The following is a 144,179-nucleotide window of genomic DNA, read 5'->3' as shown; positions in this document are numbered from 1 at the left end:
CAAGCCATTTTTAAAAAATAGTCAGACACAGTTGAAAAAGGAAGGGGGGGGGCATGCCCAGACCAATGTCAGGAGAGGTGATCCCCAATGTGGCCACAGAAAGAGACTGAGGGTTCCAGGGAAACCTTCCATGGGGAGAGGAATGCATGCTGCTGACTGTATGACCTTTATTTGAATGTTAATCTGTGTTTCCCATGTCACTGCATGGCTTGGAGCTTCTTATGTTGAGGTTTTAGTGGATGAATTCTGAGTCCCTAAAAACTCAATTGAAGAAAAAAACCACCATGTTTCTATTTTCACCAGTTTCTAACTACAATTGAGCGTTTCTTCCTACTGCAAACGTGGGTGACAAGCCACAGTCATATCAGTACCACACTGCGGCTTTGCCAGTGGAAGAGATCGCAGTTGTCTGTCATTCTTTGAAGTGGTGTGTACAGTCACAATGACATCATAATTACAGCCAGCCGCAGACGGCTATGACGGGCTATTCACTGAGCTAATCAAGAAACACACATGTGGGCCGGGGAGATGGCCCTGCAGTTAAGTGCTGGCGTGGTGGTCCCTCTGTAATTGCAGCCTCTGAAGGCAAAGGGAGGCTTTCCCCCGAGCAAACTGGGTATCGGGCCTCCATGTGCACGTACATGTGTGCATGCATACCTACATTTGTGTATCCACACAAGTGAGAAAATGTGTACACACATACACACGTGCACACTACATACATAATCAGGCAACAAGAAGATGCATATATGGTCACATGATGAACATAATGTATGTCCTAGTAGTGACTTTCAATAAGATGGCCATTCCTCTGGGTGGGCAGAGTCCGTGTGTGTATCACACATGCAGAGGCTGAAGGACAGAGATCCTCCTCAGGAATACTGTCCACCTCTTTTGAGACAGGGTCTCTTATTGGCCTGCAACTCACCATTTAGGCTAGAAGAACTGGCCAGTGGACTTCAGGGATTCTCCTGTGTTCCCTCTGCCTTCAGCTGCTAGGATTAGAAGTACATAATACCACAGCAAGAAATTTTTAAAGTTTTGTTTATTTTTGTTTCATAGGCACGAATGTTTGCCTACATAGATGTACATGTATGCATACACTACATGTGTGCCTGGTACCCTCAGAGATCAGAAGAGGGCATCAGATCCCATGAAACTGGAGTTCCTGGTAGCTGTAAGTCGCCAGGGTATCTGGGGATTGGAACTCGTGTCCTGTGCAAGAGCAGTTCAGTGGTCTCAACTGCTGAACCATCTCTCCAGTCTCTCACGTCCAGCATAGGGATTGAACTCAGGTCCCCATGCTTGCAAGGCTATTTACTGGCTGAATTACATTCCCGCCCTGTGGATTTCCTCAATACAGTTATTCCTTGACATATGACGGGTTTGATTCCCCCATAAGCACACTATAAGATGAAAACATCCCAAGCTGAAAATGCATGTAATATTCCTAGCCAATGAGTTCTGAACATGGAAGTCAGTTTATAGTTGGACAAAAGCATGCAAAACAAGGCCTGAATAACTCAGGCAACGTATTCAAGATTTGTGCCTTCAAAAGCTGCCACACAGCACACTGTGGAGTGTTCCTTGTAGTCCACCTCATCCTCGGGCTGGTGGGGAGCTGCAGTTTTTGCCATCAACCAGCAGTGTGTGTGTGTGTGTGTGTGTGTGTGTATGAATGAGATATGGTTATATATTGATTTCAAGGCCATCATAAGATATGTGAGACCTTAAAAAAAGAAAAGATAAACAGTTGCTTACAGATGTGAAATGCCTGCAATCATCCATCCAACCAAGGCCTGTATCCAGAATACACAGAGCACTAAATCCAACAGTTTCAAAAGATGACTTAGGAGATGAAGTCACGTTCAGGTATTTAACCAAAGAGGACGTGAGGACGGCAAGCAAGCATGTGGAAAGATGTTCAAAGCATTTGCCATTCAAACCACAGTCAAATTTCACCACAAACTTATATTGGAATGGTTAAAATTAAAAATAATCATAATACCAAATACTGGCAGAGTTCCAAGGAACCTGGGCCTTTCATATATCCATGTTGATGATAGAAAATGAAACACGTGCTCTGTAAAGTGACTTTCAGATCCCTACAAACTAAGCCTCCTATACCTTGTGACTCAGCCATAGTATGTTTGAGCTTTTATCCTAGAGAATTGGAGGAAAGGGGAGGGAGGGAGGGAGGGAGGGAGGGAGGGAGGGAGGGAGGGAGGGAGGGAGAAGGGAGGAAACTGTCAGGATCAAGCATGCTCACCACCTAAAGGAGCCCTCTCCAATTGGCTTCTGGACACCCTATAAAAAGGTTTCCATTTCACAGGAAAGGAAAAGGAGACACAAAGAAAATAACCCCGGGAGGCAGTGGTGGTGATCACTGGCATCGAAGCCTGGCTGCCTGACTTCTGGGCTCAATCCCCCAACTTGGACCTCCAAACGCCCCTGTGTTTATTACATCAGAGCCTGCCTGCTTGAATATTAAATGAGAGTCTGCCTACTCGGCCAATCGAAAATCTTCTCCCTTGGGTGCAACGTTCAATATGGAAATGTTTGCGATTTAAAGGAAATAATAGGTTGAGGAGTACTCAGAGTGGTGTGGGCTGTAAAGCCGAGAAAACAAACACAAGAGAGGCGAGAACTGTCCTCAGGGAAAGCCTGCAGCTGCCCCAGGTGATCAGCTCCACCAGCAAGCCTCACTCAGAAAATCCCATGTGGAGTCTATGGATCCCCCAGGAACCATCCTTGCTCCAACCTGATGACCTGAGCATCTCAGTGTCTTCTGATGTAGGAGCTGGGTGAGTCTGCGATTTTTACAATTCCTGCACATTGTCTGCACTGTCTGGGAAACAGCATCCCACCAAGAGAGGTTGGGGGGACAGCATGGTGCTGGGGACCCAGAGTGGGAAGTGTGGATGGAGGTTAAGAAGGTCCCCATCAGCACGCAGTTCAGGTGTGCCCACCCCTGCCCCAAAGGACCCATGGCATAATGGCCCCTCCAGTGGGTTCAGAATCACAATACACAAAGAAATCAAGCCCAAATTTTTCTTTAGTGTGTATAGAACACAATTAAGACATGTAAAGACCCAGGTCCTCAGCAAGTACAGTCAAACAGCCTGAGTCACTCGGGATGTTTCCTAAATTACCAGAACAATCCCGTTCTCAGGCAGCTTTTAGCCCTCAGATTGAAAACACCTCCTGTTGCTCTGTCTGTGGCTTGCTTGCTTTCTTAGGAAGGACTACTGAGTAGCTCTACAGCCTTGGCAGGGGCCTTCCCGTTGGGAATTGGGGAACTTTCACGTTTTTCATGCCGATTCTAAATTTCCTGCTGAAATTGAGCTCCACCAGCTTTGAGGGACGCCCAGAATCCAGGCTTAGAGAGTGGATTCCCTGAAAGTCAGGAAATGGGAGCCAGCCTCCCTGCTCCTTTAGCCTAAGCTTGTTTCCCTTCTCTGGCAAGCGAAAGCATGAGGTCATTGCTGTGATTGAGTGGTGGGGAAATGCAGCCTTCTAGAAACTGAGACCAACCACTCAGCTATGAGAAAATGCTGTGGAAGCCAGGTTTTAATCAGAGGCTTTAAATCAGTCGTTCATGTTTAGACACTGGTGAGTTCCCATGGTGTGGTTTCTGAATTTAATCTCAGTTTTAAAGCATAAATTTCGCTTGTCAATGAGAATACCAAGCACGCCCAGTCTTGGTAATGAGAGCCATGAGAAGGAAATGCTAAAGAAAAGAACCATTTAAATCATGCTTCTCTTTCGTAATTTTGTATAAAAGCAACAGTAACAAAATCTGTTGATAGATATCCAAGGCCATCTTGGACTACACGGTCAGTTCCAGGCCAGCCTAAGCTAAAATGAGTCTCTGTCTCAATGAGCTTCCTGAAGGCTGAATCTTCAATGTCCCTGATGAACCATCATAGCTGAGGCCTGGCCCAGCACTCAGGAACGAGAGAGAAGAAACAGTGGCATGGTGCAGGCACAGACTTGGTGCTTCTCTGTCAGCATGACACAGAACAGCCTTTCTAGGAAGACAGTTTATCATCGCTGATAGCTGGAGAGTCAGCGAGAGGCTGGCCAGCACAGCGACAGCTCTCTACCCTCTGCCCTCTGTCCCCTAGGTCTTGTCTGGCAAGTGTCAAGCTTGAGCACTTACATGTTGGTCTACCAGACTTAACAGTGCCATCCCTGATCCTCATCGGTGCATCGTGCTTGCATTTTGATTTATTATTCGTGTGTGTGTGTGTGCACGTGTGTGTGAATGCAGGCACACACGTAACACCTGGCATGTGGGCGGTGTCAAAGGACCACTGGATTGGCCTTGGTTCTCTCCTTCCACCCTGTTGAGACTAGACGGGGACTCTGTGGTTGTTTTTGCCACACTGCCTACTTTAGGCTAGCTGGCCTGCAAGCTTCTCATTTTTTACCTTGTCTTTTTTTTTTTAAAGAGTTATTTATTATGTGTACAGCATTCCTTCCATGTGTGCCCGCAGGCCAGAAGGGGGCGCCTGGTCTCATTATAGATGGCTGTGAGCCACCATGTGGTTGCTGGGAATTGAACTCAGGACCTCTGGAAGAACAGTCAGTGCTCTTAACCACTGAGCCATTTCTCCAGCCCCCTTTTTACCTTGTCTTGACCTCCCATCTGGCCATAGGAGTGGTACACTTCACTGCATCCAGTTTTTGTGTGAGTTCTGGGCATCACAGAGTACAGTTTTTATTATTTTCTTTCTTTTTTTTTTAAGTTTTAGATTGCATTTTTTGAGCAGCTTTAGGTTTAGGTAACAAAGTGAAATAAAGTACAGAGCTCTCCTTAAACTATAACATTACCTACAGCCTCCCCCACTCCCGATGTCTCCGCCAGTGTGGAGCACTTGATACAGCTGATGAACCGAACCTTACTACACAAGTCAATAACTTACATTAGAACTTGCTTTTTCTGGGGAGACAAAACACACAAACACATGCACACACACGCACACACACACAAGCATGCACACACAGATACACACATACACATACTTTACTCGTCCCAGAAAGAGAACCCACAACAGATAAAAGTAACGATTGCCCCTAAGTTCAGCTTGGTGGACCAATGAGTTTTTCCCACGGCTGGAGCAGGCATACAGGTGATGGTTGCTTTCTGGGACACAGGAGCATTTAGAGGGATCGCATGCTTAGAATTTGTGGTTATTGAACATTGCAACAAAGAGCATAAATTTGTCAAGGAATAACATGACAAAGGGAAGGCATCTTGAGCTTCAGGGACAGCAAATTATAGGTAGACAGAAGGGGTAACCAGAAACCCAGGTGAATTAGTGGGGTGGGTGGCTCCCTTTGGTAACTCCCAAGGGTGGTAAAGTCCTGCAGTGTCTCGATGATTGACAGTTTCCTCTGCACCTGCTGGTAAAGAAAGAAGGCTAACTCTGCCCGTGGCCATCTGAGTTTAGGCACACAAGCATGGACAGAACTCATGCATCTATATTCTAATCGTCTTTAACTCAAAATAATTTTTAGACCAAATTGGCCTGCAAGAGTGCCTTCTATTGCCCCACATTTTTCTAGTAACTCTCTCTAACCGCTTGGTTAGGGTCCCAACTCAGCCATTCCACTGAAACCACCATGCTTTCTGGGATCCGCACCTCACCTGTCAGCCAACACAGTACAGAGGTGAATATTCTCACCTAAGCCAAACCAAGAGACTCACCTTTGTCTAGCGTGTGCCTCTACCCCAGCTACTTGTCAACCTTCTTGGCGGGTTACTTAGTCTAGAGGTGTAACCCGCCTGGCTGGTCAGTTATTCCAGGGTCACGGAGAGGTACTACCTGAAAGACATGGGCGGGAGACAGGATGGAGGCCAAACAGAGTTCTTGTCAAAGCCTCCGTTTATTAGAGTCATGGTTGCAGCTTATATAGCCCCTGGATGAGGAGCTTGGGGGGCTGGGGCACGGGATCTTGCCGCGTGGTCCAAGCCGGTCACGAGGTCGTTGGCCAGGAGGTTACAATCGGTCAGGTCATGATTCCTCTGCCAGGAGTTCACAAGTTGACACACCTAGTTCTCTGGATAATTAGAGTGTGAGGCGGGTTCCGCTAACAGCTAGCTCTCTATTGACAGTGAATTTGGGTGTGGGATAGGCTTTGTCAATAAAACAATTCTCAATACAATTGGGAAGTGGAGCCCTCTGCAAACTTCTCAGGGCGATGATGCCTACAATAATTTTGGGGAGGGGGAATGGCTCCTGACAGCTACTCCTCTTCCCTCGCGTCTCCTCTCACCTGGCTCGTGCTTTTCTACCAAGGCATGTGGAAGGTGAGGTATGTGTGCGTGTGTGTTCACATGTGGGTGCACACGTATGCATGTGCACATGGTGGTGGAAGACAACCTCAGATGCCATCCACCAGAACAGTATTTACTTCCTTTGAGACAGGGTCTCTCACCTGGAGCTCGCCAACTAGGCTGAACTGGCTGACCAGAAAGCCCCAAAGATCCTCCTGTTTCCAGCACCTGCAGCACTGAGATCAATGCATATACCACTATGCCCAGCATTTTTTACATGGGGTCTGGGAAGCAAACTCAGGGCCCTGTGCTTGCAAGCTCTTGACCGACTGACCCGTCTCTCCAGACCTTGGCTAATGAGAGGATTCAGCTTTCAAGCCTTCTGCATGCCACCTCAACCTGGAGAAGCTGATGAGGGGGCCTCCTCAACCCCAGAGTGGACATCAGGATTATTTCAAGATGAAGATTCTGAGGGTCAGTAGATGTAAAGAAACCCGTTCTGTGCTTCCGTCATTGTACAGAGAGCAGCCACTTCTGGGCTGCAGTAAACTCTCCATTGGGGCAATTTCCACTCCCAAGGAGGAGGGAGGGGAAATCATGCTAAATCCCCTTTCTGGAGCATTTCATGGCCATGGGGAAGAAGGGAAGACCTCCACACCTGACAACATCATAACTGTCTCTTCCCTCATCTGTCTTTCCTCTGCACACCTCTCTGCCTGCTCCCTTTCCCTGTTAGGTAGGGTCAGGCGCTCGCTGTAACCATTTGAAATTACCACCTCTGTTGGCGATATCTAGCGGCCCATACTTTCTCTTCTCCTGTTAATCTGTCTTTTATCTGTTTGATTCACAAGCCATGGGAACTGACCTGTTGGAAGGAGTGAGCTGCTTGTTTGTCCTGGCTGCCTGGCTAGCTTACACCCGGAATAACCACACAGAAACTGCATTAATTAAAACACTGCTTGGCCATTAGCTCTAACTTCTTATTGGCTAACTCTTACATATTTGTTTAACCCATCTCCATTAATCTGTGTATCGCCACGTGGCAGTGGCTTACCGGAGATTCTAACTGGCATCTGTCTCAGGCAGAGGATCCATGGCTTCTCCCTGATTCTGCTTTCTTCCTCCTCCCAGAATTCAGTTCTGTTTTCTCTGCCTACCTAAGTTCTGCCCTGTCAACTAGGCCAAGGCAGTTTCTTTATTCATTAACCAATGAAAGCAACACACAAACAGAAGGAACCCCTACACCACTAACCCTGTGAAAAGCCCACCCCTCCCCCTCACACAGAAGGGGATAGAAGGATAAATGAATGAATAAATCACATATCCTAAAATGAGGCACTGCAAACCCCCAGTTCCAGATTGCAAGTTAAAATAAAATGGTCAAATATATAAGTACAAAAATAAAACAAAAATAAAAAAACAAACAAACACCCAAAACCAAAGAAAAATAAGTGCAAAGCCATTTTCTGGATTGAAGACCCAGTTAAGTTTAATATAAATAGAAGGAACAATGAAGTAGGAAGTTGACGTCAGACACTGTGTTAAACCTGTAAAAAGGTGCTAAAGCAGGAGGATTTCAGGATCCAGACCAAGCTCATCAATTTAGCAAGGCCTTCTCTCGAAATTAAACAAAGCAAGAGGGGTGGTATGTGTAACACACTAGAGTGCTTACTTAGCATGCATTTATAGAGATGTATATTTCATCCTTAGATTATGTATGTGGGGGGCAGCGATATGCTCACATGAGTGTAGATACTGCCCAAGGCCAGAAGAGAGCAAGCAATGATTCCCCTGTAGCTGGCATTCCAGGAGGCTGTGAACTTGCCGGTGTGAGAAAAAACAGAACTCCAGAACTCTTCAAGAATAGCATTCTCTTAACTGCTAAGAGATCTCTCTAGCCTTGAAAAGGTTTAATTTTGAAAAGAGAAACTCTTAAGCATTTATGGGACTTACAGAGACAGTTACACACCTAGAATCTGGCCTTGTTAATTCCAGTCTAGCTGAAGGAGCACCTCCCACCTCTCAGGGTGTTCAGGAGCGCCTGTGTGGGCAGCCTCCTGCACAGGCGTCGTCTCAGGAGTGCTTACAGTTCATGCACCACATGGTCGCTGGCAATGAAGGCTGTGCTGGGGGACCTTCCAGGCTCTAAAGAACCCTTGCCATGCAGCCCTTCCAGTCTGCAGCTTACAACAGGCGGTTATCACTAGCTTGAAAAGAGCTCTACAGCTCGTTCAAGCCTTGTCACTGTCATGGTGAACGTCATCCATGTTTTGGTGGCAGGAATTCTTGCCTTGGCTGTAGTTCACAAGCTAAGCGGAACCAAAAGTGATGAGGAAATTCAAGACTGGCTGGCTCCTACTGCCTGCCATTACATAGTCCATTTCCCTGCGGACTTGTATGACTAACAAACCTTTTGTTTCATAAAGGAAGTGCCCCCAAGAAGAGTTTCAGAGTGCATACAGTAGCTGTGACCACTCATTCGGCTCTGTCCTTTTGAAAGCAACACTTTATTCTCAGACTTCACTTCGGTAAAGTGAAACCGCTAATACACAGCAGCCGGAAATACAGAACTTTTCATCTTTCCTTTCCAACTTGGACATGCACCATTTCAGTACAAAACTCTGTGATCACATGATGTCACACTTCTGGGCTATTGCCAGAATTTATGGAGTGGTAGACAACAAACCTGGAGAGTGATAATGGTCAAGAGTCAATTTGCCTCTGAAACCTTACTTCAAGGAGAAGCCTCTTGATCCAGGTACTGGTGGTACACGCCTTTCATACCAGCACTTGGAAGGCAGAGGCAGAGGGATCTCTGAGTTCAAGGCCAGCCTGGTCTACAGAGAGAGTTCCCGGACAGACAGCCAGGGCTACAACAGAGAAGACACTCACACACAGTGGGGCGGGGCAGGGGAGGGGGGAGAAAGAGAGAGAGAGAGAGAGAGAGAGAGAGAGAGAGAGAGAGAGAGAGAGAGAGAGAGAGAGAGAGAGCACTCTTAGCTGAAGAGCCTAGAGCAAAGTATACATTCTCCGGTTGCTCAAAGCAAATGTGCTTTGTGGAGTGCATAAAACTACAACAAGATAGACCAGAAAAGACCACAGGAATGCAAAGCAAAATTGCTGGATGTCTTCCAGCCACGGAAGTGTGGAGGCCGCTGCTGCCCTGGGCTTCCAACCAGCCCGGACACGCTGTGATGCTCACTCTGCCTGCTGCTCCTCTTTGCTCTGTCTCTGCTGGACTGGCCTGGTCACCAAGGGGACCCAAGCCTCCCTTCAGGAGGGCTCCCTTTGCTGACTCCTTAGCAGTTCTCCAATCCAGGCTACCCTAGATGTTACTGAGCTAAGTAACATCTTGTTCACAGCTAAGCCTGATCTAGGATTTCTTACATTCGTTTGTTCGTGGGGGGGGGAGGTGTCAAAGGCCAACCTTGGGTGTCATGTTTGAGATGTAGTTTCTCACTGGGACCTGGGGCTTGCTGATTAGGCCAGGCTGGCTGGCCAGGAAACTCCAGGATCCTCCTGTCTCCACCTCCCAAGCCCTAGAACTACAAGCCTGTGCCGTGCCCAGATTTGTTTACATGGATGTTAGGAGTTGTACTTGGGTCCTCATACACGTGGGACACACATTTTATCATCTGAACCAGCTCCTCAGCCCCTTTTTTTCTTTATCTCAATTGATATGAAATCTTTATGTTTCTCAGAAGACAAATATTCCATTTGACTCAGACCCTTTGTTGCCCAGACCCCGTGCGAGTATTTAATTTAATGAGACCCGCTACTCACTGTGTTCCTGAAATCTGAAAGCTACACATTAGTGAAATCTTTCTAGCCCACAGGTCAGAGAAGAGATCGTGAACACCCAAGCCCTTTGCTTGCTCTGTGGTTGCACTCACCCTGCTCTGGCACGTACCTTCATGGTGGAGATCCTACGCCCTACATACTTCCAATCTCCTTTTGGGGACCACTGCCTCTGCCTCTTACCACCAGCAAAGGCACTTTCTGATTGCAGCTAGTGTTCTGACGCCCAGGATCACAGGCTAAGTGTCCAGCTCACGAGACTACATCATCACAGACACCAGCAGGTCCCATGGAGCACACACACTTCCAACCAGACGGCAACTTTGTGCTTCTCACAACCACCTCCTCGGTTTGGATAACTTGCTGCCATGAAGAACGTTTTACTTACATTTTTGTATGTCAAAGATCAAAATGGACAAGTTCAAAGATGGTCACTGGCTTTTGATTATAAAATTAAGCAACATTCTAACTCATAAAATACAACTAAGCTTCCACTGGCTGTGTAGCCAGGCGAGGACAAAAAAGGAGGCTGGTCACTTTAAAGTTCCAAAACGACTTTCCTTCCATGACAGAGATAGAGAGAACAAGAGAAAAACAGCCAGATGGGGAATGTTGGGCTGCTTTCCGTGAGGGTTAGAGCACGGGGCTCCATCATCCTGCCAGTGGGACATGGGAAGCTGCGTGGAGTTCTCCTCCTGGTTTTGTGTGTTATGGGCATTGAATATGTTATGTGTGTAGTGTGCGCATGCATGTGTGTGCATGTGTGTGTGTGTAGTAGTGTTTCAGGTGTGTACATGCGTGTGTGGATAGTGTGTGTGCATGCATGTGTGTATAGTGTGTGTGCATGCATATGTGTGTTATTTGTGTGTATGTACATTTGTGTGGTACCTGTTGCATTGTCTTTCAAGTCACAAGACATTAAGGGAAGAGCAGCTGAGATATCTCAATATTGGTGTTGTGGGAAAACCCATCAGACAAGACCACTCGGGCACAGGTTTGAGCCAATAGAAAGTCTGTATTAACCAGCCGGCAACTACACTGGGTATTTAAGATCCCAGTATAACCTCCAAGCCCTTTTCAGGGTGAACTTTTAAGCACAAAACCACATCCTGGGTTGACATACTTCAGTTAACAAGAGCAGTTAGACAAAAGCAGAACTGCAGATGCCAAAAAGCAAGGTTAGTGCACGTAGGGACTTTCCCAGAACCATGGACATTGATGGATGAGGTCTTTGTTTTCATTTTGGCAGGTGGTGCTGTCTACGTGCTGAGTGTTACAGCCTGAATGGAACCTCCATTGGGGCATCAGCTATACTAATGTCTAGGGACCTGCTAAGGCCTGGAGGCCTGTTACATTGGTTTTTGCAACACCCCTTTCCACACCCCAAAAGGCACTTGAGAGTCTATAGTCATTGTCTTAAGCCTACAGTCCCCGTGGATTCCAGAGTATTGAAGACAGATTACCCTCTGATGAGACCACTCCAGCAGAACAATTGTCTCATAGTGCTCAGTTTATAAGGACTTCTTGGACCCACCAGAATCAGAACCAAGACAAGGATCTGTAGTGATATTTTGTTTGTGATCTAAGAAGATTAGAGTACAGAGCTAAGCCTCTAGAGGCTGGGAGGGGTGGCACACACCTTTAATTCCAGGACTCAGAAGACAGAGGCAGATCTCTGTTAGCTCAAGACCACCCTGGGCTACACAGGATTGAATCTGTCTAAAAGAGAAACAGTGCTCACACAAGGGTAATCCCAGCACTTGGGATCACACAATTAACCCCAGTACTAGGGAGGTGGAGACAGGAGGGATATGAGTGGGCAGAGAGAGAATTGTAAGGTGGGAGGAGACAGGAGCTCAGGGCAGTCTGCAGTTTGATGGAGACAGATGCAGTCTGAGGACAGGATAGCCCTTTCAGTCTGGGCATTGGTAGAAGAGAAAACTCTCTAGTGGCTAACCTCTGCCTCTCTGATCTCTCAGCTTTCACCTCTTAATAGCTGACTCTGAGTTTTTATTATTAAAACCAATTGGAATTCGCTCTACAAGGTTCAAGTAGACTACAGTTTGCCCAGGCCTGCTGAATTCTGCATACCTCTTGCATCTGCCTCGTTCTGCTTCTAGCTAACCTGGAGCAGGGCTGAGGACATAGCCCAGGGGCAGAGCACTTGCCTGGCATATACAAGGCCCTGGCTAAGAGCCCCAGCTCCATGAGAAAGCAAGACTTGGCCAAACTGAAGCTCGTGGCAGTAGTTTGAAGATGGGTCTGGTGCCACGGAACACCTGATCTGCTTTTTGTCCAGTCTCACTGATTCAATTTCTTTTCTCTGCCTTTTCTCATGTCTAGTTGCTTTAACCAGTATGTTGGGACAGGAGGCTGAGCCTAGTTTGTGGAAGTTCAGTAGTGAGAGATTTCACCCTAAAACTCTGGTAACATGCTATGATGGTATATGCTTTTCCTTCGCCCCTACCCCTCCCAGCCTCTACTAACTAGTCTCCCACACTTGGGTAGGCTTCTTTTTAGTTTCTGCATAAGGAAGAATGTGTGGTATTTGTCTCTTTGTGACTGGCTTGTTTCTCTTAACATTCCAGTCCCACATATTCCGCTGCAATGTCAGTTTCCTTCTTCTTCTTCGTCTAAGATTTATGTATTCCTGTTTTATGTGTATCAGTGTGTAGCCTGAATTATATATGCGTACCCATCCGGGCCCGAAGAAGGCATCAGAGTCCCTGAAACTAGGCTTACAGTTATGGGCTGCCATGTGGATATTGGGAATCAACCCGGGGTCCTCTTCAAGAGTAGCCAGTGCTCTTAACAGCTGAGTTATCTCTCTGTCCCTGAGTTTCATTCTTTTTGCGGGAAAATATATTTTATTGTATAAGTATAGCACGTTTTCTTCATCTGTTCATCCACTGATGGGCACCAAGGTTGACTCCGTTTGTCAGAATTATGAACAGTCTCCCAGTCAGCACCAACCCACAGTTGTCTTTCCTTTATAGACTTCACTCCCTTTGGCTACACCCAGAAATGGATGGCAGGTCTGTTTGGGTTTTAAGGGTTTGTTAAACCCCTCCCTCCCATCAATTCCTTCTTCTCTTCCCTTATTCCCTTTTCCTCTCCCCTTGCACTCTTTTCTCCTTTCTTCTTCTTTTATTCAAGACAGAGTTTTACATGGTTAGAGACCAGGCTGGCCTGGAACTTGTTATGTAGCCAAGGCTGGTCTCAAACTCAAGATACTCCTGCCTCAGCGTCTTAAGTACTGAGATTACAGGTTTGGATCACCTGCTTTCTCTCCCTTAAAGAGATGCTGTCAAGGATTAGCTGAAGGAGCTGTGTGACCTGGAGCAGCTGTACCACTGAGGTAAACCTTACAGTTGACTTAGGCACCCAGGAAACCTCTCCGGCACTGTGTCGGTGTCAAAAGATATTCAATTGTGTCTATGATATTATAGACAAGAAATTTACAGGTTCACTGGAGGATGGTTTGTTTTGGCTCATGTTCTCTATTGCCCAGGTTGTTACCAAACTTGTTAAACCTTTTGTCTCCAAGTGTAGGCATGTTCTACCACACTTAGTTTAAAACAGCCCTTTGTTTGTTTGTTTGTTTATTTACTTATTTATTTATGGATTTTTCGAGACAGGGTTTCTCTGTAGCTTTTGGTTCCTGTCCTGGAACTAGCTCTTGTAGACCAGGCTGGCCTCGAACTCACAGAGATCCACCTGTCTCTGCCTCCCGAGTGCTGGGATTAAAGGCGTGCGCCACCACCACCTGGCTCAGCCTTTGTTTAGATTGGAGTTTTGGGTTTTGAGATCAGGCTTTACTCTTAGCTCTGAGTGAATTAGAACTCACTGTATAGCCTAGGCCAGCCTTAAATTTTCAGAGATCCTCCTACCTCAGCCTCTCAGATCCTGGGATAACAGGTGAGGATTATAACCACTCCCAATCAGATTTTTTTTTTTTTTTTTGAGACAGGGTTACTCTGTAGCTATGGAGCCTGTCCTGGAACTAGCTCTTGTAGATCAGACTGGTCTCAAACTCACAGAGATCCACCTGCCTCTGTTTCCTGAGGGTTGGGATTGAAAGTGTGTGCCACTACCATCCAGGTCAGAATGTTTTTTAGTATAGCTGTCCAGAACGAGCGTGACTTCTATCTGTACCTGTGGCAGTCGCCGGAAGCCTTTTGGGAGCCTGGCAAGAACCCAGGCCTTCACACCTTCCTGTGTTGACTCTTTTCACTCATGAGGCAAGGGGTGGGCTGGGCTTTCAAAGGACAGCTACAGAAATCCCCCCACTGGTCACTCCTGCCTGGGTCTGGATATGCAGGTCCACTGTTAGCACACTTGCCTAGCGTGCACCTCCAGCCCTGCTTACACTGAGTATATATACACCTGCAGTATTAGTACATGGGAGGAAGAGACAGTACAACCAGAAACTCAAGGCCACCCTTGGCTACATAGAAAACTTGACGCCAGACTGGCCTACATGAGACTGTCTCAATGAAATGGGGGAGGGAGGAAGTCTGTTTTCCTGGGTGTCCAGATTTGCACAGAACACTTGCAGCGCTGCCATGCAACGGACCTAGAGGTAAACCATCATGGTTGGGCTCCATAGCATGTGAGTTGAGGACACATTGACCATCAGAACTCATGGGAGAGGGACCGCGAGCTTCAAAGGACCATAGAAGGGTCCTGAGTTCTGCAAGTCATCCATGTCTGGGGTTGTCAGCATGAGCATTAAGCTTTGGAACACACAGCCCAGAGGATCTAGAAAAAAAAAAACTAGGGCTGTTTGCATATTGTGATATACGGATTCTATTGGAATCTATTCTGCTCCTGGGACCACATAGGATGAAGACTGGAGGTCAAGGGGGAGATGCCGGCTCTACCACCCTCAAAACATATTAATGGAGCTTCTGCCCGTTTCAGTCACTTGTCAAACATTCTGATTCTCTGGTTTCTGGGAATTCTTGGATGTAACACACTCTTGAGCATGCCTTAATTTATGGATGCTGAGACTGACTGCAGGGAGGCCCTGGGCTTAGGACAAGCCCAGTGTCAAGTAGTAAGCAGGCTTTTTCTTCTCCCTGCAGACTCCCATCTGCAGTTCTGGTCATTTCACACCCAAATGGTCTGATCCCAGGGATCCAGAGAAGAAAACAGCAGCCAGTAACATTTAGGCTTTGCTCCTGCAATCTAAATTTAGTCCTGCAGGTTGCCAGCTGAAGTGTGCCAGGTGGTCTCCAAGCAATATACCTGTGTTTCCCATCACACCTTTCATTTCCATGGTTTCCACACTTTCCCATTTTGGGGACCAATTTCATTACCATGTCTAAGTGATTTTAGCATTAAACTAAAACAAAAAAAATCCTGCTAGAATATTCACAGTGAAAGTCATAGCATTCAGAATCTAATTTAATTATCCTCGTTATACATTATCTTTCCCAAACAAGAGGAGGCCTGACTACAATAGATTCCCGCACATGAAAAAAATCCCTGGGATACACAGTGATGAGACTTTATTGAAGTAAGACATCACACACTAATAAAGCTGACATTTCCATCGACACAGGGGATGCTTAAGAATTCAAAACTATTAAATTATTCAGAGCCATGGGACAGCATGAAGCACGCTGTCACTGTTTGTTTTCAGTTGGTACACCCAAATGTTTGGGACCAATTGTTTTACAGAGAAGAAAGGTTTATGTGTTCATGTTCCCATGGCTGAGAAGTCTGAGATACTGGCATGTAGAGAGGGTATTCTCACTGTATCCTAACATGGGATGGGCATCCCAAGGGGAGAAAGGGAGGGATCACCACCCCAAGTTCCTTCCTTTTCTTCTGAAGCCATAATGCAACCACAAAGGGCCCATTCTAACACTAGTTACTTCCCGAGGGCACAGTCTCAACAAATACCACCAACATTTGGCATCCCATACATGAAATTGGGGGAATACATTCACATCACAGGATACAGCCGTCAGAGAGATGAACAATGACTTCTTGTTGATTGTCTCTTTTCTAAGCAGAGACAGAGAAGATGGAGAGGTCTGGTGTTGGGCACAGAAACACTTAAAAAGGGGCGACTGGTTCCATGAAACATTTCTGGTCCTTCCTGAAGCTCGGGGTCATCCTTCTGAAGGCTGCTGGTGAGCTGTTCCACACTGATGATGATCTCAGGGGTGAAAAAGGCCTTCTCTGTAGCTTCTATCTCATAGGAGAAGTGAGGTTGGTGGGAAGGACAAGCACCCAGAGTAGAAGTCCAGGAGAAATCTCCACAGGGACTGCCAGAGACAGACACGCCTCTTCCCTCCCAGCATTCTGTCTAATTTATTTATTTATTTATTTATTTATTTATTTATTTATTTAGAGACAGGGTCTTGGTATAGCCTAGGCTGGCCTTGACCTCCATATGTAGCTGACCTGAACTTCTGATTTTCCTGCCTCTACCTCCCAAATGCTGGGACTGTAAATCAAATCATCAAACCCCTGGCGCTGGGTAGTAAGAGCTAGGCAAGTACTCTACTAAATGAATGACATCCCAGCCTTTTTCCAGCATTCCAGATACTCCTCCATAGTACCTATATGAAGTCACAGCACCCAGCACCTTTGAACTACATCTCTTAATCAAAACACAGATATCAAAATGGCCAGGAATCCTAGATCCCTGGAATAGCTTTGTATGGGGGTTAGCAGCCAAGCCAGTTTCTTTCCTTTGTGTCCCCTAGGACAAGGAGGGGTCTCAGCAGCTCCAGCAGAGTCCACTCCTGCTCCTTTACCCACAGCTGGAACATTCCCAGCCCCCAAACCAAATATCCAGAATGTTCCAACTCTGACATGTTTTCAGTACAGACACAAAACCACAGATCCTGTGATTCAACACACATAATTTTTTTTTCATGAACAAAATCGTAACAAGAAACACCTTCAGGTACATATGTGAGGGGCACGTGAAACTTAAATGACTTGGGTTCCTGCGTGTGTGTGGGTGTGGGGTCCCTGCAAACATCATAGCCTAAAACAACTGGGTGAAGTTAAGAATGAAACTGGAGCCAGCAAATCTTTAGCTGGTGTCTTAATTAAGGCTTTTATTGTTATGAAGAGACACCATGACCAAGGTAACTCTTATAAAGAAAACATTTAATTGGGGCTTGTTTACAGTTCAGAGGGTCAGTCCATTATCATCATGGCAGGGAGCATGGCAGCATGCAGGCAGACATGGTACTGGAACTGAAAGTGCTGCATCTTGCAGGCAACAGGAAGTTGACTAAGACACTGGGTGCTATCCTGAGCATAGGAAACTTCAAAGCCTGCCCCCCAACAAGGCCATACCTACTCCAACAAAGTCATATCTCCTAATAGTGCCACTCCCTATGAGAGTATGGGAGCCAATTACCTTCAAACTGCCACTGCTGGTAACGGGCCAAAAAGCTCTGGATTCTGATCAAGAGGCATATATATATATATATAATATATATACACATTTAAACACAGTAAAACTTTGGGAAAGAGTACCCATGTGACAATTATCACAACAAAGCTTTAGGCATGGCTACATCAAAACTCCCCTGCAATCCCTCCCCACCTTATATCTCTTTAGCAAAGCCCTTGTGATCATTACCCTGAGGCTGGGTTGATTCTATTGACCAAGAAACGGAGCTCAGGAGTCTGGGCCTAAAGGGGAAGGATTTGTAATAAGCATAAGATGGGGTCGATTGACTGACAGACTCGATAAAGGCTGACTTTACAGGACAGCAAAGATCACCAGGTCTTAGCACTTCCATTCACAGCTTTCCAGAAGGAAAACAGGCCTGCTCATCCCTTCCACTGACTAGAAAAGCCTGCCTGCCTGACAGTGCTGAGTTCTCTTATATATTTCTGGTTGTGAACCTTTAATGGCTGAGCTGTCTCATTCTGATGCCTCCGGCTGTTCTCTCTCTCATATCTATAATTAAAAACCTTACCCCTAGCCATACCATAGGGCGTCATGTCATCAGTTTATAGATTTGTGAGGTGTCTAAATTGGGTGTTGGGAACTGAACTCGGGTCCTCTGCAAAACAGTACTTGCTCTTAACCACTGAATTGCCTCTTCGGTTCCTGACCTGACTCTACATTTTATACTCAATTCTCTTTCTTTTTTCTTTCTCTCTTTTTAAAGGCATCTCTCAGGGGTGGCATTTCAAACATTCAGGAAATATGTGAGGAACCCCTGGCTAAGAAAGAGCCCATTTGAGGACATCTCAGAGATTCCACTGAGACCTGGAAGGGCTCTCTTGGTTCAAAGTGTTTCTGAACCAGCCTCCCCTGATTGATGGCTTATGTTTAGCCTGAATTAAATAACTTCCAGAGGCAGTTCCGGCTCTCAGGGGAGCAGGATCTGCCAGCTCAGCAGTATTTCTACATCTGATAAGGTGGGGAGCATCATTGATAAATAGCAGCTATTGATTGGTTCTAGGAAGCCTTAGCATTTAGGAAGAACTGGATGACTGTGTCTGTAAAACACCAACCAGTGTCGACCACCTTGGCGAGTTACTCTGTCTAGGGTCTGTAACCCACCTGGCAGTCAGTTATTCCAGGGTCACGGAGAGATACCACCTGAAAGACATGGGCTGAAGCCTCCGTTTATTAGAGTCATTGTTACAGCTTATACAGCCCCTGGATGAGGAGCTTGGGGGGCTGGGGCACGGGATCTTGCCACGTGGTCCACGCCAGTCACGTAGGCCAAGAGGTTATGATCAGTCAGGTCACGATTCCTCTGCCAGGAGTTCACAAGTTGACACACCTAGTTCTCTAGATAGTTAGAGTGTAAGGCGGGTTCCGCTAACAGATAGCTCTCTATTAACAGATAATTTGGGTGTGGGATAGGCTTTGTCAATAAAACAACTCTCAATACAATTAGGAAGTAGAGCCCTCTGCAAAACTCCTCAGAGCGGTGATCCCTATAATAATTTGGGGGGGGGGGAAATGGCTCCTGACAAACCAGCTTGCTGCTTCAGTTCCCTCCCCATCCCTTCCTCTGCCCTGTCCCACCCTGATTTTTAAAAAATATTTATGTATACAATATTTATATATACAATGTTATGTCTGTATGTATGCCTGCAGGCCAGAAGAGGGCACCAGACCTCATTACAGATGGTTGTGAGCCACCATGTGGTTGCTGAGAATTGAACTCAGGACCTTTGGAAGAGCAGGCAATGCTCTTAACCGCTGAGCCATCTCTCCAGCTCCCCCCACCCTGATTTCTTAAGACAATCTCAAGATCTAGCCTAGGTTAGCCCTTAAATTTATAATCTTCCCAGGGCAGCCTCCTGAGAGCTAGGATTGCAGTCCCATGGCACTGCTCAATTTCGTCACTGTCCACCTTACTTCACTGTTCTAAATTTTGTTTTATTTTTGATACATGGTCTCACTGTTTCCCAGGTAGGCCTCAAACTTAAGAATCCTCCTATTTCATCCTTTGGGGATCACTTATACCCCAGAACATGTGGCACCATTACGTGGTCTGAAACAGTGGTGTGGCCTCAGGATAGTCATGTGGGTGAGTTTAACATTGCACTACTGAGATCTGAGTGTCCACACCATCCCAATGTCCCCACGCACGATGGAGGCTTAGGGCTTTGCCTTCCTTCTCCTTCTCTCCCCCTTCTCCCTTCTTCTTTGTCATTTCTTGAGAGGAATCCTCCTACACTGGGCTCCCTTACTTTAGCCTCTCTTGTTTTCTGTGTTGTTCTTGAATCTTCTATATTACACCTTCTCTCCTGTATTAAGTGACACATCTATTTTTTTTAATTCTTATGTTTATCTATTTATTTTGTGTGGCAGTGTATTTATGTTGGTAAATGGTTATGTACTGTTTGAAATGAAAGCCTCGTAGGAGGTCCCATGACCTGGCACCATTAGTGAACTGCTGAGGGTGGACTTGGACTACAAGATGGGCATGATCCATGATGGATATTTGCAGACCTTTCTGGAGGAGAAACTCAAAAAATATTAACCTAGCCGGGCAGTGTTGGCACACACCTTTAATCCCAGCACTCAGAAGGCAGAGGCAGGCAGATCGCTGTGAGTTTGAGGCAAGCCTGGTCTACAAGAGCTAGTTCCAAGGACAGCTAGGACTGTTACACAGAGAAACCCTGTCTTGAAAAACCAAAATAAATAAATAAATAAAAGTGTTGCCCTAGAATATGCTGCTTTGATGTGAAGAATGTTTTGAGCTGAACGCAACTGAGAGGAGAGAGAGAGAGAGAGAGAGAGAGAGAGAGAGAGAGAGGGGAGAGGCTCTCTACCTCCTCCTTGTCTACTGTAAGTAGGACATAAACTTGTTCTTTCCCTTCTCTAAGAAGGACAAGCTCATCCCAGACAGCTGTAAACAGCATTAGAGGGACGTACACAGTGAATCTTCTTAGCTGTAAATGGTCCTGTGCTGTCTGAGTTCACTGAGAAGCTGGCTCTGGAAGCAGGGGGCCCCTTCTGCTGACACTTTACACTAAACATGTTTGTCTCAAAGTGTCCTCAAGATTATCTGGAGATGAGTTGGTCCCCCTAGTTCTGTGACAGTGCACCCTTGAGAACAGCTGGGAAATGATCTGTTCCCAACAGGTCGCTCTCGTTTATCTCGTGGTGTGAACATGCTTGCAGTGAGAGAGATGAGCCTGAAGCTCAGCCATGGGAGACTCAGCCATCAGGAGAAAGCTCAGCTGCGCACTCTGGCTGACTGCCTCAACGTCCCCAGTTAGTGTCTGCTGGCATAAATGGATGATGTAATTTGTTTTCTTGGAATTTTTTTCTACTGTAATTTGCTTTACCTGGAAACCTCACTTAAGGGGGACACTCTGCTCTGCCAGGGACTCTAAGTAGAGAACTCAAGATGGTTAACTTAAAGGGGCTTCCGTAATCCATTTCTGCTGAATGTTTGAACATCTGATTTGATGATATTTTGTAGATCTATCTATCATCTATTCATCCATCCATCTGTCAGTCTATCTATCTATCATCTATCTATCTATCTATCTATCTATCTATCTATCTATCTATCTATCTATCATCTGTTCATCCATCCATCTGTCAGTCTATCTATCTACCATCTTGTAAAACTATACCAGTTCCATTCCGCGCTCTACTCGCTAGAGCTACGGGAATTAGGCTGGAGACTTAAAATCATACAGACACAGACAGACAGAGACAGACAGACGGGACCACGGGGATATCCTTGAGACAATACCCACTTTATTGTGCTCAGAGGCAGCTTATATAGGGCTCTGGCCATGCCCCAGCTCTTGTGATCTTTCAGCTGCAGACTCACCAGAACCCACTCTCTGCCATCAGGGTCTCGTGCTCAGAGCAGCTGCAGGCTGCTCAGAGCAGAGGAAAACAAGTTGTTTACAGGAAATTCAGGGTCTGGTGGTCCGCAGTCACCAACATCATTTAATCATTTATTCATCCATCCGTCTATCTGTCTATTCATCTATCTATCTATCTATCTATCTATCTATCTATCTATCTATCTATCTATCTATCTATCATCACCTGTTCATCCATCCATCCATTTACCTATTTATCACCCATCATCTATTCATCCATCTATTTTTATTTGTTTTCTATTCTTTTACTTTGGCTTGCTATATATTTATAAACTCATTCAAAACCAAAAACGTGACTAGCACAGCCCACTGTCTGGCTCATCACAGACATCACGGAGCACCAACCTTATTATCTTTTAGTTTCCCCACAAGAACTTAGTCTTTCATTTATGAAAAAGTCTTGTCCCAGTAAATCTTTACTGAGTTGTAAACACCATTCTTTGGAAATGCATTGAGTCTACCTGACCTAACACTCATCCTAGCGTAGCAACAGGGAGCTGGGGTGGAATATTGGTCATTGTTACCCTCTGTGACCACGTGGCTGCCTCAGAGCACATGAAGAGTGTCATAAGTCTATCATAAACCTAGACAAATCAAAACCCTGAGGGGGTCCCTGCGGATGTCACACAGGAATCTAACCTTGAAGAGAAGAGAATGACATCCCAGCACAGATCGACCTCATCAGCCTGGATCAGACTTCGAGGAGTTTAATGCCAGGCGGCTCCTTGTTGCCATATTTAAAACATAGTACAATTTGGGGAAGGAAGGGTTTCCAGGCAACCATCAGTCCAATTCTAGGTTCACAATAAAGCTTGAGGCCTGACTACATCGAGACTCTGCACAGTGCATGTGACCATGAGGGTGGGCTCTGTAGCTAAAAGGCCTAGACCGATAGCATAGAGGTCAGCGGGGCATAGAGCACACGAGACATCTCCCCTAAGAATGGGTAAGGGTTTAGAGAGGGAAGAGTCTGGGACAATCGTTCTGGGGAATTTGGGTGAGGTCTGCCTCTGTAATCAAAAGGCGGGCGAGGTTTGCCCTCACAGACAGACAAAAGGTCACCAGGTCGGTAACAAAATTCACTCTCAGCCTTCAGTCTTCTGGTCGGAAAAGCGGGTATTTTATCTCCTCCATTGAGAAAAGGCCCCTGTGTGTTTAACATTCCTGGTTGGCCTAGTGATCTACGGGCTCAAGGACCTTTGTGCCGGAAAACAAACCCTAAAATCAGAAGTCCAGTTTCTATTTAGAGCACGCCACTTCCACCGTCTTAAAGCTGAAGCATTGTACCTTAAACCACCAGAAACTGGCAACTGTCTGTGTTTGCATCTGTTTCCCAGGGTTCTCTACAAAAAACAGAACCAATAGAATTCTAATAAAAACATATTAAAAAGGAGAGAAAAACAGAATCAGAGCCAAAACTGTATTGAGACAACGGTCCGTCCATTTGGAAACAAAACAAAACTTACAGCATTTTGTTTGTTTGTTTTTGTGTGGTGCTGAGGATTAAACCCAGGACCTGGTACATGCTAAGCCCGTGCCACCACTGAGCTCTACACCTAGTGCCCTTAAAGCTTTTATTGAGGACCTGAGAGATAGTTCAGCGGTTAAGAGCGCTGACTGCTGCTCATCTAGAGAACCCGAGTTCAACTCCTAACATACATATTGGATAGCTCACAACCGCCATACTCAAGGGATCCCACTGACACTGTCTTCCAGCCTCTTGGGCACCCACGAACATGGTGTTCACTCACACAAACGCATATGTATGTAAAAAAATAAAAATAAATCTTTTAAAAATTGTGTTGATCAAAGTCCTAAAATATATTAATTTAAAAGTGAGTTACAGCGGCTGAAGAGATAGCTCAGGTTTTAAGACACTGAGAGGACCAGGGTTTGATTCTCAACACCCACATGGCTGCTCACAACCCTCTGTAAGCCCAGTTCTGGGGAATCTGATGCCCTCTTTGGTCCTCCACCGGGACCCGTACCTACATCCACATATTTCACTACACTCATGTAATTAAAAATAAAATAAAGCTTAGCAACAAAGGAAAAGCACAGCCCGGTAGGGATTGACACCATAGGAAGTGAGGAAACAGCTCAGATAACAACAAACACTACAAAAGGCCCACGGGTAGGCACGCTTTAATCGCCACAGGAGAAATATGCATTAAAACAGTGAGCATCATTTCAACTAATTAAAAGGGCTAAACACTGAAAATGATCGCAAACGCAGTGTTGGCATGGGCGTGTGTGTCTAACTTATCCCTGCCAAGCACAGGTCTCACCTCAAAGAGAACAAGACAGAGTTTATCCCTGAGTTGCTACAAGTGATCACAGCCCGGGAGCACAGATTCAAGCTGACCCAAATACGAGTTGCAATGAGGAAGCTGGTTAGTGAGAACTTTACAGTGACAGCCCAAAGCAATGTGAAGTTCAGTGTGTAACAGGATCCAAGTGTATTGGTGGAGATAACAGGCCAGCAAGTTCCAGTAAACTGGGGAAATCTCTGGCTAGGGGGCCTTAGATGCTATCCCAGGAAGTTCCTTTAGGACAGCATAGCTTTAGGGCTGGTTGTCTGTTAGGACACCTCCGGTTGCAAAGATCTTATCTGACAGTCACAAAGGTACTAGGCCAGACACAGAGGTAGACAACGAATAGCTAGCTGTTAAGGAGATTTAAAATGGCCCCAGACTGGATCTGTAACGTTCCAACTCTGCACAATCTCTTACTTTCTTTTTTTTTTTTTTTGGTTTTTCGAGACAGGGTTTCTCTATGGCTGAATCTCTTACTTTCTAATCGGTCAATCTTCTAGACTCCACCTCAGTGGCTTTCTTTGAGGAACTTTAGTTCATAGCCTTGCATGGGGGAAAAGACCATATGCTCACACAATTTTGATAGGACGAATATAGATTCGTTAGCAAAATTATTTGGAGGTATTAGCTTTATGTGAATATATTTGATGAAAGCAATTCTATTTCTGCAAAGGCATCACATAGAAACATCCATCTGTGTATCACAGGTGACTATAGAAATAGTGTTCATGATGCAGGACAAGGGAAGCATTCAGCGACTAGTCTCTAGGACACCGATTAAAGAAACCAATAACGGGGGAAAGCTGAGAGGAAAATTATCCAGTGTGACCACCCTGAAAAGAGGGACCCCAAGATCATATTCGGGGCACTGATAGATTTGGTTGAATACTTTTGTGGTGCCGAGGCTCACACCCAGGCTTGTGTACCAGGTTAGCACTCTAGTTCAGAGCCAAAAACCCAGAGGAAGCTTGGGTTTAAATAGAGAGTATGCACAAGTGTCCAGCCCTGGCCAGGTGATGGTGCAGCCCATTGTTGACCTCGGCTCTGCTCTATCCTGCCATGTGGCCGGAGGAGTTAAGTTGTTATTGTATTAATTGCTGAGGGTACATTTTGTTTGTCTCTGTGTCCTTGATCAAAATGCAGACATGAAATGAACTGTCCACGCAAGCTTTCATCTGCTGTTAGACACCTCGTGGACTCAAGTTAGGAGTCGATGGTTTTAGCAAATGCAGCTTGTAAGGCCTGTTTCAGCTGATGGCATGCATAGCATTAGCAGGACCCTGAATTCCAGCCCCAGCACATATCAATGTGAATGAAACCTTAATACTTATTGTTATAACCTGCTGCTCTGGTCTGTTACCTGAGTACCCTGTCCCTTTAAGAGACAAACCTAGCCCTCTCCCAACCCCTCCCCTTCCGCCAAGGGAAGCAGATATCCTGCCTCCTCCAGCCTGTACTCTCTCTTTTTCAGTCTCTGTCCTGAAGAGGTAACTTCTGTTCTCTCTCTCTCTCTCTCTCTCTCTCTCTCTCTCTCTCTCTCTCTCTCTCTCTCCTCCCTCCTCCCTCCTCCCTCCTCACTCCTCACTCCTCCCTTTCCTTTCCATAACCCACTGACTAAACTCTATACTCAAACTCTCTCTACATGATGTATCTGTCTCTTGCCCACCGCCATCTCCCACTTTCAAGGCCTCAGGGGACTCGCCAAGGCCTGGAGGACCTGCCAAGGCCTCAGGTCACCCGCCCATGGGACTGCTACCCCTCGTGGGACCGGCCTTTCCCCCTTATATGTTTAAAAAAGAATACCACTTATCAAAAAGGATGCCCAAGGACTGGAAAGCTGACTCAGATGCCAAAGTATTTGCTGCACAAGCGTGAGGACCTGAGTTCAGATTCACAGTGCCTATGTAAAAAGCCAGGCAGAGTGGCTATAATCTTGGGCAGAGGCAGGTGAGTCCTTGGAGTGTGCTATCCAGTCAAGGAGCTGAGATTCGCTGAGAGACCCGTCATAAAGAACAAGGTAGAAAGCCACTGAGGAAACCATCTCATGTCAACCTCTGGCGACAAATGCACGTGCCTACACATTCACATGCATGCAGGCACACACATTCGAGAACACACACTGAACCTTTAAATAAGCTATGGCATCTTCTGAGTATGGCAAACTGTGGGGTGGTTTAAAAGGATATGTCGAGTTCTGACTCGTGGGCTGGGGCAATGACTCAGTGGATAATGCACCTGCCACACAAAGATAAGGTCCCAAGTTCAAGGATGGGAACCAACACAAAGCCAGGCACAGTAGCACATATCTGTACCCCAGGCTCCTGGGTGAGAAGAGAGGAGAGACAGGAGAATCCCCAGATTCTAGTAGACCAACGATTTCATTCACAGCAGCAAGTAATAAGGAGATACTGTCTCAAACATACACACACATGCACGCACATATACACACACATACACATAGGTTTAAAAAGAATTGAGCACAGAAAATACCGTGTCCTCATCTTTCGTCTTCCTGAGGCTTCAAACACAAAACTGAGGGTTCTAAGTCACGGCAGGAGCAACAAGCCCAAGGCATAGGGGTAAAGGTGCTTACCAAACCAGAATTGATATAAAAGCTTTAGTTAATTTTTTTTTTTTAAGACAGGGTTTCTCTGTGGTTTTGGAGCCTGTCCTGGAACTAGCTCTTGTAGACCAGGCTGGTCTCGAACTCACAGAGATCCACCTGCCTCTGCCTCCCGAGTGCTGGGATTAAAGGCGTGCGCCACCACCGCCCGGCTAGCTTTAGTTAATATTGAATATACACCACAGATAAAAACACAGTGGATGACTTTTGAGAAAGATAGGGATGCGGGGGGGGGGGGGGGATGGGTCCTTTCACAGCGGTTAAGCAAAGTGACCCAGCCCCACCTCTGGACCATTTGAGAGAGGCTGCATGGTGAGAAGAGTTCAAGAGGGGCACTCAATATCTCAAGGAAGTAAATCTTTCTAATGGCCACTTGTCCTCCTTGACTGCAGCCATTTGGAGTGAGGCATTAGGGGCCATTAGGAGTCAGGCTGTACAAGTCAGGGGGTCAGGCTCTGAGCGTGAGGGGTTGGCACTAGGCAGTAAGCAATTTTGCTTTTAGGTCCTTTTGTTCTCTCCTCTTTGTCTCTACGATATTGAAGCAAGAATGAGGTGTCAGGACACAGAGGAGGGATGAGCAAAAATGGGAAACTGAGGAACTGCAAGGATTTGCAACTGGATACAAAGATGCTGTGACTGACAGCTGGGTACGACTCGGTGAGGAGCATCATTGGTTGATTCATTATTCTATGAACCTACTGTGTGCTTCCACAAACTTAGGAGGCTCCAGATTTCTGGATAGTGGGAATTTTCAGCTCTATTTTTAGTAATCTCATGTGTGGGTCTGTGGTTGACTAAACCACTATGCGGTCCATGACTCAAGTTGTAGTGAGGTGATCTCAGAGTGAGAGACAGGATGCAGGGTGCAGCAACCACAAACTGGGACTAGGTAGGAGAGTCAGCTGCTCTGGCTGAGTCTCTCACTTGCTTCTCTTACTACCACAGTAAGAAACACATGATACATGATAGATGTTGTCTCTTCAGGAGCAGGAAAGAAGTTGGCACTGGGGTTTTAGCATGTCACTTGGGTTACCTGGGACTTGCTCTTTAATTTGCATGGGCTTTGGACTCACTGTTCCCCTGCCTCAGCCTCCTGCATGCTGGATAACAAGAGTTAGCCATCATTCCTGGCCAGACAGTCCTCTGGAACCTTTGAGTATGGGCTGGCAAGATGCTTGCCCCCAAGCCTGATGACCTGTTTTCCATCCCTAGAACCCAACAGTAAAAGGAGAGAACCAACTCCAATACATTGACCTCTGACCTTCACACATGTGTGCCCACAGTCACACACACGTGCTCACACACACACGTGCTCACACACACACACCACAGTTTTTAAAAACAGACATTGAGTAACAGGCAAAATCAGAGCTACAAATTCAGGTGGTGTTGGTCAGGGAAATACTGCTTCATTTGTGACCCCCTAGGAACACGCCTGTCGGAGACCAACTTTAACAAGGATACCACTTACCAGGGTAGGTGCATGGGGATTAGAAAAATAAGAGGACAAAAACACGAGTGAAAATAATAAAACAGAAGCATAGGATAATAACAGGAGGGAGATCCAGTGAATACTGAAAACATCGCTGGCAATTAACTTCCCTTTGCTTAAACACCCCCACCCCAAAAGGTAGAAGTAAGATAAAAAAAAAAAACTGCACTAACATGATACAAGAAAATAAACAGACCAGTTGAAGAATTATGGGCTATAGTCTTAGTTAAACAATCTGTTGCCAAAACAAGACAAGTAACCTCTCACCTTAGACCAAAACATTCTGTAAGCAAAGGGCTCCCTGGGTGGAGTTCATTGTTATCTCAGTAAGGGGGTAGGAACCTAGTTGGATCCTTAGATTTTTGTTTGCGGTAGAAACAGATCTACGTTTTCAGTCCTGAAATACGAGGTCCGGATATTAGCCACACCTGTTGTCTGAACTGTTGACAACAACCTTGAAGGAACTGAAGTTCCAACTCTCTGACCTCAAGGTAGAATGGATTCATTCCTAGGGGCCCTGTCACACACCCTTTGGTGATGTCTGCCACCAGTTAGTGTGTGGCTCCCTGAGCCCCCTCTGCAAAGATGGAGCATGAACTTCTTACAAAACAATTCCATAAACTCCTGAGCCCACTTTTAACAAGCAACCAAGGATCACCACACACAAAAGATGGAGAGGCGTGGAGAGCGTGTACCAAGAAATGGGGGCAGGGAGGAGAAGAGAACACGGGCGAACTTGGGGAACAGGTAGGTTTAAGAATTTTTGAACGCTTGTCAGATTTTTCATCATAAGATAAAGCCAGGGTAAATGAGCAGTTTCTATTTAATAAGGATAATATTTTATTTGGGGGGAGGGGGTAAGACTAAGACATCTCCAGAAGACACGGGTGACAGCATATGCCAAACATCATTATTTGCCTGAAACCTCTCTTCTCCTGAGACCTCAGCATGGAGACAGAACTGCAGAGGATGTGGGACCTCATGGAAACACCCTTCTGTGTTGTCAATTTCTGCTTTGTATCTGCCCTCCCAGAACACGGGTGACAGCAGAAATTCTCCCTGTCCCCCTTCTTTGTGCATCTATCTTTGATAAGATAACGTATAGAGGGGCTGGAGAGATGGCTCAGCGGTTAAGAGCACTGACTGCTCTTCCAGAGGTCCTGAGTTCAATTCCCAGCAACCACATGGTGGCTCACAACCATCCATAATGAGATCTGGTCATTCTTCTGGCCTACCGACAGGATACTATATAAATAAATAAATAAATCTTTAAAAAAATATTTATTTATTTATTATGTATACAATATTCTGTGTGTATGTCTATAGGCCAGAAGAGGGCACCAGACCTCATTACAGATGGTTGTGAGTCACCATGTGGTTGCCGGGAATTGAACTCAGGACCCTTTGGAAGAGCAGGCAATGCTCTTAACCACTGAGCCATCTCTCCAGCCCCATAAATAAATAAATCTTAAAAAAAAAAGATAATGTGATTTCTAATCACAGAGTTCTTGCACACTCCCAATGGGCATGCGCATTACGTGTGTTAATGTCCTTGTTTTTCTACTGCTAATCAGTATTTTGCCAGGTTAATTTGCAAGGCCCCAAGTGAAAAACCTAAGAGTCAACCTTGTTGACTGAGGTTTCTGTCCCACCTGGAAACACACAGAGGTCTACATTAATCCTAAACTGGTTGGCCTATTAGCTCAGGCTTCTTATTGACTAATTCTTACATCTTAAATTAGCCCATAATTCTTGTCTGTGTTAGCCACGTGGCTTGGTACCTTTTATCAGTGCGGTGTTCCCATCTTGCTTCCTCTGTGAAAACAGAAGACTGAACCTTTCTTCTTCCCAGAATTCTCCTGTTCTTACTGCCCTGCCTATACTTCCTGCTTGATTGCCCTGCCGATACTTCCAGTCTGGCTACTGGCCTATCAGCATTTTATTAAAACAATGCAATATAAGTGACTGGGTACAAGACCACTGTCCCACAGCAAAGGCTGAAGGAAAAGGCCTTTCTCCTCCTTCACACTGCAAATGGAGAGGCCACTGAACTACCTGTCATCAATGGCGACATTGGTTCCATTTATATTACATATGTTTTATATTAAATTAATTTAAAACAAAACAGGTTATGGCCCTGGGAATTATAACTCAGCAATAGAGAGCTTTAGTGTACAAAAGTCTCCAACATTGCAAAAAGACAGATAAATATATACTTTAAAACGGTACAGTGGCGATGTAACTCAGTTAGTAGGGTGCTTGTGGCAGAAACAAGGTTTGGTGCATTCTGCAATTCTATAGGTGGAGACAGGAGCAAGAAGTTCAAGATCATCTTGGGCTATACTGCAAGTCTGAAGCTAGCTAAGGTCATATAAGAACCTGTCTCAAAACAAAACAAAAACCAGCCAACCAAAAAATCAGCTCCTCCCTGTGTCTTCTGCAGGTGGTTTCAACAGCTATGGGGGACCTGAGGAAGCAATAATAAGGCAGAAGCCATAACCATGGTGCTGAGCTGAGAACCTTTCCTGAACACATTATCCTAACCTTTGTTTTTTCAGACAGAGTCTTACTGTGTAGTCCTGGCTTTCCTGCAACTTTCTTTGTAGACCAGGAAGGCCTCAAATCCATAGAGATCTGCTTGCCTTTGCCTCCCAAGATTTAGGAATAAAGGTGTGTAACACCTTGCCCAGCTTTTTCTAACTTCTTTTGGGTGTCTCTGTCACCTCTGAGCACATTGGTGTCCGTATCTAGATGCATGCCTGTTATCCCACACCTGCACCTTGGGTTTTCCCAGCAGCACTTCAAAAACACCTTAGCAGAACACTGCGGTCAATATCTTGTAAAATGCTCAAACTATTCTCAAGGTTATTTAGTTAGTTGGCTACATTTAAGTGTGTGTTTCTCTGTGTGTACATGTGAGTACAGGTGCCCTCAGAGGCCAGAAGAGGTGTAGGATACCTGGAGCTGGAGTTAAAGGCCACTGTGAGATGCCCAACATGGCTGCAGGGAACAGAACTGGGATCCTCACTAGAAGGGCAGTAACTCTCTTAACCAATGAACCGTCTCTCCAGTCTTGGGTTGGTTAAAATTTATACCTAACTAGAACAACATCTCCAAGACATGATTGCTCTTTAAAGAGCAGCAAAAGAAAACAGGCCCAAGGAGGATTTCAGATGCCTGAGAGCCAGCCTTTCTGGACCCTTCTACTGTGGTTTGGATTTAAAATGTCCCCCACAGGCTCATATGTTTGAATACTTAGTCACCAGGGTTTGGGAAGATTGTGGAACCTCCCGAAGGGGGAGTTTCACTGGAGGAAGTGGGTTAGTGATTTGCGCTTTGAGATTTGTTAGCCTAGGCCTGTTTCCTTCTGTTCTCTGCTTTCTGTATGCTGACCCAGCGTAACCAGCTGCTTCATGCTCCTCTGACCTCTGCACACATGGTGTTCCATGTGCATGGCCACACACACACACAGAGAGAGAGAGAGAGAGGGGGGGGGGGGAGAGAGATATTTAATAGCCATACACTGTACCAGCTGTGAAAGTGTGACCTTCTATTCTATTACCTGTCCTCCACATTTCTGAGACCAGGATTTGGGAGATTGAGAGAAGCTGGGTATAGCTCAGTGGCAGAGGATGGGTCTAGCATACAGAAAGTCCTGGGTTTGAGTCCCAATATCCTAAACAACTTGGACCTATAAAAGTTAAACATTTATCAAGGTTTCTGGAGCTCACATCCATGCTTGGCTAGAAAACCCAGTTGCCTAGAAATCTTTTCTGGGTAACTGCAAGAGGGTCTTTGTCCGGGAGAGAAACATCTGGATGCTTGACTGTACTTTGTTTTGTTTAAACCAATCTGATATTTATAGCTTTGCCTTTTCCCCGACAAAGACTGTGGTTTTAAAATGAAAGCTGTGCCTCTTCTGTAGCTGCCTCTACTTCCCTTTTTCTTGCTTTTCCTTGACAGTTAGGATCTCTCTCCTAGTCTCTGGGTCAAGAAGAAGTAACACTCAACAGAATGCAAAAGAACACTGGTCTAGCATGCACGAGCCCCTGGGTTCCATCTTAGCATCACAGGAAATCCATCTATCCATACATATGTTCATCCATCTGCACATGCACACATTAAGTTTCAGTTCAGACATTTATACTCTGATTTGTATTTATTTTATTCAACTATTTTGCCATGCAGGGCGAGTGACCCTAACTTTTCTACCCCAGTCTTATTTGGATCTCTATAGGAACGTTTTCAAGCAATAATATGAAGCCTGTGATGTGTGAGCACTTTGAACCACTTTCCTCTATACATAGTATGTTATATTTGGAATCTATTCTCCCCAGAACTCTTTAATTTGTTTAGCTGCGGAGATCATGTGTTCCATGACCTGGGCAGTTTACGGTTTGATGGTCTTGTTAATGAGGATGGCTCAGAATTCTTTTGCCCTAACCCTATAGCTCCCCTTTGATGCAGCATCAACAAGTGTCTATCAAAGATCTTTGGAGACCCAGGTGGTAGAGTGCTTATCTACCACGCTGGATTTCAATCTCAACACTGCATAAAACCAGGCAGGGTGGTATGAGCAGGAGGCAGGAGGGTCAAGAGTCCAAGGCTATCCTCAGCTACTTGGCAACTTCAAGGCCAGTCTGGGCTACAGGAGACTCGGCTTCAAAGGACACTGAAACCCCTCTCCCTTGGTAATGGAGATTGTGCAAGTTGAAGACAGGCTGAGAAGCCACCCAGAGAAGAATGTTCATGAGCAGTATACAGTATAATTTGCTTGCACAATCAATCTTCCTTAGCTGTGAGCACTGAGTGCCCGGACTTCATAGAGACTTAAGTCAGTGTCAATATTTGCATCTGGTACACACAGCTTCGCTTAATTGACTGATCTGCATTACTGAGCACCATTTGGATGGTGGATTATGAAGGTAACATCGACATATCTATAACTGACTTGTGTCTGTACAGTAATGAATCCAATTTTTTATTTCTTTCTTGTCTTTTTCTTTGAAAAGAGTTGTTAAATTTTTTTCCAGCTGGGCGGTGGTGGCGCACGCCTTTAATCCCAGCACTTGGGAGGCAGAGGCAGGCGGATCTCTGTGAGTTCGAGACCAGCCTGGTCTACAAGAGCTACTTCCAGGACAGGCTCCAAAACCACAGAGAAACCCTGTCTCGAAAAACCAAAAAGAAAAAAAAAAAAAAAATTTCCAAGGGGGAACAGTTGGAAAACTCTTCCCCATGTAATAAATCTCAAACATGGAGAGCAGCTGAGTGGGACGAAATAAATCTCTCCATGTCCACATGCTGGCAGCATAAACCCGGGGACTTTCTGTGCAGTGTACATGCACACACATGCGTGTACTCACAAGTGCACACACACCGCTTTCCCCAGCCTCGAGTCTCCCCCACCTCCTCTCCCTCCAGCACCCCAGGCTGCTGCCTCTCTGCTTCACCTCTGACTCAGAATGAAGAAGTAAACACTTCAATTTGAACTTCCTGCTCTCCTACCAATCCCTTTGGGGATAACCACATCTGCCCTTCTAAATGCAATCTTTGCCCACTCACTCCTGGGACAGGGCGTAGAAAAACATAAGAATCCGAGACCCATGCTTACTTACTGAGTAAAGAAACAGGCAGCTTTCTCCCCAAAGTCACATTGCTGGTGGTCAGTCAAGGGAATGAACAGAACCAGGAACACAAGCAGCTATTCCCCACCTCCTTCTCAGCCTTGTGAAAGGAACATTATTCCGGTATATAAGAGGTATACATATACACATATATGGTACACACACATATGAAAGAGAGAAGGGGAGAGAAAATTGTGTGTTTGTGTGGGTTGTGAGAGGGAGAGAGAATGTGTATGTGTGCACGTGTGTGCCTGTGCACATGTGCGCGCCAGGGTCTCTCTCTATCAACCCAAACTGGATTCACACTCAAGAGTCTTGCCTCAGCCTCTAAGGTATTTTTGGATTTCAGGTGAATAAACTTACTTTTCTTTTTACAGTTTGTGTGTGTGTGTGTTTCATGGGTGCATGTGTGTAAGTATGGGCGCGAGCATGGTCGATGTCTGGAACCCTTATAGCCTTCACATTATTTATTGAGGTAATCGAGGTAGGCGCCCTCAACCAAACGCAGAGTTCTGGCTTGCCAGCTTGCTCCGGGGATCCCCTTCTCTGCCTTCCAAGACTGGAATGACAGGCAGACAGCCAAGCCCACCTGGCATCCATTGGGATGGAGTGGGGGTGGGGTCAGAACTCCAGTTCTTACACCGCTGCAAGCGCTTTAACTGATGAGCCATCTCCCCCGTCCCAAATATGGAATCGTTATTTAAGAGTATTGCAATAAGGAAGAGAGAATGGGCTCAATTCCCAGCGAAACAGAGAGCTCTGGGGATTTATAGCCAAAGCTCAGGGTAGGGGGAGGAGAATGGAAAATTCCTAAGAAGAGCCATCAAGTGTGGGAGGCTTCTGCTCAGCTGCATTGCTAGGACTTGGGTGCTCCGAAGACCGGCGAGTTACAAGTTTGTTCTCCAGCCCGTGGGGCTGCTGGGAGCGAGGGACCCCTTAGGATACCTGGCCTAGTCAGAGAAAACTAGGTCGTTGGAGCTGAGCCCTGAGGGGAACTTGAGGACCGGTGACTCTTCCTCCCTTTGCTTCCTCTCTGCTGCCGTGAGGAGAGCAGCCTCCTCCACCGCGCCCTCCTCCATGTGCTGCCATGCCACCGGTCCGAAGACAAGGAGCCAAGAGACCGCGAACTGCACCTCTGACCCCATGAGTCAAAACAAGCCTTTTCTCTCTGCAAGTTGATTACATTGCTTTTATTGGAGGCGGTTGTTTGCTTGTTCGTAGTGGTTTTATGGATTAATTTGGGGCTTTCTGAATCTCTGGCAAGGATTCTACACTGTCAGCTCTTGCATATGTATTTTTCATTATTTTTTTTAATAAGGACTTAATTTAAAATATATTTATTGCATTTTATTTATCGTGTGTGTGTGTGTGTCACATTCCACAGAGAAAACATGGAGATCAAAAGACAACTTACAGAGATTGCTTCTCTCCTTCTACCTGTGGATCCCAGGGATGCAATCCAGGTCCTCAGGATTGTGTAGTAAATACCTCTACCCACTGAGACATCTTGCCTGCCTAAACCAACTTTTAATATTTTTTTTACTTATGTGTTCTTATATTTATTTTTATTTTATGTATGTTCGTTTTGCTTGCGTTAGCTCCAAAGTGGACTCCCCAAATTTTTCTCCTCCCTGTAATACCCAGCGTCCATTTTTGGAAGCCCCCTCCCCCGGGAGTTGCCTTGGTCCGGACTCCACCTCCAAAAAGCCCGCCAAGCATTGACCCCTCCCAGGGAGGGTCAGGACCACTCCCACAGGCTATTTAGGCTGCCCCCCCCCCCCAAAAAAAAAACGGAACCCGTAGTCTTTGGGTTTTAGTGGTCCCCGCCCCCTCCATGCTCTCCCGGCCAACCGGGAGCACTGCAGTAAACGTGGGCATCTTTTATTCGTTCTAATTTGGTCTGATAGAAATTATTTGCATCGGCGGAGAGGCTCGTCTTATGATTATTCCTAACATCACACACCAGAGATAGCCTTGGCAGTTTGGTCCCTAACAAACCTGTCTTTCTGTCCAGAGTGGTCTAGCTCAGTGGTTTCACTGTGCCGGCACTTAGAGCCTGCGCGTTTGTACGTGTAACACACGTATGCCTCGTGCTCGTGGAGATCAGAGGAGGGCATCAAATGGCCCAGAACTGGAGTTACAGATGGCTGTTAGTCTTCATATGGATGTTGGGAGTCAATCCTGAGTCCTCTGGAAGAACTGCTAGTGTTTCTAACCACTGAGTCACCTCTTCAGGCCCTTTTTACTTTAATAATAATGACAACAATAATTGTAGCCTGTTGTTAGTGTGAGAGGACAACGTTGTGGATTCGGTTCCCCCCTTCTACCTTAATGTGGATTCTGTAGACTGGACTCAGTTTACCAGGCTTGTGTACACAGCAAGCCCCTTTATCAACTGAGCCATCTCATGGGTCCCACTCTGGTTTTTAATACAGGATCTGGCATAAACCTCAGGTTGGCCTTGAATTTACAATCTCCCTGCCTGTGACTATCGCGATCACAGGCATATACTACCATATCTAGCTATGTTGGGTGTCTTTTCAAAACTGACATAACTCACTGGTCCAAAAGGAATCTTGCCAAAGTCAGTCCAAGAACTTAGACCTAGAAATACCACTTCGCCCAAGGTGGGACTTGGAGGCTTGATCAGCTAGCTGTCAGAGTGGAAGGATTCTTGCTAAAGTGATGTTCTCGGCTCTCTTTCATTTTTTTAAAGATTTATTTATTTATTATGTATACAGTATTCTCTGAATTGCCTGCAAGCATGCCTGCTGGCCAGAAGAGGACACCAGATCTCACTACAGATGGTTGTGAGTCACCATGTGGTTGCTGGAAATTGAACTCGGGATCTTTGGAAGAGCAGGCATCTCTCCAGCCCTCTCATTTTTGAAACAAGATCTCTCTCTATTGGCCAGGCTGGCCTAAAACCCCCAGGTTCCAGTGATTGGCCAGCTTTTCGAGAATGTGTACCCACAATCCCTGCACCATGGGTCCATTTCATCAGGACGTTGGTGTGGGTTGAACACACTTGTGTGAAGTATGCAGGTAGCCTGAACTTGTTAAGAGGCGAGTCCTTGTGAAAAGTAATCAGACAATGGAAGGAACTGATGTGTCTCTGATAGGCCCCTGCTTAGTCCTGGAAAAGGCTGTAGGCTTAGAGGATCAAGACCAGCCCTCCCTGGCCCTCCCTGGCCTCACTGGCCTCCTTGACCTTCCTGACTTCGTTGGCCTCCCTGGCTCTCCCTGGCCCTCCCTGGCCTCCCTGGCCTCCGTCTCACTATGTGCTCTCTCCCTTTCTGATGTACTCCTGTGAGTTCATCCACCATGAGATTCCCAATAGAGCTGAACCAATGCCTATGTCACATCCTTGAGCCTTCAGAACTATGGTCTAAGAAAATTTATCTTTTTTATAAGTTATCCAGCTTCAGGTATTTCATTATATGGAAAATTAGGCAAAAAGCATATGGCTAGGGAGCTCATGGTCCCCTGGGGTGAATATACTATTGTTATATGTGGTACTATGCTAAACAGACATAGTACCACTGCTCTCTAACTTCATATCTCTTCTACACCATAGATTAGCACAGCTCTTAGACCTCATCAGAAAGGTTGCTTTGTGTAGCGAATGGTGGTTAACAGGTTAAAGTGCAAAAATGAGTGACTGTAGTGTGCTCGGTCACAAGTGGGACATCTGCATGCCATCACTGCCCAAGCTCAGGGACCATTCTAGAAGAGAAGGTGGAAAGACTAAGAACCGGAGATTAGGGAGATCCAGGGAACAGCAGGACAGTGTCTTCTAGACATGGAACAGCTGCATCACCATGAACTCAGAGTGCTGTGAATGCCTGCACAGGACCCACATGGGATCAAGCTAGTCAACATTCTAGCACAAAATACAAAGGAATTCATGGGTCCCACCTCTAACTGAGGGGCTTTGAACAATTTATGGCTTCTGGAGGAAGCAGAGTTGGTTTTCTTCCTTCCTTTCTTTCTTCCTTCCTTCCTTTCTGTTTTTCCTCTGAGATAAGATTTCCCTGAAGCTTTGGAGTCCTGGAACTAGCCCTTGTAGACTAGGCTGACCTCAAACTCACAGAGATCCACCTGCTTCTGCCTCCCAAGTGCTGGAATTAAAGGCATGCGCCACCACTGCCCTGCTAGAGTTGGTTTTCTTTAAGGTCCTGATAGGTCAGTTATGCCCCAGAGGACAGCCCCACACCCAAAGCATATGGACAGTAAAAACCAGAGTTGATGAGTTATTAAATAGTAATGTAAACAGAGGACATAAAATTGAGAAGATTACGGAGATAGGGATGGGCCTGGAGGAGTAAATGAACTAGCTAAGGGAGAGTATGAAGAAAATGAATTGTATGTATCTGACATGGTAGGACGCTTTGAATCCCAGCACTCGGGAGGCAGAGGCAGGCGGATCTCTGTGAGTTCGAGACCAGCCTGGTCTACAGAGCAAGTTCCAGGACAGGCTCCAAAGCCACAGAGAAACCCTGTCTCAAAAAACCAAAAAAAAAAAAAATATTTTACAAAAAGAAATATAGTGAAGTATCAGAAGACATGAATAAAAATAATAAACTCGAGAAACACAGAATAGTATCAGGAGGGAGTTTCAGTGAGTACTGAAATTCACCCATGTTTAATTTCCAATGGCTTAAAATACTCCTGGTCACAAAAGGTAGGAGTAAGATAAAAACTGCATTAACACGATATAAAAAAAAATAAAGAGACCAGTTGAATGTCGCAGGCTATACCCATTCATAGCTAAACATTCTGTAGCTAGAACAAAACAAGTCACGCTCACATCCTAGACCAAAACATTCTGCAGGGTAACCACTCCCTGGATGGAATCCATCGTTATTTCCTTAAGGGAACTTAGTTGGATCCCTAGATTTTTGTTTGAGGTAGGAACAATCTACTTCTCTACACTTGAAATACAAGGTCTGGCTATTAGCTACACCTGTTGATAATAACCTTGAGAGAGCGAAATCTAGGTGGGACCTTTGAAACACAATAACCTTGAAGGGCTAGAGGTAAATTCCAACTCTTTGACTTTTGATCTAGCCCTCTGGATATCTAACTTTAGAGAAACAGTTTCACTAGAAATTTAAACAGAGATGTCTATGCTTAGCAAGTAGTGACCCTGTTATGCTTTCCATGGATTTTGGAATAGGTCATTTTCAAAACAGCATAGCTGGTGTCTTAGCTTGGGTCTCTGTTGCTGTGAAGAGACACCATGACCACAGCAACTCTTATAAAGGAAACCATTTAATTGGAGTTGGATTATAGGTTCAGTTTAGTCCATTATCATCATGGTGGGAAGCATGGCTGCATGCAGATAGACATGGTGCTAGAGAAGGGGATGACAGTTCTATCTCTGGACAGGCAGACAGCAAGAAGAAAGGAACACTGAGCTTGGCTTGGGCTTTTTAAACCCCAAAGCCCAATTGTAATGATTATTCTATCTTTTTAAGAGACAAGCCGTGTCCACTCCCTCCCCCATCCGCTGAGGCAGGCTGATTTTCAGCTTTCAGCCTGAGCTCACTTTCTTTTCCATCTTCCTCTCAGAGAGGCAGCTTCGCTTCTGCCTCTCTCCCCACTTCTCCGCTTTTCCCCCTTTTCTGTCTCTCTCTCCTCCTCTCTCTGTCTCTCTCTCTTTCTCTCTCTCTCTGCTCTTCTCCCCTTCTCCCTTCCCCTTCTATAACCCCCCTGAATAAATATTCAACCTCACTCTGCATGTCGTGTCTATCCATGTCTCTGTCTCTTACCTGCCTGCCACATGTCTCCCTGCCTGGGACCAGCTACCGCTCGGGGACCAGCAGCCGTCTCTGCCTGGGACTGGCTGCTCTCAGGGCTCACTGCCTGCCGCCACATGGCCCGCTACTGCTTGGGGACCTACAGAATTTCTGCTGCCTACTGCTGCTGGGGATCCTACAGCGTTTTTAATTTTTCCATAACACCAATGACACACTTCTTTAATCAAATCCATACCTCCTAGTCCCTATCAAGGATCTCCATTCCTTAATGACCAAGTATTCAAATATGAGAGCCTATGAAGGCTATTCCTAGTCAAACCTCCACAGTAGGGCAGGGGCTCCTCGGTGTCTCACCACTCCACAGCTTGCTTTCTTTTAGTGAAGAATAGTCTTTTGTTGGAAACACTGGCCATTTTACATTGAAAATTACTTTTCAAGGTTCTCCTTCCTTAGCCTTACAAAAAATGTACAAGAAACCAGAGGTGCCTTATTAGTTCCTTTTCTTGTCGCTGTGACAAAATTCCGGATGAAAGCAACTCTAGAAAGGGTTTATTTGGTTCCCAGTGCATGGTCTAGTTCACCCTAGTGGGGAAGGCATGGCAGCAGGAGCTGAGGCAACTGTCACCCTTTATCCAGAGTCAGGAAGCAGAGAGGTGAGTGCTGGTGCCCTGGCTCCTCCTGGGCCTCCAGTCCTGGTGCCACTCACATGCAGGGTCGGGCTTTCCCATCTCAGTTAATCCTCTGTGGAAGCACTCTCATAGGCACGTGCAGAGGTGCATCAGGGAAGCAAGGATTGGCCAGTATTGCAGGAGAAGAATGCTGTACTGTAGCTCGCATGGAGTGTGTGTGGGCCTTAGGGAGTCCCCGTCTCTGTCCACAACACCAGGGCTATAGGTAAGGATACTGTGGTCACTTTGTCTATGGTGCTGGGGATCCAAACTCAGGCCATCCTGCATATTTGGCAAGCACTTTACTCACTGATCCATACCCTTTGGTCCTTTTCCCAATATTTTTTTCCTTTTGGTTTTGCAACACAGGGTTTCTCTGTAGTTTTGGAGCTTGTCCTAGAACTAGCTCTTGTAGACAAGGCTGGCCTCGAACTCACAGGGATCTGCCTGCCTCTGCCTCCCAAGTGCTGGGATTAAAGGCATGCATCACCAACACCCAACAAACAATTTTTTTGAAGAAGAAAATACAGAGTCTCAGGTAGCCCTAAACTGGCCCCAAATTCATTATGTAGCTGAGGATGACTTTGAACTTCTGATCCTTTGGTCTCTTTTAAAGGATATTTCTGTAGTGTACACCGCACCCACTTATAGTACCCTATGCAGTGGTTGTTGACATATCTGTATAATGGCTTTGGCAGTGCTGGTATTGAACCTAGGGCCTCAAGAGTGTCAATTGCCAGTGAGGTCTAGCTAGTCTTTTTATTTTTTAAAATGTTGAGACAAAAATAACTATGTTGCTTAGGCTGGCCTTGAGCTCTTCCTGATTCAGCCTTCTGTGTAGGTAGAATCCCAGAACTGCACCACCAGGTCCAGTTACACCCAGTTCAAGTCTACTACTGCAAGAAAATTTAGAAATCTCTGTTACAAATCCCATATTTGCCAAGGTCACAGCTGAATTAAAAACTAGTTGTAACAGCACAAAACCGTGACTCCAAGAGACCCATCTTATGCAAAAAGCGTCTCTACCTCTCCCTATCCTACTCCACAATCAATCATCATCTATGAGTCTGTTTTCAGCCTCTGTGCAATTCTCTTCTGATTCAGGAATGTGCACTTTTTCTCTCTCTACTTTTCTTTTTTTTGTGGTTTTGTGAACAGAATTTAAGGTTTGCAGGCAATAGACAAGTGTCCTACCCTGACTTCCCCAGCTACCTGGATGATTTCCAAGCTTATTCAGGTTTTTAACTCCTTGTAATGTTTCAGAGTTTTCAAGAATTCTGTACTTTCTTTGATGATGATGTGTGTGGGTGTGGGTGTGTTTCTGACACAAAAGCAAGTCTCCTGCCTTCATTCCTTAAGTGTGGGATTACAGACATGAGTTGTCATGCTTGTCTTTCATCTGTTTAATTTATTGTTGCATAATTTTATTACTTTGGAATTTATTAGTGAATGGAGCTATCATAATTTAATTTTCAACTTGTTCATTGCTACTGTGTAGAATTGATTTTTTCTGTGTGTATGTGTGTCTGTTTTTTCTTTTTAAAAAAAAACACAGGATCTAACTGTGAAGTCCAAGTTGGCCTCAAGTTTGTGGTTAATCCTACTACCTCTGCCTCTTGAGTGCTAGGATTATAGGCTACAGCCTGCTTTGGAGGGGCAGGGGGTGTTCTGAAATTGATTGTTGTATATCGATCTTACACAGCTCAACTTTGCTGAACTCATTTAATAGTTCTAATGGCTTTTATTGGATTCCTTAGGATCAAATGACTTCCGCTTTTATTTTTTGTTTGCTTGTTTGAGACAAGGTCTCACTATGTAGTTCTGGCTATCCCGGAATTTCCTCCATAGTCCAGGTTAACCTCAAGCTCACAGAAATCCCTTTGCCTCTGACTTTTGAGTGCTGGGTTAAAGTTGAGCACCACCATGCTGGTCAACTTTCACTTTTAAGCGCGAAAAGAATGTGGCTTTTTTTTTTTTTTTTTTTTTTTGGACAGCTACTGATGTAGTCCAGACTAACCTCAAACTCACTGTGCCATCAATTCCTGATCCTCCCACCTCCGCCTCCCAGTGGCTGGGATTACAGCCATGTAGCACTAACCTCAACAGATTTTGTGGTTGGTGGTATTGTGTGGGAAGGATGGAAGCTTTACACGTACACGCACCAGGCTTTGTCACCAGCCGCAATCCCCAGCCCAATTCCTCACCCCCACCTCTTTGGGGATGGATTGGACAGGATCTGATATAGCCCCTGCTGCTCTCCAATAAGCTATGTAGCCCAGGATGACCCTGACCTTTTGATCTTCCTGTCTCCACATCTTAAGTCCTGGAATTATAGACATGCACCATCACACTCCACAAAAAACTCACCTAGCCACTGACGGAGAACTGACATTTTGCTAGCATTGTACAGGCACATATTAAAGCAAATACTATCTGAGAAACTCCACTTCCAGTGTCAGTAAAGAGAGCATGGGCCATGGGCAATTAGGATGTCCACACAAGATTTGTCCTTTGAATATGTTCAGGTTATTCATGACATTCCTTACCATGCCGTGCTACCATAGAAGCTATGCAAACATCTCACCAAGCCAGTGACAGATGACTGAGTGGAAAAAATGCTGTTCGGCGTTTCCACTGGAGAATCTGTGAGGGCTAACCAATGGCTTAGCAGAGCAAAGACAGGTGGAAAATCTGAATAGAGATATATAGCTCAAGTAGGCAGAGTCAGAGAGATGCCACATAGCTGACAAAGGAGACAGACTCTGAATTCTTACCAGTAAGCCACAGCCTCATGCCAATATACAGATTAATGGAAATGGGTTAATTTAAGATGTAAGAGTTAGTTAATAAGAGGCCTAAGCTATGGGCCTACAAATGTTGTAATTAATATAATTTCTGTGTGATTATTTGGGCCTGGGCGGCCAAGAAACAAATGAGCAGTCAAATGGCACCCAGTGTGGGGCTACTACATCCACACACAAACTTAGAGAGTGTGGGAAGGAATCCTAGACACAAAAGAATAGAGTTTTTTCCCCCAAGAGCTCAAAGCAGTTTATTTATTCATTAACCAATGAAAGCAACACACAAACAGAAAGAACTCCTACACCATTTCCCCTTTCCTGTTTAAACAAAAAGGAAGGCTTTAACTTTAATATAGTAAAATTACATATAACAAAATAGGTATAAAGCAAAAACTACAGTTATAATATTTATATCTATTTTATCTTTTATCATAACTGAGGAAAACTATAATAATAACTCCATCAAAGACCCCAGAAGGATATAATATTACCTAAGTAAACAAGAAGTGTATTGTGCCGGGCGGTGGTGGTGCACGCCTTTAATCCCAGCACTCGGGAGGCAGAGGCAGGTGGATCTCTGTGAGTTCGAGGCCAGCCTGGTCTACAAGAGCTAGTTCCAGGACAGGCACCAAAAGCTACAGAGAAACCCTGTCTCGAAAAACCAAAAAAAAAAAAGAAGTGTATTGTAAGCAACTTCCAAAATTCTAGAATTGACAGAGACATCTTGCTGCCTGGACAGTCACCCAAAGTTTTTCTGTAGCGTTGGGGCATCCATCTTCAGCCTACGGGCCCATAGCATTCAACAGACTTTTCCATGAAGCAGGAAATTTCAAAGACAGTTCCACCTATATTGGCAGTTAGCCAGTCATTTTCTTCTGTATCCTGCAGAATGTCTCGCAGACTCTTTCATGAAGCAGGAACCCTGAAGGATCATATTACCCTTAGGCAAATTCAGCAGTCACCTCTCTGGGTACTGCATGTCCAGTGAAGCAGTCCAGGCAAGAGCAGTTTCTTGCCCAAAAGGCTAACTAACTCCATAAGGAGCCTCTTCAGTGCCCATCATCCTTATGAAGTAGGCTAGACACAAAAGAATAGAGTTAAGCACAGCTTCTTGGTAGCTGCATTTTTTTTTTAAGATAGACTCTTTGCTAGAGGCAAGCAGAGGCACAGATACTTTAAGAAAAGTCTTCCTGACTCAGTGTTCGTGGTAAAAAAAAAAAAAAAAAATACATGGCTTCTTTAAGATCCGGCTTCCTGGTTTGTGCTGGTGGCACAAAACTCTGGCATTTCAGGAAGTCCTGCACTTAAATGGGGTTTGTGAACTGCTTGCTACTAATTGTATAGTGGTGACATAGACCTTCCTTTTTATTTAGACAGAAAAGGGGAGATGATGTTAGATGCCCTTCTGTATATGCATTGTTTTTATTGGTTGATGAATAAAGCTTTTTTGGCCAAAGGCCTAACAGAGGAAATCCAGGTGGGAAATCTGAACAGAGATATATAGATAGAGTAAACTGAGTCACAGAGATGCTGAAGGAGACAGACACCGAATCCTTACCAATAAGCCACAGCCTCGTGCTGTTACACAGATTAATAGAAATGGGTTGATTTAAGATATGAGTTAGTTAATAAGAAACCTAAGCTATTGGCCCAAAAATGTAATTAATATAATAGCTGTGTGATTATTTGAGTCTGGGCAACCAGAAAACGAATGAGCGCTCTATGCTTACACTTTGGGAAGAATCTGAGAAGCAGGAAATTTGCAAGCAAGATATGAAGGAAGTCAGACATATGCAACTGAGAAGTAACAAGCCACATGGCAGAATGTAGATTAATATAAATGGGTTAATTCAAGTTTTAAGAGCTATTTGGGAGCAACCATAAGCTAAGACCAAGCTTTCATAATTAATAAGAAGTCTCTGTGCCATTGTTTGGGAGCTGGTAGTCCAAACAAAGACCTGCTACAAGAGTCACCTTGGTAGCATTGGTTTCAAAGGCATGAAGGGTCATGGAGAGCAGCTGAGGCTCCACACTGTACAGAAGGGCTGATGTTCCTAAAGAGAGCCCAGAAGAGGGACCCCATCCATTTTGGAGATGCTGGTGCCCCGTGATGGCTACCAGGAACAACAGACACTGTGAAATGGAGCAGGTTGGGGTCTGGAAGTCGGGTGGTATGTGCTGATAAGGGTAGGGTCAGAGAGGTGACCTGAGCCCCCTGGGGCAGCCCAGTGCATCATGAGTGAATCTCAGATGGTGAGCATTGAGTTATTTGCACTACTGGATTTTTGTTTTGTCTTGTCTGGACTATAGATGTGCCCTGTTTCTTCCCTCTTGTAGTAAAAAAGGTACTTAATTCATTTTTTGATACTGTAGGAGCCCACAGTTGAGAGACTCTAAAATTTGTTTGTTTGTCTTTTTGTTTTTTGAGACAGGGTTTCTCTGTAGCTTTGGTGCTTGTCCTGGAACTTGCTCTGTAGATCAGATTGACCTTGAACTCACAAAGATCCACCTGTCTCTGCCTTACAAATGCTGGAATTAAAGGCATGCACCACCACTGCCTGGCTGACTTGAAACATTTTTAAAAAAGAATTTTAGAGTTTTATAAAAATTTAAATTAATAAACTGTATATTTTCTTTAAACATTTAAATTTATAAGGCTACGGGACATTTTTAAGTTTATAAAATGTTTTATATTATGATATTTTTATTAATCTGTAATCTTAAAAAATAAACAAAAGGCAGGAGAGTTAGGTCCACTACTATAAGCACCAAACATTAAACACCAGAAACTGGAATATTCTGTAGTATCACACTATGAAAGGTTAAGGAAAGTAAAGTTGCCTGTTTCCCTACAGACCGTGTTCATAATTTACAGTTTTATTTTGATACTAAAAGAGCTTCAATTCAAAAATGGTTAATTTTCTTAAAGATACTAACATAAACTGCTAAAGATGATGAAGACATGCAACCTCATGATCAGTCAATTCATACAGGACCACATTCTTTCCAAGACAGGGTTTCTCTGTAGCTTTGGGGCCTCTCCTGGAACTCACTTTGCAAACCAGCCTGGACTTGAACTCATAGTGATCCACCTGCCTTTGCCTCCCAAGTGCAGGGACTAAAAGTGTGCACCACCACCGCCCAGTAGGATCAAATTCTTTGATGTTCTCAGAATTATATTTGTAGTCATGTGAAGTACAAATGTAATTAATTACGGGAGTAAGCTTTAGTTAACCTCCTGTATGTTTCCCAGGTTATGGCTGAAGTAAACAGTAGCAACATCAACAACAATAAAAAACAAGTGAAGGTAGGTTGTTTAAAATCATGCATACTTAATACTTGGTCCTCATTGGGTAATCATCCAGGTAGATGATAAGTCTCTATCATTTCAATTGATACAATTTGATAAATTGTTTTTGTTTGTTTTTGTTGTTTGTTTGTTTAGTTGGTTGGTTGGGTTTTCCCTGCTATGAGCCATCCTTCTCAGATCTCTGGTGGTGTTGATGGCTAACTGTAGTTTTGTCAGTTTGGCAGTGGAAGGCACCTAGCTCCTTCCCCAAGACTGCAGCTACCTTGTTAGTTCATGTCATATGTAAAAATCAGGGTTTGCAAGCCAGGCGGTGGTGGTATATGCCTTTAATCCCAATACCTGGGAGGCAGAGGCAGGCGGATCTCTGAGTTCAAAGCCAGCCTGGTTTATAGAGCTAGTTCCAGGACAGGCCCCAAAGCTACAGAGAAACCCTGTCTCAATAAAAACAAAACAAAACAAAACAAACAAAAAAACAGATAAATAAAATACAAAATAAGTTAAAAAAAAAAATCAGGGCTTGCTTTTTCTAAAGGGACTAGGTCTCCTGCTGAGAAAGACAAGTTTGCCTTGCTAATAGGCTTCATATTAAAGGATAAATAGGTTTCAACTTTAACTTTTTTAGTACTTTATTTAAAGAAACTTGCTTTGCAATTATTGCTCTCAATAATCAACCGCCCGTGTCTCACAGTAAATATTGTATGAGACAGGTTTTAAGTTTATATAAGTTCTGAGGTTCTACGAAAGCCCTTTAAGGTATGTAAATGTAAGCTATAAAGGTATACGAGGGGCTGGAGAGATGGCTCAGAGGTTAAGAGCACTGACTGCTCTTCCAGAGGTCCTGAGTTCAATTCCCAGCAACCACATGAAAAAAAAAAAGGTATACGAAAGTGATTTAAGGTAATAAAAAATGTTTCAGATCCCGCCCCCATGATATTGCTATACTAAGGCTTCAAAAGTTCAGTCTTAACATTAGTCAGTGGAGTTATGATAAGCTATTAATCCAACCCTGGTAGATCGCTGGCTATATCATAGTCAGATGCTCAGAAGTTCAAATTTCCTCTAGTTGTTTTCTAAGTATAAACTTAAAGGTGCTTCTTACTGGGATAAAAAAATTTCTGTCCTGTTTATATATCCAGTCCTCTGGACAGAGGAAAGAATGTTCATACTTGAGTCTCTTCCAACTGTTTAAAAGACAGTCAGCTGCTTTTTCTATAATGTGGATTTCAGTACAGATTATAAAAAGTGGTAATAATAATATACCTAAAACTTCTATCTCTTTTTGTAAACTAAAAAAATTCATGTAAGTTTTAAGAAGTCAAGGGAGTTGTAGGACCTGGTACTACCTTTCACAAGTGAACAGCCTAGGTTTCCCCATATTCCTATTCCTAAGTGTAGGATCTCTCTCTCCTGGTCTTGGGACTTCTTCCCTCCCCCAGTTATCAGAAGTATGGGCCTGGAAGCACCAAATGTAAGATTTCCTTTAAGTTCCTAAACTTTAACTTCTGTCCCTAGTCTATATCTGGTCCAGCAGATTCTACCTGGAACATGACAGACACCATCTAGGAGACAGATGCAGACTACAAACTGCTCCAGATCGCTGTGACCCCTGGGTTTGCTGAAAGCTGATGCGAACCATTGCAGCTGATGCGAATGCTCCCTGTCTCTTCATCTGGGTCAGTGAACCAGATGCTGCTGCTGAATGCCTCACTGCCTGAATCCCCCTCCTGACTTTTGACTAGCATTCCAGACTTTCTGGGCCCTGACAATGATGTCCTAATTTCAGCAGGAAGTAGTACATTGCCCTGTATCCTCAACTAAAAGCTTGAATTATAGGTCCAAAGGAAACTCCCTGGCAAAGGGGACAAAATGCCTACCTATAGTGCCTATTGGCATACCAGGACTCATGCTGGCCTCTAGGCTGATTATCAGAAAGGTACCCGTTACAAACGAATAGAACCCAGACCTATCAACAGGTAGACTCATTAGCTGAAGTAGTTCTATAATATGATAACTTGACTTGCTCTTTGCAGAACAAGAAGGTTATGTGGTTTTAAGAAAAATTTGCCATTTCTATGTAAACCACCTAGGAATCATTAGTGATAATTTGGCTGTAGTTAAAAAAAATAAAATTGCTAAAACAGGATCTGATATAAAATAAATGACTGTTCTCCATTCTCATTTTCAGGCTCCTCCTGGAGGTTAAGTCTAACATCAGGGCTGGAGAGATGGTTCAGTAGTTAAGAGCATTGCCTGCTCTTCCAAAGGTCCTGAGTTCAATTCCCGGTAACCACATGGTGGCTCACAACCATCTGTAACGAGGTCTGGTGCCCTCTTCTGGCCTGCAGACATACACACAGAATATTGTATACATAATAAATAAATAAATATTAAAAAAAAAAGTCTAACATCAGCCATGGCAGGGACTTTGACCCTTCTATTTCTGCTAATTACTGTTGGCCGTTGCGTCATTGATGCCTTAACTGGATAGATAAATCCTGTCTAGGTGCACTGAGCCGATGATTATTAGATCCCACTGTAAACGGGGTCCTACCACACAATCAAAGATTTGACTCAGAATACAACTTAAGGGGAAGGGGTGGGCTAAAATTATGTATCACATTTAAATTACTGTGCTTAACTCTGGTGACATTTCATCTGTATTTTAATAAATAAAGCTTATCTGAGGATCAGAAAAGAAAAACAGTCACACTGGCCCGCCTTACAGACAAGACAGCAATGACACACACCTTTAATCCCAATAGCCATACTAATTTGCCATAGAAACCAGGCAGTAGTAGTGCACGCCCTTAATCCCAGATCTAGACGGCATTATAAAAAAAAGAGGAGACAGCCAGGCGGTGGTGGCACACGCCTTTAATCCCAGCACTTGGGAGGCAGAGGCAGGCGGATCTCTGTGAGTTCGAGACCAGCCTGGTCTACAAGAGCTAATTCCAGGCGGATCTCTGTGAGTTCGAGACCAGCCTGGTCTACAAGAGCTAATTCCAGGAGGATCTCTGTGAGTTCGAGACCAGCCTGGTCTACAAGAGCTAGTTCCAGGACAGGCTCCAAAGCCACAGAGAAACCCTGTTTCGAAAAACCAAAAAAAAAAAAAAAAAAAAAAAAAAAAAAAAAAAAAAAAAAAAAAAAAAAGCTAGTTCCAGGACAGGCTTCAAAACCACAGAGAAACCCTGTCTCGAAAAAACAAAACAAAACAAAACAAAACAAAAAAAAAAGGAAAGCCATCCACCTCATTGTTTGAGACATAGTTTCTCACTGGGACCTGGGGCTTGCTGATTAGGCCAGGCTGGCTGGCCAGGAAACTCTAGAGATCCTCCTGTCTCCACCTCCCAAGCCCTAGAACTATAAGCCTGTGCCATGCCCAGATTTATTTACATGGATGTTAGGAGTTGTACTTGGGTCCTCATACACGTGGGACACACGTGTTATCATCTGAGCCAGCTCCTCAGCCCCCTTTATCTCAATTGATATGATCGTATAGGAGAGAGGCAAAGTAAGCCAAGAGAACGTGCCTCTTTTTAGCAGTAAAAAGAGGTTGAGTAGTTGTGAGGAAGGGGAACCCTTGAGCTGGACAAGTTTAGGGTAGGGGCCGAACCCTGGAATAGTACTTGTGATACTGAGGGAGCCTGGGGGCCAGCATGGGCTTTGCTGTGCTAATAGGCACCACTGCTAGCCATTTGTCCCTTCGGCCTTTTGGAATTTGGGGAAAAGGAGTTTCCTTTGGGCCTGAAGCATGTGCACACACATAAAACAATAGGCACTGTGAACAGAAACACAAAGGGTGTTCTGTACGGTGTGGAGGATGACCTACAACAGCCATACTTTGTGTTTTCGAATGAGTTTATTAGGTGTACAAGAAGCTGAAGCAAGAGAGTAAATAAAAGAGCTGGGGAGGTAGCTAGGTAGACAGATTGGGCGTTAACATCCCACAGACATCAACAGAGGAAGCCTCACGGAAACTGTCAGCTGGAGTTCACAGTAGAGAATCCCCAGGCAGAGCAGTGTCCCCGCAGGGAAGCTTCCAAGGAAAAGAACAACCAGCACTAGACAGAGATAATCTCAAACCCTGTGCTCCCCTCTCACAGTAGAAGCTGACTGGGGAAGCTGAGGCAGTCACCTGAGTTTCTAATTGAGTTTTCCCCTCTGTGGCTGGGCTTCCCAGGGGCAAATTTCTGCCCCGCCCTCCCTGCAAGTGCGTTTGTAACCTATGCTAAACAATAGTAACCTCTGTTGGATGGTTCACTTTCTATCTCTTCTCAAGGACATAATGTTTTTCGTTTTGGACTGTTTTGCTCTTCTTTCTCAGGTTGGCCAGCCTATTGCTAGACAAGTGGCCTTGAGGATGCTTTTAGTCCAACCAGCTTAAAATTCTGGAACGGTGAACTTCTCAGTGAGCACAAACAGTGGTGACAATGACCATGCCCACCAGCTTGCACTTGGGTGCTGAGGACCTGAACTCTGGTCCTCCCACTTGTGCAGCAAGTGCTTTAGCCACTGAACCGTCTCACTAACCATCTGAACGTTTGATATTTGATGTAACTCCTTAAGAGTGAATAAGAAAAGCTTAACCCAATGTCCACTCTTTTCTTAGGCTCTATGGCCTAACACACCCATGTGACTGGGTATTCCCAGGACAATTCCCAGCCATCTATGACAAAAGGGTTGATTCCTAACTGCTGTCTAGGGAGTGGACTGGCAATAAAACCAGATTTCATACCTGTCCTTTGGCCTTTTTAATGGGGTGAAGGCCCAGGAAATGGAAAAGCAAAAAACCCAACGCTGGCATAACAGATGGGATCAGTGCCATCCAATATAGGTAAAAGAAGTGGGGAGAGTGAGCCAATCATGTGCTGTCAGGGGACGCTTGTCTAAGGAGAGCACTAAAAGCATTTGTGTGTGTGCTGTGTAGAAGTAGCCCGGGTGGTGGCAGTGTATCAGGGGACACGGAGGAAGTCAGCTTGCTGTGGGAAGGGCTGGACCATGCTATTGCTGTGTACATCTTAGAGTTCTGCACTCAGAAAACATCCCCACCACCATGTGATATTCCCTGAACACAGCAGAAACATGCCTGAACATGCACACTTAGTGTCCCCTACCAGGGAAGGTGCCTCCAGATCTCTTGTGTTTCACTGGACATATGTTTGGCCAGGATGTGGAAGGGCTGTGGCTTTCTTTATTCAGCAGCGACGCTGGGACATCTTAGTTAGGGTTTCTGTTGTTGTGAAGGGACGCCAAAACAATGGCGACTCCTAGAAAGGAAAACATTTAACTAGGGCTGGTTTAGAGGTTTAGTTCATTGTTATGGCAGGAAGCCTGGTAGCATGCAGGCAGATGTGGTGCTGGAGAAGGAGCTGAAAATTCTGCATCTTGATCCATAGGCAGCAGGAAGAGAATTGAGTCACTAGGCCTGGCTTGAGCTTCTAAGACCTCAGAGCTCACTCCCAGTGACACACTTCCTCCAATAAGGCCACACCTCTTAAGAGTGACTCTCCTGAGTGACCAAGGATTCAAACACAAGTCTATGGGGCCATTCCTATCCAAACCACAGCAGAAGGGAATCCTGGAGGGGTTGGGAATTGTATCTGTGTCTGCACAATGTCTAATTGCCAGACATTTGAGCTTTGATAGAAAATGACTGTTTTGGGCTGGGGATATAGTCAGGGTGTGAACCGCATGCAAGAAACCCTGGGTTTACTTCTGCACTGCATGCACCAGGCATGGTGGAACACGCCTGTGATCCAACTCCCTCCATAGCCCAAACCATGCTAGCAGGCACACTGGGGCAGAAAGCTGCCTGGCTTTTATTCTAATGCAGGTGAAGGTTGTATCTGTTTCCTATTGACTGGGGTCTGGTCTCCCAGTCTTTAATGATCAGATCGTTTTAAAAGCAGCAGCACAAAGGATATGAAGGAAACTGGGGAGACCATTAAATTCCAGGGATACGGCAGGCCTAAAACAAGCTTTACAAAATGGGAGAGACTTATGGAATATTGGCCCTTATGACATTCGCTGTGTTCTCAGCAGGCAGGGGCAAGAGGCTCCATTTCCTTCCCATGTCCTTCCTATGGTTCCTTATTTTCTCACTTGCCCCTGCCTCTGTGGGACATACCTGAGGATACATCTCCAGATTCTAGCTGGCCTTCAGGAGTCGTCAGTGAACCCATTCGTTATCCAGTTCTGTCCCCTTTGATTGGAAATGTGGATCAAGATCAACTGAGTAGCAGAGAGACTGTCTCACACATCAAGTTCTCAACGCTTGGGCGATAGGCTAGTAAGGGGAAGAGCAGCTATCTTTCTGGAAATGGGGGTCATTTTCCTAGCATTCAGACCCTGTTCTTTTTTCTCTCCTTGTAGTTCCTTCCTTGTTGTCATGGCAATTGTCAACTAGTGTGGCTTTGGAGGTAAGTTGTCTGCATGCAGACGGGGTTATAACAAAGTTAGAAGTTTCATGACGTCACCCTGGCAGCCATCTTAGGCTGAAACTAGTTTCAGTCAGCCTACTTGAAGAGGAATTTGGGCTCACACGCATCCTATTCTCAAGGACGCGTAAGATGAGGGCTGGACAGTGTTACTGTCAACTGAAAGACTGTAGAGTCCGGGAAGATTCGCCCTCCGTGGGTCACTGCTCTCTCTATTCCTTACTGTGACCAGCAGCTTCAAGCTCCCTCCACTCTGACTTCCCCATCATGGTGGAACTGCACCTCAAACTGTGAACAAAACAAACCCTCACTTTCTTCAATTGCTTTTGCTGGGATGTTTTATCATAGCAACAGAAGACAGCTGCTGGTGGAGGACTCAGGGTTAGCACCTGCTCTCAGCACAGCTTTGGTCTGGACAGTGGACACAGAGGACAGAAACAAGGGTGCTTACAGGAAAAGACCTGGGAGACAGAGGTTATTAATCCCACTGGGTGAGAATAAGACCACTACCACAATTTTTGAACCGAATTTGAAGCAAGCTTTATTAAATACTGGCCATGATGATGGACACTGGCCAGGTCCACACCTGGGATTCCCAGAGAATGGCACTAACTTACATTAGGCTTATAAAGGCAAAGCCCACGAGGCTACGCCTTTCCTGCCTTTGTCCAATCAGGGGCAAACATACATCCTGACATACCTCCCACCACATATGATCAAGAACATTCTGTGTAGTTGCGGCAACCGAGCTCTTTACAGAAGGAAAAACAGGTGACTTTTTGTTACCTTATGTAAACAGCCCCCACATTCCAGGATGTCATCTTTCTTGGGCAAGTGGCGCTTCCAGGCTAGAGGCATTTCTGTTTTATATTTCTCTTAAGTGCAGTAACTGAAACCTGAAACATAACTTTAGCCTTGGGTACACATCCTAACCTCCTCCAGCTAACTTTGATACCAAGTGTGACAGGCACCTGGAGAGATACTGCTAGGGGTGGCTATGCCCAACTATGTTTGACCCCATTTTCTTACACTGCAGCCTTCTGATCCGAGATCTAATGACTTTCACAGAACCCCACCTCCCATGGTGCCCCATGGTGTAATGAGTGTTAGAGAAAACGTGAGTTGCTAAAAGTCAACAGCTAAGCTGAGAGTCCTGGGATCCACCCCCAATAGTGAACACACTTGCTGTGGTATTGTCTATCTGTAATCCCAACACTCTTGAGGGTAGAAGCATTTGCAATAGAAATTCAAGTTCCTCCTTGGTTACATAATGAGTTGGAGGCACAGCCTTAGACTATGACATTATAGTCAAACAATCAAGCAAGTGGTCAATGAGCAAGGCAGAAGTTCTAGAACCAAGCACCACTCTGAACCGAAGTTGCTTTAGTATGCCTGGCCCTACCATATATCCACGTTATGCCTGTGGCTAGAGAAAAGGCAACGACCGACACAGAAAACACCTTAGTAACTCAAGAGTCCACATTTGCTTTATAGAGCTTGGTGCACTCAGTAATCTGCAACCAGCAGAGGCTCAGCTGGGATGCGGCTGAGATTCGCTTGTAAACAGGAGTGCGCTCATGTTAGGTTAGACCTTGTTCACACAGCAAGCAAGGGTGCAGTTGACTATTTTGGAGGCTGTTTTAGGCCAAGCTTTATTTATCCTTAGTATAGAGGTAGTTTTAGGCCAAGCCCAATTCAACAAAAGTGTATTGGTTGTGGGCTCTAAGAATTCTGTCCCTAGTATCTGTGCAGGCCCAACAGAACTCTCTGTCCTTGTGAGACCAGCTATACCAAGATCCTCTAGTGAGAGGGACCTGACCAGCAGCTCAGTAAACCTATAGTTGCTGGTGCCAGTCATGGAGTTAGCAGGAACTTTACTGTAGGTCATCATTTAACTGTGAGAATCCTTGTCAGCAGGCAAAACAGCCCAGAATGGCTGCCAGCAGCCCGAGGAGTTCACTAATCCTCAAGAGGCCCTCAGGAATATAAAGCAGGATTCTTGACTTCATTGCAGAAGAGAATTTTAAGAAGAGTCAGTAGTAAGCAAAGCTAGAGTTTATTAGATTTTTAATAAAACATTTTAGATTTTGTTTTATTTGGGTCGGTGTGAGTGGCGGAGTGCAGGTGTGGCAGTCAGGTGACAACCCACAGAAGCTGTTTTTCTCTTTTCAGCACGTTGGTTCCAGATCAAACTCAGGCTGCCTCCACCTCCTGAGTGCTGCTGTTAAAGGCATGTGCCACCACCACCCAGGAAAGTTCAAGTTGAGTTGGATGTGGTGGCATATGCTTGTTATCCAAGCTCTTAGGAGGAGGAAGCAAGTGGATGAGGAAGGAGTTCAAGATGGTCTTTGGCTACATAAAGTTCAGGTCAGCCTGGGCTATATGAGATCTTGTCCCAAACAACCAAACGTCAAAAACCAACCAACCAAACAACAACAACAACAACAACAAAAAACAACAAACTAACCTTGTCCCCAGATCCAATTTAGGCACCTACAGCTCTAGGGTGTGGCTTATATATTTTTGACAGTTTGCTGGAGACCATCAGTAGAGGCAAATTTAATTTACAACAATCTTTTTTTTAATATTTATTTATTTATTATGTATACAATGTTCTGTCTGTGTGTATGCCTACAGGCCAGAAGAGGGCACCAGACCTCATTACAGATGGCTGTAAGCCACGATGTGGTTGCCGGGAATTGAACTCAGGACCTTTGGAAGAGCAGGCAATGCTCTTAACCACTGAGCCATCTCTCCAGCAGTACAGGAAAATTTAAATCAGGGGTTGGGAAAACAGGGGAGAAGTTTGGTTGGCCAGTACTGAGGAGAGTGTCTGCTAGTGGCCTCAGATGGGTAGAAGCCAGGGATGATGCCATCCTACAGAGCACAGGGCAATCATCCTTAAACCCAGTCATCCAGTCAGGCATTGGGGAGGCTTACACAGGAAGACCTTAAGTTAAGGCCTACCTAGGCTTTACCTAACACATCCTAGGTCAGCTAGACAGCGAGACCCTGTTTCAAGCAAAACAACCCCAAAACTCTATTCTTCCCAATAACCAGGTCCCAAATAATCAATACTGCTAGGCAGATGTGATGTCTATTCTTGGTTGTCAACTTGACTACATCTGAAACTAAAAGCCCCAAATGGCTGGGCACACCCGCGAGGGATTCTTGCTTAATTACATCATTTGATTGAGGTCTTTGAGGTGAGAAGATACAATCTGGATCTTTCGAGGTAGGGAGATAAACCTTTAATCTGGGGGCACACCTGCCAGCAGTCTATTTAAAGGACACGGAAGAAAGAAGCTTGTTGTCTTTGTATGCTTGTTCTTGCTCTTACTAGCAAGTCCATTGCTTCACTGACATCAGATCCCACTTCTTTGGGCTATCAGTGTATACGGATGACCATCAGCCTTGTGGACTGAACAACTACTGGATTGCAGGACTAGCTGGACCACAGTCTGCAAGCTATTCTCATAAATCATATATATGTACACACACACACACACACACACACACACGTTCCTCTAGAGAACCCTAACACAACAGAAATACAGGAGCTTCACCAACGAAACAAAGTGTTCCAGACTAACCACTTGAGCCTCCTTCCCATCACACTCTTCCTTGCTCCTGTCAGCCTTCACTATCAAACATTCAACACAACAACAAAAGGTAATCATCTCTCAATGCTCACGAGGCTGGCTGTGTCTTGACTGAAATTAGCCCTCCCGTTGGTCGGTTGACAAGGTTGTTTCTGACAAGAGTGTCATCTGAGACAAGCACTTTAATTTGAGCAGGCACGTATCAATCTTAAAGAAAAAAAAAGGTGCCCAAAAGAGCACTGCGAACTAACAACCGTGCTGCAGGTTTGTAGTGCGCTAAGGGCTTTCCAATAACGTCTTGTAATTCGGCCTGACAGCACTCTGGCTTATGACAATGCGGCAGTGCAGGAGCACTCGAGGAACCAGGTCGGTGACCGCCTGGCTCCAGAGACTCGGCTAGGGGTTAGGAGACAGGAGCACGCCAGGCTGGGTGAGATCCAGATGAACCACCAGGTCCCGCACTCGAGCCCCACCCCCTCCAAACCAAACCATTCTGGATGTTTCCTCTCTCTCCCTTTCTGCACACAGCCAAGCAGATCCTCAAAAGGCGTCTTAACTCGAACCGAAGTCGCACGGATTCACGTGCGATCGGGCGAAGTCTTGGCTTGCTGCCTCGTGAGGAGCTCGGGGTGACTTCTAGGCCAGTGGCTGCAGCGAGGCCAGGCCAGATGTTTGTAGCAGGTGCTCTCAGCAGGTGTTCGCAGGAGGCCCTGGGCTTTGCAGCTGAGCCGAGCTTCCCGGCCTCTGCGCAGTGCGGCGTGCAGCGAGGCGGTGTCTTCGAGGGAGTTTGGCGAGCCCATCCATAGTTTTTAAAGGGCTCGCGTCCTGCAATCCAAGGCTGCTGCTCAGCAGGGTCGAGGGTGCACCTGCGCTGTGCACGGTCACGTGACCGTACCCCCTGCATCTCCGCAGCTAGCCAGACCGAGAGACAGCGAATGTAACGTCCCAGGACAAAGAGGAAGGATAGTTCCTGAAACCCGTTCGCCTGTGCAAGTGCAAATGCCGGCGCCCGGACACCGGCGGCTCGCCTTACGCCTCCCTGAGACTGCTGCGCTCCTAAGGGAGACCCGGTCTGCGCGCGGCCCGCGGTTTCCCGGCGCGCACCTGGCGGCCACGGGTGCGCGCCCCACCCTCCAGGTGAGCAGCGCCAGGCCCCGCCCTCGCCGCAAAGCTCCGCCTCCTACCCGCGCCTGCGCAGTATCTCCGGCGGTGCCGGGCGCCGAGGCGGCGCGGCCGTCGCAGTTCGGCGGGTGCAGTGCGCGTGCGCCGTGGCGGCCGGGGGGCGGGCGGCGGCCGCGGCGAGGAGCGGGGGTGGGGAGGCGCCGTCTGGCTCGGGCTGGGCCGGCGGGGAGCACGAGCGAGCCACGGCGGCCCCGTGGGCAGCCTCGGCGGCCCGCAGGTGAGACGGGCGTGGGGCCGGGCACGGGACTGTGAGGGGAGAGCGGGTGGGCCTCGCGGCGCGCGGACCCAGGTGAGCGCAGCCCGCGGGCCCCGGGCGCATTGTCCGCGGGCGGCGCCCCTCAGCGCCCCCTGCCGGCCGGGCTCGGCGGGGCCGGGGCGCGGCGGGCTAGGGCCGGGGCGTGCGCGAGTTCCTTTGTTCGTCGCCCCCACCCGGTCCCTGCCGCCCCCGCCAACATGGCGCTGGCGGGGTCCCTGCCCCTGCCCGGCGACCGCTTCCCGCGCGCTTTGTTCCGCGCCGGGCGGGGGAGCGGGGGCGGCGGCATTGCGTAACCGGGCGGGGGAGGGGCGTGGCGGGACCCCCGCGGCCGGTCACCCTGGTGACGCCCTGCCTGGGGGGCTCGGGGCTCCGGCCCGTGTGACCTTGGGTTTGCCTCCCGGTTCGCGCCGGGGTGTAGCGCGACGCGGTGCGGGTACTGCGCAGCGCTGGGGGTCGCGGTCTCTGGTGGCTTCCTGCAAGGCTGGTGCGTTCTGGGCCTTTCCGGGAGGAGGGGGTGTGGGGTTGAGAAATGGCTTCAGTCAACCACGTCGTTGCCTGCGCATCACAAAGTTTGTTTACGCAATTGTTTTTATATTGATTTGGTTTTTATAATCAGCGAATTGGGTTTCGGGTTTTGTAAGGATTATTCTGTTTGAAGTCTTATTCCTGGCTTAAAGGTTTATTTATCATCGTGTGCATCCACAAGCCGTACAAGGTACGTTTAAGTGTAAAGGATTTCAATGTGACTAGTGCGGAAGATGGGATCCGTACCGAAATGCGAATGCCTCAGTAACTTTCCTTGGAATTTTCTGGAAGAAACTGCAGCCTGAAAGGATTGATGGAGAGTAATTGCCTGCTGCGTAGCTTTTGTTAGGCTGTGAAAATGAAACCCGATCTTAGTCGTTTTTACCTACATATCCTGAGCATACTTTTGAGGTGATGAAATTTTGGATAGAGGCGAGGAGGCTCGTCTTTAGCCTTCTTTTTCACCCCTTCAACATTCACCGGAAAAAAAAAATCGATGTCTGATTTATAGGATGTTCATTATCAGGTTTGATAACAGTTAACGTTACCTAATATAGTTATAAAAATGTGTAGTGTTTCTTACAATAAGCTAAATAAGATTTATCTTAAAATCTTACTAAAATGCCTGTGAAATGGATCAGGCGAAAGGGTTTTCAGTTTAAATTTGTATGAAGTCTCTTGTACTCTAGACTGAAGACTTAAACTCAATATCCTGTTTTGGCCGGGAGTGCAAGCCGCACTGTCATGAGGGACCATATTTTTATGCTTAGGGATTTTGAAATATATGTGAATGGGTGCTTTGTCTGCATATTTGTTTTGTGTACTGCATGTATGCCTGGTGCCCAGGGAGGCCAGTAGAGGGCTCTGATCCCCTGGGACTGAAGTTAACAGTTGAGTGCCATCTGGGTGCTGAGAATCAAACCTGGGTCCTTTGGAAGAGCAGCCAGTGAGTGCGCTTAACCGCTGAGCCCTGCTTAAGATTGTTAAAAAATACTTTAACTGATTTGTAGACCTTACTTTTAGTGTTCAAAGGAGATGGAGGATAGCTCAAGACGGTAGTGTGAGGTTGCTGTCCTGTGCTCCACATCTAGTTTTTACATTCGGTCGTGCCAAGATTACTTAGGATACCATCACCAGACCTAGCAACAACTGGTGTGTAATTCCAAGGACTGGTAGCAGGGATCGGAAATTCAAGGCCATTTTGGGTAAAAGTCGGAAGGAGGCTGGAGGGGAGAGCTCAGTGGTAGAGCAATTCCTCTGTGCGTGGTGGACTCCTGGTTCTGCCTCCGGGAGAACAAAGTGACTACCCTGTAGCTCTCTGGAAGCAGTGCAGATTGTTTAGGGAATGAAGGCGTTTCTTTCATGTTGTTGACCTGCCCCCTCCCCCTCGCCACCAGTGGATAGATCGAGAGGGACTGACTCGATAGTGCCCTTAATTACGGGCTCCAAGCAGACCACAGTACAGGATGCCAGTCACACTTGGGGAAGGGTGTGCTCGAGGTGCCTGCCGTTCTCTGTCTTTCTTAGGGTCACAGTTCACATTTTCATTTGGGGAACTCTGAAAAATACTGCCGTTGTGGGCTTGGAACTTACTTTTATGGGACACAGAAGGGCTGAAAACAAAAGACAAGGAGATTGGTGGATTTTTAAAGTTACTTCCTCTGCTAAGTGGAAAACGGGAGAAGTCAATAGAGAACCCACTAGTACCACATCAGATCGCTTCAGGACAGGGCTTACCAAGCTTTAAAACTGAGGGTACCTCATTGCGCAGGGGCCTGCTAGGGGAAATTGGTTTGGGTTTTTTTTTTTTTTTTTCTGATTTTTCTGAAGGACTTATAACTTAGTTTCAGTTTGGCTAACTTCAGTAGGAGTGACTCCATTTTGATTTGTAATCTGGTCTGTTGAAGCCTAGTGCAAGATTGAGTTTGAAGACCATGGTGTAGTGACATTTCATTTGTATTTTAATAAATAAAGCTTGCCTGAAGTTCAGAGAATAAAACAGCCTGCACTGATCATCTTTACAGACCAGACAGTGGTGACACACACCTTTAGTCCCAGAAGCCACACTAGTTTGCCATAGAAACTGGGCGATAGTGGTGCTCGCCTTTAATCTCAGCATTAGAGAGGAGTATAAGATGGGAGGAGACAACTTAGGCAGAGTTCCTGGAGGTTCCTGAAGGCAGAATCACCATTTCAGACTGAGGTAGAGGTAAGAGCCAATGGCTAGCTGTTTTGCTTTTCTGACCTTCAGGTTGAACCCCAATTTCTGTCTCTGGGTTTTTATTAATCGTGCTACATTGCCTCTTTGTTAAAATTATTTTTTATTTGTTTTTAACTGTCTTTTTGCTGTATCTTAGGCAGTAGTGCCTTCCATTACTTGGGAATTGTGGTGTTGGGATTGATATGGTTGTGTGTGTGCCTCTCTTGTTTTGTGGGTGATTCCAAAATTTCACCCTTACCGGTTGATAAGTCAGTCTCCTGGGAAGAGTTTTCTTTTGTAGAGTCTGACCTTTGGGGTAGCTAACAGTTATACCTGAGCTAACTGCAGTATTAATTATTTGCAGCATTTTTTTTCTAGTATGTTAGAAATACATGAAGGGAGTCAGGCGTGGCACACACCTGTAATCCCAACATTAAGGGATGGAAGAGACAGGAGCACTAAAGTCTCAGGCAACATAGACCTATTGTGGGGTATTTAGAGGTTGGAAATGATGTCTGCATGCCCATTAGTAGAATCTCAGTTTGCTGAGGAACATTTAAATACAAGTTTTCAGCTAAATGTATATTCTTTTCCTCTTTCTAAATGAGAAGCTGCAAGATGCTGTTTTAACTGGCTGCTTTGTTCAGTTTGGAAGCCTGGTGTCGTGAAAAGCATGTTTTGAAGTGGTGTGGTTGGAAGTCAGGATTTCCCCCTCTTGTTGAACTCACCTCTGCAATACTGGTCGAACACTTGGAGTGGAGACTTTAAAGCCTTCAGTTCCTGAGCTGCGGACTGGGAGGAAGCCTGTCCCAGTGTGGTTCCAGAAACACAGCTGACAAGTCAGTGTTGATCCTTTTCCCTTCTTCCCCGCTCTGCCACAGTTACTAGTGCCCTGTCTTTATGAGGAAGTAAACAGCTTGTTTCACACTCTTGTAATATTGGATCTAGTTTAAGTCCTTATTGGGTGCCTAACTTAAAATGTTCCTAAGTCAGAGCTGGAGAGGTGGCTCATTGTTAAAAGCACTTGCTACTCTTGCAAAGGACTCCTGTTTGGGACCTAGCACCCATGTGGCAACTCAGTGAGGTTTGTAGTTCCAGTTTCAGGGACTCCACTGCCCTCTTCTGGCCACCATAGACACTGCTTGCACCTGTATGTACATGCAGGCAAAACACCCATGAATATAAGATAGAAGTAAATCTTAAAAAAATAAATGATAGATTGTATTAGGTTCTTTCCACGAGTCCTGTAGGACTTAAGTACATGATAAGAAGTGTGTCTGCAGTATAACATTTTTTAAAACAAATAATTAATTTTATGTACATTGGTGTTTTACCTACATGTCTGTGAGAGTGTCAGATCGCCTAGATTAGAGTTATAGACAGTTCTGAGCTGCCATGTGGGTGCTGGGAATTGATCTCTGGAACAGTAACCCATGCTCTTAATCTCTCCAGCTCCCAATCTAGTAGTTTATTAGGAAGGTGTATATGCTTAGTGTGTGTGATGGACTTACACGTTCACAAATACCTGAGAAGAGAAAGATGTGCTACACAGGACTAAGAGTATTTAAATAGGAAAGAAAAGAAGTCCAAATGGTGGATGGGGACAGAGATTTGACATTGGTAGGAGTTAATAGTTTGCAGTGGGAGAAATTTTTCCATCTGTTCAGACTTTGAATATTCAGCTAAAAGTTAGATGTTACCTTTTACTCTTAGGAGGCATAAGTACCTTATCAGGAATAGGCCAAAGTTCATAACAGTTTATTCCTTGTTTTCCTGTCCGTTTAGTGGCTGCACCTTAATCTACTCATATTTTAACTACTGTCCGCAGTCAGCACCTGGCTGCTCAGACCATGGCCTGGTGAGATTTCCTGTCCCACTAGCACTGGCTCAGCACCAGCCACCAAATGTAGGTTTTAATTAAGTCTGTATCATTTGTTTACCAATACTCAGGAATCACATGTTGGGGTGAAAACCTACTAGATCAGAGAGGCTGAGAAGCAGTCAACTGGCCTTCCTTTTTGCCAAAGACCCAGCAAGAGAAACTTCTCTCCACTCCTCCAAACCAGAAAGATTTAAGCAAATCTCTAAAGTTTCTCCCTCCTCCTTCCTGTGTTCTCTCTGTTCATATTCCTGGTTCCTCCATCCTTCTATCCTCTCTGGCTGATTCCTGTCAACTAGTTGCTGACTCTGCCCCCAGAGTTTAATTTTATTAACCTAGTCTCCGGTTCACAGTGCCATCAAATATCCTGCAACAATTCCTGGCATATGGTAACTTAAGTGGACACTGAAATGCATCATCACCTTTGGTTTCATGTGGCTGATTTGTATGAGAATAAATTTGAAAAAAGGTGTTGAATACCATATTTCACATGAATGTAGTTGTTACATATTTGTAGTAGACAGTAGTTGGTATTATTTGAGATACTGTCTCACTATAGTGCTGGCTAACCAGGGACTTACTATATAGACCAGATGGACTTAGAACTCAAAGATCTGCCTGCCTTTGCCTTGTAAGTGTGGGAATTAAAGAAACAAGCCTCCATGCATTGCCAGGTGTTCATTATGTCAGGAAGCCATCTTAATGTAGGACCAGTACTAGACTTGAGTGCTAGAGCAGTGTGGGAAGTGGGTTGACCTCTTAGGCAAGTGGTGAAGCCTACTGAAGTCAGGGTTTATCATACTCATGTCATTCCATGTGGGCCTTAGCCACATTTTGGCAGATTAAGTGGAAAAACCAAAGGTTATTTTTTCTAAGTGCTGAAGATCAGGTTTTGTGTTAGACTAGTAACTATTTAAAAAAATACTCTTTGAGTTTTTTTTTTTTTAAAGAATGTAATTGTCTTTTTTCTTTCCTTTTTTTCTTTTCTCCTTTTGACAGGCTCTCATGTAGCCCACGTTGGTCTCAAGCTTCTTTCCCTCCTACCACCACTTCCCAAGTGCTGATCCCAGGTTTGCACTGCCACACCTGGCATTTTGCCTGTAGTTACATCCTAGCAAGATCCACTTTTTTTTGTTGTTGTTGTTTTTTTTTTTTTTTTTTTTTTTTTTTTTTTTTTGGTTTTTCGAGACAGAGTTTCTCTGTGGCTTTGGAGCCTGTCCTGGAACTACTCTGTAGACCAGGTTGGTCTTGAACTCACAGAAATCCGTCTGCTTCTGCCTCCCGAGTGCTGGGATTAAAGGCGTGCGCCACCATCGCGGCCAGACTTTGTTTTTATGTTAAGATTGTATGCTGAAATTGCTACAAGTAGTTTGAGTTGGGTCCTAACGTAGGTGATAAAGAATATTCTTTTTCCTATTTGTGATGGTTCCTGTGAATTGTCACCATGACAGTTCTGCTGTTACCTGGGAGACAGGCTTCTGAGTTGACTGTGTTTTGTGCAAGATTATCTTAATTAAGTTAATTGATGTGGGAGAGACCCACCCCTGACTGAGATTCTGGACTGGAGAAAGGGAGCAGAGAGCAGAGGAATTCATCTTTTTGTTTCCTGATTGTAGTTGCCCATGTAACCAGCAGCTTCAAGCTCCTGCTGCCTCAATTTGCATTTGTACCTTTGAACTCTGACCTAGAACAAACCTTTCTCCCTCAAGTTGCTTCTGTCAGGGTATTTTATCACAGGAATAGAAGAAACTATGATGCTATGCAATAGCTGTTGTGGGGTAGTTACTTGCTTACCTCTAGGTTACTGTAGACTGATGGATCTTTCTCTTTTGTTATTTATTTATTTATTTTGTATCCAGTGTTTTAATCGTATAGTTACTCTTTTTCTACAGTTTATCCCAATTTGGCTATATTGGGCCTTTCTTTGACATGCCATGATAAAAACCTGTTTTGGTGGTGCACGCCTTTAATCCCAGCACTCGGGAGGCAGAGGCAGGCGGATCTCTGTGAGTTCGAGGCCAGCCTGGTCTACAAGAGCTAGTCAGGACAGGAACCAAAAGCTATGGAGAAACCCTGTCTCGAAAAATTAAAAAAAAAACAAACCTGTTTTGGCTTTTGCTTCCGGATACTTTTTACTCAAAATGTGGATGTTGTTTTAGCTCCTGTGGTTGGGAGTGGAGTTTAGGCCTGTTTTGTCCTTAGTGCTACTGCTACTGTCCCACTTCCATTGGGCTGGTTTGGGACATGTATACATTTTGATGCTATGTGAAATCCTTTAGTTCAAGGTTAGTTTTTTAAGGTTTCACACTGAATGCATCCTTTTTTCTCTAATATTGAAATGTGTAGTCTTAGCAACATCAATGCAATTGTATTATTCTACAACACAGATAATAGACATTTGAAAATAAAATTAGTAAGTAGAGCAACAGTAGGTTATGTTTGACTGACAGTTCTTTATGCCTTTACAAACTTAACTGCATAGGATGTATTTGTTGAAATTCTGAATCTTAAAGCCATTTAAAAATATTAGCTGACTGGTAAGAAGAAGTACTGAAAAGCACTACTTCTTCAGTCAAACTTGACGACCTGAGTTCCATCTCTACGTCTCACAGTAGAAGGAGAAATCAACCCCCCCTTACACACACACACAGACATCAATACTGCCTTGAAAAGAAAATTTCAGTTGTGCTACTAGCTTGATAGTTTATTTGCATTAAATGCTTAAACTTTCTTAGCTTTAAGGGTTAATGTAATGTTTTTAACTGTCAGTCTTTTGAGAGAGTGTCTTGTAACCCTCTTGGCTCAGCTCCTCCAGTTCTGGGATTGCAGACTGGGCCACTGCTGCTGCTTGCTTTAATTTTCTTGCTGTCTTTTTGTTTGCCTTTTTGGAGGTGGGGTCTGTGTCACATATCCCTGTGAATGTTTATGTAATTCAGGAATCAGAAAATTTTTCAGAAGTCATAGTGTCATTTCCATTGTCTCTTTGTCAGTCCCACCTTCCCCAGTAATATGTTTCTGTTGCTTCTTGGGTGTTGGAGTTTTAAAAATAGAAATACATGCATTCTTATTTCCTTTTTTCAGTATGGTAGATGTTTGCTTGATGTCAGCAATTCAGGGACCCATGGTGATTCTTCTGGAGCAGTTGAGGTGTTGCCAGGTTGGAAATGCTGTTTTTGTTTCTCCATCGACAGGGTTAGTGCTTCACTCTACACTACACTCACTGCGCATGTCCCTGCACTGTGACAAACGTTTGCAGTTTGAGATTCAGCAGCAAAATTAGCATGAATCTGTTACAATTGCACTGAAGATCTTTTGTTTTGTTTTTGCTTGTTTTTTGAGACAGGGTTTTTGTGTGTAGTCCTGGCTGTCCTGGAACTTGCTCTGTAGACCAGACTGACCTCAAACTCTCAGAGATCCACCTGCCTCTGCCTCAAGTGCTGGGATAAAAGGTGTGGACCACTATTACCTGGCTACTGAAGATTTTTAAAAAAAGAATTATTTTTATTTTCATTTCCATAGAAATGTGTTTGTGATATGACAGTATATTGTGTGTGGTTCCTGATGGAGGCCAGAGAGAGGGCATCAGATCTCTTGAAGGTGAAGTTAGAATCAGTTGTGAGCTACCCTGTGTTGATGCTGGGAACCGAACTTGGGCCCTCTGCAAGAGCAGTCCTGGCTTTTGGATACTGAGCCATCTCTCCAGCCCCAGAAGATTCACCCTTACCTGACAGTTTTGGCATACTATTCTGTTTTCTTCTCCTTTAAGCCTAGAACTTCTACCTTTTTGATAAAGGAAGTATCCTGTGACTTCTTTGGCATATTCAAGCTGAAAACATCACTGTATTTGTACTCTAAGTAAGATGTGAACATGAGTTCTCGGGTGCTGCAATAGTAGATCTGAGGGCCCTGTACCTACCGAGTGATTCATGTGTGGGTAGTTAGTGTGCAGCATGGGTAGTGAGAAGGAGGGTAATGACTGTTCTGAGCAGCATAGGGCATGATTTTATCTTGCTGTTCAGTAGTGTAGAGTTTATACTGTATGTTTTCAGCCCTCAGTTGCTCTGGTGGTTGAAGCTGCGGGGAGCCTGGGTGTCTTTTCCTGCTATCTTCTTTACTTAGGAGAAGTTCAGGGATCTTGGTATTTTGGAATGCCCTTCTTTAAACTCTTCATCATCCCTTGGGTGTTCTGCTCAAGCCTCACTTTGTTGTGTATGAATTAGAGTGGAGATGTTAATTTGCCCATTACAGCTCCCAACAGTTTTCTGCAGTTCTTGGCCTCTCTGAAGTAAATACTCTTGGTTCTCTTCAAAATTAGTGTTTCCTTGATAAAATTTCTCAAAACGGTTGTGCGCTATGAAAACAGATTTAGTTTCCCCATAATTACTTTTTTAGTAGTTCACTGGACTTTGAGTGCTGTAGCTAGGGTTAAAGTAAAGGAAGTCAAGGCTGTGACTTTAAAGGCTGGAGTCTACCGTTACAGGTATTCACCGTGTGGTGATGGTTAAGTAAACAGTTACAGCTTCTATTATTTTTTGCAAAATTGGAGTTTGACTATGTTGTCTTCCTATATGCCTAACACTCTGCCTGCCTCTGAGCCTGCCTCTGGTCTGCAGTATTTCAGAATCACATGGTAAGGAGCCAGCATTCAGAAGTAGCACCACTAGGATAGGTAGGTGGGTGAGGGCTATGCTCCCAGGGGTTTGTTACAGAAAGTTGAGTTGACAGTGTACGAGACAGTAGAGAAGCCACTGGGAGACAGGTGTCTCTGTGTCCTCTGTTGGAGTTGGAAAGCCCACAGGCGCATTTGGAAAAGAAGATAGGTGAGTGGGAAGTGGGAGAGCAGGAGCCTGTTGGGAGCTGCTGACAGTGTTCATGCCATTTCCTTTTGTCTCTGACCTTGCTCCTGTGTGGCCTGCAAAAACAGAACTCTTTGCAACCCAGGTAGACGTTCTAGCTGATGTGATGGTGCAAATGGAATGTTGATGGTATTGCACAGTTTTTCCTAGATGGAAAGATGCATGGCGCCAACAGACCAAAGAAAAGGATTTTGTGAACCAGAGTTTATTTGGGTTTCTTTACAAGAGCTTGGGTCACTTCTGCAGCTCCAACACTAAGAATTCCCACCCTGGTCAACCATTTTCCTCTTTCCTGGTTGGGAGGGAAGGTTGTCTCCTGAGTCCTATGACCAGCTCTCCAGGAGCGAATGTTACTGGCTAGGGGAACTGAAAAATAGTTAAAAACAGCATCTAATGTGCAAGAATAAACTCAGTGGTGGCTGGTGAAGGCCCAGGTCTCTAGTGGGAATGGCTTTGTCAAGGCATTCCAAGTCAGATTTTGGTGGACTAGTGCAGAAAGGGATCCTCTGTCCAAGGGGAATGGGACTTGGAGCACAGTTTCAGGGCAGAGTAGGAAAGCAGTTATTAAGCAAAAGTACCTTCTCTTCCTGTGCTTAAACAGGGGTTGCCTAAATGCCTTTCCGTCCTAACAGGTCACTGTTACTTATGGTAGAAAGGATCTTGCCTTTGCTCTGTCCTGTTGAGGGAGATTGCTCATTGTATGAGGCAAGAGGTACCAGACAGGCTGGAAGCCAGGAGGTCAAACTGCTTTCTTGTGTCCCAGCATGGCCATGCCTGCCCTGGAAGTCACCTTAATTTTCTTAGTGTCATTTTCTCTTCTCCGTATGTAAATATTGACTTTGAATTTATCTGGCTTCTGAAAAATTCTTAATTGTAGTGGTGATGAAATTAAAGTATTTTTGACCAGCATATGCAGAAATTAGTCTCAAACTCCAAATGAACTGAGATCTTCGGACTCTGGTATCTTTAGTGTATAGCTGTCCATTCTTGCCCTACTGGTGAACCTTAGTATCAGCTTCTTTTGACAGGAATAACCTTAAACCGCTGATTCTACTGTCTCTGCCTTCAAGGTGGTGCGTCCCTTTGAATATCAGTCTCTCAAACTAGTTTGTAGGTTGAGTTTTTAAGTTCTTTTTTCCCTTTTGATAATCATTGCTACTTTAAGCATTTATTTTATTTATTCTTAGAGTGCAGGGGTCTGTGACTTGGGCACCTGTGAGATCAGAGGACAGCTTCTGGGAGTTAGTTCCCACCCTGGGTTCCAAGGATTCCACTCGCCCAGGCTTACTTCCTGAGCCATCCTGATGGCCTCTTTTACGAAACAGTGATCTGCATGCAGATGCCACTGGTGTTTAACAAAAGGGATTCTGAGCAGGAATCTTGTTCAGTATTTCTAGTATTCTCTTTCCTAATGTTCTCAAGTTTAAAAAGTTAAACATTGTTTAAACACCTAAATCCACTTGGTTAAATAAGGGTAAAAGCCTATTAGATTTTCTTTATTTTTGAATTAATATGATTGAAAGCTACAGGTCATTTCATTTGTTTACTCAGGTATTATTGTTTGGTCCTGTGGTTTTTGTTTTTTTTTCACTTGAAGTTTTCTTTAATCTTTCAGCAAAAGATTAAAGTCTTTTTGGTTGGTGGGATCTTAATTTGGTGTAGAATCTTTTTAGAGGATGGCTTCACAGAGTTTGATGTGCATATATGTTGTTTCCCAGTAGCACACTCCTAGGCATGTGCACAGATGAGTATGTGTAAGGTTCTTCATCGTGGCCATGTTTGTGATAGGGAAGAATCTTGGACAGTTGTTCAGTGGTGGAGTTAATGTAAAATAAAAGATTATTATATCCTTTATGTTCCTGCCTCTATTAAAAATGAGAGATTGGGATTGGAGTGTAGCTCAGAAGGTAGTGTGTTGGCCTAGCATGTGGGGTGCTCTGGGCTTGATTTCCCCAACACTGAATACAGTGAGCCTGGTGGTGCACTCAGGAGGGGAAGTAAGAAGAATTTAGAGTTCAAGGCCATCTTGGAATATAGGGGACCATGTCTAAAATACATTAAGCACTTGAGGTTGATAAGGAACACAGTGTATTGGGCGAGAAGCTTAACACTTGTAGAACAAAAGCAAGTTGCGGAACTGTCTGTTCTCCATGCTACATTCATGTGGCCTTCTAAGTTTTTTGAGAAAGTCTTGCCATGTAGCCCAGGCTAGCCTGAAACTTTCCCTCCTCCTGCCTTAGCCTCACTAGTGCTGGGGTTGCAAGCATGAGACATCACACTCTGTTTGAAGAGTCTTTTTTTGATGTGTATAGAATTGATTGTTAGTCTGCAGTGTCAGAAGACACTGGAACTGCATCTCCAGTTTCTGCTGTTCTGTGAATATATTGTCAGTTGATACTTGAGCCGTGGACGGGAACTCTTGTTTATTTTCAGATTTTTCTTTTTAATTATGTATATCTCTGTGAGTCCATGTGTGCAGAACATGACTCGGATCCTCTGAAATCAGGAGTTACTAGTTGTCACCCAACATATATGCAGGGAACTGAATCAGAGTTCTCTGTGAGTGAAGTATGCACCCGTAACCGGTGAATTTTTCTGTAGCCCTCTCTTACTGTGCTTTTGTGGGCTCTGTCTCTGATTTTCATGATGTGGTGAGAGAGAGACAGAGAGAGAGGTAAGGTCTCACATTAGTCTAGGCTGTCCTTGAACAACTGATCCTATCTCCACCCGCATTACTCAGATAATAGGCATATGCCACTACATCAAACTTCCTTGCTTATATTTCTTTGTTTTTACTAAATCTATGATTGTGTGACTATAAAGTGTCTCCAGAGGCTCATGCATTTGAACTGTGTCCACAGCTGGCACTGTTAGGGAGCTATGGAATCTTTAAGGGTGCAGGGTCTTGCTAGAGGGAAGTGGGTTTGTTGCTACAGGGCAGATCTGGGAAGTTATAACTGTTTCCTGCTTGTTGGAAATTTAATGTAACAAACCTTGGTGTCAGCTTCCATAACCAGGGGCAGAGCCCTACTGTCACTTTCATCCATAAAGCATGAAGTAAAAGGTATGGAATCTTTCATTCATCTTAGCTGATCCCCCCCCCCCCAAGATGTGAGAAAAGTAGCTAGTAGATACTTAATTAGTTTTGAAGACCATCTGTTCCAGAAGTTTGACTCTTCATAAAGGGTCATATAACAATATGGGGATGGGAAAATCTAGTAGCAGCAGAAGGTTTCCGAGTGTGTTAAGGCCAGAAATATTCAGAGTGAAGCAGTGAGTGAATCTGGGCATTGGACAGTGCTCACCTGTTTGTGTTGCAGCTTCATTGTGTCCTCGGCTCCAAACACTGCACCTTTGCTCTTGGTTGAGTCACCCCACACAGGTAAGCGACACTGTCTAGGAATCACGGTGTTTTCACTGTACACGCAAAGGTTTTCTGCTCTAGGAGAAGACAGGTGCTATTTTCCTGTTGTCATTTCTTAGCTTATAAATATCAAATCAATATATAGTCTTGGTTTATATTTTGTTAGCATTTGATATTTTTAAATTGCTGTTTGGATTGTTTTATTTTATAAAAAATCATTAAGCAGATTTTGGTTTAGGGTTAGGACAGAACTTCAAAAATTTTTGAGCCGGGTGGTGGTGGCGCACGCCTTTAATCCCAGCACTCGGGAGGCAGAGGCAGGCGGATCTCTGTGAGTTCAAGGCCAGCCTGGTCTACAAAGGGAGTTCCAGGACAGGCTCCAAAGCTACAGAGAAACCCTGTCTCGAAAAACCAAAAAAAAAAAAAAAAATTTTTTTTTTTGAAATGGCACCATTCTTTGTACTGTGCCCTTCTGTGATGCTGTGCTCTCAGCAGTGATGATTATAGAGTTAGGAAACCTGGTCTGTGGTGAAAACATGGTGATGTTCCTCATCCCGCAATCTCAAACATGGCCGCTAAGATTCCATTCTGAGTAAAACATTTTTGTTATTAGTATGAAAATTTGTTCTAATTTTTAATAAAATTAGAGTATATCAAATAGTTGCTCCAAAGTAAATTTCTTTATGACTTAATCAGCATATGTGATTTGTGTACTTTATACCCTTGTACCCAGGGTCACGTGAAAATTTCTCCCGCAAAAGTTGAGGAAGCCCTGAAATAAACCTCACCATTACTCTGTACTCCTTGCGTCATTGTGGTTCGATAATTCGCAAAGGAGCCACAGAGAAAGTACAGTCATTCGTGATTATAGCTTTGTGTCAGAAAGGATACAAAGGACCAGCCAGAGGAGGTCTTCAGGGTAAGGTGCTGAGGGCATCCTCCTGTGGAGTCAGGTCAGATGACTCCTGGCACAGCTATTATATATATATAAGCGTGGAGAGCTGTCAGTCAACCAAGCTCACATGAGCCTTTGTGTCCAGACTATTGATGGTTCGCATGTCATCTTGATTGGTTGGATATTTAGTGCCTCCTTTCACTAGATACTTGGCTGTTGTCTAGAGTTCAAAGCTCCAGCCTCTGGTCCATTGGTTCATCTTCCTGGTGTGGCCAACCTCCCTTCTCAATCATTTTGTTAGCATTGATTAGCTGAGAGCTCACTTTGACTCTGAGACAGTCATGTACTTAGAAGTAGAGGGTACTTTTTGAGGATCTACACAAAGGCTGAAAACCTGTGTGCTTTGGTGTGCAAAGCTGGTGTGGCCACTGGTTCTGTTTCTACAGGGTAGCCAAGGACCAGGCCTAGAGTTGCATTGTGGTCAGTGTCTGGGCATCTGCTGCTCCGGCACAGAGCTACTCTCTGGAGTAGCAGGTCTGTAGCTGTCATAGTTGTTTGGTTTGGGGCATTTTGACGTCTATAGCATTTGCAGAGAGGGATGGTAATGCCTGTGGCTTGTTTTGAGAGTCTAGTGCACCAGCCGTGTCTTCTTATGGAAGGGGTATTGTAGTTCAGAAGGGATTTAAAAAAAAAAAGTGTAGCAGTTTTTCCTGTTTCGGTTTCTGGTCCTTGTGATTTTTGTTCATGCTTAAGAGCTTCATTGTTAAAATTTGGTGTCTGTGTCTGTGGTTTTACACTGAATGATGAATTTGTTTAAATTGGTAGGAATATTTTAGTCTTTGAAGAACTTAGATAACTACTTAAAAATGTATGGTTTTTTGTTTTTTGTTTTTTTTTTTAAGATTGGGTATTCAGTGTTCTGCCTGCATGTATGCCCACCCACCAGAAGAGGGTATCAGATCTCATCATAGATGGTAGTGAGCCACCATGTGGTTGCTGGGAATTGAACTCAGGACCTCTGGAAGAGCAGTCAGTGCTCTTAATCTTTGAGCCGTCTTGGCAGTCCTAATCCACTGATGACCATTTTTTTCTCGCAACTTGGAATAATTTAACCACTTTCTCCCTTTTGTATATTTATTTACTTAGTTGTTTATTTATTGGTGGTGCTGGGGATCAAAGCCAGGGTTTTACACATGGGAGTGACCTGGCATTGAGGTACTGTACTCTCCCTTGACTGTTCACGTTAACACTGAAGTGGATGTGCAGTTATTTAGCCTTAGGCAGCATCTATCAAAACAGTTTTACTTGGGTTTTCTAGTAAATGTTATTTAGTTCCTAAGAAGGTTCTGAATTGCATTCTCAGAATTACAGAATCTAAAACCCATTGACCCCTTTTGCTCTTGACTTTTGTATTCTGCAAAGTGATGGTCTCTCATCCAAGCTGGCGCCTGGACTTAGGTGACCTCTTAACTCCATCTCCAGTGCGCTTGTCTTTATGGTGGGAAATTTCAAGTGAAATTTCAAAACTGAAGTGAACAGGTAAATACCTGTACATGCTCCCTCCAGATTCCATTTGGGCACATGTCACAGTGCACATTTGGAGGTGAGAGGGCAATCTTTCCATCTTATGTTGGTTGTGGGGCTAGAATCCGATTGCCAGGCTTGTGCAGCCCATGTCTCTACTCACTGAACCATTTTGCTAGCTTCAGTTTTTAAAAAATAACTATATTAGGAGTAATGGAATGGAGCTGTAGCTCACTTAGTAGTGTGCACACACATAGCATGCATGTGACCCTGGCTTCCTTCCTTCTCATAAGACCAGGTATAGTGTACATCTGTGATCTCAGCACTGGAGGGAGAGGCAAGAGAATCAGAATTTCAGAAGCATCCTGGCCTACATGAGACCCTGTCTCCAAAAAAAAAAAAAAAAAAAAATCTTAAGAGTAAGTTACATACTTTAATTTAAAACATAGTCTCCTGTGTTGCTGAAGCCAGTTCTAAAGTTGGCTGGGTCCTCAGTCCTCAGTCTTCTACCACTGAGTTTCTTCTTCATCGGGCTTGAGAGGCAAGGACTTTAACACACTGAACCATCTTACTGGACCCCTTTACTGAATTTTCCGTATTTTAAGTTTATTAGCATATGTTAATTATACACTATGGGGCTTTATTATGATATTTGTATACCTGTATATGAGGTATCTTTACTCATTCCTATCACCCTCTCCTGTCTGTCTCCCACTCTGCTCATTGCCTTTCTCTTCCCAACTAGTTTCCTTTCTGCTTTTCATGTCTTTTTTACAACTCACTGAGTTTATTTAGGGTTAGGTTACCTCAAGGAGGTAAAGGGTCATTTACAGGAGCATGGGCAACTTATCAATGGCTATATCATCACTGAAGAATATTTTCTCCTCTCTAACATTAATGGCCTGTAGATACTTAGATTTCTTAGGCCTCACACCTCATGACTTTTTCCCCTCCAGTACATAACTGGTTGGCTCAGTCTTGTGCAGATCTTAGGCAGACAGCTGATAAAATTCAAGAGTGAAACACTCACGTTGTGCCCAGAAGTGTTCTATAACACTCCTCCCTTCTAATGTTTACATTCTTTCAGCAGCAGAGGGAGTGATAAAGATGTCCTGTTTAGGGTTAAGCATTCGGTACTCTTTTAATCCCAGCACTTTGACCACGCAGGGATCGTTGTGGTAACTGGTCCACTGCAGAAAGCACCTTCTGACCAAAGCCAACACCAGCACTATTAGCAGGTCATCAGGTTATCATCAGACTTTTGCAATTGTGGAACCAACGGTATGTGCTTCCCTACTGGTGCCTGTGTTGATTTTGTTTTTAAGGTCGGGCCTCTGTATCCCTTATTGGCTTGGAACTGTCTGTCAAAGGGAGATTTCCTGCCCAGGAAGGGTTGAGATTATTCTTTGTGATCAAAGCTGTGACCTCTTCATCAAGATTACATTTGCTGCTGTGCAACTTTACCTACCTTACCAAAGATTTTGAGAGTTGTCTTAGATTGCAGACATCATGGCATTTTTTTTTAAAGATTTATTTATTAATTATGTACACAGCATCTGCCTGCATGTATCCCTGCAGGCCAGAAGAGGGCACCAGATCTCATCATAGATGGTTGTGAGCCACCATGTGGTTGCTGGGAATTGAACTCAGGACCTCTGGTAGAACAGTCAGTGCTCTTAACCTCTGAGCCATCTCTCAGCCCCCACATCATGGCATTTTTAAGACAAATACGTTACTCTTTGTAAATGAGTGCCATAACCTAAGAAAATAACTCTTCCTTCTTTTCCTGGTAGATCTTGTATTTAGATTTTTTAACCAGTTGCCCTTTGTCGTGTAAATGTTTTTGATAATGTATATTCCTCCCACCATGCTAGAAAGAAAAGTGTTTTTTCCCTCTGTCACTCAGCATAGAATGCTTCTGTCACCCAGTGTGTGTGTGTGTGTGTGTGCTTTTTTTTTCATAGCTGCAGTTTTACTCAGTTCTGACACTGTTTACATGGAGATGCAGTATCAGATCCCCTAGACCACACACTCTCTGCTAAGTTATGTTGTCTAGGTTGTCGTCTTTGTTTCTAACCCATAGGCTGTACCTTACTAAGTTGAAGAATTTGCTAGAATAGCTTGGGCCACAGGAAAGGCGTGAATTTGCTAGGTTTCTGGTTCGTTACAAATGTCCTGGGATACCTACTTCAGATACCTATATGTACTCACCTACATGGAAACTGAACTGATTATTGAATTTTAGCGAACCCTCATTCCCTGGGCATTGGTAACTGACTTAGTCTTTAGCCCTTTTCCCCTCTCTGGAGGTTTACGTAAGAAGTTGAAAGTTTTTAACCTCTCATCTTGGTAGTTGCCATTCTGGGAACCAGCTCCCATCCCAAGGCCACCCAAGACCTTATATTACTGCCTTCAATTACCTCATTAAGTAAAAGGGCTTTCACCACGTCATGTTTTTTTTTTTTTTTTTTTTTTTTGGTTTTTTTCGAGAGAGGGTTTCTCTGTGGTTTTGGAGCCTGTCCTGGAACTAGCTCTTGTAGACCAGGCTGGTCTCGAACTCCCAGAGATCCGCCTGCCTCTGCCTCCCAAGTGCTGGGATTAAAGGCATGTGCCACCACCGCCCGGCAACCATGTCATGTTTTAACACAGCTCAAACTTGAGTCGACATATGTTTCTGCCTATTAGTACTTCTTTCTTTCTTTCTTTCTTTCTTTCTTTCTTTCTTTCTTTCTTTCTTTCTTTCTTTCTTTCTTTCTTTCCTTCCTTCCTTCCTTCCTTCCTTCCTTCCTTCCTTCCTTCCTTCCTTCCTTCCTTCCTTCCTTCCTTCCTTCCTTCTTTATTATGTATACAATATTCTGTCTGTGTGTATGCCTGCAGGCCAGAAGAGGGCACCAGACCCTGTTACAGATGGTTGTGAGCCACCATGTGGTTGCTGGGAATTGAACTCAGGACCTTTAGAAGAGCAGGCAATGCTCTTAACCTCTGAGCCAACTCTCCAGCCCCCCCTGTTAGTACTTCTATATGCTTCTTCACCAGAGGACCTGGTGTTAAGATTGTGCCTCAGCAATTGTCAGATTTCTTTTTATAAATAAAATAGCGTTTGTGATAGCAGCTGGCAGAAGCCTTTTCATGCCCCTTCTTCACACATGGCTGTCACTGCTTCTTAATTTGGACCCAAATTGGACTACTACTTGAGATCTTCCTGCCTCGGCCTCTTGTGCTCAGATTATAGGTGCACAAGCCGTCATGCTTGGTGTCTGAAAAATTGAAATACTCATTTCTTTTTCTTTTTTTTTTTTAATTTTCAAGACAGGGTTTCTCTAGTTTTTGCTGCCTGTCCTAGAACTAGCTCTTGTAGACTAGGCTGGCCTCGAACTCACAGAGATCCGCCTGCCTCTGCCTCCCGAGTGCTGAGATTGAGATTAAAGGTGTGCGTCACCACTGCCTGGCAGAATACTCATTTCTTAACTTCAAGGTAGAATACGTGTCATTTGGTTTTTGGTTGTGCCCACTGAACCCACATTATCACTCTGTAGTCCGGACTCTTGAGGGCACTGTGTCCTGCCTTGGCACCTGCAGTGCTGGGATCACAGGCAGGTTCTACCATGCCTGTTTATGTGCTTGCTTCTTTATTTCTTTACAGCAGAGCATTTATTTCAGCAGTGCTGCAGTAGTGGTGACCTTGACAAGGTTATTGTACTCCAGCGGCCTCTCCAGTTTGCATAACAATGCCATAGTGGTGTGTGGTATGTGCAGCACGTTTGTGTGAAAGGCATGACAGAGTCCACGGAAAGCTCATGCAGTAGTGTTTGCCATATTATGACCAGTCAGTACAGTGGTTTGTGAATCACTTCAGCATCTTACAGTGGACTTTGGAATCATTACTAAAGGATAATCATTTGTTTTATTTCCCAGAAATGAAGGCCCTGTTTCCACTGTAAAGCTTCTCTGTTCCCCTCACCCCCACCCCACTGTGTGTGTTTGTGTATGTGTTGGGAGAGTTAGCAGGTAACCTTTCCCTTGTTTGTGTCAGGATTGTTCCCCATTCCTCTTTTGTGTCTCTGTGTGTGTGTTTAAATATATTTATGGGTGTTTTGCTTGTCTTTGTACCACATGCTAAAAGATGCTAGAAAAGGAAGTCAGGTTACCAGGAACTGGAGTTTCAGATGGCTGTGAGCTGTATTTGATGTGGGTACTGTGAATTTAACCCAGGAAGAGCAAACAGTTCTTTTAACCACTGAGCCATCTCTCCAGCCTCCTCGTCTTTTTCAGTGGCTTATAAGTAAGTTCCACTAGTTGACTGTTTCCTATAGCACTGGGGTAGGAGAGGGGACCAATATAGTGTCTGCTGTCCTAGAAAGGACTAGATTTGTTTACTTCTTCCTTCAGTTTTTATTTACTAAACTAACCACATAATACAATAACTTAAAGATGATCTGTATCTTTAGAAAATGTGAATGAATTAAATGAGTTCCAGTCAAAAGAGCAGTTCTTTTTCAGAATGCCCTTCTTTAACTGGCTTTTCAAAGCACCCGGTGGCTCTCTTCAGATAAGAACAGGGCCCAGCAGCTATACTCAGTATCTTGGGGAGCCGGCTGCGTTTTTGGATGGTTTTAAACGAGTTCAAATGAGATTAGACTGTATTCACTGTTTGTAACTCAAGAATGTAGACATGCTGCCTTGTTATTAACAGTAAACACAACTCTTACCTCAAAGGGAATATGAGTTAATTCTTATAGCTGGCCTACGTATAGAGATTAAGGCTATTCCAAACACTGTGTTCCAAGTCAGTATTGAATTGGTTTCATGGAATTTTTATAGTTTAGGAACAAAATGAAGTTATAAACCAAGACATTTTAGTGGAAACCTCAGGTAGGCAGGCTGCAGCAAAGTGGAGGAGTCTGTTAAAGGTTTCAGGTGCTATATGAAGACATTCTATACGTTACAAGAAAGGTTTATCTGATAGTCATAAGGATGTTTGAACAGACACTTAGGCGAACGGTCAATGGTTTGTAATGGTTTGTAAAGGTAGGCTAAGATTGGGTCTGTAGCATTCCAGCTCATTCCACAATCCATGAAGTTCAGTCTAGTCAGCAGTGGGTGTGACTTTCTTCTAGGAACTTTATGCACATTATTTTGCTCCAAAAGTTCCCTGTAGAACTGGGGGAAATGACTCAGTGGTGAAGAGTGCTGGCCATGTAAGGCAGACACAGCATGGGTGTCTAATCCCAGCTGTCCTATGGAGAGAAGGGGACAGGAGAAACCCTGGAAGCATCGGATCAGGTGAAGGTGAAGAACAACAGAGACAGACTGAAAGAGGGCGGGGGAAGCTTGTCGCCCAGGCTGTCCTCAGACCTCTGCCCACCTGTGCTGCATGCAGGGGAAAGCAGAAGACTCCATGCTTGCAACTCCTCAGTCTCTATTAAAGGTCTGTTAAATTCATCTTGAAATAGCAACAGAAAATGTTGCTAAGATAGCCATAACCTCCTAGTGAGGACACACATACACTTCAGAACATTAGTAACCTTAAATTTCATATCAGGAATGAGCGCGTTAATATGTATATGTTACATTTTTTCATAGTTTTTGAAGTTTTGTAAATAAAAACAGAGAAGATGAGTGGAGTCTGGGTAGCTTTTTTTTTTAATTATTATTTTGATTTTAAGATTTAGTTTTAGCCAGAAGTGGTAGCACCCGCCTTTAATCCCAGCCCTTGGGAGGCAGAGGCATCTGGGTCTCTGAGTTTGAATCCAGCCAGGGCTGTCTTAAGATAAGACTGTCTCAAATAAGCAAAAAAGATTTGCTTTGTGTGAGTGTTTTGCCTTCCTGTGTTTACCACGTGTGTACTTGAGACCCAAGGTCAGAAGAGGTGTCAGATCCCTTGGAAATGTGGGTTTTGTGTGGTTGCTGGGAACTAAATCTGGCACAAGCGAGATCTCTTAGGGGCCTAGCCATCTCTCCAGTCCCAGGGGTTAGCTTTCAGAGTTGGGAGCCACTATATCATGTTTATTGTATGCCACCAATACTGCAGTGGTAAAATTCATGCAGAGGTACATTGGAATTGGTTGACCCAATGATAGGACTGAGCTTGGAGGGCTCATGACAGTGCATCTGTGTTATAGTCACAAGGGGCTCTGGGCAGCTGTCACTTGGGGTGGTGGGAAGTTCTTTGCAGTGCATGTGGTAAGCTGACTAGCAGTGCTGACAAGAGAATTTGACATAAAAACTTACATGTTTTACCTTCACGTTTAGTGCTTTATCTGTAAGCTCAGCAGAAAGGGTGCCGGGCAAGGGAAGACTGACCGACCATTGGGTTGTGATGAACCCTCCTTGTAATCTCAGCTAGAGACTGAATAGGGAAAGATGGTAAAACAGTGGGGAGAGGGGTGATGGTGCACGGATCTCTGGAATTGTTTATTTAGCAGTTACAAGAAGCCTTCTAAAATAAAAGACTGGCCACAGGAGCAGTTATCTAAGCCAGTAACATCATGCGTGACTCTATAGCTGTTAAAAAAGTGTCTGATTGTGATGTCTATGGTAATGTTTTACTACCTGGACTGTAGTGTTCCTGGAACCAAATTTGATATAAATGGTACTACTTTAGTGAAGTGATTTAGCATCTGTATGGGTGGGAAAGTTTCTTCGGGAGTTCTCTTGGGTTTGTGGAATCTTTTTCTGAGAGGTTGGGAACAGGAAGGGAGAAGCAAAATTATATCCCCCTTTTCCCAGCTGTATCTGCCCTTCCTGAGTACCTGTACTATTGCTACTTCCCCTCCCCCCAGGAAAAAGGCTGTGCTCTAGTACATCCTGGTGTTCATTGCCCTGGTGCTTAGCAGCAAGGTGCTTTTGGCTATAACAGGAAAGAGCTCTCATCTCTGCGTAGGCTCTTCTCCCCACTGGGTCTGCACTCCGCCCAGGTTTCCCCTTCACACTGTCATGTGTTGCCTTTGCTGGGAACCACATCATTGCTTCAGGGATTAGTGCCCTTTACCTGAGAACTGTGCTTTAATTTTCTGTCATATTTAGAGGCTCACTGGCATTTTCTTGTCTTGATGCTTATTTTACAGAGTGCTTGGGAATCCACATGTTTTTGCTGAACTTGTAAAAGAGACACCTGGATGGTGGGTTAACAAGAATACTGACTTGTGGGAAGCTTCATATCTGAAAATATTGGATTTTCACCCTAGTCCAGCAGCTCTGCTGCTCACATAAATACAGATGAATGAAGACCCCATTCGGGAAGACACCTGGCCAGCGGTCCAGAGCTGATGCAGGTAAGCAGTGGAGCTCTGTATGTATTTCAGTGTGGTGTACATTTTAGAACATAGAGCAGCAATTTCACATAGTACCTGGCAGTGTGTTCTTCTCCATTCCTGGTGCTTTATACCTTGCTGCATGTGAAGGAAGAGCTTTGATTTTCTGAAAAGGGAACCACCATGCTAAATACTGTTTTCTGCATAACCTAGCAATTTATAGGTAACTGGCAAAATTATCAAATGAATTTCAAGATTCTGTTTAAGAATAGAATAAAATCAAGGTTTTATTTTTACTCGAAGAAGCTGAAATGTTAGGATGTTGGATTTAGTGAGATTTAGGAGATTGAGTAGCTTTGGGATGAAAGGGGGATCTTAACTCACTTTTTAGAATGTTTATTTGGAACAAGTTCATTGGTGTGAATCTAAACTGAAAGAGTTCTGTAATTCCAGCACTCTGAAGTGGAGTCAGGAAGACCAGGGATTCAAGGCCATTCTCCATTCCATAGCAAGTTCCAGGCCAGCCTGGGTTACATGAAATCTTGTCTCAGAAACAAAACTAAACCAAAAACTAAGCCTGCACCCTTGCCCTGAAACAGGAATCGGTTCTGATTTTTTTTTTTTTTTTTTTTTTTTGCACATGGCTGAAAGTAACAATAAAAGTGTAGGTTTTTTTTTGTTTTTTTTTTTTTTGGCGGGGGGGGGCGGGGTGGACTTTCGAGACATGGTTTCTCTCTGTATCCATGACAGTTCTGGAACTTGCTCTGTAGACCAGGATGGCCTGGAACTTGGGGATCTGCCTGTCTCTGCTTTCCAAGTGCTGGAATTCAAGGCATGTGCCACCACTGTCTAGCTTAAATATGTTGATTTTTAAAACCCTCTAACAACAACAAAATAACCTTACAGAATGTTTTATAAATTAGTAAATGAGCCAGCCAACATCCTGATCCTCCTGCCCATGGCCTCTAGGGTTAGGATCAAAGGCATTTACCAACCTGCTGTGCTGATAAATAAGACTCTTGAGTATGTAACCTTCTAGGCATTTGACCATTGAAAGAAGTGTGTGATAAAGTTTAAATGGGGTTATGTTCCAGAACTTGTTGCTCAGGCCTGTGACCAACTTGCAGAGTGTTGTCAGTTTAAAGAAGCCCAGCTTTTACAGATATCACCATGGGTAGCCTTGAACTTACCATGTAGACTGTGCTGGTCTTGATTTGACACGTGGTCTTCCTGCCCCTGCTACCAACTTCTGGACTGTAGATGTGCATCCACACCTGGCTTCTTTTTTTAAAAAGTGATTTCATCTCATCTCCTACCTGTCTGGTTTTGTATGTTGCTCATTCTTTCCATTAATTCATTCCCTGGTCATATGATTTGCTCAACCTCTTGGGCATGAATGCCGTGTGTGATCTCAGCCACCCTGCCTTAGGAGCACAAGGCAGCTTGTCCAGATTATCAACCTTTAGAGGTAAACTAAAGTCTAGGCCCTTTTTAAGAGCAAGTAAGCCTCAATCCTACTGTCTGACTGGGCTCTAGTAACTCCAGCAGCACCAGTTGTGAGGTTCCTCCTGCACAGTTTCCCAGATGGGGTCTTACTGCCTAGGTGCCATCTTCTCTGTTTCTCTCCTTTCTAATTTACGGACAGTTGTTGTCTTGTAACTCTGCTCAGTCTAAGAAGTACTGTTGAGATTTTTAGTGTTTTGCTTGTGATAAGGACAGAGGAGCAACTTAAACTCTTTATGAGCATGACCAGAAACTGGAGATTGTCTTGGTTGCAATTTAATTTTCAGGAGCTTTGGGACTCCTTGCATGGTCTCTCACTCATCATCAGTCCCTTGACTGCACTGTTCCCAGTCACCTCTGATTTTTCAGATGATCCCAGGCAGCCATGTTGCTCTTCTCCAGCACCTCAGTCTCACTGTGTGGCTTCAACCATTTCTTTATATCTAGGATTAGACAGTTATTTTGGCATAATGCATACTTACCTTTTCTTACCCAGTGAAAAAGCAGAGTCTCAGTGAGAAAGTCAACACTGACATCATACATGGTGTACAGCGAACTGTTCTGGAATAGAGTATTTGTTTAATAAGTAAAGATTTGTTACATTTGTTTGTGTTGCAGAATAATTGTTCAACTATGTGTTGCTTTTGTTTATGCTATATTTGTTTAATTATGTAAAGATGTGTTGCTGCCTTGCCTGCCTGAGATACTTGATTGATTAGGTCAGGACTGGTGGGCAGAGAGGAAAGGGGACAGACATGGAGAAAGCGGGATGGAAAGTACTTAGATAGGTAAATGAGCCCCAGGGTAGCACATAGATTAAAAAGTCTCCGTGTTACCATTTGGGGGCTGGCCGTCCAAGGAAGCCTGCTTCAGTGAAGTTTTTCTTCAAGGGTCAGAGACAGTGGCCTGACTGTGTGGCATTTGAGGTACCCATTTCTAGAAGCCAGCATGTTGTGTGCCCAGAGTAGGATCATGAGCAGTGGGGATGGGTTATGAGGCTTGGGAACTATGGGATGGGAGAGGGGTGGGAATGTTTGGTACATTACATATAGTTCTAGCATACCTTGAGGAATCCTTTCTTTGCACCTTGTCACAGGTGCCTAGGGACATGCCAGGGATGTTTGCTCCCACTTCTGGCTGACTTTGTCGCTCTCACACACTTCCTTTTCTTGTTATCTTTGTTCTTACCTCAGTGAGTCCAGGTGGCCCTCCTGGCACCAGGTCCCAACATACCATCTTTGTCTCTGAGAGCTGCAGTGTCTGCTTTAGTACCTTTAGTTAGTGTTGAAAAGCTGTAGAGGCTCCACTTAAGGAAGGGAGAAGGGAGTTTGCACAGAGTGAAGAAGCTTCCCAGAAAACATTCTTCTGCCTTGTGTTGACACCTTCTTCATATTTGGCCCCACTTACGTAGGCATCCGATGAGTGAAAGTACTGCGCTTGGTGGCCCCTAAGCTCAGTGCTGTGTGTTTATTCTGCTCGAAACACGCGTTCAACTATCAGGACTGTCTTGTTTCTATGTAGTTTACTGTGACCTGGTAAGCAAATAACATTCTGTATGATTTCAGGATAGTTTAAGTATATTATTAGACTCATTTGACTCAGCATATGGCTAGTGTATCTGGGTGAGTGTTGCGCTGGGATCCAGAGGAAATACGTTTTGACATGGGTTTCAAGCTGTCTGTTGTGGTGCTCAGGTGTTTGTCCTTTCTGGTTTTCTCCCCACCTGTTAACACCAACTGGCAAGAGAAGAGAGTTTATATGACTAAGTGTACATTATGTAGATGTGATTTTTTTTTCTCCTGTTTTCATGGATTTTAGTATTCTGTAATTAAGCTTGTGTGTATTTAAGGTTATCGTGGCTTTTTGACTAGTTAACCATACCACTTTTGAAGTGTCTTTTGTGATCCATGGTGACATTATTTGTCCTGAAGTTTAAATCTATCTCAGTCCTTGTTTGGTACTGCTGGACAGAAAGATAGTTTGACTCTATCTGGGTTGAAGATTGAATCACTGTTGTCTGGTTTAAGTTGGTTTTTTTTTTACAGCAAATCTTAATTTCCTTGTACCTATGTGTTTGTTTAGAAGTGCTTTTTGTTTTGCACTTGTGAAAATATCACCAGTGGTTTTCAGAAGTTAGTTTAGGGGTACTGTGCACAGCTGCCTTTGTGCTTGTCTATCAGCCTGCATGCATGTGCTTCATCACAGCTCCACCTGCCATTGCTTCCTGTGCTCCTCTTTATTGCAGTCTAGTTTCCCATGTGCTAGGTCTCTGGATCTCTAGGGCTGGTTTCATTTCTCAGTTATTTCTTTTTGTAAGTTTGGGGGGTTTGTGTCACTGTGGACTGACCTTACTGATCTACATAGCCTGCTAGTCACCCTAGTGGGTCTTCAGTGGGGGTGACTTACTGTATCGTGGTTTCACTTATTTTCTTGATATTTCCTGAGTCTAGGGATCAGTTGGATGTGTTTACCTTTTAATGTCCTTAAAATGTAAAACAAAAACAACTAAACATGTTGTTTTGATCATAACCTCCTTGCTGGCATGTGGCACCAAGCTGGGTTACTGTGTGTGTGTATCTGTGTGTATCTGTGTGTTGGAGAGCAAACTGACAGTCTTGAGTTAGATACTTAGACCTTTTTTGTCTTACAACTTTTAAGAGAAGTAGTTGGACATTTTACATTTTAAAAAGCATTAAGTTTTATCAAGCAGGTGTTGAGGATGGATTTTTGATATTCTGTTTGTGTAGGCTGCTGTGAATTTCTTCAGTCTTTTTTTTTTTATTTTGTTTTGTTTCTGATTGCCTCATTAGTTCAAGAAGTGCCTAGATGGAATTTGAATAGCTTTATCGATTTGTGATTTCTCAGGATTTGCTTACATCCAGATTCCTGTTTAGCCAGAGTGTGGACCCTTGCTAACTCCCAGCTCACTGAGGTTTGGAGTCTCCCTGTGGTCAGGCGTGCCACTTATTAATTTTGTACGTGTAACTGGCTTTATTTTTATGTCTGATCTGGAAGCAAAGAACCATTGGGACTGTCATTGTGTCTACTCAGTATCTCCTTTTCAGAAGTCAAATAAACATGTGGCTCTAACATGTTGGTGGTTAATGACCTGTTCTAGGATTTATGCAGTAGGCTTTTGTTTTTAATCCACTTCCACTTTTTGCTGACTATCATTTGCCTCTCTTGTAGGTCATGCTGGAGTATCTGTAAACATGATGAAGAAGAGGACATCTCACAAGTAAGCCATGCTCACATCTGTGTTTGGATCACTAGCACCAGAACTACCTCTTACCTCCTCTTTTTTTTTTTGGTTTTTCGAGACAGGGTTTCTCTGTGACTTTGGAGCCTGTCCTGGAACTAGCTCTTGTAGACCAGGCTACCAGGCTGGTCTCAAACTCACAGAGATTCACCTGCCTCTGCCTCCCAAGTGCTGGGATTAAAGGCATGCGCCACCACCGCCCGACTTCACCTCCTCTTAATGTCTTGTAATTGTGTGTGATCACCCCTGTCTACTTCCTCTCTTTGGTTTGGATGAAGTGTGTCAGCTATGCACTTCAGCTGTTAAAAGCCTTTGAGTCATGGCTGTCCTCTGTCTTAATGAGAGCCAGCTGCATGGGTGGACGGGGAGGGGGCGACACACACTATTCTTTTTTTTCTTTTAATGATCTTCTCAATGTATAGTCTGAGCTGGCCTAAAACTTGTAATTCTCTTGACTCAGCCTCCAAACTGCTGTGTTACATATGTGTTAGCACATGTCCTCAGGACCAGCAGTAGTCATGTGTTTAAAGTGACAAGTGTTCTAATTCTGTAGTCGCCATGAAGTGGTGACTGTACGCCTGTGTCACGGATGTGCCACTCTAACTGACTTGAGTGTAAGGGATGTAAGTTACTGATGAAGGCCCTCCTCCTCCTTCTCCCATTGCATAAGCAGCCTGCAGCAGTTGTTCACAAGTGATTTACAGTGGATATTTGAGTCCTCATTGCCTCAGTGGAGCTGAAGAGAATAGGAGGTCTCTTGGTCATGGGAGGTCTGGTAAAACAAGAGTTCCCTCAGTAATGATTGATGATTGAACCAGACTTGTCTCTCATTCAGATGAGTGCATAATATAAATATAATGGTCATCTTAGGAAATGACCGAGAAAACAAAAATTTGGAAGTTAGGTAAGTATGCCATTCCCTGAGGATAGAATTGACCTTACCTTGTCTCATCATCTTCCTGCTTTTGCTGTACCCAGTGATGTGATCATTTATTTGGTGTCTCTACTCATTAGTGTGGTATAAATGGTTGATGGAGGAAGGTCATTGGCTAATAAAGAAATTGCCTTGGCCCATTTGATTGGCCAGCCTTTACCTAAAGGGTGGAGTAAACAGAATAGAATGCTGGGAGGAAGAGGAAGTGAGCTCAGATGCAGGGCAGCTCCTCTCAGAGCCAGACACAATGAAGCAAGCCACCAGGTCAGACATGCTGAATCTTTCCCAGTAAGACTGGTGCTACACAGATTATTAGAGATGGGTTGATCAGGATATGAGAATTAGCCAGTAAGGGCTAGAGCTAATGGGCCAAGCCGTGTTTAAAAGAATACAGTTTGTGTGTTGTTATTTCGGGGCATAAGCTAGCCAGGCAACCAGGAGCTGGGGCAGCAGGAACACAGCCCGCAGCTCCTCACTACAAATGGTAAGCAGTATCTTGCCTCAAATAGAGAATAACAGTAAGGCAGAAATACAAACCACAAATATTAGACAGTGAGTAGGTGAGGGACAAGTAAAATACCACCACTGTAAGACTAAAGTAGTTCGTTCAGAATAGAATAACCTAAAAGAAGTTAAGAATATTAAGGTAGAGTGTTTTAGTACCCACCTATTTTAGGTAATTACCATTGGCTAAACTTTCACTGACTTACCTTAGACATTTGTTTATTGAGGGATATTTGTATACTGTGCGAAGATATATTGCTGTGATTGGTTTAGTAAAGAGCCAAATGGCCAATAGTTGGAAAGAGGTTAGACAGAACTGGGGATAGAGAGGACACTGGTAGAAGGCTGGGTTGCCAGCCAGTAGGAGAGAAAACACAAGGTGTAAGATGGAAAGAGAGGTAACCATTGTGGCCGGACATAGATTAATATAAATGGGTTAATTTACATTATAAGAGCTGGTTGAGACAGACCTAAACTAAAGGCCAAACTTTCATAATAAGTCTATCTGTTGTTATTTGTGAGCTGGCAGCCCAAAGGAAAATCGGACATTTGTTTGGTCCCATAGTTGTGTTCTGGATGCATTTCATGGAAGGGATTTCTTGTTGCCTTTCCTAAGTAATGCCGAGCACTTATTGTCTCATGGGTTTGACCCCTTCAGGCACAAGAAATAAATACCAACTGCTTAAAACTATCAATGTAATTGGTTGAGATACATGGTAGACATGTATGAAATGAAATTGTCAAAAAATAAATTCACCCCCCCCCTCCAGTGCACAGCTTAGGGTCCATAGGCATACCAACAAAAAACTCATGTTGGTTGTTCCACATTGTGGGGAACGTCATCTGTTGCCTTCACAGGCTAAGATCCGAAGCTTTGAAGCCTTGAGTTCATTGTTGTGCTCCAGAAGGTGAAATGAAAATTTCACTGCAAATCCAAAGTTACCTTGTTGGGTGCTGGCTATTAATGTCTTGAATGATCTTGGATGGAGTCAGCAGGGGCACAGAGCTTTGCAGATTCTTTTGTGTTATGGCTGCAGCTTGCCCATATCTGAAATCAAGGGTTGAACCAGATCAGTGAGTGGTTCGCTTTTCACGCACGCACGCGCACGTCCCTAGGCCATGCTAGGAGAATTCAGGCATTGTCTCCACAGAGGAAATGGCATGTGTGTATTTTGATCATTGTCCCTGTTGGGGATCTAATCCAGGGCCTTAACAGGCTAGGCAATTGCTATAACTGTGTTCTTCATTTTGATGTTAGTGGAGATCATCTGTGTAGTAGTTGTGGGCTGGATACCTGCTGGGTTTGAGAGGCTAACATCAAGCAAACCTTTTTGGAATTTGTTCCATAAAGTTGTTTGGGATGCTGTTAAAGTTGTCTTGAGTGAAAATACAGTTGGGAAAGCATCTGAATTAACTTAGTTACAGTGGCTTGTTTTTATTCTTATATATTATGTTAACTCTCCCTCCTTCATCTGAATGAACTTGGTTACAGTGGCTTGATTTTATTCTTATATATTATGTTAACTCTCCCTCCTCCATTTGAATGGGGGATATATCTCCATTTCAAAAAACTGTCTTTGAAAAGGGGTGTCATGTGTTTTACTAATTTGTTTAACCCCCCCACTCCCCAATACAAAGTCCCTCTAGTATGAATCCCTAGCTAACCTGCAATTTATATAGAACAGGCTGGCCTAAATCACAGAGATCCTTCTGCCTCTGCCTCCCAAGTGCTGGGGTTAAAGCGTGCACTACCATACCCAATCCACTAATTTGCTTATAAAGTTCACCTTGCAAGCAAGCATAGGAAGGACCCTAGTTTAACTTCAGCACCCTTGTAAAAAGTCAGCTGCAGCAGTGCACATCTGTAAGCCCAGTGCTGGGGAGGTACTGGGGAGGGGCGGTTCACTGAGAGATCTGGTCTCAAAACAGAGGAAGACACCAGGTGTCAGCTTCTAACCTCCATACACACGTGCATGCACATGCTCAGGCATATGTATCACCTACAGGAATATACATACCCAAGGAACAAATTGTAAATAAGATAGAAACACCAGTCATTAATGGAGAGCATCACTCACTATCCCTCCCTGTTGATCTCTGGTGTGGTCTCATGTCATTTTCATGGTACCCTTGTTGAGCTGGAGTCATGAGCTTTTGTTACAGATGTGAAAACTGATGCCCAAAGAGATTAAGAAACCTGTCTGAAGCATGACAACTAATCAATAATTGAGCTATGTCTAGAAGTGGGTTAACTACCACACCGTATTCATTGAGCTTCCTGCTTTCTTCCTCATCTTGAAAATGGGTTATTTGTGTCATAAATACTAAGGTTAGACAGGCAACCACGAAGTATCCAAGGTATCTGGGAGGACCACAATGTTAATGGTCTTCGTTCTGTCACCTTGAGTTAACTCCATGTACAGTGGTGTTCCTCAGTATATAGATGAACTGATGGTGACTTTCATGAAGATAACTGTTCTATTTCATCTTGCTATTGTCTTGTTATTTTACACCTAGAAATTACATAAAACAACAGCTGCCAGAGAAACAAGTTTCTAATTGTATCTTACAAAAAGACCACAATTTTTATTTAACTATTTTCTTCTAAATTTTGTAGAATCCAAAGAAAAAATTGCTTTGGCATAACAGTACCAACTAGACTGGAAAGAATCCCCAGTAAATCATCCATGCAGCCAAGTTCAGTATACAACAGACTGACTATTAGAACTGTGATAATTGACAGGCTTATTGTATACGCATGGTATATTAAATATTGGCTTCCTTTTTATTTTCTTTTTAAAGTTAGTAATGGATTTTATTTTGGGATTTTCGTATGTACTTTATTTTGTTTGATTCTTGTCCTCCCCTACCATGTTTCCCTCAGACCCCCTCCTTCAGCTTTTATGCCATATTTTTTTCTTGTCCCCAATTTACTCTTAAAAATCTTTTTTTGCCCCTCTCACTGTCTACTTTCTAGTATTAGCTGTACTCCCTCTGAGACGGAAAACTTAAAATCTAGGGACCACATATGAAAGAGTGTGGTCTGGGGACCTTTTACTATTTGGCTTAGGTGGTACTGCTCTGGTATTTGGGACCTTTGTTGCTTCCATATCAGTTTGGGGATTGCTTTTTCTAATTCTGTAAGGAATGTCACTGGGATTTTGATGGGGAGTGCACAGAGTCTGTAGGCAGCTTTTGTTTTCACGGTGTGATTTTTGTCAGTTTGTGAGCACGGAAGATCTTTCCACTCTCTAATGTCTTTGGTCTTTTAAAGCTTCCACTGTATAAGTCTTCCACCTGCTGGGTTATTTTTCTTAGTTGGTTTTGCAGCTGGAAAGATGGCTCAGCAATTAAGAGCACTAAATGCTCTTGCTAGAAAATGGGGTTTAGCTCCCAGCAGCCACATGGATTAGGACCAATGCTTCTAATTGCAGTTCCTGGGGAGTCTGACTACCTTCTCTGATCCCCGAGGGTTCGTGCACATACACAGACATGTAAGATAAATGGTTTTTTAAAGGCCTTTAAGGTTCATCATCCCTTTTCACATTCCTTTCTCTACCTTGCCCTCTCATCCCTGACCCATTTAATCCTTCTTGTTCCATTATTTCCTTCCCCTTTATGTATTACATTGTCTCACTTGAAAGATACTCTCTCCCCAAAGGTTCTCCTTTGAGAGCTTCATACAGAGCTTTCTGTTTGTCTGTCACTTGTTTCCAATATTGAGAGAAATGAGTTTTCTTTCATCATAAGAGCAAATATTCTTGCATCAGTCCTTCAGCATTGTGTGTGTATAGTCAACATGCTTGGGGAGGGACATGTGTGTGCATGTAGGTGCAGGTGTTTTCTGTTATATATTGCGACAGAGTTCTTCATTGAACCCAGAGCTTGACAGTTCAGTTAGTCTAGCCATCTTGCTCCAGGGATGTGAGTGCTGGCACGTTTTCCCCCTGCTAGTTCAGGTGGCTCCTTACCCACCGGGTCGTCTCTCAGCCACTAGATTCTAGAACAGTTGTAGAGATGAGAAGATCTTAGTGTTAACTTGCTATTTCAATGCTTATTTTTAAATTAGTAGTTTTTATTCTTTGAGAATTTCATAAATGTATTGTGATCATATTTGCCCCTCCCAGAGATCCATCTTCTCCACCCTCATTTCCCTACACTCCAAACTTTTGTGTTCTTTTGTCTTTCCTTTTTTTTTTTTCTGACTCTTTTTGTTTTGTTTGTTTGTTTGTTTGTGTAACAGCCCTAGCTGTCCTGGAACTCACTCAGTAGACCAGACTGACCTTGAACTCAGAGATCCATCTGCCTCCGCTTCCCAAGTGCTGGGGTTAAAAGATGTGTACCTCTCCCCCAGCTGTCTTTCTCTTTTTGAAACAATATTTTTATTAATTACTTGATGATTTTATGCAATGTAGTTATAATTAAAATATAGTTACATCACTTCCCCCTTTTTTTCTTCTTCCAGCCCTCTCCATCCATATCCTCTATCCCATTACCCCTGAGCCCTCTCAGAGTGATAGCCTCTTATCCATGTTTGCTTTTGAACAAATCTGATTACTAAATCATGCTTAGTTCTTGGGACAAGATGTTACATTCTCTTGGATCCCTTCTGTTTCTTCTTTATCTGAAGTTCATTATATAGTAGACAAAGCACAGAGATGCAAAGAATTGCTTGAACAGGGCAGTGACCCTCGAGGCCTGCAAGCAACCTGAATACATCTCTACCCTCCTTAGAAAGACCCTGGAGTTAGCAGCAGAATCTGGCTTACATTTGTGTTTTTAAAACATCTTTAAATTAAAAAAAAATGTTTCAAGCAAATGGGGACAATATCTTTTAATTTTTACAATTTTAGATTTCTTTCATAAAGTTGGTGATTAAACCTGTGGTTTGTGTATGTTTGGTAAGCACTCCACCAATGAGCTCCATCCCAGGTCTCTTTTCCTATAATTTTAATAGTTGTATAGTTATTTCAATGTAGGGATAGACCTTAATTACTTGGTCAGTAAGATGTACTGCTGAACATTATCTTTCAGTAAAGCTCTAGTCACACACTCCTTGAGGTATTGCTGTTCTCCGTGGTGAGGCTTTGGTATGTTGTGCCTTACTGAGCCAGGAGAAGGATTCCCTCTGTAAACAGATAAAAAAATGGTACCCTGAACCGAGCATATGTCTTAGTTATTGTACAAAAGCATTTATTTGAGAAATTGCTTGAAGTTTTGGAAGTAGTCCTGGTTCTCCTAGTGGGGAGTGTTGTGGCAGGTTAGGCAAGCATGCTAGAGCAGTGGCAGGCAGGTGCACCAGTAGTAGCCAAGAGCTTGCATCATCTTATCTACATTACCTAAAACAGAAAGAGTGAGACATGGGCTTTTGAAAGTTAAAGCTCACCCTAAGTAACACCTCTCCTCCAACCAGTCCACACCTCCTAATCCTTCCTGAGTAATCCACTGGGAACCAGACATTCAATCATATATATGAGCTTATGGGGCCATTTTGATTCAGACGTCCACAGCATTGTACTGTATACCTGTGCTCCTAGCACTCAGGACTCTGAAGCATGAGAATCAATGTGAGTTCAAGGCCAGCCTGGGCTATTGAGTGACCCCCCTGCCTCTAAAAATTGAAAAGGGCTGGTGAGATGGCATAGCCAGAAGAGACACTTGTTGCTAAACCTGATTGATGATTTGAGTTCTGTCCCCAGTATCCACATGGTAGAAGGAAAGAACTAATTCCTGCCAGCCATCCTCTGGTCTCTACACACAAACATGGCATATATACACCCACACATGTGCACATAAAATAAATCAAAAATAAAAACAAAATAGTGCCCAACTATGGTTTGCATTAGAATAAACATTTGAAGTGAAATAGAATAAGGTGGAAAAGGCCTACCTACCTTTAGAGACCGACTTCCTGTTTTATTTAATGATTTACTTGGACTGACAGAATTCCTCCTGTAAAAAAACTGGATTCAATGCAATCCCCATTAAAATCTCAGTGATATTCCTTGCAGAACTGGAAAAACACCCTCAAGATTCATGTGGAAGTACCAAAAATCCTGAATAGACAAAGCAATTGTAAGCGGAAATAACAATGTCTGTTACTTAGGGTTTAGGAAGTGGTATGTGTGCTGGTGGAATCCTTCACATCTTTCCTCAGCGAGGTACCTTCCACAGCCTCTGTTGTGAGCCTGTTCCTGTACAGGGGAGTTCTCTGGGACATGGTCATAAAAATTGAATGAAGGCTTGTGACTGGGTTGCATGAAGACAAAGGTAAAAAGTGTCGATGAGAAGATTCTGGTGTTCTAAGACAAGTGTAATCCCTTAGAAGGGCAGCTATTTGTCCCTAGAAACTGCACGTATTTAGTAGTCCTCTTGGGTCTGAGGGTCTGAGTGTCGATTAGTAGTTACAAACTTTTGATAGCTTTATTGAAGCTTTTCTTCTCTTTTTATCATCTTGGTTCTGTGAGAGAGAGGTCGAGAATTGTGCTAAATCTGTGTCAGAATAGGTGGCAGTTGCATATTTTTTGTCTTCTCAGATACTATGAGACTGACCTGTGAGTCACACTATCAAGATTTCACAAACATCCCCCCCCCCTTAGATTTTTTGAGACAGGCTTTCTTTGTAGCCTGGAACTAGCTCTTGTAGACCAGGCTGGCCTCGGACTCATAAGAGATCCACCTTGCCTCTGCCTCCTGAGTACTGGGATTAAAGGCGTGCGCCACCTCCACCTGGCCACAAAAGGACTTTAAAGATTACTATTTTCAGATACATGTAAGCACAAAGTGCAGCAGCACACTGTAATCCCATCGGAGCCAGCTGCTGTGCTACTGTAGCCGTCTCAGCCACTTCCTCTTGCTGCTGGGGGAGCTCAAATCCTATGAGTTCTGCCAGGATCATACCCTCCACTGCTGCTCATCCTTGAGAGTGTAGTCGTCTTCCCTGAATTAGCAATATAAAAAGTGATCATGTGGGAACTAGTAAGGTAGCTCAGAGGGAACAAAATGCTTGCGAAACAAGCCTGGTGGCCCGAGTTTAATTCCCAAAACCTATGTAATGTGTAAGGACAGAACCAACTCTGACCCCCACAAATGTATTGTGGTGTGTACATGCTTGTGTGCATATATGCTGTTTATGTTGGTATTGTTAGAAAGGTAGTTAGTGGGAGTTTCTTTGCCTAGTTCCTAGGATAAGCCTGGAGCTCCCTGTGTACTCCAGACTAGCCTCAGACTTGGCTTCCTCTGTCTCGGCCTCCTGGATGCTAGGGTTATAGAGGGTGTCTTCATTCCTGGCCAAGGTTTATTTTGGGGGATCTGGGTCTTACTGTGTAGTCTAGGCTATCCTAGAACTCCTGACTCTCCTGTCTCAGGGTCTGAGTGCTAGAATTAAAGGATGGTGCTACAGTGTCTGAAACTTTGGAGGTTGTCATGTGGTTGACATGTGCCTCCCTAAGCACCCCTTCATTGTTCAAGGATCACTGTTTCCTCTCTTCCTCTGTATTGTTCTACAGTGACTGTATCTGTTACTCCTTGTCAGTCCTGAGTTGAGCTGTGTGTCAGCCTTTAGTGCTACATTTAAGGGACACGTAGAGATGAAAAGAGTGTTCCCTGCTTTTGGACATGCTTACAACTTTCTACTTGTGGTCTTTTTGCTTGGAAGTCAGCTTGCCCTTCTGGCTCTTTGTTTCTTTCCCAGAGGAGCCCCAAGTTCATTCTTCTGGCATAACATGCTGCTGTCCAGATTTCATTGTTTTACTGTATATGTGATTTGGTGTCTTTGCCTGGATGTGCAAAGGATGTGTTTTATGTGGCATGTGTCAGCATAAGCCATTCTTTTTTCTGACTTCCCAGGGATATAGTTTTTGAGATGTTTAACTTGGGGCAGTTTTGGTCCTTGCCATTTGACTGTAGTCTGTGGACAACTTCTGTTGAAGTCCTTCCCCACTGCCATGTGTTTATTCCTCAGTCTCTGCCTCCTGCTGCCTTTCTCTACTCATTTCTGTATTAGCCCCCACATTGTCATTTTTCCAGATTCTTCTCTGTCTCATCACCAAAACCTTCAGGTTGTCTGTTTCTTACCTTGCCTAGCTGTTTTCACATTGTCTCATTCTCAACTTTTCCATTCTGTGATACATTTCCCTCTGTCAGGATCCTCTGGAGCAATAGAACTAATAAGAGATAGAAGAATATAAAGATTATGAAAAGGTGAGCCATATTGAGGCAAGGAAGTTCCTTCCCTTGCAGTTCGTGAGCTAGAGATACTATGGACCTGATGGTATAGTTCTGATGCAGAATCGGAGAACCAGGAGCCACTGGTGGAAGATCTAGTCCAGGAGCAGAAGAAAACCATGTTCCTGCTTGGCTCCACCAGCAGAAATAAAAAGATGGTGTGCTCCTGTTTGTTGTTGTGTGCAGCCCCTCAGCAGATTGAGTGAAGCCTGTTTGCACTGCTGAGGACACATCCTTTTTCCTCAGCCCAGCAGTTCAAATACTGATCTCTTTCCAGAACATTCTCAGACAACCCCAGAAACAGGCACCTGTTGGCACAATCACCTGGACAGCTTCTCATACCTGGCTTTTGTTATTTGCTTAGTGCTGGTAATAGCTTTATCTACTACATGGATATATTTTCCTGGCTAACCTCTACTACCTATGAAAACTCAATCAAGGATGTTTCTTTCTTTCTTCTTTAAGCTACTTTTGTATATTGTACATCAGGATCCCTGGGCTGGAGAGAAGGTGACCTTAGAAGTTCCTATGCTTCCTCAGCTCTGCTTGGGTGTCCTCTTTAAAACAAGATTCCCTTTAGCCACCTGTGTCTACTGTGATCCTGTCTCTGGACTTTCTTACCTGACTCTAGTCACTCCCTGCCTAGTTAGGCTTTTGTACTCATATGGCCTGGGGTCATGGCTCTCCCTCCCTTGGAGGAAGGTGTACTGCTTTCTCAGAAGGTTCTGAGGGCAGAAGATGGGTGAGGAGAGTGTGGGAGTGTCTGGTTTAGAGGTTCTACACGTGGCCTCATTCCCTTTGCCAGTCCACTTTGCCTCAGTTCTCATTCCCTCTTGGCTCAGTGCTTAATTGCCTCAGATGTCCTTCTTTATGTTTGCAACAGACCCACTGTTTCCAGGACCTCTGACAGGGCTAAGTGCATGTAAACAGTAAATGCCTTTTTATATATATATATATATATATATAATTAGAACTTTAGCTATTGTAATGACAGTAAATTTTTAAGAAGTTATGAAATGCCATGTGAGCCTCTTCAGCCCTGTTTGCTCTTGGCACACAGCAACATCTGTCAAGTTGGTTTGGCCCAAGTTACATCCAAGCCAAGTTTTATCCTTTGTATTTGTATTTCAGAGTGTAATTAACCCTCCCACCCCCCTATCAAGAGCCAGGATGGGCGTTGGGAAGATGACTGTGTAAAGTGCTTTCTGAATAAGCATAAGGAGCTAAGCTTGGGTCCTCGGATAGGGCATGTGTCTGTAATCCCCGTAGTTTGGGGGCAGGGCTAAGATAGATGGATCCTGGGAACTCATTGATAAGCCATTCTAGCCTAAATGGCAAGTTCTAGATTCAGTGAGAGACTGTTTTGGAAAATATTGTGGAAAGCAGCAGAGGAAGACACTTGATAGCAACTTCTAGCCTCTACATGGATACACATATTCTTATATGTACATGTGTGTACACAAACAACCAAAGTATTAGCATTTCGTGTAAATATTTAAATCACTGGTTTGATGTTGCTGCAGTATTTCTAATATTACATTATTATTTGTCATAAACTGTTATAAGGTGCTTGTGAATTATTCTAGTATGTGAGGAAATTGTGCTTCTGACTGAGCGAACTCTGTAGTCCAACTGTGTGTTGGTTAGTTTATTTCAGGGTTACCAGGGCATAAAAAGGAATAAAATGTTAAGTCGTGGGGTTTTTTGTTTTAATTTTGTGTTTGGGAGTGCCTCCATCAGGTATGTTTGTGCACTCCATGTGTGCCTGATTCCTGAGAAGGCCAGAAGAGGACATTCACCATATAGATGGCTGGAAAACAAACTTGGGTCATCTGCAAGATTAGCCGATGCTCTTACCAACTGAGGCATCTCTTTAGCTCTTTGTTTTTGAGGCATATTTGGCTCTGCAGTCCAGACTGGCCTGAAACTTGTAGTCATTCCGGCTCACCAGAAGGCGTTTGCCCGTGCCTTAGGGTCATGTGTAATGATGAGCATGCAAGCTAGTGGCTGTATTGAGTCCAGATATGCATATTTGTGAGAATAATACATTGTATGTGTGAATACAGAAAACATCGGACCAGTGTGGGACCAAGCAAACCTGTGTCCCAGCCCCGGCGGAACATCGTAGGCTGCAGGATTCAGCATGGGTGGAGAGAGGGCAACGGCCCTATCACCCAGTGGAAGGGGACTGTCCTGGACCAGGTGCCTGTGAATCCTTCCCTGTATCTTATAAAGTATGATGGATTTGACTGTGTTTATGGACTAGAACTTAATAAAGATGAAAGAGTTTCTGCACTTGAAGTCCTCCCTGATAGAGTTGGTAAGTCTTTAAAGTTATTCTTTTAAAAACCTTACTATTTTAAGAAGTGGCAATTGAATGCTTTTTGATTCTCATTATTAGTGTTTGTTACTTCTGTCAGACCTCAAACACTTCTGATAAACATTTACCACTTATAAACACAGAAACTGACCCGGAGAAGATGATTTGAAACCACAGTTAAGGGCCTTATGACAGATATAAAGATGGATCTTTGACCTAGAGATTGCCAGTTTTCCAGTTGCTCGTATTGTCTCTGATGGTCATTGGCTCACTGACATGGCACGTTGACTTGACAGCTCAGGAAATAGTAGGTCATTTTGGCTTGTTGTCTATTGCAAACACTAAATGTCCTTGGAAGCATCCAGGACGAGAGTCCGTTTTTTAGTAAGCTTTGCAAGGGGAAAGCTTGTTCTGTCCTGTGGTCTCAGGGTTACCTTATAAATGTTCCTTAAGGTACAAAGTTTAAGTTAAAGGTAATGATTATTGATGGCAGTTTTAAGTAGGACATTCACAAGTTAGTATTACTTAAAAGTATATGTTTCAAAATGTTTTGCTGCTGCTAACTGCTGCTTAAAATACTGATGTGTATTCTTTGAAAGTTGCCTTTAAGACATTGTGCCATTTGAAAATTAGGCCCCACAGTTCTGAAAAGTCTTCTCATTCTCTGTGAAGTTACATTTTCACAGAGTTTTACATTTTAATCCTCTTTTTTCAGCATGTTTTTGAGACAGGATCTAAGGCTATAACACTTTCTAGGGCAGAACTACTAGCTCACTTGAGCCCCATGGTCTCTAATGCATGAACTCATATGGTCGGTCCTCGTCTCGGCCTCCTGACTGACTAGCTGGGATGGTGGGCATGTGCCACACACCTGGCTGTCAACTTCTCCTGGTGTAACTGAGGTCAGACTTCCTCCTGGAAATGTGGATGTTAAATGCCTTACTGGCTCCTTAGAAAACTGTAACTGCATGCTTTGGTGGTGTTGCGTGGTGGTAGGCATCTTCTGACCCAGGATTTCAGTCTATCTGCTTTCTAGGGCAAAGCTTCTCTCGTGAATACTTACAGAGCAGATCTTGTGAGCACCTGGCTGTGTGTCAAGGGTGGTGTGTATTCTTTATAGGTTTGGATTGTCTCGTTTGTCAGAGGACATGGATTATAGTTGTAAAGTACTTTGAAGAGAGGAGTCCAAATGGTGGTTCAGATCAGCAAGATACTGTGTCCAATACAGTTAGTAGTCCACTGCCTCAGACTCTGGAGGGCTAGGATTATAGATACAAACAACCATGCTTGACTAGACATGCACTCTTAACTTTAGTGTTTACTATGAGAGTAGAATCTAGAAAATTAACTTGCCTTTTGTGTTCTGTGTAGGAGGAAACAGTCTTCTAGCCCACTTCAGTGTGTACATTGAATTTTAATTATAGTGATACTAGAGATGGCGAGAAAGCCAGGTGAAGAGACTGAAGAGCATGTGATGGTGTCAGTGGTTCCCAAGGCAAGGTCTGTGGACCCTTAAGGTCCCTAGCCCTATTATTTCTTCAACATTAAGATAAGAATTTGTTCTCCTTACCCTCAGTTATTCACAGTTGCAGTGTGGATGGAGTTCCTTCTTCTACAAGAAAAGTCTGCATAACTCATCATGCATACACACATAGACAGACAGACACACACACGCACGAACCAAGTTTGATAAAGAAAATTGCAGAATTTATTGTCTGCATCATTTTGTACGTGTGCTCTCCGTTCTTGTCTTTAGGGATTTGACCACTCTGGATGTTTTTTTTCCTGTGACTAATTTCATCCTTCCACAAAGTAGCACATGGCAGGAATGCTTTCCCTTTGAACACTGGCAGTCATACTCTGGTATAAACCTATCTACCCCATTTTGTTTATCCATGACCCTTTTCATGTTGGAAGCTGCTGTGGATGTGGCTATCTGTGACTTCTCTGAAACCTTCCTATTCTTTTGGGTGATTTCCCCCAGAAGTGGTTTTGCCTGATTATAGGGTCTTATAATTCATGTTTTCTTAATGGAATTGCCACAGTATTCCCTGTGTTGTTGAGGCTTACAGCTCCAGCAGCAGTGCACAGCGGCTTCAGCTCTCCAACTCTGCCACCATCACCTAGTGATTCTGTTTTGATAGTAACCATCTGTAGGTGTAAGGATAACAGTTAAGGCTGTGTTGTTCCTACATGCTTGTTGTTATTTGTATATCATCTTTGGAGAAATGTTTCTTCAATTTTCATATTTTTAATCATAAGGATTTTGTGTGGTTGTTGTTGTTGAGTTGTAGTGTAACAGTTTAAACAGTTTGAAGAATTTAATGGTAATTGGTTCAGACTGTTGCTGCTGACCTAGGGAGTTACTGCTTGCATACTTTGTAGTATTAGCTGAGCATCTAGAATTATCTGGGGGTAAACTCACATCATTGTGAGGCTGAATCTCATGTAACTGGAAACAATAGTTTGAATGAAGTTGTTTTTAAAAAATACACATTAAGGGAACTAGAGTGATGGCTTAGTAACTTAAGATTGCTTGTTGAGAATTAAGAGGACCATACCCACTGAAGAGGACAGACATCCAGCAAATGCCTATCACAACAGTTCCAAGGGCTCCAACATCTTTCTCTGGCCTCTGCATATACCCAAAAACATACTTCTGTTCATCTATACACAAAGAAAAAATATCTTTTTTAAAAGACATTTTAACTAGGTATTAAGGTTTGCAAAAATGTGTTTTTTTTTTTTTTTTAATAGTTTTTATTGATTGCTGGCTTGAAGAAGCCATTGATGTGTATGTGCTCCTGTATGTTTTAAGTGTCCTGGGGGAAGGGGTGATTTTGTGCTGTTTCTGATTACTGTTACATATGTAACACCATGAACAGGTTGTGTGTGTGCCCTAATTAAATTGAGTAGCAGTATACTTGCCTAGCTAGAAAATCTGAATTTCTTTTCCTTTTGATTTTAATAGAGAAGCTGGATAAGTGACTAGAGAGGAGATCTGATTATTTTGAAAGACAGTTGTCTAGAATGTGCGGACTGGTGAGACCTTAATGTCAATAGGACCCCTTATAACCTGTCTAGTATTAAAAACAACACACAGAAACAGAAAGCCTGGCAATTTTTTACACACACACACACACACACACACACACAAATGGGCTATCTCATAATACCACACAGGCAGTCTGAAACTGCTAAGTGTTAGAAACAGGGAGCAAGCCTCTGCTTCATCGCAGTGTCCAGATACCTACCATGTCAGCAAATCCATAAAGTAAGACAGCTTTAGGTAATGAGGACTGTTAACTAAGAACAGAACAACACATGATGAGGCTGGTGGTGCCATTTGCCCCTGATTGTCCTGTTGAGCTCTAGAGACCTTGTGGAAATAGCCTGTCCCCTGAAGAAGGAAGAAAGTTTGTCTGGGTAGATGGGGTATGCTTCAAAGAGAGGATGGACTTAGGGGCTGAAGGATGGCAAGATTAGATTGTAGGCATAAGAGTAAATAACTATTATGAGAACATGAAAATAAAATGATAAGCGAACTTCCAGTTTCTTTTAAGACAATAACAAAGTGTTATTAATTTATGTTATTTATGTGAGGGTGGGTGGACTCATGAAGAGTTCAGAGGACTTCATCAAATGTTACTAAGAAAGGGTCAGCAGCACCATGTGTTGTGTGGGAACTCTGCTCTTTCTATCTGTGAATTGGATACTAACTCATAGCTTCAGGTAACTGCAAAATAAGCAGTAACAAAAACTACTTAAGACCTGTGGTTTAGGTGTAATACTGAGGAACTAAATCTAAAAATAAGAACAAAACAGATTGTTGTTCACCTTAGGCCAGATTTCTTCCTGTTTAGTCCACATGTGTGCCAGCCCTGCCTTTTCGTTTGGTAGTTGCTTAGCTCTCTTGGCCACGCTTATGTTCACTAATGATTTGCACGGGGAAAGCTTGTCTGTGTTAATAAACACTTGCTCAAGTGTTTTGCTCTTTTAATTCCAGCCACATCTCGGATCAGCGATGCACACTTAGCGGACACAATGATTGGCAAAGCAGTGGAGCACATGTTTGAGACAGAGGATGGCTCTAAAGATGAGTGGAGGGGGATGGTCTTGGCACGGGCACCTGTCATGAACACATGGTTTTACATCACCTATGAGAAAGACCCTGTCTTGTACATGTACCAGCTCCTAGATGATTACAAAGAAGGCGATCTCCGCATCATGCCTGATTCTAGTAAGTTGGCCACATCAGCAACTTTTGGGTTTGGTGATTTGAAAGGAATTAATATTTTAGCTAAAGTATTTGAGTTTGCAGGTGTGTTTTTTTGTGTGTACAAACTTTTTTTTGTGAATTTTAGATGATAAAAATGTTAGGTCTTTTGGAAAGGTTATTTTAAATTTTTAGAAATACTACAATGGGATTTTTTATTAGTGGAAAGTATGCGACCATGTAGTGGATCAGGTAAATCCATCCCATTGTTTATATATAGCAGCTGTTTTCTCACTGTCAGTCTGGCTTTTCCTATTTCTTCCTGATTTATTTTGCAGCTGGTCATCTACAGTGATGATTTAATCTGAATATTAGACTTCAGAGAATAGTAGTTTCAGAAAACTTAATTGGAGGCTTAACCAGTGCTACAGATGGGGCTTGCCAAGCATGAATGAGGCTCTGAGTTGAATTCCTAGCACACAACAAAACAGAACTGAACCGGGGAGGGAACTTTCCGTAGGAGCTAGATCACAGACAAAGTGAGAATGGTGGAGCTAATGTGGGGTGACCTGGTTTTGGAAGCTTGGTTTTTGTTCTTTGAGAAAGTCTCGCGTAGCAGAAGTTGACCCAGAACTTACTTTATTACTCAGACTGACGTTGAACTCAGTACTCCTGCCTCAGGCTCCAGAATGCTGGGACTAACAGGAATGCATCCCTGTGCCCAGGCAGGTTTTGCTTTAAACAGAGCAGTTTTCATTTTGCTGTCATTTTTTTGTGCCCTGAAGTCAATGCAGTGCTTTTTAGTGTGGTCACAGATGTGTGTGCTCATTGAGGTAGTTAGCTTCAGAATACTGCTCCATCAGCAAGGCCACACTGCTCACTGCCCATCACCACACCCCACCTTTTGAGAGACATGTCTTGATTTTTCTGCTTAGTTGAAGATGACCTTGAATTCCTGATCGCCCTGTTTCCACTGTGCCCAGCTTTTTTATTTCTCATCTCCCTATCTTTACTCACAGCCTAAGCAGCTGTGGATACGTTGACTTTCTGGATACATTTTCCTGTTGTGGACTCCACGGGAATGGATTTTATGGGACCTTTTGTGACTTAGTTTTTTTTGTTTCACATGATTCCAGGGTTTCCTCATTTTGGACCATGCTTTAGGATTTCATCCTTTATAAATATTGTTCAAATATAAATTATTATATGGAGTATGCCCTATTTCATTTGTTTAGCTGTTGATTCATATTTGGGTTGTTACTATGTTTTGGTTTCTATGGATATTGGTGCTTTATAAACATTTGCATCTGAGATTCTCTGTGGGATTTTGAAGTGGAATTGCTGGGTCTTAGTGGCAACTCCAGGTTTCATTGTTTATTGCATCCTTCATATTACCTTCAACAGTGGGTGAGGATCTACTCTCCTCATGTTCAGCACTCTTTTTTTTTTTTTTTTTTTTTTTTTTTGGTTTTTCGAGACAGGGTTTCTCTGTGGCTTTGGAGCCTGTCCTGGAACTAGCTCTTGTAGACCAGGCTGGTCTCGAACTCACAGAGATCCGCCTGCCTCTGCTTCCCAAGTGCTGGGATTAAAGGCGTGCGCCATCACCGCCCGGCTCACCAGCACTCTCTTGTCTTTAAAATTCATCCTAATAGTGAAGTAGTCTCCTGGGTGGTTTGCTTTGTTTCCCTGGTGACTACTGATGTCACAGGGATCTTTGTGTACTTACTGTACATTTGTGTATCTCTGTTGACATGGTTGTTCAGAGTCAGCATTCTAGATACTAGTCTTTTATTAGAAATCAGATTTATTATGTTCTTCTGTGGGCTCTCTTTTCACTTGGCAGTGTTCCCCAGAGTTACAACAGAGTCTTGCTATGTCGCGTAGGCTAGCCTGCACTTTGCCATATAGTCCAGACAGGCCTCAAACTCTCCATCTTCCTACATTAGCCCCTGGGGTGCTAGGATTACAGGTGTGCATTGCCATTTCATCTCTCTTTTCACTTCTTTGATTGATCTTTGATACCCAAGTTTTTAACTTTGAGGCCCAGTTCATCTGTTTCTTTTGTTACTTGTGCTTTTGGTGTCTTAAGCATTGCAAATTTTGTAATTGGATTTTTATTATTATTAAAATGTGGTATAGCGTGAAGTGAGGATGTAAGAGTTCAACTCATTCTTTTTCATGTAGTTTCCCTTGGACTTAGCTCTGCTTGTTGAAAAGACTATTCTTTCCTCCATAGAATGGTTTTGGCACCTTGTTGAAAATCATTTGGCTGTGGATACGTGAATGTGTCTGGACCCCAGTTCTGTTCTCCCGTTTCTATGTCTGTCCTTGCAGATCCCATACTGTCTTCATTGCATTGCTTTGTAGTAAGTATTGACATCAGAAGTACGAGACCCCTCTTTACTGCTTCTTAGGACTGTCCTGGCTGTTCTAGGTATCTTGCAGTTGCATATGAATTTTAAAATCAGTTTGCTAATTTTCATAAAGAATTCTGTTGGGGTGCTGATGGCATCGGTGTTGTCTGTCTGCAGAATATACTGCCCTCTCATGTTCATAAATAGTAGCAAGTCTTCCAGTCTGCAAGTGAGGATGCTTTTTAAAACTTTGAGCTTTGTGATGGTTTTCAACCAAGTTTTATAATTTTCAGAGTCTAAACATTTCCTTTCTTTTGCCACTAAGAAATTTTTTTAAGTTACTGTAAGTGGAATTGTTTTCTTAATGTGATTTTTGGATAATCCTGTTCATTTATTAGTTTTTGTTTTGTTTCGAAACAGTGTCTTGCTATTTAACCAAGACCTCAAACTCAAGATTCTCTATCCCAGCCTCCTGAGAGCTAGAATTGTAGGCATAAACCTCCATCTACATCAGGCTGAACCTTTTCTGAAAGGACTGTTTCCTCAGACACGTGGACCCGTGCGTGGCCTGAGACATTGTGGTTAGCAAACACTGTTAGTGTTATGATGGTCATTTCAATTTCTTTTTAAAAACCTTTTTTAAAAGTTGTTTTTCTGTGAAGAAGTCAGTTAAGGAACTTACTGATACGCTCATCTGGTCTGGAATGACTACTTAATTTTTTATTAAAGTTTGTTCATTTTTACAAAGAAAATTATTTGTATACTCTAGGATTTACGTTCTGAAGAGTGTTCTTTAAAAGCATTCTCTAACTGTAGAGGAAGATCCATCAAAGCAAGTGCTGTTGTGCTAAGAATAGACGAGCAAGTCCTTCACACAGCGCTGCACCTTTTCCAGCCGCTTCTTGATCTTCTCGTGCCTTTCCAAGCTTCTTCGTTTCTCGTCAGTTATGTGGAAGTTTATCTCCTGTTAGAATAGTACTGATGTTCTGGTGACTCTGAAGCAGCCCTGTCCCTGTGGTTTGAATCCGGTCCCTTTGCTGGCTAAGTAAGCTTCAGTAGAAGTGTAGACCCTCGGAGCTCCTGTCAAATCAGCTGGCATCATGCATTTGGAATCCCTTGGTAAATTTGGAAGTTTCTGTGGAAGTGTGAGGTGAAATAGGGCAGTGCGGGAAAGGAAGTTTTGAGGAGAAGGTACTTCTTTTTTCACTCTTTTTTAAAAGAACTGATCATGTGCAAGGTTTAGTTTATATTGTGTGTTTGTACCAGAATCACTGTGGTGGGTCTCAGATAGTCATTGAGTTAGCGGCTTGCTGTAGTTGGAGGGGAGATGTTAATGTAGACATGCTACATGCACCACACTAGGAAGCTGTGCTAGTAGACTTCTGTACCTCAGTCATGCCGAGGTCACAGAGACTGTTTGCTCATCTGAGATCTGGCCAGCCTGAAGCCCATCTGCTTCTCTAAAAGCGAGGCTCTTCTCTGAACCTCTAAGGAGTGCTTTAAAATGTATAGTGACTGCTTTGTGTCCCCACCCCACTTTGTTTTGTTTTGGTTAGTGGTGGCTTGTCATTCTGTGTTTTCCCAGAGGTAACTGCAACCTGAGGCTCTTGTGGATGGATGGTACAGGTACCTAGCCGGTCCTCAGAGATCTGTTGTTCTGTTTTCCTGGTCTGGGTGGAGTTCACCTAGTGCTTGCTTGTAAAGTGTGGAGATTTTATTTCTATTATTCTGAAACTGCGTGAAAGATGTTTAGAATGCATTGAAGTTGAGGAGAAGGAGCTTTCAGACTCACAGGTAAACCCCAGTGATGCCTCAACATTTTAAGTGAGCAGCATGTTCTCAGGAAGCCCTGCAGGAAAGTCTATTTCAAAGCCATTTAAACTTAATTTTAGAAAATTGCAGTTATAATTTAATTTGATCCCAAGGAGTTTGGGTTATAATTTTAAAATCATTCATTCATATATCTGTCTAGATGAGGTTCAGTAAACCATGTGAGTGGTGTTTTGCTAAAGTACATCTCAGCTATTAATTTCTGGACTGCCTTGGCCATTTTTGGTGCATTCTCATAGGTGACTAATTGAAACATTGACCATGTGCCTGAAATATTTACAGAGTGGCTCTTTAAGAAAGTGTTGACCAGATGGTGATGAACTCAAGATATCTTAAGTCTTTATATTTGTTGCTAAATGCAGTAGTGATATATCTAAATATTGACTTGATTTTTTTTTTTTTTCTTTTAAATACAGATGATTCGCCTCCAGCAGAAAGGGAGCCAGGAGAAGTTGTGGACAGCCTGGTAGGCAAGCAAGTGGAATATGCCAAAGAAGATGGCTCGAAAAGGACTGGCATGGTCATCCACCAAGTAGAGGCCAAACCCTCTGTCTATTTCATCAAGTTTGATGATGACTTCCATATTTACGTCTACGATTTGGTGAAAACATCCTAGATGTCATCACAAACTTTGCCAAATTTGTGGAACTATTAAATGTATAATTTGTAGACATAAAGACTTGATTGCTTTCCAGTTTAATGAAAGCTTAGATGTCCCTGCGAACCCACAATCTCCACCAGCAGAGCTGGTGTTGTTCTGAATAGTGCAGACTGATTCAAACACAAGGCATCTATGAGGGGAGTCCTCCCTCTTCAGAGCACCTGTGAGGGGAGTCCTCCCTCTTCAAGGCATCTGTGTGAGGGGGGTCCTCCCCCTTACAAGAAGGCTGTCTGTTGGGGGTTACAAGCAAGGTGGTAAAGTTAAGCTAAGTATTATAGTCATTTAAATCTGGATAAGTTGTAACCATTTTCCCCATCACTTTGACACACTGTCTTATTCTGCTGCCACAATGCAAGCATAGTTTGTTATTTTTGTTACTGCCTTTTTTGAGAGATTATGTATCTATAGCTACCTGTCTAGATCTGCATCTGTGTGCCTATGTATATATTATACACACACACAGGCACTCACCACTGGCACTCCTTTCCTTGTGGAGTGGGGTGTGGGGGGGTAATAATGTTTTCTCCAGTTCAACAGGTGTGCTTGACCCAAGTCAGTCATATTTATAATATGGCTTTGTTTAAAATTAAATTTGGGCACGGAAAGCACACAGGGACATTAGGTTGTTTCAAAGGTCAGAATTCAGAGTACCATTTCGATCTGGAGGCTTTTAGCTATGAGTCCAGGTATAAATTAGCCATAAACCGTCAGCAACCCACAGTAGAATTTAGTAAACTGTTAAGAAATCTGGGTAAAAGGCTGCCTTCAATTCGAAGCTTTGTTTTCTATGTTTCGTTTGTTTCTTGTTTCCTTTATTATTATTATTATTATTATAATTATTATTGCTGTTGTTACTCTTTAATCATAAGTACTTTTAAATAAAGCCCAGGTCCTTGGTTCACACGGAACAATGTCAATGTGCTTGTGGACGGCACATTGGTCTATTTGTATGCTTCCAGTCATCAGGATTTTAGTACATGGATTTAGAAGGCAACAATATAACAGTGGTTTGTATATGTGGTAAATTCCTGCAAAAACAGTACATTGGTATTAGAAATGTGAGTTTTAAAGTATGGCACTGTTGCCTTCTGCTAAGTTCTCTGGGGCTTTTTAGTTTTTATTACTGTTATTGTTGATATATGATTGTGGTCAGAAGGCCTCTTCTCCCCTTCCCTTCCTGCTCCTCTTCCTCCTGGCCCCTTCCACCCCTCCACAATGAATGTTGGACAAATATGGCTTCTTGCCTTGACACTGTTGTGGCGGTGTCTGTTCTTGCTCCAGGTGTGCTGTTCATGCGGGTTTATTCCCTCTGTGGCCCTGGGCTTTGCATGTGCATTATATGCTAGCTGGCTTGTGGGTGAATAGCAGCTCTTGGCCACTGGGTGCATTTGTGATTTGTTCTGTAAGGTTGTTTGAAGCTGAGATGGAACTGAAAATGTGGTTGGTTGATTCACCTAACATCTGCTTGGTCTCACTTGTTTTGGAAGATCCCCGGTGACCTGTCAGCTGGGAGAAAGATGGTTTGTAAAACCAGTCTCTTGTAGAGATTGAAAATCCTTTCTGTGACTGGACAGATGTGGATACTGTCAAGCACACACCAGAGCTTTGGCCTAGTGTAGGTCTGCTACCTTGTTGGGGCTCTTCCTGATGTAAGAAATCATTCCATGATTCAAGGAGCATGGTTACTGGATACCCATGTAGTCTTCACAGAGGCTAACAACCTCATGCTTCTGGATGGTCACAACTGCTCACCATGTGAACACAGTACCTCAGTTCTGTCCCTGGCTGCAATCACCCTGTGTTTAGTGTTTTCCCAAAGGGACCCAGGGACATGCTTCTCAATGCAGTGTGATATACCCTAGTCTTCAGTGCTTCTAGCGTATGTGACCGGGTGTCGTCGTGCATGTAAATCTGAGCTGAGTCTGACTCCTAGGGCGCGTACTGACATCTGTGCCACAAGTGGGCGAGTGTGTCCTGCATGGACCGACAGTGCAGAACATAGCATGGTGACTGGAAAGGAATGTTCATTTCGAAATGTCCCGAGGGGTAGATCTGTTTAGACATGTCTGCCATCATCTGATGATTGCATTGTGGTTTTCTGTAAGCAGCCCACATTTGTTTGGTTACCCGTGAACTCCTGGTCCAGAGGAATACAACATGATGATGGTGATAACTTTGATCACTATTCTATTTATTGCCTTTACGTGAGGCTGAGGGAAGGGGAAGGTTTTTGTTTGTTTGTTTGTATTTTTATTGTTTTTCCATCCCTCCCCCACTCTTTTCTTTTGGTGACTTCCACCACCCTGAATGGTGACTGACTCTCCTCCTGAGCCTGCCACCTCGGGCTTCCCTTAGGCTCACAGTTCAGATCTGCATGCATTGCTTGCATTGTTCTGGTATCTGAATGTTGATTCCTCATTTAGGAGTTCAACATTAATTTCCAAAATTATGGGGCTTGTGGCAACACAAGGCGTGAATCTGTGTATAAAATTTATTGGCCTTCCTCACTTACCTGCTCTAGTATCGTATCGTGTGTGCGTGCGTATGTGACGTCAGGCTGCCACGTAAACTTCAGAGAAGAACCTTAAAGCAGACCATCCTTTTTTGCATGCTCTCTTCTAAGTAGAATGTTCAATGTAACTAAGTAAAATTGCATGTTAAAGAGACTTAGGTTCTTTCTTTCTTTCCTTCTTTGGATTTGCTTTTGGTTTCCTGTATATTTGCTTACTGTGCTGTTCTAGTGGTTGTAGGGTAAAGACGCACTGGTGAAGCAGTCGTAGCGCCGACAGAAGGTGATTCCAGTTGTATATGTCACACAGCATTCGAAGGGACTGTGCACGCTCTAAAAATCACAGTTGCTTCTAAGCCAGATTTCATTTTTTTTTCTTGTTTTATGTGCCAAATCCCGAAGTGCATTGGGCCTGAATCTCTGAACACTGTCGACCCATTAGAAAGAAGACTGCGCTGATTGTCACAGATTGTAGTGCCTGAAAACACGCTGATTGTCCAAGAGATGAAAGTTCTCCAAAGATGACACAGGAAAAATTACTCAAAATAATCATGGTCGAAATTTCTGTGTCCTGGGAATGCTGCACTCTGGGTATCTCCATCATTGGTGCAGTTCGAGCGAGTGGGTAGAGTTCAGAGGTCTTCGTGTTCACATTTAAAACTAGATAAATGACCTCAGTTTTTGAGCTTGAATTCATTTTTAATTTTAACTTTATTTTATACGTGTAGACAGTTCCCTGTTCTTTGCATTTAGAAGTATACACAGTACAACTGTTAATTCTGTAAGTAATTTTTATAATTATGATGTAACTCTATCCTTCCTTAAAACGTTCAAAATAAACCCTTTATGTGCAACTTCTGACTGAACTTTGTGCTGCTGTGTTGAATCTCTTTCTGAAGTCAGATGGCGTTTCCACACATGGCAATGTCAGGTTTGACAGCAACAGAAGGAAATGTACGTTTGCTCAAACAGTGACAGTAGTACAGTCAGTGGAAGGAAGAGTTGTCAGCATTCCGTGCACCTAAGTGTTAGTTTCTGATTTGATATTAATGAGAAATGTTAGTTAATTGTGACTTTAAACTTAAAACATTTACTATATATAGAACTCAATAATGTGTCTTGAATATTTTCTCACCTCCCCCATCCTTTGACTATTGACTATAGTGCTTTCATTCATATTTAAATACCAGTCAGTAAGACTTGATAGTACAAGATGCCTTTATTACCTGTATCTGTCTCTTGGTAATTTTAATTCATACTAAGTAGAGAATTAATAATGTTCTTAAATAGTTTTTTTTTTTTTAATGTCTCTGTTACTAATTCTGACAAACGTAACTCGTGTTTAAGGTTTGGTTGGGGAAATCCATGCATTCCTCTGCTGTTAGAATAGTTGGTACTTGGTGGCTTCAGGACGTGATGCTGCCAGAGCCACAGTGCTCACTGTGTGGCGAGGGTCAGGCCTGCCAGGCTCTTGGGAGGGGGACTGCAGTGAGAGAAAGGAATGGGCCTTGGGATTCAGCCTGGCTTTCATGGCTTCCCTTGCTGAAGGCACATGGCTCACTGATGTGTACTGAAGGTGCAACTCAGTAAATGTTTTCTGGAAAAAGGAACAGTTTAGTCTGAAGGTTGGGTACCGATGGGCAATGAATCAGGTCTGTGTTTGAGTAAACTGTGACCCAGTGGAAAACTTGGGAGTCTTGTTCTCCCTTCTTCTCTTGGTGCAGCTAAAACCTGGTGGTGAAATCATTCGACACTAAGGAGACTTGAGTGGATCCTTAGAAAGGGCCTTGCTGATAGCTTGTTTTGTCATTTCGTTACCAGTAGTCCTTTCCTTCCTCCTTTGCAGAGGAAGGCAGAACAAGGCATGGGGCTGTGTCAGGATTTTAGGGGCGTGCAGACTTAGCCTATTTTGTCTAGCTCTCTCTCAATGCTAACCACTTCAGTCATCAGTAGTATAATATCCTCTGAAGCGTCTTTTTGTAGACACATGAATTGATGCATGTGTGTATGTCTGTATTTTGAGGCAAAGATTCGCTTTAGCCCAGGCTGGCCTTAAATTCATAACTATCTTCCTAGATGCGGAGCTCAAAGGTATGAGTCACCACCACCCTAGCAAAAAAGTATTTTGAACTTAATTTAAAGTTGTCTTGGTCTCTAGAATCCAGGCCTTTGTTTCTCTATATTATTAAGAACTTGTTCCAAAGTTGCTTTTTATCCATTTACTCTCCGGGTGGGTTTGTGTGTATTCTGTATGTACTTGTGAGTGGTTTGTCCTATGTACTGCACCAGTTTCCAGCCTGCAGTGTTTCAGAGAAGCAGCCATTCCAGATTGACAGCTGCCTTTGAAGACTGGATTCAGTAAACCATGTGGCAGGTGGGTCTGATATTTCCTCGACACCTCAGATTGCTTTAAAATGTGTTTTCTACTTAGTCGAGTGAGATGATATTGTCCCTGCCAGCCCAGCATGGACAATCCTACCTGCATGTCCTCACATCTGTTGGCTGTCACAGGAGTTGAGTAGGCTTGCTCAGCTGAGTATTGAAATGTCATGGCTCCTTTCACTTTGTACTTCCTCAGAGAACTAGGTTTTAGGTACTGCATGAACTACCCGAAGTCCATTAGAGTAAGAGTGGCCCATTATATACATGACTTTAGAGTTCTGTTTATGCATTGGAACTGATGAGATTATTAAACCTAGAAATTCACATAGACAACTTTGCTGATGACTCAGGATTGGGGTGCAGCCTTCTGAATTGTCTGCATATACAGATTCAAACCTGCAAAATAGCATTGAAATTTCTTGCCCTGAATTTGGACTTTGTCTCCTGCCTTCCCTTCACCCAGGCACTTAACAGGCATTCACTAGGACAGCCAGGAAGAGGCACAGCACCTGTAGCTTGTTCTTGCAGTTTTTCTTTGTCTTGGTGCTGTGTTAACTCTGGGTATGTGCTCTTTACCAGGAACCTATTGTTTAATTTTTGTTTTTAATGGGGGAAGGGGAGGTATTCTTGTGCCACAGATAGTTATGGAAGCTGACAGTGGGGGCACCTGGCTAGAGCCCGAAGCCTTTCAGAGTGGCATTCTGACCTCTAGAGGAGAGCCGCTTTCCTGCAGGTGTGGCACAAGAGCATGGCATCCCCCTTGACCCATTGTGTCAGCCCTCTGGTAGATTCCAAATAGCTCATCCTCGCAGAGGTTGAAAGTTTGTGCTCCTAGAAGCTCCTAGAAGAAAATTCCCTGAGTCAACATTTACCTTAGATTGGATGCTGATGGCTGAACATCGATGGTATGCATTTGTTGTGGCTCTTCTCTTCCCAACTGGAAAACTAGCCGCTTTGTTGCAGTCTCTTTTTAATTTAATGGATACCTCAAGTGCTTAATTTTTTTTTTTTTTAATTTTAAAATTCTGAGGTGTAATTGTAAAACTGCCATATTCTTCCCCTGGGGCTTGGTCATGTGGTGAACCATGTATGCGGGTAACAGCAGCAAATGTTTGGTCCTTGCAAGAGAAGACAGTAGATTGCCTCTCAGGAGGATTAACAGTTTCATGGTTTAGAAAACACAGCTGGAACTGTTGAGACTTGCTTAGGGTAGAGTTTCAGATGTTAATGTCCTCCAAGTCTTCAGCAGCCATGTGCATGTTGGAGGACAGCTTGTGGGAGTTAGTCCTGACCTCACACTGAAGTCAGGTGTCAGATTTGTCAGCCAGGACCTTCCCACTGAGTCATCTTGATGGTCTCCCTGTGTGACTTCAATGCTCTTCAGATGCTAAAACTGTGTTTTGTTTGCTGCTTTGGTTTATTCATTCTCCTTCCTTTTCACTTTGTATACCCCTATCCCTCACCTCCAATTCTCAGACGACCTTGAACTACATCCCTGTGGTAGAGTACGGGTGTGCGCCAGCACGTTCAGGTGCTCTGCCAAATGAGTGTTCTCTCCCAAAGGTCAGGTATATCCAAATAGTTTTATTCAATTAAAATCTTAATGGGCTTTTCTAGAGGACCCGGGTTTAATTCTCAGGACCCACATAGAAGCTCCAGTTCCAGGAACTCTGATATCTTACACCAGTGCACTAAAATAAATTATTAAAATTAAAAAAAAAACTTTAATGGAACAAAATTAATACGGCTATTCTTGCTAGGTCTCCATTGTGAATTTTCAACTTGAATGTTGAAGATTACTTTTTGTCCCACAGATAAAAGTGTAGCACCATTTTTCCTCAGAGGCAGTGAGCAGAAATGGCTTCTAAGATTGTTTCTTGCATGATTTGAGGGGACTTTTTTTGTTTGTTCTTGTGAGACAGTTGATGCTTGATATATTCCAGTCTGGCTTTGAACACAATATATTGCTAAGGACAACCTTGATCCTCTTGCCTTCACCTCTTTAGTGCTGGGATCCCAAATGTGCACCAATATGCCAGGTTTATATGGTGTTGATACTCAAACCGGGGATGTGATGGCAAGCACTCTGCCCACTGAGTCACAGCTGCTGTCACATGTTGGGCATCTTAATCCCCTTACCTCCTTCAGCACAAGCTTCGGTGCAGCATTAAATTTCTGGTGATCTTTTTCTCCTCGGTCTGTTCCTCACTCAGGTCTTCATGCGTGTGTGGCAAGCACTTTCATCCGCTTGCTGGCTCGTGTTTCCTTATCCTTTAAAACCATTCTGGTTTGACTGTGTCCAAGTGGGTCAGAAGAATGAAGTGCCGGGGTATGTGTTTGACTGGGTGCCATATTCAAGGTGACTGAACACCACTACCTGCTTTTGGATGCAGGTTCTCACTCTGTCCCACCCTGCCTCGGCCTCTCCTTTGTACAGGGATTCAGATGCACTGCCCTGCTTAGCCTAGTCCTTCTTAGCGCTTCCACTTGTGGAACTGCCAGCTTGATCTTTTGGAAACTCACTGCACAAAGGTTAATACATCCTGAGGAAAAAAGCTGTTATAGGGACTTCAGAGAACCAAGGCTGTTTTCATATTTTCTTTACACTGGAGAAAGAAGAGTGTGGTGGCTTAGACCTGACCCGAGTCAGGATCAGCTCCTGGGGGTTGTCCTCTCAGGTCTTGATGCATGTGTCCTGTCTGATACCCAGGTTAGACATCCCAGGGAAACAGTGTTTGCATAACTCCTTCTTGGTGAGATGAAGAGGACTGGAAAGAAAGGGCTTCAGGTCTATTGGCGGGACGACTCTATCTAGATCCCAAAGGACCTTGCTGGGGGCCCAGCACGTTCTTTGTCCTCTGTGGTGTCCAGGTAAAGAACACGAGCCTCTGATAGCTGGCTCTACCATAGTGACTTGGCATTCTGTCAGCAGTTCATACTTTAGAAGGTCATAAGCCCAAATGACTAGAGGACTCACTTGTGACTTCAGATCCAGGAAAGGTGGCACTCTGTGTACCGCCTTGAGCTTCATGACATCACTGGGCTGAGTGTCCCAGGACAGATTGGGGACAGAGCCAAGACATGAAAACTCCTTCCTTGCTGATTTTGCCTCTCAGCATGGCCACCTATAAGAATAATCAGCAAGAATGCGAAAATTTTCCTGTTGACCCATCTTGGGCCAGGATTTCCCTGTGCAGAGGGGAACAGCCATGTCACCTATGGGGGAAGTATGGGGTGTGCTGTTTGCTGGTCCAGCAGGTGGCTGTGTTTAAAGGGGCTCGCCACCAGGGATGATGACCTGCGGTCAGCTTTCCAGAGTCAGTTTTCCTCTTTAGCTGCGGATTCTGAGGACAGAATTTGGTTCTCGAGTGGCAAGCACTCCACCTGTAGAGCCGTCTTGTAGGCACCTAGGTTGTGTTTCTGAGGTGGACCAGCTTCCTTGCTCTACAAACAGCTTGAGCCACAACTTGATCTGCACAGTTAACTTGTTTACTGTTTATAACAGGGTCTCCCGTACCTCAAACTGCCCTCACATTCACTGTGACAGGATGATGGCCTTGAACATCCCATTGCTGCCCCTTCCAGGGTACTAGGGTGACAGGTGCGAGTGAGCCAGCATGATAGGTTATATGGTACTGGAAACTGAACTCAGGGCCTTATGTATGCTAGGCAAAAGCCAGCTACTGCCCAATCCTTTGTATTAAGTTAGACTTCTGCAGAGACTGTAATAGGTAATCATTTTAAAAGATTCCTGTAACAATGGTTAAGAGCTCTGGCTACTCTTCTGGAGAACCTGGGTTTGGTTCCCAGCATCCACACAGCTACTCACAACCATCTATGACTCAGTCTGGAAGAGATCTGGCCTCTGTAGGTACTGCACACTCATGGTCCGGGCAGACAAAAACACCCATACACACGATTTAAAAATGGAAGAAAAGAGATTACCGCTAGGAGGGTTTGGACTTAGCACAGACAGCTTTGTTGGTGAGTGCTGTGGACACTTGGAGGAGACAGAAAAGGCGGGAGTGTTCACTGCTCTAGGTGTGTAAGGTTGGTCTCACAGTGGCATTGAGTGGAGGTAGTGGAACCTTAGGAGGTGGGCCTTAGGTTCCCGGGAGCATGTGACCCCTCCTCCCATGATGTGTCATTTCACAGGAGACACAGCAGATAGGGCCTTTTGGTCTGGCCTGTCTAGAACTGACAGAATAAAGAATTACAAATTTACCTCAGATGGTTCATTAATGAGAACTGAATACATTTCTTGATTCTATGAAGCCAGTTATACCAAATCCAAACAAAACATTATTTAAAAAAAAAACAAAACAAAACTGTAGGCCAATATCCCTAGGATAGTGGAGGTAAACCGTGAGCGATGGCTTAGAGAAAGGCTAAGGTATACGATCAAGTGAGATATATTTAACATTTGAAGACTATTTAGAAAATCAGCTAATGTATATTAAATATGTGAAGGAGCAGAAGGCCTGGCTGAGCTGGAAAGTGGAAGCATGTTTGGTGAGAACTAGCATCTGTGATGAGCCCTGGAAAAGCTAAGTTAGAAGGGGGTCTACAGCTGACTGTGACTGAACAGGGGAGGCTCTGGCTGTACAAGCCTGACAGCAGGTCAGCAGCTTTTATCCCTGTGGAAGCTGTGGCCTGTCCTCAAACTGATGGAACCAAGGTCATATTTCAAGACACAAGTTCAAAGCAGCCAACCTAAAAGAGTCAGCCACCATGAGGTGTAGAATGCTTCTCAAGTCCTCTGTGTCTGTTACAGGAATTGGTCATAAAAGCTACCCAACCTTTAAAGTTCAGCCTTTTGAAAATGTGTTCTTTGATAGGCTGCTAAAAGAAAAATCAGTCACAAAAGCTGCAATATACCTTGATTTTAGCAAATATTTTCATCAAGATTTATGGTCTTTAACTTTCAATAGGAACACAAGACCTTAAGCCCAAAGGAGCAGAAAGACACTTTGTACTGGCACAGGTCTTAACTAAAAACTGAACAAGAGCTGGCAGGGTGACTTGGGAAGGCAAAGCCAGGCTAGATTGATAACAAGAGGCCACAGGCAGACACGGTGGCACCTAAGGACTGCGGAGGCTGAACAGTCTGCTCAGCATACCAAGGACCTCAGTGGTAGGCGGCTTCCTCACCTGTGGGATCCGCGTTCAATCCCCAGCTGTTGCAGTGGGGAAAGAGGATGGGGCTGGAGAAATGGCTAGTGGGTAACAGCTCATGGTGTTGTAGAGGAATCAAGTTTGGTTTCCCAGCACCGTCACCAGGTGTCTCATAGGACCTGTGATCTCAGTTCCAAGGGGACTGGGACCCTGGCCACTCCTGGCACCTGCAGTCATCCTCTCTCACCCATAATCCTAAAGGAATACAGAAACAATTTAAGAAGGGGGGTCCAGTGATGGCTAAAGTATTTTAATAGGAGATTATTATCAACAATTTTATGCTCTCTAGAAAAAAAATAATCATCAAAACTCAGTGCAGAAATCATAATTTAAAAATCCTCATATATGCTTACTCGCAGCTATTCAGCTAAATATCAAAGCCCACCCATAGAGACAGGAGTTAATAAGAGGCCAGGAGAGATGACTTTGAAGATGTAGACTACCAAGCTTTCTCATAAACACTGTTTTGATCATCAGCTAAATGGATCCTAATGACAAAATCACGAATTTCAGTTCCTACTTAGTTTTATTAGACTGGTTACCTGGAAACATACCTGGAGAAAAGTGTAGTCAGAACCTTTGGCAGGGAAGAAAACAAAATACAGAAGTCATTCAGAAGACCAAAAAATTTTGATAAACCTGTAATTTTAGATCTGAATTTTAAATACCTTAGGTTTTGAAATTGGATATATCAGAATAAATTAACTATTTTCTCTTTGTATACTTTTCAGTCTTGACCATAAAATTGCTTAGAAACAATGAGAGCTCAGTGGCAGGATGAGAGGTGAGGAGTCATGCCAGCGTCAAACCCATTCCCCGTGATCCTGCAGGGTAGGCAAAGCCTGGCAGAAGTTTGTGAACTGACTTATTCTGACTCCTACTCCCACGTTAGCGCAGAGGGAAGGTGGGATTGGAGCAGATCACAGCAGTGTGTCGCTGGGCTGGTCTCAGGAAGGTCCCCTTCAAGACTGGCTGCCTTGGAGTAGTCTAGTCAGCCGTGACCTTAAGAAGTGGGACTTTATCCGAATTGTCCAGCTCTCTGGGCACACTTGACCGAGCTCTTTCTGGGCTCATACCAGCCCAGGGCAAGGCAGATGTCCTGGGGGTAGGGGAGGGGTGAGTCTGTTCCTTTAGGATCCTGCCATTCCAGAGAACTCCTTTGCTCGGAGTACCTGGCTCTCCACAGCGCACGAGGTCTCTGAGCTGAGCTATACTGTCCCTTAGGAAGGATGCTCCCACTTCGGTCCTCGTCTAGTCCCCTCCCTGCCATCTACCCTCTCCTTCAGGAACTTTAGCTTAAGTTAGGACTCTGTGTGCAAAATGTAAATTGCCTACAGCTCCTCTCAATCCCTTCCAGTTGTCTGTGTCCTTCCTATTTCCAGAAGGACCACGAATAAGCCCACGTGACCAACACCGGATAGGCTGTGCCCACAGTAAAAGACCTTCAGCTGTTTTTGTTTTCTTCGGTGCTGAGAGGGAGCCTTTCAAGTTTGTCACCCGGACCCGTCTGGCCACTGAATATTAAGTCACATTCCTCCCTCTGGCTCTTTTTTTTCATAGTGTTCAAAATACCTCCCTCTCTTAATTATTTTCCCCAGTAAAGTCTCACATAGCCCAGGCTGGCCTCACTTTGAACTGATCCTGCTGCCTCCACCTCCCAAGTGCTGGGATTACAGGAACATGCCACCATACCTGGCTTATAAAGAGAATGGGCTGAAACTCGGGGCCCTGTGCATGTAGGACAAGCAAGCCCTCTGCCGACTGAGCAATGTCCTCGGCCTGCTTCATTTTTGATTCTCTAGCCTGGAAGTCAATCTGGAGATTAGTTCAGACAGAAAGACTAGAAACAGGCAAATGTGGGAAGGGAAGAGTCCCATACCCTCACCACCTATGTCTGGCTGAGTCACCAGTTTTGACACAGCTCGCTGGAGACTCACCCACACAGAAACTACACACACAAAGAACACTCCCTGAAAATATCACAGGATGATTAAGCCATCTGGTGAACATGCTCAGGTCTCTTTCTGGGACCTTGAATAGCAAAATTACTTTGATTTTTAAAAGTTGTTTTGGTTCAAGGTTTATAGTAACCACATTTTCCCCTTGGATACCTCCCTGTTCGTGAATCACCTTATAATTTCACCTAAAGAAAAAAAAATTGTGGGCTTAGAGAAATGGCTCAGCCGTTAAGAGGCCTCCCTGCTCTGGCAGAGGACTAGAGTTCCTTTTCAAAAACCCGCACCACATGGCTCACAGCTGCCTGTATAACTCCGGCTCTGGGACAGCCAGTGCTCTCTTCTGACTTCTCGTGATACCTGTACAACAGAGAGACACAAGTAAGACGGAAATAAACCTAAAACAACAACAGCAAAAGCCCAGCATCTTACTGTAAGGAAATAAAACCAACACTTTAAAATTCTCCCTCAGCCTTGGTTGATAGAGAACCTTTCAACAGTAACTCTGAAAGCCCCTAGACCCCGTCTACAGCTGTTGGTTCTCGTCCTCATGCCTGCATTTGACTTTGCTTAAGTGTTTGTCCTTCTGCTTGATCAGTAGACTTGAAGTTTTGCTTGGGGCTCTGACTCTTTAAGTCCTGAACTTTATCTTTAACTTTTATTTTATTTATTGTTATTGTTTGTGTTTGTGTGTGTGTGCCATGGTTTGCATATTGGGGCCAGAAGACAACTTGGGAGTAAGATTGCTCCTTCTGCTAGGATCAGGAGATTGAACTCAGGTGGTCAGGCTTAGATCTTAACCACAAACAGCTTAAGCCATGGAGCCATCTTGGTGGCTTGAAGTTTGTTTCTACATAGAAAGGCAAGACCCCTCCGTGTCTCAACACAGGCCACTGAAGCTCCTCGGGGGACTCCTCTGTGCACCCAGGCAGTGTAGAGTCCTATCCTTCATGTAGATGACTTGGCCGATGGTGGGGGAGAGAAGCTGAAGGCTTCCAGACTCAGGCTGGATAGACATTCCATAGTGGCTCCTGAATTAACTGACACTTGGCAGGCGCCTGGGATAAAAACCACATTATTAACTGTTGATGTGGGAACAGGAACGTGACTACCCGTGGGTGTGATGAGAGCTGCCCCCATGGGGGAAAGGCGGGTGCAGTTCACTTGCTGGAGATCAGCAGGTCCTTGGAGGAATACACAGGAAATTGAGGAGGCTCTGGCAGTTTGTCTGGGGCCTGTGAAAGTCCATCTTCTTTGGTTGATGAGTCTCTGTTCATGGCAGTCCAGTCCCTTGGCAAGCCCGCCTCCAGGCAGCTACGGGGAAGTGCAGAGGAAATCTGTTTGCTGTTTTCCAAGTGCTTCCAATGCAAAATTAAACAGCGTACCAAAATGGCCTATTCTTGGATCCTATCTGTTGGTTTCCTTCACTGCTGTGTACCCCACTGATTGAGAATAAGACCACTGCAATGTGTAAAGCCAAATTTGAAACAGGCTTTAATCAAATATTGGCCAGGTCTATACCCAGGTTCCCTGGAAATGGCCCAGAATCAAGGACGGCAAAGGCTTAAGAAAGAAAATTCATAAATATGTTTGCGTCTAGTGAAGGAAGAGCCACAAATCAACTCTAGATCCAGCCTTCAAATAAAATAGAATAGTATGGAACAAGTTTAATGTTATCTACACCAGAAAGACACCCAAACTCCTTCCTGCTAATCTGAATCCAGTGACCAGAGAGCTCAGAGAGACATTCTGAGCCCCAACCATAAATGTAGCCACTTGGTCACTGGCAGCTGCCACTCAAAAGTAGCAAAAATATCTGACGTATTTCTGTCTCAGCTCCATGCTTGCAACAAAACTTACAAACACCCCAGAAAACAAAACTTTCTAACAAAACAGGGAGACACAACTTTTGAGGAAAAATAGACAAAACTTCCCAAGAAGACAAGCAAAACTTTCCATGGGAAACAAAACCTTTCCAACTAGAACCAGAAACAAATGGGTCAGTGATGTCTAGCTCTATGCCCTGGATGGGAGAATACTGGGGTCCTGCCAACCCCCTCCACATCTGAGTGATGTCTAGCTCTATGCCCTGGATGGGAGAATCCTGGGGTCCTGCCAACCCCCTCCACATCTGAGTGATGTCTAGCTCTATGCCCTGGATGGGAGAATACTGGGGGTCTTGTTGAACCCGCTCCACATCTGGGTGATGTCTAGTTCTATGTTCATAAGCTTTTAATATGTCTAAAATTTCTTTTCAAAAAAAAAAATTTCCAGGGAGCCAATTGGACCTATCTAAACGGACTAGACTTGCCCAGAATAAGTATCATTTAATTCTTCCCTTATCATTCCTGGTCTCGGAAACTCCTGGAAAATTCCCCCCTCCACACCACCCCTTCCCCCAAAACCTTCATCTTCCTTCCATCTTGGGACTCTCTTCCCTTAATCACCAGTATCTAAAATTTGTCCAGTCATAATTTTCTGCCTTTACAGCATCTTGTGAGGTCCAAGCTGCCAGCCGGCCAGTTCCACAGAGCCCCCCAAAACACAAAAGTAATCAGCCACCCCAGGACGTGGTCAAGCACCTCAACTCTTCGACACCTACAAGATCTGCAAAAAGCAGTCTCAAGAGACCTGACGATGCCCACAAAATCAGCAGGAAGCAGTCACGAGAGACCTGACGACGCCCCAATCCCACCCATTAAAGACCCCAAACTCCCCAAATTTTATAATAAACAAAAGGGTGGAATGTTATGATTTTAGCTAACTAGCATGGCTGGCACTTCCAGGTTCCAGGGCCACATGTGCAGACAAGCTCTCAGGCAAGAATATGTGCCGCATGGTTGCATCACCTACGTATGACACAGCTACAACAGCCCTTGCATGCATGCGTGAACTTCGTCATCTGCACATGATTTAGCTACGTCATCCCCCTGTGCACATGTGCTAGGCACCTTTAAAAGCTGGACTCGCCATCTTCAGCCCTCTCTGCACACCGACTTCACCAGGCCTGTACACGTCTCCTCTAATAAACTCCTAAGCGGGTTTGTTGCGTGTTTTGTGCCTCCTTCTCACTCGCACCAGGCAATTTCACATGTGATACTTGATCACTTACATCCAGAATGGATCGAGTCAAACAAACTTGTTTAGGGAGTAAAAATATGTGGCTTGTCATCACCCATAAACAACAACCTCCAGCATTTCAGGAACTGTCTGTCCTTGGGCAAGGGGCTTGTCAATCGGAGGTATTTTTGTTCTGTGGATCTCAAAGGCGTAGTAATTAAAACTTAAAATGCAAGCTTTGACTCTTAGAACTGCCTCTAAGTTTTAATGGTTTTCTGCAACGTTTTGCATTACTTTTTATTTTTGTTTCATGTGTCTGAGTGCTTCGCCTGCACGTATGTATGTGTGACTGGCGCCTGTGGAAGCCAAAAGATTCTGATCCCTTAGAACTGCAGTTACAGAGGTTAGTGAGCCACTGTGTGGGTGCTGAGGACAGGAGCAGTCAGCCAGCTCTCTTAACATCTGAGCCATCTTTCCAGCTCCCACTGTTTAATTTTTAAAACACAGCACTTGGGAGTTATTTATCTCGATTCCTGAGGTTTTGGGTGTGCCGGTACATGCTGACCCACAAGAGTTCCTCCTCAAGCTTGGCAGGGAGATGGAACTCTCTTACTGTAGAAACTTCTGGACCCGCGCAGGGCCTGCACAGCTTTAACACTCTGGCTCTACTCCTGCAACATGAGACCTGCCCTCAATTTTCTTCCAGAACTCCAAGATATAGGCGATGGAGGTACACACGCAGAACACAAGGGCTCTGGCTCTCTACATCAGGCCTATTCCGGCTAGGGGCAGAATAGCCCTTCACCTAACTCATCCCTCCTCGGAGGCATCTTCTAGACTGGACTGGAGTGTCCTTAGGCAAAGAGGGCGTGCCTTTTGGCTTGGAAGGGCGGGTCAGAGATGGCCGGCTGCAGTCTGGAAAGCTGTAAGGCTTTTCTGGAGAGGGGAGGGCGTGTTTGGAGAGGTGGGGGGAAATGGACATGGCAAAGCCCTACTGGACGGAGTAGGCGGGTGTAGGATGTAGCTGGGCGGTTTGCACAAGGGTGGGACCCGGCTCCCGTGGACGCGGTGGGGCGGGGCTGGTGGGCGGGACAGAACTCGGGTCCACGGAACAGCACAGGGGTGTACTCGGTGGGGTGGGGTATGGCGGAACTGAACAAGTAAGTCATGGGATTCTGGACAGGTCCTGGGTGAGCGAGACAGGACGGAGGTGGGCAAGCTGGAGAGAGGCAGGGCTCAGGTGGATGATGTGGGGCGCGGGTGAGTAGAGGGGGTCGCGGGTAGGCGAGACAGGATGGGGTTGAGTAGAAGGTAGGAGGGGTTGATGGCGTGACTGCTTCTGTCACTGCTGCGGCCTCAGCTTCTGGAATAAATGGTGAATGCTAGCTCCTCCAGTGGGCTCAAGGTGAGCTGCTCCGCGGGAGGCGGGGCTGCAAGGCGCCGGGTGCTGCGCGAGGTTCTGCGTGCTCTGCCCACAGACGGGTGGCAGCACAGCTCAGGGACTTGTCTCTTAGTGGCGTCTTCCACAAACCAGGGTCCAGGGCTATGGTGGACGTGCTGAGCGGGCGGCGCCTGGTGACCCGCGAGGGCACGGTGGTGGAGGCGGAGGCCGCGCTGCAGAACAAGGTGGTAGCCCTGTACTTTGCAGCGGGCCGATGCGCCCCCAGCCGCGACTTCACGCCGCTGCTCTGCGACTTCTACACCGCGCTGGTGAGCGAGGCACGGCGGCCTGCACCCTTCGAGGTGGTGTTCGTGTCGGCGGACGGCAGCCCCGAGGAGATGCTGGACTTCATGCGCGAGCTGCACGGCGCCTGGCTGGCACTGCCCTTCCACGACCCCTACAGGCAGTGAGTGGGGAACCCGGTGGACGTGGGCACCGGACCGGAGCTCTGGCTCGCCAAGACCTCCTCTCCTTCACCATGCTGCTCTTTCAGACTCTGGTCCTTAACTTCCTACCCCGCCTTTTTTCCTGTTCAGGAAAAATTGACCCCAATGTGGGTCAATTCCACGGAGTTTTGGTTTCAGCATCCACGGGGATCCAGCCCTCCCGTGCTTCTGTCCATCACGTTTGGGATTTCAGAGATCCCCACGCCCCAGGAGCTCCGGGGCTGGTCCTGGTGCTAGCTTGCATCCCTTAGCTAGTCTTCTTGATAAGTGTTCAGGAAGAAGGGCGAGAAGCCACCGACCTGAATGGGAGCTGCTGATCGCAACCTGTGTCCACAGAGCTGCATCGGGGGCGGGTACTCTGGGGAAGGGGCGGGGCTCAGAGCGGGAGGTGTTGACCATCTTTGTGATTTTAGTTTTACTGATAATGATGAGGTTCGATAGCTATAAGTTTCAGTAACATGAACGCTATTGCAATACATGTAGGAGAAAGGAGAGATGGGCAGATGTTAGAGCAGGCAGGGCTGGAGAGTTCAACGAAAAGAGCCCCAGGAAAGAACTAGGTATGGCCCGGTACTGGGAGCGCCACGGTGGTGGTGGTGGTGGTGGTGGTGGTGGTGGTGGTGGTGGTGGTGGTGGTGGTGGTGGTGGTGGTGGTGGTGGTGGTGGTGGTGGTGGTGGTGGTATCTCCTGTGATGGAAGAGTTCAGATGGAGGTCTCAGCACATGCCCCCACCTCACCCCCTTCTAGAACAGATGTCAGTTTATGGGTATCTTCTGGTTCAGGGTCTTAGGCTTGTTATCCAGCTGCGGTGCTACCTGTGAGTCCTTTCTGAAAAATGAAACATAGGCAACTTTGTGACATTCCGTAGATTCATAACAACTCTTATTTTGTGTTTGTTTGTGGGTGCATTTGTGGGTGCATGCCAGTAGAGATCAGAAGACAATATCTGCGTTATTTCTCAAATGTCATCCACCTTGTTTTTTGAGACAGGATCTCTAACCGTCCTGGAAATCACTGAGTTAGCTAGGCTGGTGGGCCAGGGAGCTCTAGAGATCCACCAATCTCTGCACCCCGTCCCACCTCCCGCACCAGCCCTGGGATTACAAACGAACCAGCTTTTGATGTGGTTTTGAGGTCTGACTCTATGTCTGCATGCTTGCAAAGCTCTTTACTGACTGAGCCATCTCCCCTGCTTTTTCTAAACTCATTCTCTTTGGTGATTCCTGGGGAGGTGGAGAGCCCAGGGGAAGCTGCTTAGCCTTAGAGGTTATGAGACCTCACTCACGCAGACACCATGAAAATCCCATTGATAGTAAGTCTAAGTGGCAGCTGATTACCTTTGTCTGAGGACGCACTTGAGGAGGGCTTTGCGTGATGTGCTTTGAAATGGGGTCTGACTATGGCAGGCACTCAATTATGCATAGCTTCTGAAAGGACACACTTGTTTTGCAGTTGAGATGGTGATGGTGTTGGTAATTAGGCAGAGAGCTCAGGTTCCACCCCCACCCCACCCCCAGAGACTAAGGCTCTGGGTTCCCCATGAGGATTGTGGGAAAGCAGTTTTATGACTGAGTAAAGAGATGCGTGAAGAATGGGTTGACCTCGTCTGTGAAAAGGATCTGTATTTATTCCTTTTCTAATTGCTGTGACAAAATATTTGGCAAAACACCAGCAGAGAACCTGGGGCGGGGGCTCAGTGAATAAGACTGCAAGTATGAGGCCGTGAGTTCAAATCTCCAGCACTTAAATTAAAACAGAAAGCGGACATGGCTGCATTTACTTGTAACCCCGGCAATGGATGGGTCTAGTCAGCCGGATCCTGGGAACGCACTGGCCAACCAGTTGGCTGAAACAGCCAGCCGCAGTGATTCAGTGGGAAAACCTATCTCCAGAGAATAATGTGGAGAGTAAAAAGACACCTGCTGTATCCCTCTGGCCTCCCTATGGAATAAAAGAAACTAAGGGAGAAGGGTTTATTTGGCTTCACAGTTTGAAAGTGGTCTGCCACTGTGGCAGAAGTGTGAGGAGGGGGGGTCACTTTGTGCCTGCAGTCTGGAGCCAGAGAGAAAGGAACGCTGATGCCAAACTTACTTTGGCTTTTCCATTCATTCAGTCAGGACCCCAGCCCGTGGAACAGTGCCTCCCACAGTTAACCGGGTTCTTTTGAACTCAGTTAAAACAATCTACAAATCTCTCCACAAATTTGTCTCCTAGATGGCTGTGGATCCTGCCAAACTGACAATCGATATTAACCATCCCAGGCACCTCGCAGGGTCAGTTGGTGACAGATCAGCATGCTGGCCTATGCCCTAATTCCCAGATGTGCCGCCGAGGCAGAGTCCAGTTCTCCTGGGGTCTCCCTTTGTGCCTTGGCTGAAGTCCTTTACTGGGGTGACTGGCCGCCCCATCTGTACACTGACTCCCTTGAGAAGGGTGTTACTCTGGAGACTGCATAGATTTCTTCCCTCCTCGCTCATCTGCTCCCGAGCCTTTGTACTCCAGGTGATGACAAATGAGCCGCTGTGAGCACAGGTTGGCCTGGCTCGCCTGGTCTTCATTTCCAGTGGGATTTTCCTTCTGCAAACTTAGTTATCTGTCCTTGTCCTTCCTTAACCCTGATGTTGCTCTGTGCAGACCAGGAAGTAGAATATTCTAAGGGGAGGCTAAGTCAGCTTGGATTTTTGAAAACAGGTCATGGGCCAAAGGAAAGAGGCCACCACTGGGGAGAAGGGAGCATTTCGTGGAACATCCCGGAGGTGTTTGGGAAAGCTGCTCTCTGCTGTAAGGGGCAAGGCACAGGAAGATCATAAAGGCTCCAACTGGGAAGTGACCCAGGAAGGGACCCTCTGTAGCTTTCCCTCAGAAGCATGTTATCTCCTACTGTCCCTCGATTCCTGAAGAGCCACCTGAAGGGGGAGAAGGGAATTTCTACTACCAAGAAAATCACTTGTGGCTGAGATTACTGTGGCATGGCTGTAGGAAAGAAACACCCCAAGCCCTTACCTTGCCCTCCTAATTATGTGGCTGCATTCCAGTGTAGCCCCGTCCCCTGACACAGCAATAGGTACTGTGTTCAGTCCAGAGAGGCTGCTGTTTATTACCAGTGTGTCCCTGAAGTGAGATCTGGGTGCTGTCTGGAGCTGTCTTCTCTGCGCAGATGTCTCAGTGCAGGTTACTGAGAAGAGGGCCTATTAGCATGAGAAGGGTTGCAGGGGCATGAGCCAGTGCTCCCTGCAGGCATTTTTTTTTTCCAGAGTGATGGTTCCATCTTACCCCATTCTCTGTGACTGAGATTATCTGTCTAGGAAGAGATCCTCCTGCCTCAACCTCCTGAGCACGGGCTTTACGGTTAGGCATATGTGATAGAACCAGGTCTCAAAGCAGCTGCAGGCATTCGTGCTATAGGGTGCCACTTCCAAGTGAACCCTTGAAGACCTTACAGTGACCTCCCTGCAATGCTGGTCCTCACGGGCTGGGATGTGGTCAGATTCCAAGGTGCCTAGCAGGCATCTTCCCCTCGTGCCAACCCACCCTCTGATCTGCCTTCTTAGGATGTGGCTAGGTGCTGGGGAACCTCTCCTACCCGCTGACATGTTTGGAACTGTAGAAGATCAGCCTGGACTTCAATTCTTGGGTAGACAGCGGCTCAGGGTTGGTTCTCTGATTCAGATCTCTAGGTCTCCCAAGCCTCCACTTCACTGGCTCCTGGATCCAAGGCAGCTCTTATCTGCCTCAACCTCGTTCCAAGTCCTTTTTAGGTGAGGTCTCAGTCTCCTTCTGTTGCCCACGCTGGTCACAGCTGCATGAGCTAAAGTAATCCCTCTGCCTCATCGAATAGCAGGAACCACAAGCTACTTGAGTTTTAGATAATTGCATTTATTTATAGTACCACAACAATTTCACTGTATCTTAAACATGAGATTTATATATCTAAAGGGAACTGGTTCTTGGATCCCCTGTGGATGCTGAAACTGAAGGGAATTCACATCCTTCTATAAAACGGCGGAGTTTGCACAGAACCTACACACACAGCCCCTTCTTCTCAGACCTGCAGCAGTGCTAACCTTCTGCTCTCCTGTCTTTAGTGAACTGAAGAAGAGGTACGACATCACAGCCATCCCCAAGCTCGTGGTCATCAAACCCAATGGAGCGGTCATCACCAACAAAGGGCGGAAACAGATCCGGGAGCGCGGGTTAGCTTGCTTTCAGAACTGGGTGGAAGCGGCCGATGTTTTTCAGAACTTCTTGGGGTGAATCTGGAGGGACCAGGGCAGATGCTTGCTGCAAGTGCAGACCAAACACCTTCGAAGAGGGAGTTGCTTGTTCTTTTCTCTGTTGGGGGATTTCATAGTAGTGGCACCAAAGCAGGACAAAGGGCAGGTGCTGCCCAGGAAAGAACTACACCCTCCCTCTGCGGGTCCTAGAGTTCCTCTGGTGTGGACTTTTGTTTTTATAGCTTCCTCTACCCGTGCCTAGGCCCCAGGACACATCGACAGTGTGCTATCAAAAATCTATGCAAGATGCTCATTTCTGCAGGCTTTTTTGGTAAATTGATCTATGAGGTATGCATTTTCTGATGACGTATCACATTTTAGTGATGCCTTGGTAAGTGTATTTATTAATCACGTTTGTAGTTTAATAAACCAACATTCATACCTTGAGCAGCTCAGTTTTCCTCTTTTTCCTTCCAAACCGTACACCAACAGAAGGATGAGTCGTGCTTAAGCTGGCATTCGCCTGAGGTGGGGTGCTAACTGTGTGCTTGGCCTTAGAAGATTTTTCTAACCTCTCTCTCTCTCTCTCTCTCTCTCTCTCTCTCTCTCTCTCTCTCTTTCTCTCTCTCTCCTCTCTCTCTTTTTCTTCCTCCTCTTCCTTCTTCTTTTCTTGTTTTTCTTCTCTTTGGAAGGCTTATTTTTTGTTTTTCCTCTCACTATCTTCTTCCCTCCTTCCTCTTTTTTTTTGAATTGAGGATTGAGTCCCCAGCCTTGCCCCTGCTAGGCAAGCATTCTATCTGCCCCTCTGTGAATGTGTGTGTTTTATATATGTACACGGTTGTCTAAGGGGTATGCATGTACATGTGTGAGCATGTGGGCAGATGTCCAGTGTCTTTCCCAATGATTCTTCACCGTTTTACATTTTGATGATTCTTTTAATAATGTGTACATGTGTGCCTATGTGTGTGCATGTGCCTGTGGAGGCCAAAAGAGGGCATCAGATGCCCTGGGGCTGGAGTTAGAGGCGATTGTGAGTTGACAGATGTATGTTAGGAACTGAACCCTTGTCTCCTAGAAGAGCACCAACGGCTCTTAACCACTGGGCCTTTTCTCCAGCCCCTCGCCTTTTTCTTTTTATATCGTGCTGAGGAATCCAGGGCCTTATGCATGCCAGGCAAGCACACTACTGCTGAGTTTCACCCCAAATCCTCTTCTTTGTTCTGAGAGGCCCCTCACCTGGAGTTCCCTGATTCAGCTAGGCTGGCCAGTCATAAGCTGTCTCTACTCCCCAGAGATGGAGTTACAGATGACACTGTCACATCTGGCTTCACATGGTCCTGGGGATCCATTCAAGTCCTCATACATATATAACAGGCATGTCGCCGAATGAGCCATTACCCCATCCCTTCACCAATGAGTCCCTCCCTTTTATCTTTTTTTAAAATTTTAATTTTTTTTTTTTTGAGATAGAATTTCTCTGTAACTTTGGATCCTATCCTGGAACTAACTCTGTAGACTAGACTGGCCTTGAACTTACAGGGATCTGCCCGTCTCTGCTTCCTGAGTGATGGGATTAAAGGCGTGTACCACCGTCTGGCCCCCTTTTATCTTTAATAGTATTGCAATAACAGAAAGAAATTCACTCACATTTCAAAACTATAAAGTCATGCTCTGAATACTGGCACTTCACTCGGTGGCAGTTTATGTTTGCAACAGTGACCCAAAAGTTATAATGGGTAATATAATTTCATTATATTGTGGAATTTCTATTGCCTGGTTAACTCTATGCTATTTGTACTATTCTAAAATTACATACTTTCCACTGTGTGTCTGTGGTGGTTAATGCTGGTAGCTGGAAAAGATCTAGAATCACTCAAAAGACAAACCTCTAGATATACCTGCGAGAGAGTTTCTAGGTTGGGTTAACTGAAGAGTGAAAACTCACCCTGAATTTGGGTGTCACTGTCCCGTGGGATGGGGTCTGTCTTAGTCACTGTTTTATTGCTGTGAAGAGACAGCATGACCAAGGCAACTTTTATGAAAGAAACCTCATAACTGGCGACTCGCAGTTTCAGAGGTTTAGTCCATTATTATCATGGTGGGAAGCTTGCCAGCATAAAGGCAGAAGTAGTAGCTGAGAACTACATCCTGATCCATAGGCAGAGGGAGAGATTCGGTGCTAGGTATGGATTTTTGAAACCTCAAAGTCCACACCCAGTGACACACTTCCTCCAACACACCACAGCTCCTAATCCTTTTAATCCTTTCAAATAGTGTCTTTCTCTGGTGACTAAGCATTCAAATCCATGAGCCTGTGTGTGGTGTGCTGGATAGTTTTAGGTCAATTTGTCATAAACCAAGTCATTTGAGAGGAGGGAACCTTCCTTGAGAAAATACCTTCATAAGATCGGGCTGTAGTCAAGGCTGTGGGGCACTTCCTTAATTAGTGATTGATTGGAAGGGCCCAGTCCATTGTGGGTAATGCTATCCCTTGGGCTGGTGGTCCTGGGTTCTATAAGAAATCAGGTTGAGGAAGTCATGAGGAGCAAGCCAGTAAGAAGTATCCCACCACGGCCTCTGCATCAGCTCCTGTCCCCAGGGTTCTACTCTCTTTCAGTTCCTGTTCTGGTTTCCTTCGTTGATGGACTACAATGTGGGAGTATAAGCCAAATAAATCCTTTTCTCCCCAGCTCACTTTTTGGTCATCGTATTTTATAATAGCAATAGCAACCCAAGCTAAGACAGGACATTCTTATTCAAAGCACCGTAGCATCTCAGACTGAATAAGAATGATGAAATGAGGACCGGGGAGTCAGTTCATTGGATAAAGAGATCTCTGTGCTAGTGTGATGACCTAAATTCACATTCACAGAACTCACATAAAGCCAGGAGTGGTAACGAGCATCTTTAATCCCTGTGCCCCTGTAGTGAGATGGATAGCAGAGACAGGGGAATTGCCAGAAGTTTGCAGGCCGATTAACCTTGGATATACAGCAGCCAAAGTGGTCCTTTGTCCAGGTGAAGGTGACTGTAGATGCACTGTGACCAGCTGCTTCAAACTCCTACCACTGTGCCTATAACGGTTTGAGTGAAAATGTCCCCCAAGGGCTTATGCGCTTGAACATGTGATTCCCCAGTTGGTGGGGCCATTTGGGGGATGTTTAGGAGGTGTGATCTTGTTGAAGGAAGTATGTCACCGGAGGTGGGTTTTGGGTGTTAAAAGATTCATGCCATTTCCACTTTGTTCTCTCTGCTTCATGCTCATGATTCAAGATCTGAGCGCTCAGATGCCTGTTCCTGCTGCCATGCCTACGGTTTACTGCTGTGCTTTCCCTGCCATTATGGACACTGACCTTCAGGAATCATAAACCAAAATAAACGATCTTCTATAAGTCATCCTGGTTATGATATTTTATCAGAAAACTGTGTCTGTGAGCTAAAATACGTTCTTTTCTTAAGTTGCTTCTTTTCGAGCATTTGGTTATAGTATCAAGGAAAGCAGCTAATACAGCCTCCCCACCATTATGCAAGGCATACTAATAAACTTTAATTTAATTCTCTAAAAGACCATTCTCCCCCCCAGGTAAGAGGAAAGCCCCCCGAATGGTCTTTGCCAATAGTAATAGAAGGAGCTGTCTACAGTTTAAGCAATCAGCCTCCCACCATGGACATTTAACAAATTTAAACATAGTATAATTTGGAAAAAAGTTTCCTGGTGTAATACAAGCCACTGTGTACAAGGAAGTGTAATTACACTGAAATTCAACTTAGGGTACATATCATTTCTTCCAAGAAGATGGGTCCTGGAAATAGGCTACCTGTACTAGTAGGTAAAGGGTCTATAGGAGGATCTGTCCTGATCTTGGTCATACAGATAGCATGGAGGTCATTTGGTTGTGGGAGCCTGGGGAACCCCTGGCTGTAAGGGTCATTTAGATTACTGGCCACCTCTGGTCTTGTTTGTAAGAGCTTGATACGGCCTGGCCCAACTGATAATGTAGATCACTGCCAATCACCTCCAATTCCCAGGTTTCTGGATGAAAACAGGTTTTATGTCCACTCCTTTTCTGGTTTCTCTGGAGATCTGGGAGTGCAAAGACCTTTGTGCTGTGATCCCAACATTTTTGAACACATATTCTTAGAAGGTAAGCATCCCTTGCATGTGGATTTTCAAGATGGTCATTTATGTATGAGCCATAGATTTCTTCTAAAAGGTGGAGAGGGCTCATTCAATAAGGTGCTTCCCATGAAAGAAGGAGGACCTCAGTTCAACCCCCAGCCCCCATATAAAAAGCCGAGTAGGGTGGCACAAGCTTGTAATCTCTAGGGAAGTAGAGACAGATGGATCCCTGGAGCTCACTGGTATCCGTGGTAGCCTACTTGGTAAGTTCCATGAGACATTCTTAAAAATTGAACTAGTTTTAATATCAGCACTAGGGAGGCCAAGGTAGCAGACCCCAGGGGCTTGATGGCCAGCCAACTGAGCCTAAGTGTGAAATCTGAAATCTGGTCTTAAAATAGCAAGGTAGATGACACTTGAGAAATAACAGCTGAACTTGTCCTCTAGTTTCCAAATCATAATCTACGCACATGTGCGTGCATATGCATGTAAACACACATGCACACACCAGAGTATAAACAGGGACCTGTGTTTATCTTTAGGGTAGTGGTTTATCTGTCTGTCTCTACTTACAAAGACATCTTTGTCCCACTAATACAGTGTGACACTAACATAGTAAGACGCTAATCCCCCACTGAAATAGCGAGGATGCTGAGCTGTGGTTCACGTGGCAGCTTTCCTGCACTGTGTAGCAGTCCATAGGCTTCTGCTCAGGACTTGACTGGGCTAGGCATTTCTTCCAGTTTGGGCCACTGAGCAGTTTCTTTTGAGTAATTCCATGTGTCTATGGCCAGTGGACATCTTGGTCCCTCTGTATCTTTTTTGGCAGGCTTGTCTGGGCTAATTCTCATGGTGGCTTCAGAATCCCAAGCAGATGGAGCCCTGTTCCAGTCTCTTCTGTGTCACCTCGGCTCCCATTCTGTAGGAGACCTGGCTAGTCTATGTGGAAGGTAGAGCTTCAGGGGTGGGACAGGTGATGCACCTGTGACTTTCACAGTCCACCATAGATGTAGTCTGTCTTGGTGAGGATGTGCATTAAGGAAAGTTTGCTGTGTGGGGATGCCCCTATTGCCTCTTTGTGATACTTATGACGAATACCTGCACTATTTTCTCAGCTTTTCTTTTGGGTTGATCACTTGTGATATGGATGCAGAGCCAGGGGAGAGAAAGAAAAACAAGGTAAAGAGGGGAAAGACTTATTGCTGCATGCACATGCACATTGTGTGTGTGTGCGTGTGTGTGTGTGCGTGTATACCTGTGAAGCTGGGTGTCAGGGGTCTTCCTTGATTGCTCTCCACTTTATTTGTTGAGGCAGAGTATTTCAACTTAATTCAGAGTCCACTGAGTCGTCTAGTCTAGCTAGCCAGCTTGTCCACAGTTCCCATATCTTTGCCAGCTGACTGCCATGCCTAGCCAACTTTTATGTGGGTTCTGAGGATCTGAACTCTGGTCCACATCCTTGTGCGAGTGTTTTGTCCACTGAACCATCTCTTCAGATCTGACTATTTTAAAAGTGTATTTTTTTTTGGAGACAGGGTCTTATGTGTCCCAGACTGATGTATCCTTTGCTCTGCATCCAAGGGTGACTGAGCACTTCTGCTTCCACTTACTAAGTTCTGGAGCTACAGGATGTACCTTTGTGATCTGTTTATACAGTGCTGAGATCAAAGCTGGGGCTCTGTTTGTGCTAGGCAATCACACTCCCTACCAGGCTATGTCCCCAGCCTAACACACAACCTCTTTAGTGCCTCTGTCTCGCTCTGGAACTTTAACACATGACTTTGGGGACACACAAACAACATCTCCCTGCAGTTCCGCTGTAGTGTGTAGCAGTTATAAATACCTCAGATAGTGCCTGGCTCACAGTGACCCTCAGGAGATGTTAAGTGCCTTTGGTATTAACAGTGCCAATGTCCTTTTGGCTCTGGGGACCTTCAGGCTTGTGTTAGCCTTCTAGGAAGAGAGTGTGGCTGCCAGGATTCCTGGGAATGCTGGACCGTCCCTCCCTGGCCTTTAAAGAAGCTGAGCCTGCACAGCTGTCTGTGGTCATGATGACGCTTGGCAGCTGCTCTGTGCTCGGGCATCCAGAACTCCCATCAGGCACCATGGCAGAGGTGGCGCCAGCTCTTGTGCCCTGAGGTACTTTCTTTTCACAAGTATCCTGCCCGCTAGTCAGAGCCCATCTTCAGGGAGGTCAGTATTTCTTCAGTAAGGCTGTTCTGCTTTTTGCTGTACTAACATACACCTCATTTCTCTAGCACCTATGAAGAAGTAGGTGAGATAATTAAACAGAAAGAGTAAGATTACGATCCATGGCAAAGCAGGAGAGTTTCAGCTGAGTTCTTTGTTTTTGAAGAGGGTGGCAGCTGTACCCACGTGAAGGCCTGGCATAACATGAAACAGCTACCAAAGAGCCAGAGAAAATTCCCTTCATCCCCTGTCATGTAGATTCTAGAGGTAACTTGCTATGTGCTGTTTGGGCTCACTGAGACCCTGGCTCTTTTTTTAAAAAAAAATAATATTTATTATTTATATAATATTCTGTCTGAGAGTATGCCTGCAGGCCAGAAGAGGGCACCAGGCCTCATTACAGATGGTTGTGAGCCACCATATGGTTGCTGGGAATTGAACTCATGACCTTTGGAAGAGCAGGCAATGCTCTTAACCACTGAACCATCTCTCCAGTTACAAGACCCTGGCTCTTGAAGGAAGGCTGCTGCCAGCCCCATTACAGCTGAAGTCGATCTTTGTAAAAAAAAAACAAAAATCAGTGAAGGCTTCCTTTGGGCCCTGTTTAATTTTAGTAAATGACTTAGTTCTCTTTTCTGATTCTCCAACCTTGCCCCAAGTATTCAGAGCTGCTGTATGGCATAGAGCCATGGTGTGATCATCAAATATAGACTGTCTTTACAAATCAGTGTACTGACCTTTACCAAGAAGCTAGTCTTGGGAAATTTCAACACCTCTAGCCCTACTTTATTGTTCTATGATTCTAGCTTCCTCTCTCCACCATGTTTTCCATTGTAACTGAGGACCAACTTCCAATATTGCTGTAATTAAATCTTTCCAGTTTTGTGGAACAGTTCTGTTCTTAGTTGTCCAGGAATTTAACATCTGCCTCACAAAAGATGAATGCATACCATATGAAACTATTGCTTCCTTTAGTCTCCTCAAATCTAACATTTCTACAGCATCCCAGTTAACTTCTGCATAACCTTTGGGGGTGCACATCATTGGTGGTCATTTTTTTTTTTACGGTAACTGGATAAATCAAGGTTGATTTCCCAATAACTTTGGGTCACTGCTCTTCAGTTTCATAATGCAATGATGTGGTATGTTCTGCCCTAAATTTCTCTGTCTGTGTCTGAATATTTTTCTTATTTTCATTAGTAATTCTTTCTAAGCTGTATATTTTGTTTATCAGTAGTAACTTTTTCTAAAGCTTATATCTTATCAATAGTAAGTTTTTCTAAGGTTTGTCTCTTTATTAGTCAAATTTTCATATTTGGCATAGTTATCAACCCATTCTAAAGGATAAAATATAAATTACCAACCTGATAATAATTATGATCAATATTATGTTAATATCAGCTAAGTTGTTTATTTCTCTTCATTGTGATATTTCTGACTCTTAACATAGGAGAGATTTCCCCCTCTTTTTAAATTAATTAATTATTTTATTTTATTTTTTTAAGCCTAATTTCCTGTTTAAAAATTCCCAAATGTCTTACCAGCTCTGATGATGCTGACTGTGTAGGCGGAGCTATACAAGGGTAATCAGTTGTGCAAGGGAAAACAGCTGCAGTGACAGTCTTCCTCTGTGCCATCAGGCAGGGCAGGCGCCAAAGCAGGAGGGGAGCTGCTGCTAAAGGAGAGGAGTCGTGCAAGAGTATCCAATGGCCCTGGCTCAGCACCTGGACCACGGAGACCAGCCAGGCACAAATGAGCTCAGGGCATGGTGGCTGTGGTAGTGGCTTGAGGCAGCAATGACTGGTGGTGGCAGAGGAGGGGAGATGGCCAGGTAGCCCAACTAGTATCTTCTTTGCTGCCAGCTCTACAGGGACCAGGAGTAAAAGGCCTCTGGAGCAGGAGCAAGGGGGGAAATGAACAGGAGAAGCCCCTTTAGCTAAAGCACAGCACTGAAGGCACAGGCAGCTGACTCAGGCAGCTGCAGAGCCAGAGGATGGCTGTGCAGATTGCAATGGGAAAGTCCCTGGCATGAAAACTGGTGACCCAAGGTGGCACGGAGTCGTGCAGGGAAGTGGAGGCATTTTGCTCCTTGATTTTGTCCCATGCTGGATGCCAGATACTGCAATTTTTAATTGTTTATTGAAAAATAAAACTTAGGGATAAATATTAAGGAATAAACCTGGTAAGTCCACAGAGTGACCAAGACATGATCCTCTCTCTCTCTCTCTCTCTCTCTCTCTCTCTCTCTCTCTCTCTCTCTCTCTCTCTCTTTCCTTGATCCAAGAGACTTCACTCTCTAAACCAAAGTCATCTCCATTGGTGCTCTTGGAGCAATCAACATGAACAAAATCTCTCCCGACAAAAACCATGCTCTCTCTCCTATGTGGAATTTAGCCAATGCTTATTTAACATATGTAAGCAAATATGCAAGCAGGTGCAGTATATCTTGAAGACAACCTAATAAGAATGGCTAGATATAAGGGGATGAGGAAAGACTGAGTATGGCATCTGAACTCCAGCCTCCTGCAATGTCTTTCCTGCCCCACAGGGTCACTTTTAATCTCCCCTTTGGCTGTTTCTTTTGTGAGTCATTTCCAGGCTTCTAGCCAATGGGCTTATAGTATTATTTTTTGATCAGTGCTAGACATGGTAGGCTAGATCTCCATAGTAACAGATTTTTAAAATCTTGGTTTTGTACTTTTGATCATATTTTAGAATACAGTTAAATCAATACACATGATTAGGAAAATGATATGGACATTGCTCACTGAGGCCCTCTGCAGTAAATGTCTATACAATGTGGACGTTTCTGCCTTGGAGAACTTTTGTTTCTCTGGCGTTCTAATAGTCTTGTTGTTCCCACTTGTACAATTTTCTAGCTACATTAAATTGTCTCAAAATGTTTGATTTTAATCCTTTGCCATTTTAGTTTCTCTCTTTCCCCAGATACCTTCACTTCTGGAAGCTTCTATAAACTTACCAAACTGAACTGTTTGGTCTGTAGGTCTGTGGCATATTTTTTTTCTCCCTGGGGCTTCTCCTTAGCTCTCTCAGTTTAGACTCAATGTTTCTTTGCTCCTTTGTTTTCTTAATTTTGCCCAAGATCACCCCTCCAGTAGCTACATAGGGAAGATGCAGGGAAGGTCAATTACACATGCTTAGAGGTGTGGAAATGTCTAGCATTTTTACATAGGATAAATGTGTTGTTGGTTCTAGACTCCCAAGTTGAAAAGAAATTTCCTCAGAATTTTACAGGCATTAGATCTTCACAGAGACTCAAGGGAATCAGTATCTTTGCTGATCCCCAGGTGCAGAGTTTAAGAGTCCAGGGTAGGTCCTGGTACATTCGCACCCTACAAGTCACTCACCAGGTCACGTGACAGAGACCCAGGGCCTGGTGTGTCGGAGCAGTGGTCTGTACCTGTTACAGTTTGCCTGGACGGCTGCTGGGTGCCACAGAACACAAATCATATTTGCCTTTGTCATGATGCTTAATGACTGGGGAGATGCTCAGTTGGTAAAATATGTACCACCCAAGCACAAAGACTTCAGGTGGACCCCTAGAACTCACATAAAAATCTGGGCATTAGAAGCCTGGTGGTGGTGGCGCACGCCTTTAATCCCAGCACTTGAGAGGCAAAGGTAGGCAGATCTCTGTGAGTTCGAGGCCAGCCTGGTCTACAAGAGCTAGTTCCAGGACAGGCTCCAAAGCTACAGAGAAGCCCTGTCCAGAAAAACAAAACAAAACAACAACAACAAAAATCTTGGCATTGGGGCACATAGTAGGGGAGATAAAGACAGGTAGATACCGTGACCTGTGTGCATCTGGGAGCTCTCTGAACACCGAGTGGAGAAAAATGGAGTCCAGGGCACCACAGCCACGTGTAAACTCTTGCCAACCAGCCCTCTGATTTACCAGGAAGAAAATACGCTCACAGTAAGGCAGGCCCAGGTATTTAGGCATTCTGGGACTAGAGTCTTGACATTCTTGAACAAACTAGTCTGTCCCTCGGGCACCTGTCCAGGGTCAGTGGAAGACAGTGGCTGTGTCCCCAGTGCCTGTATCTGCTGCTTAGCTTGTTAAGCTCCAGGCTGGAGGAAGGACAGGGGCTGGGGAACATTCCATGTTCAGAGTCTGGTGCAAGAAGGCAAGTTTCCGAGAACAGAAGAGGAAGCAATCTCCTGTCCTTCATTCTTGGGATTCTATGCAGCGAGTCCAACAGTGCTGGCACAGGCTCCGAGCAAATGCACTCTGGAGCAGCAGGCACACGATGTCCCCGTGACTTCTTCCTTTTCTGTCCTTTGGGTAGGTAAGAGAAATGTGTGGGGATAGTCTCACTTCCCTGACACATGCAGGATAAAGAGCCAGGTCTTGTGTTGGGGTTTACAGGAGTCTCTAGGCACTTTAGAGCAGGGTCTTGGGGGTGATACTCCGGAGTCACTAGGCTTTCCTTTGCCCCCAGGAAGGCAGATTAGAGCCTTGTTCTCCTCCCTCCCTCCCTTCCTTTTCCTCCCCCCTGCCCCCAGCTTCCTCTGTTTCCCTTTCGGCTTCCCCTTGTCCTTATTTCTGCCCTCTCCCTTCCCTTTTCTTTGACAGAGTCTCCTATAGCCCAGGATGGCCTCAAACTTAACTTGTTACATAGCTGAGGATGACCTTGAACTCCTGACTCTCCTACCTTCACCTTGTGAGTGCTGTTATTACAGGTGGGTGCCACTGGCCCTGTTTATATGGGGCTGGGGAAGGAACCCAGGGTGGTGTGCAAGCTAGGTGAGCATTTTACCAACTGAGCCACGTCCTCCAGCCCTCTCCTGCTTTCTTACTTAAACAACACCTCCAGATTGTCAGACAAATAACCAGACTTCTCCCCCTTGGGTTGGTGGAATTAGATGGAAGGATATGACCCCATCATCCCAAGAGTTTGTTCCCTGAGAGGAGACTGTGCCTTCACTAGTCAGGGAGTTCTGAGGGCTTTTGGAGAACACTCTACCAGCAGGGGGCCCATCACTCCAAGTTAAGAAAAGAATCCCCCAGGAGAAAAAAAAAATTGCAAAATGTAGGAAATACAACAAAGCTCCAAGTTCCCAGTCTGCCCAGTCTTCTCAGGCACATGGTCGAAGGTCTGTCAGCTCACAGGGCTCCTCAAACTCATTTAATGTCCACACAGTTCTCCCTGGCTGGAGCCTCAGTGTACTGTCAGAGGGTTAAGCAATGCCCATTCTTTGAACTTCAGATGCAGAATCTTGTCACACCCCTTGTTGATACACATTTTAACTTTATCTCTTCATTTCCTTTTGTGCGTATTTCCAGAATTGGAACCAGTAGGCCAGAAAATTTAAAGACTTTTATTTTTTAAAATTAACATTGTGTGTGTGGCATGCATATATATATATGCATGCTTGTGTTGAGGTCAGAGGTCCATTATCTTAATCACGTCTCCGTTTTTATCTATCTATCTGTCTGCCTATCTATCTATCTATCATCTATTTTTAGACAGGGTCTCTCTACATAGCCCCATTTGTCATGGAACTCACTGTGTAATCAGGCCAGCCTCAGACTCGCAGAGATCCGCCTGCCTCTGCCCCCCAAATGCTGGGGTTAAAGATGTGTGTCACCATGCCCGGGGTTAAAGCTGTGTGTCACCATGCCTGGGGTTAAAGCTGTGTGTCACCATGCCCGGGGTTAAAGCTGTGTGTCACCATGCCCGGGATTTATTCATTTAGGGTGTGCGTGCATGTGCGTGTGCGTGTGTGTGTATTTGTACACAAGTCACAGAACCCACGCAGAAGACTTAAGACAACCCTGAGGAGCTGGTTCTCTCCTCCGCGTGAGTTCCTGGGATAGGACTCAGGTCATCAGGCCCTGTAGCAAGCACAAATACCCGCTGAGCCATCCTACCAGGCTGTTTCTCTGCATTATTTTTTTGAGGCAGGGTCTGTCATTGGACCCAGAGATCACCATTTGGTCAGACTGGCTTGCAGGCTCCAGGATCTGCCTCTCTCCTCCCCTCAGTGCTGGGTTGCAGGTGTTTGCCACCACAACCAGATATTCTGTGGGTGCTGGGGACCTGAACTCAGGTCCTCAAGTTTGCACAATCAGTGCTTTGCCCATGAGCCAACTCCCCAACCTCAGAAGATTTAAAAATATTATTTTTATTATTTGTATGTCTTGTGAGTGTATGTTCTCTCTCTCTCTCTCTCTCTCTCTCTCTCTCTCTCTCTGTGTGTGTGTGTGTGTGTGTGTGTGTGCGCACGCGCACGCAAGAAGAGGGAGTCAGATTCTCTCCAGCTGAGCTGGAGTTATAGGCAGTTGAGAGTCACCTGGTGTGGGGTGCTGGGAGCTGAGCTCAGGCTCTCTGGAAGCAGGAGCTTTTACGGACTGATCTGTTTCTTCAGCCTCAATGTAAAGATTTTAGAATTACTCTTTTCTTCCCCCCTCCCTTCCTTTTTCTCATCCTTCCTCACCCACAGTGCCCACCTCTTTCTGTGGTTCTAGGGATGAAACTCGGGCCTCACGCCTCATTCATGTGTGGCAAGTGTCTACCATGGAGCCATGCCCCAGCTCCCAGACTGTTCTCAAGCTAGTAGCACGAATGATTACGTTCTAATTGTCAGACGTGTTCATTTATAATTTCATGGGCAGCAGGATGCACACACAGGGGTGGCCTTCCTAGGGTACCCTTTCTGTCACAAAGGCTTGGCACTTTCGACTCTTACTTCTTAGAAGATAAAACCATTCTAAGCTCAGCGCCGGGACCCCGAAAAGGCGCGGGGTTCCCTCTCAGAAGCTGGAGGGGAAAGCCGTCTCAACGAGGCCCACATCACCAGCCCTGGCCCTATTTAATGCCTGTGGCCAAACATTTTTACACTTATTTGCGGGATTTTACAGTTCTAAGTTCTTTTCTCAGTTAGGTTCTTTTCATTTAACTCGTGAGTTCTTAAAATGCAGTCACCCTGGGTTCCTGGAAGGGATTGGTCCTATGACTGTCCCTGGATACTGAACATGGTGAATGCTCAAGTACCTCGCAGGGAATCATGGGACCTACATAGTCTCCTCCCATGCAGCGAAGGTTCACATGCTGTTTGCTCGATTTTTATGGTATCAGGTTTATGTTTAAGTTTTTGATTTATTCAGCCTTTACTTTGATGTATATCATAAAAAGCTCCAAATTGATTTGTTTTCCAAAGAGAGAGAGAGAGAAAAGATTAATTTTTCCCAGCTGCACTTACTTTTGGTATGTGAGTCTTAAAATGTGTTCTATTCAGGGCTGAGAAGATAGCTCAGAGAACGGAGTTCAGCCCCCAGCACCCATGTTGAACAGCTCACAACCACCTGTGATTCCAGCCCCAGGGCATCAGACGCCCTCTTCTGGCCTCTGTGGCAACTCCCCATACATGGCACGCATTCATACACACACAAATAGAAATGAATAAAATTAAAGGAACATGTGTTGCCTTCTTATCTGTAGAACTGCTGTGGAGGACAGAATTGGAAGACACCATGGAGGCTGTCCTTCCTGGGACAGTGAAGGGGATGCATTCATTCCATTTGTGTGACTGGGTTGTATTACATGGGTCAGGGAGACTGTTTCATGGTCTACCCCATCACATGGGGCTTCTCTAGCTGTACTGGCCCTTAGAGGAAGCAAGACGCCATCAAAGGGGGCAGATGAGAGTCTGTCAATATGGAGATGGGCACCAGTGAGTCCAATCAGTGCTGCCTGCTAGAATGTTCACTGGCCTTTTAATTTTTTTTTAAGAATTTTATTTATTTTTATTTTATGTGTAGGAGTATTCCGCTTGCATGCATGTCTGTGCACCACAATACAGCCAGTGCCCACAGAGACCAGAAGAAGGTGTTTATTTCCCGGAGTTGGAGTTACGGGGTGGGGGTGATGAGCTCATTAGTGCGATGACCCTGCCAAGTCTAGAACACAGCCCCCCCAGCCCTCCCCCCTATCCCCGTACATCTCCTCTGCCTCCCCGTCCAAGATGTTCCCTGAGCCTTTTGTGTTGCACCTTTATATAGATGTCCTGTGCCCTAAGTTATACTTTTATAGACTTTCCCCCCTTGTTTCCACAACAACAATTCATCTGGGGTTAATTATTCCCCAACACAAAACCAGGGTTCCTGTGGGATTTTACCTGCAAATCTACAGTGTGTGAGCTTCCTCACCGGCTGGTGAAGACATGGTAGTCTTGGCTCTGCGTAAGCATTGGACACCAGTCTCTAAATCCCTAGTTGATTTTGACTGCGGTCCTCTTTTAGAAAGGGCAAATATTCAGCGGAGTTGTTGAGCTAACTCTCTATAGGACTCTGGAATTCTCTTCGTATCTCTCCTTTTCAGTCTGTCTATGGCTCTAGCCGCCTCATCTCAAACTGAGGAGCCCACTAGTTTCTACACAGTTCTTCCAAGCTCTAGGCCCTGGTGGGTTGGGATAACTAAGTGTTCACCACAGTCTTTAATTATCTGTGTCCAGGGAGTCTAAGTATGTATGTGTATCTGTGAGTATGGACATGCTTGTGCGTTTATACAAACGTGGGTGCTATTCCTTAGTAACACTATCTACCTTGTTTGTCTGTCTGCTTTTTGAGACAGGTTTCTCATTGCCCTGGAACTTACTGGACAGGCTAGGCTGGTCTAGTGAGCCCCAAGGATCCGTTTATCAGCTTCCTCAGTGCTGGGATTTAAGTGTGTGCCATCCACCCACCTATTTTAAATGTGGGTTCTAGGACTCAAACTCAGGTCATCATGTTTGTAAAGCCAGGGTTTTACTGACAGCACCCTGAACTACCTCTTCTGAGAAATCATGGCTTCTAAGATAGACAGCATCACCAGGCTGAAGTCTCTCTGCTCACACTCATGATTGTTATATCGTAACCCCTATGAGAATGTATATGAAGAAGAAGAAGAAGAAGAAGAAGAAGAAGAAGAAGAAGAAGAAGAAGAAGAAGAAGAAGAAGAAGAAGAAGAAAAGAAAAAGGTGGTTTAAGCACATCTCTGTAAATGTGTGATCTAAAAGAGTGGTTCTCAACCTGTGGGTTGTGACCCCTTTGGGGGTTGAATGACCCTTTCACAGAGGTCACCTAAAACAGAAAACACAGATATTTACATTACAATTCATAACAGTAGCAAAGTTACAGTTATGAAATAGCAATGAAAATAATTTTGTGGTTGGGGTCACCACAACATGAGGAACTGTACTAAAGGGTCGCAGCATCAGGAAGGTTGAGAACTATCGGTCTAAAGTTTCTGCCTGATGGGGCACATGGTGGGAGTACATAGGTAAATGTAAGGTACTCTTCTTTACCTGGGAAGAAACATCTGGATGTGTTTGAATAGACACAAACCTTGAACTCTGTGAACCTGATAAGATGGGCTGTGCCTTGTACCAGGCATGGTGCCACATGCCTGTATTCTCAGAACTTGGGAAGCAGAGGCAGGTAGATACAGAATTCAAGGCCAGCCCAGGCTAAACAGTGAGTTCAAAGTCAGCCTGGATTACATAGCAAGACCCTGTTTTAGTTGCTTTTCTGGCTGCTGTGATAGAACACCCTTCAAATTAAAGTTAAGGAAGGAAGGGTTTCTTTTAGTTCATAGTTTGAGGGTCCTGTCCATCATGACCGGGAAAATACAGGTGGCGGGAACTTGAGGCAACTGGTCTGTTGCATCAGCCAGGAAGAGGAAAAGTGAATGCCGGTGCTGAGCTTGATTCCTCCTTTTTAGGACAGAAATGGTGCTTCAGGGTTCATCTTTCTAACTCCACTCCTGCCTAACCAAGCGCATCGCTCCTAGGTGTCTCCTAGGTGACTCCAAATCCTGTCAAGTGGACAGTTAACACTAACCACTGCAGACACAGCCTTAGGAATGTTATTATCCAGGTCTGGCTAGACATGCTGTTCTCTTACCCAGCCCACGGTCACCCAGGAATAGTCCTGATATGTGAACACTGAATTCTGTACTTTTACAATGTGCCCATACACCCCCACTCCTACACAAATTCAATCCCATACATGGACACAGAGCTAGTTCCCCTGGCTTCACCCCATGGTCAGGTCACTATGTTCTGAAGTCTAACTTGGCTCAAATATCTTTACCTACTATGGTCTTTTCTTTCTCTGTGTGGTGGACCTACCATTTTCAGTAGCTGAGAGAAATTCAGAATTTATTTTTCTCAGTAGCAAATCCTCAGTAGGGTGAGTGTTGCTGAAGCTGTGTTTGGTCCACTCACTGTCAGTGTTCTCAAATAAATGACCACAATTAATAATGGGATTTAAAGGCGTACATCTCATTCAATGAGATGTAACCAGTAGAGCAGATAGATACAATTATAGGCAGGGAGGCAATAAACAGGGTTGCCTCCTGTCCACTTTAATTCCCATATTTACGGCTGTGGTGTGTAGAAGGCAAATGAGCCATCCAGTAGCAACTGGATAAAATTCCAACTGGGAGATTTACAACGGCTGCTGGCAGCAAATCGCAGCTGATATTCTGGGCCGAGTTTATCCCAGCGTGTGATTCTTACTCAGATCGTGCTAAATATAGACTTGGAGCAGCTATGTGGGGGAACATCCAGAGAGACAAGTAGCTGCCATCTGGATTTTCTATGTCCTCTTCCAACAGCAGTGAATTCTTCCCAGAGTGCGGTTTCCTTAAAATCGAGCAAGGGAGCCCTGTCTTGCTGACTCCTGGAGGGAAGCTCAAGACTGCTGGGAAAAACGAACCCCAGTGATACTTGGATTTCTAGGGCTCTAGGACAACAGTCTGCTCTGTCCTTCCCCCACACCTGGCAAAATGTCACCATTTATGAGATTAACACTCATGATTACGCTCATGAAGAGAAACATTAGTGAAGACTGGGGATGGGACACATGTTT

General features: G+C 44.6%; 2 protein-coding genes across 5 annotated transcripts; both read left to right on the top strand.

The window, feature by feature from the left end:
* The first annotated feature begins 57,318 nt into the window (after positions 1-57,318).
* On the top strand, positions 57,319-109,186 carry Spin1 (spindlin 1). Of its 3 annotated transcripts, none has more exons than XM_057787301.1 (6): positions 57,319-57,469; positions 79,819-80,025; positions 84,697-84,745; positions 96,497-96,750; positions 100,757-100,990; positions 105,567-109,186. In XM_057787301.1, the coding sequence occupies exons 2-6, from the start codon at positions 79,974-79,976 to the stop codon at positions 105,764-105,766; spliced, it is 789 nt and encodes a 262-aa protein (XP_057643284.1). In that variant the 5' UTR covers positions 57,319-57,469; positions 79,819-79,973; the 3' UTR covers positions 105,767-109,186. The 3 variants fall into 3 exon arrangements, with proteins under 3 accessions (XP_057643284.1, XP_057643285.1, XP_057643287.1); XM_057787302.1 differs by lacking the exon at positions 57,319-57,469 and adding an exon at positions 57,631-57,992; XM_057787304.1 differs by lacking the exon at positions 57,319-57,469 and adding an exon at positions 58,089-58,223.
* A 12,382-nt stretch (positions 109,187-121,568) lies between these two features.
* Positions 121,569-127,440, top strand: Nxnl2 (nucleoredoxin like 2). 2 transcript variants are annotated; one of them, XM_057787817.1, is made up of 3 exons: positions 121,569-121,622; positions 122,427-122,739; positions 126,865-127,440. In XM_057787817.1, exons 1-3 carry the CDS (start codon positions 121,571-121,573, stop codon positions 127,031-127,033), a joined length of 534 nt encoding a protein of 177 aa, XP_057643800.1. In that variant the 5' UTR covers positions 121,569-121,570; the 3' UTR covers positions 127,034-127,440. The 2 variants fall into 2 exon arrangements, with proteins under 2 accessions (XP_057643800.1, XP_057643801.1); XM_057787818.1 differs by lacking the exon at positions 121,569-121,622 and adding an exon at positions 122,267-122,297.
* Positions 127,441-144,179: the final 16,739 nt, after the last annotated feature.

Source organism: Chionomys nivalis, chromosome 13 (assembly GCF_950005125.1).
Source record: "Chionomys nivalis chromosome 13, mChiNiv1.1, whole genome shotgun sequence".
NCBI lineage: Eukaryota > Metazoa > Chordata > Mammalia > Rodentia > Cricetidae > Chionomys > Chionomys nivalis.
This window is presented reverse-complemented; position numbering and strand designations above follow the sequence as displayed.

Bases quoted from the DNA above. Each gene is read 5' to 3' on its own strand.
- Spin1 (XM_057787301.1), top strand. From the start codon at position 79,974: ATGAAGACCCCATTCGGGAAGACACCTGGCCAGCGGTCCAGAGCTGAT. The intron at 80,026-84,696 runs GTAAGCAGTGGA...CCTCTCTTGTAG, and splicing joins GCGGTCCAGAGCTGATGCAG to GTCATGCTGGAGTATCTGTA. The intron at 100,991-105,566 runs GTAAGTTGGCCA...TTTTAAATACAG, and splicing joins CCGCATCATGCCTGATTCTA to ATGATTCGCCTCCAGCAGAA.
- Nxnl2 (XM_057787817.1), top strand. From the start codon at position 121,571: ATGAGACCTGCCCTCAATTTTCTTCCAGAACTCCAAGATATAGGCGAT. The intron at 121,623-122,426 runs GTACACACGCAG...TCCACAAACCAG, and splicing joins CCAAGATATAGGCGATGGAG to GGTCCAGGGCTATGGTGGAC. The intron at 122,740-126,864 runs GTGAGTGGGGAA...TCCTGTCTTTAG, and splicing joins TTCCACGACCCCTACAGGCA to TGAACTGAAGAAGAGGTACG.